We start from the raw sequence: 135,841 nt of genomic DNA, 5'->3' as shown, positions 1-135,841 counted from the left end.
GTCTGCCATCCTGCGGCCAAAATTGAATTGTACAGATGCTTGTTAAAACCAGGATGGGGTCTGGATAATAGAAATTAGGACAGAAATAAAAGCTGCAAAAATACTTCAACAAAATAGTTACAGGAGTCAGTTATAGGAGTCAAGCAATATGGTCATATTTGTACAGTGTGCATTTGTCCACATGTCAGAATAATAGTTGCATACCCACATTTTTAGGTGGAAGTTGCAATTTACAACCTGGGAGAGGTTGAAATAGCGTCTGGTAGTGGAGCAGCGCTCGCACAGCCTTTCATCTAAGTGCGTCAGAGTATTTGATGGGAAAATTGTGGCTCAGAACTGATTTGTTCATTCCATTTGGCAGCAAGTCTGGGAAGAGGCTCAGGCTCGGTTTGCAGGGTTGGCCATGGCCCCTGGCTGGGTGACTCAGTTGCCAGGGGAGCTGTTCCCGGCAGCGCGGCTGGGGCTGGGGCTCTGAGCAGGGACACCAGACACCGCCTCTGCCAGCTCCGTCCGCACAGCAAGGGAAGAAACACAAAACTTTCCCAACAAGCTGATGTTTGGTGCCGGATCGCTTCCCTGGTCCTATTCTGTTACTTTCTAAAAATGTCTTTTGGTAGGAGCCCAAAATCCGCCGGACTGCGGGAGCCAAGAGCAGCACCAGCAGCGTGATGCCGTGGGAGCATCCCTTCCCTGCCCTCCACCTCCCTGCTCTTGCTCGGTCTCTCCTGTTCCTGTTTTACCTTCTAATGAAATGCTACCTCTGACTCTCGTGCTCTTGCAAATTTGAGTGTTAATATGTGGAGGTTGTGTTAATACATGATGGGGCTAATTATTTGGTTAATGTTTTCCTAGATGGTGGTTGAATGTGCCATTTCCATGTGGTGTATGGTGGTGAGTATGAAGTTACCTGGAGAGGTGTGACCCCTTTTCCAAGCCTTTCTGCTAATTATTTGGATAAGAGAAAAAAACCTGTTACCTCCCAGAAGTAAGATGTCATCATATTTCTTTGAAATTATTTACTGTTCCAAATATTGAAACCCTATATATTTTTTTAATATCTTCATTCCTTCCCAAAACACTCAGATATGTCAAGTAACCACTGACATATATGTTCAGTTGTACATTTTCAAATCCAGGTCGGAAAAATAATATGGAACTTCATAATAAAAAAAAAATTTAAAAAAAGGCACAGATCCATGTATTGAAGTTTCTTAACAAGATGCAGGTGAATAGAACAATTTTCATCAGCTCTAATTTGATGGATTTGTCTACTCAGTCAAGTCAGAAAAATTTAAATGGAAACTTTGTATACTTCAGTGCCAATTATGTGGTTTGTAGGCTTCAGAGAAAAAATACAATCAGGAAAATTTATGTATATTTTACACTTTAAACCTGTAAAATTCTTGGGCTATTATGTTTTATAAATATTTATTGTTAATTTATTTTCTTTACTTGCTCTGGAGGTAAAGATCTTGAGCTGCTGAGTAATAGAATGTGAAATCTTTGTGTTACCTTGTAAGTTCTCTATTGGCAAAGTCCAATTGTTTCAATGTAATTTTATTGTCAAAGGAAGTCATTATCAGAAAAGGCAATTCCTTTGTGAGTAAAGCCATTTTGAATTTTTTGAATTAGCTTTTGATTTTATGGGTGTGGCAGATCAGAGAATACAACTGCATTTTTCTTACTTGAGATTGTTGATGTTGACTTCTACGTGGGCTAAAAAGTTACAGTTTTGAACCACACAGAGCCTTTCCATGTGGTGAAATTTCCTTACTAGATGTGGTGAATGGGAAGAGCTTAGTTTAAAAAAAAAAAACAAAACAAAAACCTGGGAAATAAGGGAATTCCTAAACTGGCCTTAAAGACTAATCCAGAAAAAAAAAATCCTTATCTTATTTGGTGGTTACTTAATGCTTTGCTCCTTCTAAGTGCACTAAAGGAGCATACAAAGAGTTAATAACCTTTTTTCTTATAGGAATGGAAAATGTATCAAGTATCTTACTATGGGACTTCTGTGGTTGGTAGCAATGAGTCTGATGGGGCAAGGGGGACAGGACAACTTTCTTTAGAAAGAAAGCAGTGTTGGAAATAGGAAGGTGCATGGAGTGGCTCTCATGCCACGTGTCAGCATTGCTTCACAAACACCACGGTGCTGGTCTTCAGCATCCTGCTGGATACCCTGCTTTTCCTACAGCACTCTGCAACCACAGCTGGGCTGTCAGCTGGGTAAGTCATGCTGTGTTTATCCTGAGAGGTCATTCTTGGCCAGGGATCAATACAGATCTGGCAGTCCCAGATAGCTGAGAAAGAAAAGCAGTGCAGGAGAGCCGAGGCTTTCGTCACATTGGTGGAAAGTTTGGTTCAGTCTGTGCTTTGGGCTGGGGGAGTGCTGGGAGATCTGTTTGTTTTCATGGCTCTGCTTTCCCTCGACAGCCATCCTCGCTGCAGGAGCACAGGAGGAGGTGTGGATGCAAGGGCTGAGGCTGCTGTGCCACTGCCAGGGCATCTGCTTCCTCTATCACCCATTCAGCTTCTCTGGGCTCAGGTGACATGGCTGGAAAGCAGCAGCAGCAATGTCCTGTTGCCATTTTTAGTCCTGACTGACATTTATAGCATCAGGCACAGAAGAGGTTCCTCAGCTCTGAGTGAATGAAGCTTCTAAATCAAGAGCTGTATGGCTGCTAATAAAGCAGCTGCTTACTCATCAGATCTTGCATCCTCGGGAATTCTTCACGTCTCTGGTCAGTTTTCATTTCATAGATATATGGAAAGTATATATCCATCAAGGAAGGTGCTATTAAGGACAAATGAATGTGTGTAGTATATTTTATTTGAATTGCCATTTGGATGGAGGTGCTTTTAGAAATGGCTTTTTGACTGGAAGACCCTTTCAGAGCTGAAGTGATTCAGAGGACGAATAAAGCCTGTGAAACTCACTTCAAGCAGGGGTGGAAAGAGACAGTAATTTGTCTCTTGCTCCATTATATAATTCGACAGTAGGTTAGAAGTGCTTTCAGCTGCAGAACCAGGTCTTCTGAAAGCAGCTTGTACAGACAACAGATTTTTCCATGTCTTGACTCTAAGGGGTGTTGGCTCCTGTGTTTGCAGCCACGAGGAGGAAGCTCAGCTTGAAGGTTTGTGCCAAAGCCTATTGCTGAGGACAGAGACCATGAGCCCTGGCTGCTGCCAGGCTGGGGGCTCTCCCCACACCCCTGGGAGCCTCAGCCTCCTGCAGAAAGGCATTGGGAGCTGGGAATTGGAAACCAGGGCATGGGTGCTTTTGGCAACATCCTTCTCTCTCTCTTTTTAGGACAGCATACCTGGGTTTTGTTGTGCTTCACTTCCTCCCTCCCATAATAGAGTAAATATTTCTCCTGAATCTTTGTCTATCTCCTAGTATTTGGAAATCTGCCCTGAAGGTGTGTGGAACTGGACAGGGACTAAGAAGGAATGTTTCTGTTAAGCTGCTGCAGGAGAGAAAAGTAGCTTTTAAAATTTTTTTCCTCTCTCCTCAGAAACAAAATCCAGTAAAATTATCATTTCAGGAAATGCACAGATTTGCTTAAAAAATTTCCTTCTGCTTCAAAGTATTTTCTTTGCCGTTTCATCTCTGGAATTCATCTGCATTCATTGTGTCCATGGCCTAAGCACTACTGTGAAAGTTTCCAGGGGATTTTATTAATTTGACTCCATGTATTATGCTGATGCCTAATCAATGGATTGATTGTGGCAAAAAAAATTTCAGAAATTTGACTTTGCTTGCCAGCGCATGGTAATTTCTGATTTAAACATAGTGATTGTTAAGGGAAAATGGTGGCTCCTACAGGCTTTACTGGACAGATGTATATGAATGCTGATTATGCCATTTATTGTGTTATTAACTGACTGCATGTTAATCAACTTCTTTTTCCTTGGCTAGCCTGGAGTTGCTTCTCTTGCAGTTTCTACTTTGCTCATTGCCTCGCCACGTATGTACTTTCTCTCCTGAACTTTTATTCTGCACAGATGCTCTGTTGATAATCTCTGAACACAGGCAGGGAAAAGCCCCTTGTAATAAATATTTTCCTTTTTTTTTTTTTTCGCCCCTCTTTGGCAGTGAAGCATTTGGCCACGTCTTCGTGTTCTCTTCCTACCAGTATTGTTTCCAGATGTTGTCTTGGTCCATTTTTCTGGTTTGCATTTGGATTGTTGCTTGATCATTAGCACTCTGTTTTTAAGAGGGAAGCCTTTGACTTGGTAGCAAGCAGACATGAACCCAAGCCACAACTGTCTGACCTCAGCTTCCTCTGTTTGAGGTTGTTTGGATTTAAGATGTTGGTTTGGCCTATGGCAACAGTCAGAGCCAGCCACAAAGTGCATTTCTGGATTCAGAGGTGGGTTTTACCAATGATCCAAGACTACAGAGCTTATTGCTTCATGTTGACTACGTGTAGATTCAAACCCTGTTGCTAAAGATTTAATCTCTTTCCTTATGTTCAAAACACTGCGAGGGACAGCTTGTATCTTCAGAGGAATTAAATGTGATTTTGTTATCGAGGGCCATAAATATCATGAGGGAATGGAGTGCAGTCTCACTCCAGACTGGAAATGAGACCATCTCTCCCCAGTGGTCCTGGCACAGACCTGAGCTGTGCTGCTCTGATAGGGGGAACTGGAGCTCAGGTTCTTCTTGCAGCTGCCTCAAACACCTTTTCCTTCCAATTGCTCCTAGAGGAGCTTTGGGGGAGTCAACCTTGTAGGAGTGACCGATGTGACAGTGCTGGAGCTTTGCAGAGAGAATTATTAATTACCAATGTAAGTACCAAAACAAGTTATATTAACCTATGTTCCTCATAGCTCTCACTACTCATGAATCACGCACAAGAAAAGGAGAATGCTCTTTTCTCACATAGCCTAGGTAATCCCATCCTGTCTCCTGGCTGTTGTTTCTGACATGAAGAAATCAAATATTAGCTTTCCATTCTCTAAGTGGTGTCTGTGTTTTGTGAATCACTGATTTTGGAGTATTTCCTACCTCCTACTAGTGAGGAATTTTCTACTTTACCCCATCCTTAGGAAATGTAAGATGAGCTGGAGACCTTTTCTGTATGCATCATCAAATTAATGCAGCCACAGTTCAGAATGGATAGTTCAGATAGAGCCCAAATTCAGTCTGGTACAGAAATGGGGACCTGCAGTCCCCAGGTGACAAAACATGAGAAGAGTCACACAAGTGACAACGTCTAAACTCTGTTATAAAACTCTGTTTGTCTGTTTCAGACAAATTCACACCAGCCTAGGCAAGGGAAAGGCCTTCATCAAATTTCAAGCAAAAATGTTTTTTGTCTGGGGTTCCTCAAGACTAAAGCCCCCCAGGCAAAGGATGGAAAAAAAATTCACTCTGCCATTAAAAACTACTGAAGAAACTGAAGAGTTGCTTTTGTTCCGGCAAACTTCATGTATCTCTTCCCCTCTCTCAGCTGGAAGAAAGTCAGCATAAATACCATATTGTAAACTGTGGTTGATTTGGCAAGATGTAGATGTTTATTCCTATGGAATAATTTCCTATGCAGCAGACTTGTTCCAGAAGTAGTCCAGAAGTGATTAAATCTGGAGAACAATATTGCATTTACATGATCCACAGGAATTCAGCTCACCTGTGCTTCCTCCTTCTCAGCTGGAATGAAGCAAATAATGCCCAGATTTCTCTTGCTGTGGGGAAGGTGTGAAGGAGCTCAAGGGCTCTCCCTTTTTTCGGCCCACAGGAGGGCAACATCGAGCTGCAGCTGAAACAGGCGTTGCCAGAGCAGGTGTACAGTTTGCTCATATAAGAATCAATGAATTGAAACGAAAAGCTAATTTAGAAGTATTATAGACTGTGGCTCTTTAGTGGTACGTCAGTCTGCATCCTCTCTGGCTTTGGTTGTATTTGTGGTTAATCTGTAATTGCTCTAAATTCCTTTTGTCATTTGTAGTCAACAACATATGATGTGAAGAATAAGACAAAGTTATTTATAAGGGTGTAGTCCTGTTTTTTGTTTTTTTTTTTTTTCTTCTTGCTTCTCTTTCCAAACTGTGCTGCACAGTTAGATGTTATGTTGAGGAAAATGGACTCCTAGGGTTACGATTTTGAGTTGTGGCATTATCTAAGAGTACCTGTATATGAAAGGCTGTGCTACACAGTCTGCAGGCTGAGAACTGCACAATACTGTTGGCATGAAGTTCAGTAATTTCAGCAGCATATCAGCTCTGGTGTTTAATGCAGGTGGCTTTCAGCAGCAGTAGCAGTGTAGCAAAGGTAGCAGCACAAAGGGTTTGTTTTACAATAACCTGCAGTCTCCATAAATGCTGATCACACTCTGGAGTGAGATGCTTTGGGAGGCTGAGAAGCCTGACTCTAGAGGAGCTGAAATATGGAGCAGATCTGCCAGATCCTAAGAGGCTGGGAAACCAGATCAGACAGAGCTTGGCACTCAGGCTCTGTTTACATGATGTTTTCAGGTTCATAGAATCTATAGAATATGCTGTGTTGGAAGAGACCCATCAGGATCATAGATTGACAGGTGAGTGAAGGGAGAGGGGGCTTGTGACTGCAACTGAGACTTCACAAACCTTTCTCCTACTGTACCCCTTTGGCTGGAAAAGCTGGTTTTGCCAGGGGAATTACCTGAACTCTCAGGGTCTTTTCTCCAAGGGGAGCTAGAGACCCAGATGAAGGTGGTGATATACCAGGCACTAATAAAATTTTTATTTCTAACCAAAATTATCTGGGGGCATAAGCAAGGTAAAGTGATTTAGTAAAGGTGGTGTCTTCTATTAGACCAACTAATCCACAGTCAGGTAGAGGGAGGTTTCAGGCTTTACATGGATGTTAGTGGTATGGTTAAGAGATCTTCATTCAGGTGCTTTGGGGTTTCATAGAGGCAGTATATTGCCAATTAAAACAAAATTTATAGTTTGATAACTCCCTCTTCCCCAGCAATATAAGCTAAAAGCATTATTGAAACTGAAAACTAGGAGTCTGTAACAAGGCATGGATTTTTGTGCCAAGTTCCATGGTTCTGCAAGGGGGTAATACTTGAATTTGCTTTTTAATGTTCAAAGGAAAGAATGACCTAGGCTTCCCCCAGCCCCCTTTTTTATTTCTTTTTTCTACCCCAGGAACTCCTGAAGTGTATTGGCATATACTAAAACAACATTGATAGGACATTATAGATGATGGATTGGTGTGTAAAGGATACATTCTAGTATTTTATTACAAAAGCAATTGTTTTGGATGTGTATCACTTCTAGTTTAGCCAGAGGCAGTTATATAGTTTCACAGAGCCAGTAAGATTAACTCTCTGTGAATTGACATTTTGGGAAGCTATCAATCTTACAAGGACTCAGAAAGAGTCTCAAGTAGAAGAACAGGCTGTGTCTATTTTGCTCTTTATCAGCAAATGCCATTTTTGGGTCCTTGGGAGCTAGACTTGCTCCAAATCATTATTCTTTAATGAAGGAAAAAAGAAATCAGTCTGGAAATTATTTGGCCTTCAGACCTACTCTGTTGGCCTTCTGTTATTGGATTCTCAACAGCTTTGTCTGTCTGTGCAGTCCTGGCCTTGCCAGTAAGAAGTGTAGGTCTTTGGATGTATTAGCTCAACTCACTTTCAGCAAAGGGTGCAAGTACTAAGGGATAGTAAGGGATCAGTCAACATGATCTGTTAAAGGTGAGTAATAAAAAAACTTAATGTTTTTATGCAAAGTTCAATTATGCTAATGAAAATTTAAAATAAAGAAATCCAGATGTGTTTTAAGTCTCTTAAAAGTTACTTCTTAAAGGTAACTCCAGTTTCTGCAAGTGCATTTGACTTGCTTTTGATCTATTTTGATCTAGGAATCTAGGGGTTTGTCCCACTTACATTTTACCTCCTCTTACTGGTTTGTCAAAATATATTGGGGGCAAGATGTTCCATGCCTAGTTACAGGGAGGGCTGCCCTATAAAGAGCAGTCAGGAATATCAAATCTAGGGGAAAAAAGAGGCCAAAATTAGCACCTAAAGGTGGGCACGTGTAAATATGCAGGTGTGGCCACGTGTGGAGGGGCAGGAGGAGGGCTCAGGGCTGTGTCCAGCACGGGACCTTCTCTGGCCATGGGAGTCCCCACAGCAGAGGCAGTCCCAGTGCTTGGCCAGCCACATCTGCCATGGCAGGGAACTGCTCCCACAGTGGGCAAAGCAATCCCAGGCCCCCTTCCAGGCAGGGTAGCATAGCAAGGGTAGGTAAGACACGATTGCAGATGAGCTCAATCTGCCCTGACTTGCCTTAAACAAAGGCGCCACAATTTGCTCAATTTTTCTCTCTCTCTACAAATTCCCTTCTCATGCCACCTCTAATCCCTGCTCTCCAACTCCGTTTTTCTCCTCCTGGAGCACTCTACAAACCCCTTCTGATGAGTAATTTCACGAGCTGTCTCTGGTACCTGTGCCTCCCCCAAGCCTGAGCTGCTGCATTGCTGTGGCAGCCCCAGGCAAGCCTTTGCTGCTGAGGAACTCCACAAATTGTGCATGGGATTGGATAAGAAACATCCAAAGACATCCCTGCTGCTGTGAGAAAAGCCTATGGAGCTGGAATGTTAGATTCTGATTGACAGCTGATCTACAGCAAGTGGGATGGTGTGGTATGGAAATATGATCATAAAAACACAGCCCATCAAAATACTCCCCCCCTTTGTTCCCCTCCACCTCTAAAAAGCATAAAATATTTGGACTGGAACCACTTATAGCACAGGTTTCTACATTATACAGTGTCAAATGGCAAAACTTAGAGAAAACCTGAAACTGGGGAAGGAGACAGGATATAGGGTGGTTACAGGGGTTAATGTTGTTTCAACATAATGTTAAAGACTGCTATTCTGTACTCCATAGCCTTGCTAAATCAAGCTTCAGATAACAAGAAGCACTGAACAGTGATGACAACCTCTTGGACAGAGCTGCACCCACCCCACCACTTAGGATGGGGTGCAGTAGTTTCCTGCTACCAAGTACTGGCGAGTGCTTTCTGGCTTGGTTTGACTTTTTCAATTGAAAAATATGATTTTAAAGTGGAGCATGTATTTTTGTATGCATGTAGCTGTGTTTGTGTATAAACTCACTGCTTTCAATTAGTTCCTCGGTGTGAATGCTGGGACTGGGCTATGACTCGCTGCCAGAGCAGCTCCGGGTGTGGCAGAAATGCACAGGGTGTGCAGAGCCTGGCCTAGGGCACTGGACTAAATAAAAGGAGTAAAGATTAACTGATGTTTCCAAATTCTGTCACTGAAAAATTTGACACACCTACACTCGCATGCACACACACAAATTCTTCTAAAAAGGAAGTGCTCTGCATGCACTGTGTCCTTAGTAATGTAATGCCTTAGACACCCAGCTGCTGAACACTCATAAATGATTTGAAATTTATTCCCCAGCAGTGACTTCCTACTGTGGAGGAGAAGCCAAGGACTTTACGAAGTGTTCTGGGACTTGTACTGAGTGACTGTAGGCACAACCTGGGAAGGGTTGGGGGAATTGGGAACCTTTAAATCAAGGCTGTGGGAGGCTCAGGAGGGCAGGTGAGTCGGCAGAGAACCTTGTAGCAGCCAGTGAGGGTAAGAAGCAGAGTTTTTGCAGCTAAAAAGCACAGTCCCAACTACAGGCACAGGCAGTTTCCATAATTTCTGACAAGCTAAGACTGACGTTGTTCAACTGTGTCTTTTAAACCTTTCCATGCTGCAGCTGTGTCACAAAGCAGTGAGTCTCTCTGGAGGGAATGGGGACATGGACAGCAACACGCCCACCTTGGTGATGCTCTGAGCATTCTGCCAGCTCTGTCACTGTACCACTGACACCTGTGAGTTCGTAAATCCTGCAGAGAGAAGCAAGTACATTTGTGTGGGCTCTGTGCTGCACTCATGGAGTCAGGTGGCTTTTGGATCAGGTCAGGTGTTTTGTGTCCTCCAGATAATGGGCATGGTGAACACAAGTTGGTTCCAAGTGTTACAGGTGGGTGAAAGAAAATTTGTTTATTGAACTATAAAAAAGAATGGGAAATTCTCAGGATAGTACAAACACCTTAATTCTCCTGAAGTGCATGGTGATGTGTCTCCTCAAAATCTCTTACTGTAGAATTTGGGACTTAGCATGTTGTGATGAATGTAATTCTAAATTCCAGGAATTCTAAACTCCTTAACAGCACTAAGGAATTAAAATCTAAAGGTCTGGATCATCAGCATAAGAGAAAGACTGTACATCTTGACTTCACAGAATTCAGTCAGTTTCCACTTCTGCAGTAGTAAAAATTTCTTTAGGCAGAAATGTCCATTTTAGGTTGTTTAAATAACGTGTCAGAAGAGCATAAGAATATGCATGGATAAGGGCATGATTGATGAGTGGGTGGAGAATAACTATTACTTTGATGTTTAATAATACAGGCTAGCAGAAACCAGAGATGGATGTTTTCATTACATTTTCTGTCTTCAAAAGATGGTAAATTAAGGGTGGTCCTGGGTAGTAAGGTGCTTTTCAAAAAGTGCAAAGGAACAGCACTGAAATTGATGCATTAGTCATTCTTCTCTTTGTCCTCTGAAAAATGAAAATGCTGCCTGCTGGATTATGGAACGCTGTTGATGGTGTCATTTGTCATGAAAAACTGTGCTTGCTTTCTGCACCACCTTCTTAAATAATTGATACCTACTCTAAGATCTAAACTCACAGTATTTGTGTAGGGACAGAAAATAAAATCTCCAGTAGAGAGCCACAGATTGACCTCTTCTTATGCTTTTTCTACTGAGATTTTGAGCAGAATTGCATATCTGGAGAAAATACTTATGAAAACTTTTAAAAGTGAGCAGTTAAGGAGTTGATATATCTTGAAACAGTAACTGCAAGGAGCATGTGATGGTACCATTTGGGGAGTTTATAGGGTCCTGTGTATTCACTTTGTCTTATTATCTCAAAATATCGGGTTTGCTAAGAGGGAAACTGATTTTTCATAAAATAGATACAATAAAGGTAAGGAAAGAAGGCAGCTGCTACTTAAAGTATCAGATTACCTAAGTTTTTTGAATATATGTCAACATAATTGCCAAGAGAAATTCTCTGCCTAGCAAATATAGATACATCTGTGCTGTCTGTGGTCCCAGTTGTAAAATTGGAATTGGGAACCATTAAGTCTAGCAATACACCAATGCTGTTGGAGTTTGGGTCTCCCTGGGAATTCCTCTAACCAATGGGAGCAGTGACCACGAATCTGTTCTTGGCTGCAGGATCACTTATTTGGTGCCAACCTCTTTAATCAAACAAGGGATTCATTAGCCTCTAATCTGTACTGTCCTTTTCTGTTAGACACAATCAATAGCAGTGTCTCACAAAGCCAGTGTCCTTGAAAAGCTGGAAAGGTCAAAGACTTGATTTGAGCTGATGGGACCCTTTTCCCTTAGGAATTTTACAAGCAGAAGTAGCCAACTTTAGAAAGCCATCCTAGACTTTTTTGTTGTTTCAAAAGTTGTTTTTTCAGATAGTCCATTGAAATAAGGATTTCTCTTTCATTTCTTCCAAGAAAGAACTTCTGCCAAATGTCAGCTGAGGTGGAAACCATGAGTTCAGTGTATGCACAAACTGAGCAACACCAATGCTGGCACTGAGCTCTGGCAGAGGTGCTCAGCTCTGTTTTGAAAGGGCCACCTCCAGGAGCAAGAGGCAAGTTCAACAACATAATATTTTCCAGTTTTCTCTGAGTGTTGATGATTTTCATACTTTTAGGATTTATATCATAAAGCCAGAGAAGGAAATACCACCACCAAATGTCAGAACATTCTGTTTGCAGCCAGGTCTCCTTGGGTAAGGCTGGCTAGCATTTTCCACATCGCAGCAATCTCGGCTAAAGTGAGTTATTCTGACTATCCTAACAGAGGAATGGTTCTCAGAAAACACTTTTTAAAAACCTAGAAAATAACAAGCAGAGTGGATGGATTGCTAGCAGTTCTAACTGCATATTAGAGGAATTTAAATTAAAATTCAGTCAGCACATATTGGGATGAAGGCTAAAGTCCTAACTCATAGTACTAAACAGCAGAAAGTACTGCATATTAGTTTTAGTTGAGTGGCAGGAAAATGGCCACCTTCTTCCTCAAAGGAAAAGTAATTTCAGTGTACATGCAGGAAGGAACAGGTAATTCTCATTCTTTATTAAAGGGATAAACATCCATTTTCTAAATTTTAAGAATTAACAAATGTTTTTCCTGTTAATTTCTTTGGTAATCATACCTTCACTAAGTTTCCTCTCGGTTTGCTGCCCTCTACATAGATTTATATAGCACACATTCACCAGTGAATAGATTTTTGGATAGTCTCACTGGCAGTGCCCTCTTTCATAAGGAATTATCCACCTACTTCTTTAGCCTCTAAAAATTAACTGCACAAACTTTACTCATGAAAAATAATGGCATACCTCTATTTTTTCCCAAAGATACTGTTTTTTCATCTCTATATATTTTAAATATTAAAATGCTAAAGGTATTTTTGTGGGGAACATACATTATGTAAGAGTATTTCTGCATTTGGCACATTAAAATCAATCCCTTCTCACCCATTAAAATAAATGCTGGTTTGCCCTGCCTGCTCTTAAATATCTTTGTCTTTCTCTGCACAGACTTTGTGTCTTGAAAGAAAGGTTTGACTTGTGACCCTTGACCACCACTGAATTTCCATACAACTGGTGGAGCAATTTCCTTCTGAAAGGAAAAACTACCCCAGAGAACTTTACAAACCTTGGATGAGGATGTTTCTAATGGATGTGATTTCATATTTCTTCCCATTTCAGGTCTAGACAAGGTGTGCATATGTATGTAACAACAGTGAAAGCAAAGAAAGCAAAGCTCAGGAGTACAGAAGCACTCACTCTGGGGTATTTTTTGAGAATGGCCATTTTAACAGAGATAAGTCAAAATCTTGCTGTAGCCTTAATTAGCTACAAACCTTAATAAACTATTAGGTGACATTTGCAGTTCAATGACTTAGTATTGATTAGAAAATGAAGTAAATTAAGTATTTTTTTAAAAAGTCAGAAAACCAAAATTGCTTTATATTTTTCTTGCGCTTTTTTTTTTTTTTTTTTTTTTTTTTTTTTTTTTTTTTTTTTTGGTGTTATTATTCCCAGGATGTACTTAACCATTTTTCACATCCAGCACTCTTGCCATAAGACAGGAGGGTGGAATTTCCTACCTGCCAAGGTTTGTGTGTGTGTTACTATTGCCTGCTGTGCTCTTTGCTGAGGAGAACATAAATAGTTTCTGATGCTAAAGAGAATATTCAGAAAGCTTTCAGGGAGTGTGCTTGCCAAAAGGCATTCAGCATTCCTGAGTCTGCTTGAGAAAAAAAGCCTAGTAGAGACTTTCAGTAATTAGGTTAATATTTATGTATTTATGTAACTGTAATTTCAGTAAATAGGTTAATATTTATGCTTAAGACATGAAACTTAAAATGTTTAATTGCATCATGATTTTTTTTCCAAATGGTCTGGAGGTCTTTGGACATTTTTCAAATCTCAGTTTCTTAAATATCCAAGTATAAGACCACATTAGTATTCAGAAAGAATTTTTGAATCTTCATGCCTTATTTGCTGAGGCTAAGTGTGCATCCCACTTTGATTAAGACTTAGCTGGTCCTGGAGTAAAATCATTAAAGATTCATAAACGACCATTGCTTTTTCTCCTCCTTGAGAATGTACTGACACATTTTATGCAATTATTTGTCTCAAGTATGTTCCTGAACTTTTAACCCCCTTTACATTCTCTTATGCCTACTTATATTAAGTCAAAAAAATCTTCATTTCAGAGCATTTTAAAAAGCTAATATACAATTCATTTGAGTTCAGTGGAAGTGGAATTATGAAAAAGCACCCTGTCATGGAAAGGCTCATTGCTAATTAACTACATGGGTAGTTTCCTTTGAGGAATAATTTCTCTCAATTCTTTAATTTCCAGGTTAAAATGCCTTTACATCTGGGCTCATCTTTTGGAAAGATATCTCTAAAAGTGACAGCTGGATAATGTTGTCCTCCAAGGTGAAGTCTGCTATCACATCTCCTACTTACACATCTCAGCTCCATGGCATGGGAACACACAGGGAGTTTAATCCACCAGAAATTTAATTATTTTCCCCCTTCTTTTAGCTTGGCTTCTGAGCACACAAGACTTGTGCTTCCTTGAGCACTCATCTAACCCAGTCCCTCCACTCTTTCTCATTATTTGTGCCTGCTCTGAAGGGAGGGGGAGTGGGACTTTTCCAGGGTTCCAAGGTGTGTCCCAAGCCCCAGCAGGCAGGCACCATCTCCTGCCAGGGCATGGCCCAAAGCAGCAGAGCCCACACTGGCCCCTGGGTGCTCCTGGACCTGCCTGGGCTCACCTGGGTGCCTGTCCCCCTCCATGGGGGTTTTCTGGCACTCTCTGGAGGGGTGGCAGTGGGAAATGCTCACCACCCTGTCAGACCCATGGGCTGTGACTTTTCCTTCCTGCTGGGTTTGTGCTCTAACTCAGCTGCAGGTGTAAAAGCCCAGAAGAAACAGATGAGAGCCATTATATTCAGAGTCTGGAACATTTTAATGCTGAAATACTTAGAAAGCAGCTCGATTTGGTAGGTATACAAAGCTGGGAGAGTAACCAGCCTTTTTCCATCCGTTATCCTGAGAGGAAGGAAATTCATTTTAGAAGTCTGTATAAAATGCTCTTGAATATCCAGCCTTGTTATTAAAATAGCTTTCGTTAATGTGTTTATAAATTTCAAATGTGTACTACAATTAAAACTGATGATAAAACCCTCACTGGCTCCAAGAGTCAGGATTAATCAGAATACTCAATTATTCATTACTGGGAAAACACCTGCACAGGATTTTAGGTTATCAAGCTCGCCTGCTTTTGATGCTTTGGTTTAGACTCAATGTATGCTGGAGCCTAAGTAGGATTTTGGTATAAAATATTAAGGTGATGTCTACACTGGAGAAGAAAGACATTCAATTTATATTCTCAGTAAAAGCTAAATTGTCTTTGTTTAAGGTGGACTATAAATCTCCTGTATTAATGGTGTCTAAATCTTAAGCAAGATGGTTTTTAGGTCTTATAAATCCTTCCCAGCCACCTCCTTTTCTGCTGTTTGTTTTAATTAAAGAGCTAATGCATTACTGACATCAGAAATACCAGGAAACAAACTTTTAGTCAAAAAGAACAAATGAAAATTTTAACCAAGTTATTAAAAACATTTCAGGGTGACTTGTTTTAAAATGCCTTTTTCTATCAGAAACCAAGAACTGAATAATCTACCATGTGTCTGTGCATTCAGAGTGCAGGATTTGGAGTTGTAGCAGATATTTTTAATGCTGAAAATTGGTATTTCTCTATATTAGTCTTTAAAGAGAAAAAAAAATCCTTTTTTTTTTTTCCCCCCCCAGTTCTCCTTCATGGTCATTAAGGTGTAAAGCAATTTTTTTAAGTGGCTAGCTTGCTTTTGCCTATTAGGACTTCCAGTTAAGCTGAGGATGTGATTAATTTCCTAATTTATTTTTCAGAATGAAAAGTGAAATACATCCTTTGACCAGTTACCACTGAGACTGGTTTTCAAACATTTTGCAAAATCTTTTGTCATCCATTATGTTGCTACCTCTCACCTGTGATAAAGTTAATATTTTTCTAAGTTCTTACACAGTCATTTTCTCAAAGTTTCTAGAAGTTATTTATATTATTTAACATATATATATAAAATAGGCAACTTTCAGCAATTTTACCAATGAAATTTCTCTTTACTGCTGGAAACAAAGGAATTTAAATTATTAAGAGATTACCATTCTTGATAAGCTTTGAAAATATAGGTGTTCTCAAAAAATTTCCATTAGGTATTTTGGCTTCCTTCAAGGTTGTCTAAGTAAAAACACAGGAAACGCCCCCTGAAAAGTTAGGATAACCTTGGCTTTGGTAAAAGAAAATGTTGTACAAGGTTTCAACATCTCTTTTATATAAGAAAATAAAGCGTGAGTGCTGATTTTCAGATTCACTCCATTTGAGCCACAGGATTTTCTGACATTGTTATTTATAACTACATTATTGTCAGCTGGATATTTATGTATATAATTATCCATGCTTTTCTTACACTAATCATCTGCAAATATAACCTTTAAAAATACACTGAAATATCATTAACCTGCTAATATTTTAACCATCACATATACTTTGGGGTTTTTTTGGGTTTTTTTTACAAATATGTTTTCTGTAATTTATTCTTTGATGGAAACAAGTTCCCTGGAAGTAAAATTATTAACCTTCAGGGCCTATACAGCAAGAGTAGAATAGAGAACTTCAAGAGATGATGCCTGTAAAACCCTCTTAACTGTTAATATACACAAATCTATTATGACTATAAAATTGAATTTCACATGTTGACTACCAGTGAAGCTGATGAGACTACAAGCAAATATTTATTTTGGGTAGTTTCATCTTCAAAAATTGCTCCATGATCTTTGACAATGATATTATTGCTTTGCTGGGACTTGTACCTGACTTGCACGGATGGTTTGCTGCTTAGTGCCTTGTCAGAGGGATCTGTGCCAAAACAGAGATCTAGGTTTGGAAAGGCTCAAGTGCTAAGGTCTGCATGTCTTATGCTGATTCATTTATTTTTGAGGGTTGTTTTGTCCATTTAGAGCAAAGTTCTGCTTAGCTGGAGTGGCTGGGGTTGTGGTGCTGGTGAATTCAAAGCGTTTGTAAGGAGCCTTGCAGCAGGCAGCACTCCCTGCTATCACAGCACAACCTGGCTGTCATCCCATAATAGTCTCCTTTCCTCAATCTCCCACCTTCCTAAGTGTAGAATTCTCTTCCTAAATGTAGAGCAAAACTCTTGCTAGCCAAGAATCTCTCTATTGCCATTGAGCAGCAAACACTTTTCTGTGACACAGCCTGTTGTGTGCTGAGATTGTCATCTTCTCTCTCTGCTGGAGCTTTCCAGGAAGAGCTGGGCTGGGTGGAAACTTGTGGCAGTATCAAAGATCCATTTATTCCCAGCACTCCATGCCCAGTCCATCCTTTCTATTGCTCATGTCAACACACAGGCTCAGTGATGCTGTGGCTGTGCAAATAACTCCACCACTGTTTCCATGACAGTCAAAGGACCAGGAAAATGTCTGTGGATGTTTGCTGGTTTTCCTTTAGCAGCTTCTACAGCAATGAAACTCATAATGTTTAGGTGGCCTCTGTGGCAGAATTACTGAATATTTAATAATGATGACAAAATAGAGTTAAGACATAGATTCTTTACTGTGGTAAAAAAAAATTAGCGTTTAGGTAGCAAATACACACCACTGTGCCCTCAAACTGCCAGATTTAGGAAATTTAGTACCTGATTACTATGTTAAATATGTGGGACATATTTGATCAAAGCTGGAGTATAAAAAGTTCACGGAAGTGTTTTAAAAGAGTTGCAGTAAGAAGACTTAAACACGAGTCTTTTATTTTGGGATCAATATTCTAAATTAACACCTTGCAAGCAATGTTTCTGTCACTGTAGCAGTGTGTTAAACAGGCAAGCTATATTCTGTGCTAGGTAACATTGCAGACTCTGATTTTAGAAAGCTCAGGAAAATGTACTATAGTAACCCACATTTCCTTTTAGATGTTGCCACTTGGGCACTGTAAAGCATCCACAGTGGGGAGGAGGAATCTGGTGCTTACTTTGAAAATTCTCAGACAGAAGACGCTCTGGTTTGTGTACGTCTAGAAAACCACATAATTCCCTGAAGTGTTTTCTGTCTCAAATAGAAACATTATTTCTTCCTGAGGAGTGGCCTGGTTTTCAGCATGGAAAAGGAAAAAAAAAAAAAAACCAAAAACCAACAGGTTGGAAAGTACTCTGAGACAAAAATAATGACATGCAAATCTTGTTGATCAGCATTTCCCCGTTTTGGAGCATGGTCTTTCTGCCCTGAAAGGCAGGAGGGTTACATTCTGGTACAAGAGCCAAATTGTCCCCTCCTTCTGTGCCTCGAAGGAGTTAGGTGCAGATCTAAAATATTTAACTCTATTGCCAGTGTGTAATGCTAATTTGGAACATCAGTACAGCAGGAGAGAATGGCAGTTTGCATTCAGGTGTGACCATGGCAGTTTATTCCATCCCTGCCCTCCTGGATGGAGAGGGACTGGAAGCACAGGGCACAGAGGCCACTGCTGATGACTCCACCAGCTTCAGTCCTTTTATTTTGCCATAGTTTCTAGACATTCCATGCCATCTACATAATAAATGTAATTCTTTTTTTGCAAATGTGGTAGGAACCTGAAAGGAGGTTGTAGCCAGGTGTAGAAGGCTGATCCCTTCTCCAAGGTAACAAGTGACAGGACAAGAGGAAAAGCCCTCACATTGTGTCAAAGGAGGCTTAGGTTGGATACTAGGAAAAATTTCTTCACTGAAAGGGTGGTCAGACATTGCTGCCCAGGGGAATGGTGGAAGCACTGTCCTTAGACTTGTTCAAAAACAGTGGAGATGTGGTGCTATAGACATGGTTTAGTGCTGGACCTGGCAGTGTTAGGTTAAAGGTTGGACTCAATGGTCTTAGAGGTCTTTTCCAACATAAATGATTCTGTGATTCTAGGAAATGCCTGGCTGCAAACTGTCCTTTAACTGCTCAACTGAAAAAAGTATTTCACAAAATATATTTTTTTCTTTTTCTTTTTTTTTTTTTTTTAAACCTTTAGGAATATGCAAGAAAACCTGAGTTTTGGCCCTTAATATCTTACAGATGTTGTCATTATACTTACTAAACCACATCGTTATTGTTGGAGCTCATGCTAGTGTTTCAAGAGCTGCTAGACCACTTCAGTAAAGCAGGTGAAGAGAAGTTGGAATTAAATCCTCTGTTTCTGCCCACTAGCCTGCAGGCACAGCTACATACCTTCAGTGCACTTAGAGGACTAACAATAATAGCTTGCCAAATATACTTTTAATTCCTGGTGACTGAGCAGATAACCTAGGGGCTGATGCACTGATGTTTTCCTGCCATTCCACTTTATATTTGAAGTGATCTGTTTTCCTGTGCAAGATTTGTGTTGTTTGCATAAGTATTTTTTAAAGCCCTGGTTACAGACCAGTGATGAGAAGCAACTCGGTCCTCAAACTGTTCACAGCTAGAATTTTTTGTTATGATAAGACGAAGAGTAGGGAGAAAGCAGAAGACAGAGGGGAGCCTGAAGAGTTCCCTGCTTAGCACTGACTTGCAAAAATCAGGTCTGGAGTCAAAATTAAATTAAAATAGTCTCTTTTGCTTTCTTGCACATCAATACTCTATTAACGCCCAATACCTGTGCCTCAAAATTAGTTTAATTAGCCTAACCTTAATAGGATAACTCTAAGTATTCATCTACATTGTTCAGGGACCACCTAAATTAAGTTGATTGGAAACTGCTTATAAATTGCAAATATGCATTGATCCATTCTGCCCACCCTTGCTTTCCAGTGGAGTTCATGTTCAGGAAAACTTCTTTCCCATAAAGCCAATCCATATCTTGGAACTGCTGCAGTCAATACATTGACAGCACATGGCATGTGCAAACAGATGAGGATAACAAACAAGTCAGATTTGTTTTCTGGAAAAGCACAAAGTCCCCTGGTTGATAGGCCACTGTTATCGTGCTCCTCACTTCTCAGGGCCCAGTCCCCTGTTATCATTAGAACTGCTCAGAATTTTAACTCTGATAAGCATAATATGTAAATGCGTTCCTGCTTCCAAATCCATCAATGACAGTGTTTAGTCTTCTCTGGGCAGGAGTGCAAGGCACTAGAATAAGCCCTACCCCATAAAAATGGATCTTTAACTTTCCTGAACCACTTCAATTTCCACTCTGAATACCCCTGTTGGAAACACTCACCCCTGAGCTGAGGCTCTTTGTTGTGACAGAGCTTGCTAAGATGTGACAGCAAGGGAGGGGACATTATTAGGGAGATAACTCTTCAGGCCACCAGAGAAACAGAATGTCTTGAGTCCTGCTGCGTTCTGTGTAAGTCAGAGCTCAGCACATGGCAGGATAATATGCTGGGGTCCTGAGGCTCGAGGGATGAGCTCTGGGCTGGCTTCCAAAAGGAAAGGAAATTCCAGCTGGCTGGGGAATTACTGGCATGAGCACAGGGGTGTGGAAGGGAGGCTGTGAGTTTCTTCCCTAGCACATAGTTCCCCTTTACTATTAGACTGTGGTACAGCTCCAAGCACTTTGAGCACTATTAACTCCTTCATGCTGCCAGAAACAATACCAGGAGTAATTCATCACCAGTGGGAAAGGGGAAATCCTGCATAAAATAATAATGAAGCACCAAGACATATAAACAATATTTTCAATACTGAAATAATTCAAATATTTCAATTTCTTTCCTATTTATTTATTCTAGGCAACTATTCCTACTTTGCCATTTTTACTGTATATGGAAGATTAGATGTTATGTGTTTTTAAACTCTCACAGTTGATTTAACCATTTGGAGGCATAATGACAATGAAATTAGGTGAAAATCCCATAAACCATCGAAATTGCACATCTAGAAGTACATGGAGTTGAGTTAATATTTCTGCTGGAACAAAAATGTAGAGCACATTGCTGTTTTCATTTGGTCATACTGACTTTCCAAATTGCTGACATGCAGTGGTAGGAAAAGCATTCCTACTACTCTTTGTGTGAAATCAAAAGGTCTTTTTTCTCTCAATTTATTTCTCAGATATTTTTTCCCAAATTCATACTTTCAAGATGTAATGAAATCAATTTTGTACACTCCAAAGCTGGTTTTGATGCCTTGTTTTCAGGGATCAATCAGTATTTAGTCTCCAACTGTAGAGTGTCCAGATCTTGGCTTCTTAGAATTATTAAGCAGTTTGAACTTATTTGTATTTATGCTCCAGAGGACTTATAGATTGCAGATAGAACATAAAGAAGCAGATTTAAACATAAAGAAAAGAGAAATACACAACTTTCCTGTCTTTCTCTTTTATTATTTTTTTTCCATTTATCTCTTAACACTGCCTATGAAATGACTGCTTTACAGTAAAGCTGGTACCAAATGCACGGTGCCATCCACAGCCTTTCCTACCCCAGGACATCAAATCCTGTTTTCACTGAGGGCAGGGTGGGGTGTGGACACACTTGGTCCAGGCTCACTTGACCAGAGCTGCTTGGACCTTGCTGGGGCTTTAGTGCCACCTGAGACCTGCTGTCACTGGTGTGGGCAAAGCTCAGCTGATCCACTGTGGGTGATGCTCAGGGGGCTTTTTCCTCTCAGGAATGTTCTTGTTCCTTCTGCAGAGTTCATCTGCCTTTCCTTTGTAATCCCTCCTTTACTGGTGCATGTCCAACAGGAACAGAGTCATGAGGTCATTTTTACATTAATTAATATTCCTTGCTCCAAGTCCTCAGAAATCTGTGAGCTGTTTGTGCCCTGAAAGCAAGCAGGGAACACACAGCTGCCCTTCCAAGGAAGAAGTCAGGTAGACTTTAGAGAGTTGGATGCAACAGAAAATGTCAGTGAGATTCACTGAAACATTAGAAGTGTTTTGGCACAATATCCAGGATATTTGTATTGACCTGTGTGACAGTGCTGCAAAAAACTCCCTGCAGCTCCCACCATCCTCAGAAATGCCTGATAACTCTTCCCGCACCCCCCAAATGTTTTAAGATATGTTCATTTAGATATTTTGTATCGGGTATTTCTACCATCAGGGAGGCTGTAAATAGATTTCTGAAAAGTGTAGCACTTTTGAATGTACATTTTCTCAATTCTTGGCAAAAATAAATTGATCAAAAAGGCACTCAGTAAGGCAGTCCAGATTTCCATATTCAGAATTCAACAACTTGCTTAAAAACAATAAGAAAATACACCAGGTAATAGTAGGCTAGTAAAAATGAAAATGAAGGAGGGAGTTCAGTAATGGAGCACTGCTTTTTCTTTTCTTTTTTTTTTTTCCTTAGTAATTAATCAAAAGTTGCCATGTAAAAAAGTTTTTATATTAGACTTTTGTGGCAATAATGATTTTATCCTTGCTAGGATAAACCTGGCTGCTATTCACTGAAATAGTAATAGGCTGCAGGAATACCCATGCACCCTACTGTTTATGTATTTATTTCTCATGTGTATTCCTGTTTAGAGACTGAGAAAAGCCAGTAAGAATTAAAGTATAAACCCTGTCAGAAAAGAGGTTTTGTGAAAGATGCAGAAAACTTAATAAAACTGAAAAAAGTCTACTTATTAGTTTTAAAACCAGATGTGATAGGCCCCTATGAAATCATTTCCTACTGCTATCATGCTGATTAGCTGCACAGACTGTGTTACTGCTCTCTTGAACAGATGGTCTATACTTCTCTGCAAACTCCAGAGTTACTGCATGACAGAAGCGTTTAATTTTGAAGTCTTTTTTAAAAAAATAGTCCTGTTTTGGATTTACTTCTTGATGAAGATTCACATTTTTTTACTACAGGGTAATATTTCTCCAAAGTTTAAATCCCTACTACTTTATTTCTGGAAGGATTCTCAGGTTTAGCCTCCAGCTTTTGCTATGTTATGTTGGTCTGGCTCCCAGCTCCAAGAGCCTTATTTTCTGTCTGGTGCCTGCTATACTCCACCCATCTGCCTGTGTGATTGAAAAGGCAACATTAAGCAATCTTTGCTTATGACAGCATCTTCCAGAAGAATTCAGATACTTTCAAACCCTCTGTGTTTGTTTTCTCGGGTAAGAAAACAACTACTGTTTCAATGACTGTCTTGAGGACTTCAAGGTAAATATGAATAGTTGCATGAAGCAGCTTTATGACTATGGCCAGTCTTAGTCTGACACAATGCAGCAATCAAGCACAGAATACACAGCTCTTTCCCATCTGTCTTTATGCAGCACAGAGCTTTGTCTGGCAGGGTGGATCGTGCATATACATACATACATACATACATACATATACATATATATATATACACACATAAGTATGTTTAAATGCTTCCTGTCAGTATAAGACAGAACTGTGACTACTATAATGCTGCAAATTGCACTGAACATTTTATGAACTCAGAATTTATGTTACTGTTTAGTTTTGTTTTGCTTTTCTGCCATGTGTATTCTTAGAAATACCTCAAGCTGACAATATATCAACCGAGTTCTATGTTAACAACTTTACTGCCTTATTTTATATTTCTAAAAATTATGTTGGAGAATTTAGTAGCCGTGAAACTCTAATAGCTTTAGGGCTTAAGTCAATACAAGGATCTATAGCAGCACAGCTAGCACACACCATGACAGATGGATAAAGAAGCTGCAACTCCATTTGTTTGGAAGGAGTTGTGTAAACCAAACCTGAGTACAAAAACTGTGAGTTTCTGGTAAATATACAGACAGGCACAGTCCTATAAGGATTTCAGGGCTCATATGAGCACTCTTGCAGCTGCTCCACATGGGGAGGGATGCTTGGTCTCTTCCTCACAGGCAAAATTCAGAGAAGCAGCTTTCTAGACACAGGACCTCAGCTGTCACCGGAAGGTGTAACTGCTATCCCTCTCCAAGTGACAGCATAACAACTACAGCCTAACCCCAGAGTTCCCTCACCCACCACCTTCACCTCAGCTGGCAGCATCTCTGCTTCTTCTCTCCATGTTTTTGTACAACAAAAATAAGTGGCAGATTGGACAGACATATTATTTGCATGTCTGAGATCATCCAGCCTTCATAGATCTGACACAATGAAACATTAATTCATACCCTATCAATTATTTTTGCAGTTAACATTAGATTGATCCCAAGTGTCTGTTCACATCTGCTTGAAGGATTTGTATTTTACACTTCTTGCTGAGCATATAATGAAATGTAAATTCCCTGACTCACCATGTACAAAAATGGCTTACAAAAAGGATTTTCTCTTTCTCTGTCACATAATTCAACAAAGCCAGCTCTCTGCTTGCTCTTTCAGCTGATTTAGCACCCTCTCACTCAGGAGAGGAAACCAGGGAATATACCTTTTTTACATAATTTTTATTACATTCTGAACCGGCCTCTTAGCATCCTCCCTGGGTTTAATTTTTGACTGGGATAAGCCATTTGAGACAGATCTGAAGACAAATTCCTATTGACCCAGAGCCCAGGGAGCCCTTAAGGAACATCTTGATCTTCATGATCTTCACTCTGCTGTCCTGCAAGTACTTCCCTCGGAAAGGGTGCTTAGGCAGTGATTGCAGGAGTTGTAAGTTGCTTCACATATTCTTTCGCAGAAAGAAATGCCATGGCTCTTTTGCATTTCTTTTCCACTTTGTTACCAATTAACAACGTTTTCCTATAAATCTGTGAAATCTTTATGAAGTAAATGGGCATGCCTGTTCTGCAGCAGAGGATCTGCCTGACTTGTAATCTGAGAGAAATTATATTAACTATTTGGAGACTAAATTTTTTTTTTTTTAATGTAGAGAAGCTCAGGGAATGGCTGTGCCTGTTTGTTTTATCTACAATGGCTCTCATGTGCTCTTTGACATCAGTGCTGCTCTCTGTTCCTCTCCACAGGGAAAGAGTTTCAGTTGTAGAGAGCTGACCTTATGAATTGCCATTAATTAACACTTCCACATGTAAATTAGCACCTCTATCATAGGCATGCAGAGGAGCTGCTACTCCATGAGAAATGCAGGCACACAAGTTACCAACAGCTCTGTCCAAGTGTGAGCAGCTCCTTCCAACATCTTCTGCCAGACCAAACACTCACACATGCATACATCCACCTCTGAGACAAAGGAAAATATTCCTGAGGATGTCAATGGGGAAGTAAGTTATATTACCAGAATGTGTCATCTTCAACAAAAGAATCACATTTTCTAGTCCTTTTAGAGTACCAAGAACTTTCCAACTGTGTGAAGCCTATGGTCTGAAAACTCCTAGAATGTCTAAATATAGAGAAATTCAATTTTTTTTTTTGCAACTCTAGAGCACAGAAGTTTTTATTGTCTTTCAAAAATGTCATCATTTTTTCAGTCAATCTATGTGGTTATCTCTTAATATTACAAAATTTAGAAAATATACGGGGTTGCTCTACAATACTGTTTGAGTTTATGTTGCTCTGGCAGATAAATTAGATGCCAGAGGGACCAGCCATTTTTGAAATTATCTCAAGGCTGTAAGAAAATTACTAGTTATTTTTGAGTGTAGCTGCTCCTTCAGCTTGATCACATGATGTAGGTTTATAACCTCCTTGATTCTAAACATTTAAAAGTAAGCATTTGCAATACTGTCTTGAGGAGGGACACTGATCTGCCTGCTCTGGTATTGATCAAATTATCTTTCTGATAAATAGCAGCCAGGTGGACTGCCAATAGTCAAAAATAGTACTCAGGGAACTAAATAATCTGGCTGTAGAAGAAAAATCCTTTATTTCCTGATAATAAATGAGAAAACATTTGTGTGGAATATCAACACTTCTGGCAGGAAAGCCTTATACATAAAGAAAAAAAAAAGTTCCCTGGCTTTTAAATTGCACTATGTAAGAAAAATTAATAAACACCTCTTGACTGCTTGAAATACATTTTTTTTCTTTTCTTAGAGTCACTGTTGCATGGCAAGAGGACTAGGGGAGCTGCTGAAGATGGATTAAACAGCTGATACCTGGAATTAGGTTCCTTCTGCCTCTGTTAGGGAAGCCTTCACGTGTTTTCTTCTGGGCAGTTAATGTCTTCTACCTTTTCTTGCTATGGGGTCTTTGCTTTTAGGGCCTTGGCTTTGGTGCTTTGCAGGGTTTGACACCAAGGTCAAATCAGGAGACTCAAGAGCCTGAACCTAAGGGCCAAGAAGGGAGCAGTGCTTTACTCCAGTGAGTCTGTTGGACCTGGGTGGTCTCTGTGTGCCCGGGGTGGCTGTGGGGACAGCCTTAGGGAGATGCAGGAGCCCTGTGCTGCAGAGCATCCTTCCCCCCGTGGGGCAGAGGCACTCGTGGAAGAGCAGGTTACATCTGCTCCTTGTGGTGCCTCCCGGGACTCTGCGTGTTCCAGGCGCAGGGGCTGAATGTTTGCTCAATCAATTCTTGTGGAATTTTAAACTCTGGCTGCAAGAAGTCTTTTTACTTAATGTATATTTAGACCAGGGAATAGTGCCTCTTTTCTCATGGAAACAATCTTGCTCTTGTATGAGTGGAAATGCCACCTATAAATTTAACCTTCCTAACCTGTAAATCTTATCACAAATGGGTAAAAAGTTTCCATCATGCTCCTTTTCAAGTCCTTCAAAGGAGAAACAAGTTTGTAGTTAACATATATACAATCGTGAGCCCTGTGAGTTTGGCATTTCCTGGTGTTGTGCCAGTGGCAGAACCACAAATGTACGTGTAGCAAATCCTCTTAAGGAAATGTCATCTCCTTCTGAGAGCCAGAACTGTTTCCATTTAGGAAAAACAGACCATCAAGTGGTGTGGTGGCACTTACCACCACAAATGGAGATCTTTGATGAAATCACATGGCTGGGTCTGTTCTGACTGCAGGATATAATTTGCCTGCTCCACAAATGGAAACAAAAGAAAACAGTGTCTGATGGTCCTTGTGGCCTAGTGTGTATCACATTGTTTATTTAAATGTATCACATTGTTTATTTAAACAGATCAATGAATCTGGGGGTCTATTGCACAGCTTAATTCATACTGGAATTTGAAATGGAAGATAAATAATTCAGCAGCTGAATAATAAAAATGAAAATTTTTGTACTTTTTTTGCCTGCTTCAGGGATGTGGTTATGCATAAACATTTCCATTGGGACCTAGTGACTGTAGCTGGATGCAGTTTGCACTGGCAGCTCTGGTCCCCATCTAGAACTAATCTGTTTAATAGCTCAGTCTGAAGCCCCTATCGGTACCAGTCATCTAAAAAGAGATTTCTCATGCACACTGATTTGAAAGTAATTATTTTAATTACTATTACTGTTCTGTTTTCCATAGAGCCTGTCAGAAGTCCAGCTTGACCTCTATTTACAGACAGCTTTCCGGGAATTCAGGATCTCATGGCAAGAGAAAAATCTGCTAAATCTTGTAGAATTCCCTGCATTCAGTGCTGTGAGTACTTCTATGTGGTTTAATCCTACAGGGGCTTTTTTAGAAATTCATCATTACAACAACTGCATCTTCCAGGGTGTAGCTGGCCCTCAGAGGTACAGCATTCCAAATGGGTAAGAATCTTAAAATAATGTTGCCTATTCTGGAATACATGTAAAAGTTATTAGTTAGAGACTAAATTTTAGGCAGGTTCTAATGAAAATTAATTAAACCAGAAATATAATTTAGCAACACAGATTGGTTTTGGTGAACAAACATATTAAAAAAAAAAACAAAAATAAAAAAATCACAGCACTTTTTACATAATTAAAATGTTAGCCTGCTTGTGAACAATTCATAAATACTCTTGATGATGTACAGTGCTTAAGTTCTGTAATTAAGAATGGGAAACACACCACTGGATCTTAATTTTAGTGGACATTTACACAGCTGAGAAGAATATGATCATCATCACTTTTTAAAGTGCCCTTTCTACTTATTTCTTCAAGCTGTATGTTTTTTCTGTATCAGTAACTAGGCAGAATGGACCAAACAAAAAAAATAGCTGAATACTTCATTAAATTTTTGATGGGTAATTTCAGAAAGACTTAGGGTGCAATGACTCCTTACAGAACATTGGGGACTGCCTTATGCTAGGAGTGCAGTTGATGGAACTTTTCTGCTTTTGATTTTATTTTGTGAAAGTAACAGACACGAAGTGTGGGGCACTCAGACAAAAGTGTGTCATTCAAATTAAGGAAAACTACCGGGCAGTTTTCTAATGCTACCTTGAAGTGCTTCCTAAACCTCCATGCAGCTTTGTTAGCAAGTAGTCTCATCAAATAAACATCAAACATCAAATAAATATCAAATAAACATCAAAACCAGTAAAAGCAAGGCAGTCACAGCTTATGCCCAGTAATGAACTGAACGAGTAGGGAAAATTATTTGGGGCTAAGCCCATGGTCTTGAGCTGCTGTTCCACTCCACAGGGAGAACCAGGGAAATGCTGCTGCAGCCCCTAAGGGCTCCTGCTCATCTGCAGCCTGGTTTCTGGACTGTATTAGAGGAACTCTGTGCTCAGCTTTCTCCTTTATTAATGTGAGTTTGCTTCACGGAGATGCTGAATGGCAAATCTCAAAATAGGAATAAACTGCTTACCTTCCAAATGGCAATCTGCCATGAGAGGTGTCTGCTGGAAGTGTGTGAGAGCAGTTACCAGGACATGCATCGTGGAACTGCAATACATCAGCAGCACAGGAGACTGAGAGGGAAAAGGAACACATCTGTGTACACTAAATCAGTTACTTTATTATGATAAACCAGAGCTGTAGCAGAGCTGTGAGCTTTGTCAAATAAGGCACTTCAGAAAGTTTGAGTTTTGCCCGTGCTTTTCAGTACACTGCTTTAGTTACATGAGTAAAAGCTTAGATGGAAGTGACAGCACAGCCAGAGCATGACAAGAGCAAGGCAGCATTGAGCCCCCTGAGCCAGCAGGAGATCAAACTCCCTGAGGGGTCAGAATGGCTGAGGGTGCTGTCAGGAATGAACACCCCACTGTGGCTCTGAGCTTCAGCTTCTCTGATGGATGTCTCAGCAAGCTGCCTGCTACCAGCCTCGTCAAACACATTTCTGCACCAAGACAGAAGAGCAAAAATAGCTCTCTCACTTCTTGTTAGGTGACCATGGCCACAATACCCCTGTCCAGATTAATAAATCATTACTAATTTAGAAGAGCATAGCTCATATACCTCTTTACATACACCCTGCTCTACAGGGGTAGCCAAGCAGCAGGACATTTCAACACCACCTGTGCAGCCTGGCTCACAACCTGGTAGAGAAACTTGGGTGGTCTCCAGACAGCAACTGCAGCCGTGCTGACACTGCACGCCCAGCTGCACTTAGAGGGACTTGGAAATGGATAATGCTATGTTAGTAAGTAAAGCCCCTATTTAGGCTAACTCAAAGCAGCTTTTAATCTTTGCTAATGAAAATCTGCAGTTATGATCCCTAGTCTTTTTCCAAATACTTCTGCAGCTTTGGGTACAATCCAACACTCGCTGACTTAAATGAAAAAAAATCTGGCTGGAGAAGGCCATTTCTGCTGACAATCCTGTACCAGCTGCCCAACAGGGGAAAAGTCCAAAATTCAGCAGGGGCTCTTCCTGACCAACCTATTCCCCCCCTGTGCTTGCACAGGCCTCCTGCACACACCCTGAGCAGTGCAGAGCTGGCACTGTGCATCAAGCTGTGCCGGGTATGAGGATTCCACAATCTTTCTTGAAGCACTGCTGTCACAGCTCAAGTGCTCCTCAGGTAGTTATTTCTCAAGGAACTTGAGGTTTTGTACAGCCACAGCCTCAGATTCCGGTTTCTATAGTAGTATAAGTTGTCTACCTATGAGCTGAGGAAAGATTGATCAAATTTGTAGTGTTTTTTCTCTTTAGCCAGAGCAGATGAGGATCCAAGCAAAATAATCTGCAGCCTGAAGGGACTACTTGGCACTTGAGCTTCACTTCATAAGCATCTCTTTTGCCAGCACGTCTGAGTTAGAAAGAGCAAACATGGACATGACAGCTGAGGAGAATGAGAGCAGGTTAGGAAACACTAATGACTGCTGCTCACTTCCAGACTCCCTCACACCAGAGAGAAGCAAGTAATGAGTTTTGACTAGAGCAACATTAATGCATTTGTGGCTTTCCCTGTTCTGCAGCCCCAAGGCTGCCTCGCCTGGAGCAGAGTGTGGCACAGGCTGGCTCTGCTGCTGCTCAGGTAATTTCCCTTACCTTGGGAAGACGTCAGTGCAGTTTGTTAAGCTCAAAACTGGCAGCTCTGCAGAGCAGGCTGAGAAGGGCAGCAGTGTTTGGAGACCGTCAGTGCAGGGACACACTGACATGGGAGTGACTCCTGAGCTCCTAGGCTGGGACTGAGCCTCTTTGGTGTGATCATTGACAAGTTCCTGAGGTAAACCACTGCAGTGCCATTGAAACTTTATGTCACAACAGGAGAGAGAGTGACAGGGAGCAAACTCGACTCTAAAACTCTTCAGGAAGACCCCAGGTCTGCAGGGAGACAGAGCCCTGTTCATGCAGCCTCTGTGCCCACTCCTGAGGTGAGGTTCCATCAGGCCAAAATAAGCCCATTTAATGAGGTCCAGGGGACGTTGTGCCAGCTCCTCATTAGTGAGCAGACTGCACTACAAAAGGCAAAGCCCATCAGCCTGAGCAGGCAGAGAGTGCTGCTGGGTCTGCTGCTGATTTACAAAGCTCAGCTGTTCTGGGTTAAGCAATCGCATATGGGAACTTGTTGGGAGCTTCCTTCAAGTAAGCCCTAAAGTAAGTTACATCTTTATGGGAAAATGTTTAAAAATAAAACCATATGAAGAAGCAGGCAGGAGTACAGGCTGGAAGGGGAAAGACAGGTCTGTTTTTATTTTGCTGTAGCTCACTGTCTGCATCTGGTAAACAAGAAGAGGATGAAGCAGCTACTAAAAGTGAAGTTACTATTTCAGGGGTGAAGAAAATTAAGATTATTCCAAACTTACCCTCAAAGATTTTTATTGATCTTAGGGGTTTTTTTCTACTCCTAATGGGCAACAGAACTATAGATTTTTGCCTTTATTTCTGTTTCTCCAGTTGTGAGCAATTATTATAATAGGGACAGGCAGTGGAAATAGCATAAGTGGGAGTTATCATCACTGTCCTGTGACCATTTGGTTTTCATCTCTGGTAGATCAGAGCAGATCGTTTATGTGGGATGGTGATTCCAACAAAGTCATGGCTTTGAAGAAAGGTTTTCATGCAAATGGTATAATTTTTTTGACTACTACAAACATATTGCATAGAAATGTGACTTGAGCACAGCTAGACTGTCAGTAGGAGAATATCTGTGATACAGGGCCCCTTGTAGAGTCCATCATATGTGAGCTGTATGTGAAGGATATAAATTGATACAGTTTGCTCTTACCCTGGTTCTGAGGGAGCAGTGAGTGATTTTTGATGGGTCTTTAGTTAGGGAATGCAGTTACAGTTTGCAGGGGAGTTGACAGAGGCTTCTCAGGAATGATGGGCTTGTGGTCATGGAAAATTGTTTAATGGTGGCAGACAAGTTGGAAAAGAAATGGCTTCCCTTAGTATAGTCTGATTTCCCAGCTTTCACATCTATAGGAAAAGGTCCATGAATATCAGCTCACAGTATGAAAAATTAATATTACTTACTTACATTCTCTAGTCTTTTCCAGTGTGTTTTGCCACAAGATTTGGAGTATTTTCACAATCAGCAAGGGTAAAGGAAAACATTTTGAGAAATTGGCAGAAACATGCTAACAGTTTAGCAGGAAGCTGAACACTCTATTTCCATGGAAGTGTATAAATTGAGATCTTTTTATATGTAGGAGGAAATTAAGCTTGTGTTTCGTGGGTTCTAAAAATAAGTTACTGTATCTACCACATATTGCATTAAAATAAAAAGTCAAGGAAGTTAAAGTTATTCACATATGCCCAAACTGGCAAAATCAATTTCATCTATAAATACCTGGAACTGATACATTCATTGATAGGTAAATGGCATCATTGCCCTCTTAGGTTTGTATGGCTTAGTGGTCCCATTTTTAAATTCTGTCTTCTAACTTTAATGAATGTTCAGCCTTCAGAGATCTGCAAATCTCCAAGAGGGGGAGCAGGGGCTGGGAGGACGTGAGAGCAGAGGAGCACAAGTGCTTCAGCTGCTTGGCTGGGCTGCTCCTGGGTTCCACAGCATTCTCAGCAGCCCAAATGAATCCTCAAGAATGCAGATTTTCCATATCTTTGAAAATTAAAACAGAGCAACAAAAAAAATCTTTGCACTTTCATTCAATAATCAATTCAACGACTTTGATGCAACTGTTCACTATTAATCACATGCTATATTTTAGTCTCTTTTTTTAATTAAATCAATATTTTTCTTTTTTATAGAATTCATATACTTTCTGGTTTAACTTATTCTGGTGTTGATGGTCATGACATATCAGTTTTTTGGGACTACAGTTTTTCCTTCTTTGGAAACAGAAGTTCTACTTTTGTTTGTCCTCAGTCATGAGTCCTGTCAGGTCTGATCCCATGCCTTTTAGCATTCTGGATGGATATTCCTTGTGTGAACACATAAATTTCAGCCTTGAGTATGGTAATTTTAATTTCTGTACTCGCAGTTCATTAGCTAACCATAGTTTCATCTCAATATTCTGCTTTATCTTCTTTACAAAAAATGTAGGCATATGTTCCACTTAATTTTTAGGCTTAAATTTCTTTAAATTTTTTACCATCCTACTGCTTAACAGTTCTGTTTACTTTCTTTTTCTTGCTTGTTTTTTTAAATTTACTTAACTAATTCTTTTGGAATGCGTTTTAAATTGAATTTGAAAATTCAAACTGAATTTGTATTTTGACAAACTTCACTCTATTAATTAGGTCTTTGTCCATTGAAACCTGATTATTTTACAGCCTTTCTCTGAAATTTCATTTAAACAAGACTCATAAGTGCAGCAGAACTATCATTCTCCATATATTTGTCAAAAATCTGCACTTATTATACAGAAGCAGCAGAATATAATCTTTATTTTGAAAATGAAAATCAATACAATTTTATCAGAAGCAGACGGCTCTAGAAAGGACACCCAGGAACTAAAAGCTTTTTTATATGTAATTGGTTGATATCATTTAATGGAAATTATAAATGGAAGAACTATGAGCAACATTAGTATTTTAATATTGTTAATGATCAAGGACATTTAAATCTTTTACACATTAGAATAAAGACAACTTTTAAACAGCAGAATTTTCTAAATACAGATTTGAAGCTCTTGAAAACAATCCTCTCAGTCCTCTAATGAGTTCAATTTCTAATTATTCTTGCAAGTGTTTTCTAAAGGATTTTGTGAAAAGTGAAAAGAATTGCTGACATCACACTCAGAAACGGAGAGGTACAAAATAGGTTTATATAAGCTGATGCTGCATCAATTTTGTTTGGATAGTCAATGAAAAAAAATTCTAAAAACTTTCACCCATTTTCCTACAAAAAAATAGCTCATCTAGATTTATGCATATACACACCAAAAGGTGATAATTTCCCCCATGTGATAAACACTCGGTATAAGAAATACTTATTATTTTAAAACATAAATCATAAAAAATATTTTTTTGCTTGAGAAATGGACTCAGCATTTGGGTGCCAAATGACTCACATCAAAATCCTTTCAGCTGCAAAGGTTTTATTCACTTTTATACCTGCAAGGGCATGAAGAGAGAGGCAAGGTTTGAGGTTTGTGAATTCACTGATGAGTGAGACAGTTGTAAACAGAGACACCAAAATAGTCTCTTTTTAGTAAAAATGCAGCTCCCTCTGTGCAGTGTTTGTTTACATCTCCCAGGTGCTGTCTGAGGTCACCAGTTCTATCCCTGCATGGCCTCTCAAGGGTTCTGCTGGGCCTTACCAGTGTCCTCCAGCTGGGACACAAAGACGTGCATTCAGGCACTGGACCTTCCCTTTGGCACTGGGAGTTACCACAATAACCATGGAAAAGCAGCTCTTCAGCACCTTTCAGATTTGGGAAGCCTTGCACGCCTCTCACTGTGCCTGGGAGGAATGCTGCTCCTCACAGCAGGCAAAGGAAGGAAGGATTTCACACAGAATTATGTGTGTGCACAAATACACCCAATATTCTCCTTAACAAGTTTGTGATTTATAGCTCTGGTGAACTGCTGGGGTAGATGTTAAAATACAAGAGGAAAGTCTTTGGAAAGAAAGTCTCCTAAAAAGGCCCAGTAGAAAAGTCAATAACTCAGATCTAGCTCCAGGCATCTGCCCAAAGTATGGGACAAAAAAAGGTACAGAAGGAAAAATTATTGTTGAGACAGAGATCTGTGAATTGCTTCTGTCCTTGGAAAGACTCTTCCTTTGTCATGCCATGGCCCATGTCCTAACACCATGACGTTTCTCACACTACACCTGAGGTAATGGGACACTCGCCTCATCTGAGGTCTCTCAGTATTATTCCAGTCTTAATTGCTTAATTGGGCTTCAGTCCCAATGCTGACATTCCCTTTCTGTGGCTCTGAGTAAGCAATTTCAGTGGAGCTGAATCAAAGTTCAGCAAACTATAAACTGATGGATATTATCTTTACTGGCACCACAGAGGGATTTTTGCCTTTTTATTTTCATGAAATATATAACATCGAAATATTGTCAAATTTATAGTAGAGTCATAAGAACTCTCCTGCTTTTACCTAATATCACATTGGTAAAGAGCATCCAAGACCATCCATTTAACTGACAGGTTTTTCACTTTTACCTGAGTCTGCTACCATTTTACTTCAGGATTCATATTCAATGCTTGTTATCCAAAGTCTGGTCTGCCGAGTTATTTTCTTTCTTGCTTAGATGTTTGTCTCCACTCTGCTGACCTGTACATGTGTTTTTTCTACACCATGAAGTGTGCTGGACTCAGGAGCCTGTGCATCATCTTTTACATAAACATCTTTGTTCCCTCCTAGCCCTTTTCTGTTTTGGCATTATCACGTAGTGTTGCTGCTCTGACACTTATGAAAGGTTAATCATTATGACAACACAGGTATCAAGCAGAAATCTTAACCAGCCTATTGCCTGCTCATACATTCTCTAATTATACATAACATGGAGACTTTTTACATAACAGTTATGCTTCACTTATCCCTGTCCAGCATTTCAGGGAGAGAGAAAATCCTGTACAGAGCAGTGGATTTCTTAAGGTTTAGGCTGGCATGCACTCAGTCATGGTCCATCCTTTAGAAACCCAGGGACAGAGGTGATGATAAATTTTGAAAGTTTATACATGACTTTTGTACTTCAAAGCAGCCTGGAAAACCTTTGCAGCATGCTGGGGTTATGCAGCACTGCTGGGCTGTGCTGGCAGCAAGCTCGAGTTGGTTATTCCTGTCCAGTGGAGATCCAGGCATCTGCATTGGGGGAAAATGGCACAAGAACTTTGTTCAGGTACAGTCAAGGCAATGTGTTTAAACCTGATGAGATCTAGGGACTTAAAGACAGATTGGCTTGATCATGAGTTTAATGACTCAAAGTACCAAGGTGATGGGTAATCCATCTTTCAAAAAGAGTGGTCTGGGAGCAGATTGCAAATCAACTAGGATAAAAATTTTGTTGTGAAGCAAGAAAGTAACTATCTTCAGGTGACACTGTGACATTGATGCCTGGGGCAGAGATGGAGTGCAGCAACAACAGAAACTGCAGCCTGGTGATTTCTGTGGAGGTACATAGGTCCAATACGTGCAGCAGTTTCCAATCTGAGGAAAGAAATCCTTAAGAAGAAAGTGTGGATCAGGGAGATTAATGAGTCAGCAGATCTGTAGAAGAAGCTGCAGGCTTAAAGAAAGATGACATTATAAAAGCAGCAGTGGTATGTAGCATACAAAAACACATGCAATGATTAAAATAAGGGCAGCAAATCTGTCTAAAGGACATTCCTGTCAATGAGCAGCAAACACAGCCATCTTTTTGGAATGTTTCCTCAGCATAAATATTACATCTAACTGGAGCAGGAGTGATCAAAAACAGCAAGATACAACAAAAATGTGTGAAAGAGGCATGGCCCTGCCCTGTGAAGGAGTGTGGCTCAGGTAGTCCATGAGTGGTTAAAGACAGAGAGAGAGATGCTCCCAGGCCAAGGAAACCCAGAAACGCCTGGCACTGGTACCTGCCTGGAGGCTTGTTTATCCACATGACAGAGAGTGTGTGTGTGTGCTGTGTGTGTGACACTGGGGATGCCACCAGGGAGCTGCAGTGCTGATATTCCTCCTGGGAACCTCTCCTGGCCCGGGTGCAGGTGCCTGAGAGAGCAGTGAACATGTGCAGGCTTGGTGTGCTTTGGCCAAATACAACAGGGTGATGCTCTGAAAGCAAATTCAAGAGAGACAATTTTATGGTTAAAATAAGGAATTAGGTTCAATATCTGGAAAATGAGAAAGAAGAAGTCAGAGTGAAAAAGAAAATAAAAGGTAAGAAACAGGGATTTTATAGTCATCTTTGTTCAGCTTGTCTGCAATAATCCCAGCAGAAAATCCCAGGAGCAATTTTTCCAGCAGATTAATACAAATCCTTATTTCAAGCTGCTTCAGTTTTCAGAGCCTTATGTTTTGTTAAACTATTTTTTTTTTTTTTTTTTCCCCCGGCTCTATTGCAAATATTGCTTCCTCTAAAAGGCTACAGCGTTAGCTGGATTCCAAATAGTATAATCCAAATTGCAATCCATGGTGCATGAGGAATGTGTCCAATGCCAGAAGGGACTCGGTGCAGGTCTGGGGTGCACCAGGGGTGGCAAAGAGCAGGAGAAGAGTGTGGGTTTGGTCACCATGATTAGATCAGTACCTAATGACCATGGCAACATTTGTATTGGAATAGAAGATTGCGGGAGCAGTTTTCAAGTTTGATGTTCAGTAAAAACCTACTGGCTGGTTCAGGTTTCAGATAGAAATTTATTGAAACCACATTTCACAAATCAGTCTGTGATCCATCCCTTTAAAAAAGACCTAAGAGCTTGAGTATGAAAAAATAGCGATTTGTCTATGTCTGATTTTTTTATAATTTATTCCAAAGATCACAGCATTATTTTAAAAGACTGTTGTTGTTTGCTCTAGGATTTCAGAACTTCCCACACTGTAAAAAAGACATTGAAAGGGCTAAACTAATGAAGAATTGAACTATGAAGCTAGAACTATGTCAGATTTCTTCCAAACCAAAAAATGTTTCTTGCCAAAGGTTTAAGGTTTACAATAAATTCAGGCGTACATATTAGATGCTTGCAAACAGCTACAAGTTTCTTCTGTCTGAAGCCTGTTTTAATAGAATCAGAAATCTGGGCTGCTCTTACCCAGCTCCTCTCTACTGGCTGATATTTAAACCTATGTTTAGTTAATCAACATATCTAAACTGAATACCAGTGGCTCCACTAAATGATATAATCAGTTCTGAAAACATATTTTCTAGGTTAAAACCCAGAATTTACTCCTTGCTCCTATAGTTACTTTCTTGCACTATCTGTGTCCATTTTGAGGACTGGATATCTCACCAAAATTGGGTTCACTAGGACTATAATGTTATCATCAAGACCCAGAATCCTAATATAAGGCCCCCAAATAGTAATATTAGCATTATAATGTATTAATATTACATTAAAATAGCATATTTATGGTTCTACAGTCCTCATTTTGATATAAGCTAAAATGCTATTGGGCATGGTGGCTTTGATCTATATCCATGCAGCTTAGCAATTGGATACAGACTTTTGACCAGTCAAAACACAACAATCTTTATTTTAAGGGTAGAGAACAAACTTCAAATGAGCTCCTTCCAGGAGCAGTTAATGCTAAAGTCATAAAACTGTGTGAGCTTTGCAGCAGAACACACATAAAGATATATCAGAGGGTGTTTTACACAAGAAACAAATCATATCACACACAATATATTTTTGAAAGTAGGCTAAATGTGCTTTATACATTCACAAAGAAAGACTAAATGTTAAAATTGCATAAATGTAATGTATGTGGTGATGATTTTTTAACACATAAATGAGATCAGACAAGAATTTTGGCGAAAATCTGTGAAAGCTTCTAAGTTGAACCAGAAGGACGATTCTGTGCCAGTTTGAAATTGACATACATTTTACACAGCTATTTCTTTGATGCATATAGAAAGCCATATTTGACACCTTATTTAAAAGATTCCACTCTGTATGAAACAATTCTGTACTAAGTGGAAAATGGTTTAAAGTGCCATTTGACTTTTCTACTGGAACAACGATTTCAGCAGATGGTTGAAATTTTGTCACATGTTCCTGTGATTTCCATAAACCAAAGGCAGCTGAAGAACCATTCCACAATTCAACACTATTTGAAGACAATCCACAGATTTGGGATAACAATCAAAATTTTATTTAAATGTAAACTATGTCCATATTTCATTGATTTTAGATCCATCCATGATTTCTTTTTCCAATACAAATCAGAGAACTCAAACTATAGAGCAGATTTCCTTGCTTATATCTCACTTCCCCCAGTCAGGTATTGCCATATTTTTTGCCTTGCTGTCAATAGTTTCTGAGATGCTTTCAGACACAGTTATAAAGTCCATTGACCTCCTCAGGAAAATGCTGAATTCAGGAGAGCTGTCTTACAAGTGATGCAAGCAGAACAATAACAAAGCTGGATGTACTCAGTCTTGGAGTAAACACTGGGGAGTTTAAGGTCATTAATTTTATGTGTGGAAACCCATGGAATTGAAGACACCCCTGTGTCCTGTGAAATTTTAAACTGTAAAATACTGTTTAGCAGAACAGCTCTAATAAATGGTTTCCTGTAAAACCTTAGGTCACAATTCTATTCACATAAATCCTGCGAGTTGCTGCAATGTTGCTTGCCAGTCTCTCTGTTAGAGATTGGAATGGAAATCCTCTTTTTCCCACCATGCAGATGAGGAAAAGTCTTTCTCTAAGGCTATTGTGCAGGATATGGAATAGGCCAGCACAGGGCAGCATATGCTCGTTCAACTTTTCTAGGGATTTTCTGCTATAAAAAATCTCCTCTATTTATAAGAACACCATTTAATTCTTATTTTTTTCAAATTTGAAATCAGTAAGAAGGAGTGAGTAAAAGAAATGTTTCAACCATCACTTCCCAGGAGCAAAAACATGAGAAATACTAAGGGAAAAAAAGTTTGAAAGTGTTGTAGAAGTTTTTTAATTTACACATAATTTAAATTTTTTTTAAGTTTCTTATTTCTTATATTTGTACATGTTCCTGGTTTTTGCTTTCTCTCAACAAAAGAAAAACCGTGAAAAGTTAAAAGAATGACACAAACTCCACCCTTATTATAGGAAGGGTTTCCACTTCTATTTTTATGCTTTTGAAAGTGAGGGAAACAAATGAGCACAATACCTGGTGATAAAATATTGGCATTACTAAGAATGCTGTCCATTGATGGCAACACACTGCTCCAGCAAACGTCTCAGGTACTTCCCAGAGAGGTCCCCTGATTTCCAGTGACACTTGAACCTTGGCTGCTGCTCACTTCTGCTTTCTTTAGCCTTGGTCACAATGGGACTTCCATACAAAATCCTGTGAGGGTACTTTGGAGAACTTTCTTTCTCATAGTTGAAGAAACAACAAAGGAATGACTAGATTTAGTCTGCTGTAGTGGTGAAACCTGCCTGAAAATGTCATGGCACGTATAGGAATAATTTATTTTGTTCCAGTTAACATGTGGAGCTATTTGCATTGTACTGCATATTCATTTAGCTGTCATCACTGTGGGTGGGTTTCCATTTCCCACTCTGTGTCTGAGCAGTGATTTGGGAGAAGACAGTTCCTACAGGAACATAGGAAAAACTGATCTATAGTAGCCATAAAAACAGGCAAGGTGGAAAACAGTTTTACCTGCAGGTATTGATATTTCTTTGCACACTTCAATCCCTGTTGAGCAATTGCTCATAAAATGAAAATGCTTTGGTTAAGCTGGCAAAGATTAGAAATGCCACATATTACACACCCCAGACAGAATTTCTGCCTGGAATTTGAGTGCCCATAAATGATAAAGATGACACAGTAAATAGATGTCAGAAAAATCAGAGATCTGAAGATTCAATGTTCTGAAATGGAAATAAAACTGGAAATTTGTAGTAAGAGATGGCAATATGACAACAGAAGCACTGAAATAATACTTTTTTCTGAAGGTTCAGAGAGTTTTCTACTTACTTTATTTTAGAGATCTTACATTTTAGAGGTCCAGAAAATTGCAGGGAAAAAGATTCTAGTTTTGGTGTGGGTTTTGGTGTGGTTTTGTCTTTTGGAATAGGTGTTCCAAACAACGTGAAGCATTATTTGCTAAAGATGTATGTGGCCAATAGAGCTCTACAGGATATTTTCATTCCTCCCATAATGACATCACTTCTCTGCAAGCCTTCTATATAAACAGCTTGCTGCTTGGAAAAACATTTATTTTTGTATTCTGTACTCTTTGCTTTACGTTACTTGTGTGGCTGAAAATCTTCTCCGAACAAAGAAAATTACAAAGTGTCACTGGAATGGCCAAATTCCATGGAGAAGGCCCCCAAATCACAGACTTAGAACAACCACAAAACGTTGACTAAAAAATTGCAGAAAAGTACTACCTTTTCTATTCTATTCTAGAATAAGCACTACTGTGCTAAGGAAAGGTGGGAAGTAGAAGAATGTAGAGGATTCATCCTGCCATCAAACAGTTCCAGCCTCAGTGTAAAACCCTGTTCCACAAGCATATTACTTTGTTAAAAAGGATTTTTCTTCTCTGCTTGAGATTCAGAGTAAGATAAAGTTGAAAAGGAACCTTGTTGAGGTAAACCTAGTAATTGGGAATAAACAGCTGGGGATTGGCAAACTCAATTACCTGTGTTTGCTCACTTACAGTCCTCATAAAGAAAGGCAAGAGGAGCATTTGCAAACACTTACTGCCCTTTCTGCAGCCTAAAGTCTTTCTCTCTGGGTGAGTTTGAGCTCTCTTTGAAAATCTTATGGTCTAATATTAGTGAATAGAGAGAGTGGTGTACGAGAATAAAAATACCTCCCAAAATTCTCTTATAGAAAAAATATTAGGAAACCTTGCATGTATTACACTCCATTTAAGAAATATGTTAGAACAGTAATCGTGAAAGCCAATGGTATGTTTGCTTTTTCAGGGAAATACAAGTTTCAAATTCAGCTGTGTAGGTGGTACTGGCCCCTCTTTAGCTCTGTAGGTTTGAAAAATGCAAGCTATGCACTGAAAAAGATTTGCCATGTTGAACATTTATTTCGATATCATTTTGCCTTGCAATCTTAAGCCAGAATTGTGTTTCATGTTAGACACCTGGAAAGAGTTTTCAGATATATCATAATGAATTTTTAGTAATTATGGGATTATTTGTGCAAAACCACCCCACTGCCCCGAGGCAGAAGGCACTGAGATCTGTGCTCTGGAAGTGGAAACTCCAGCATTCTGCAGACGTAGCAGCTCCAGGCATTCACCCCACCCTACAAAAGGGGGGTACTAAAAGACTTTGAGGGGGGCTCTGCTTTCCTTGGCAATGCTGAGACTAATTTAACTTACATGATGGATAATTTTGATTATGAGAGAAGAGAAAGAAAAAGAGATCCAAAGAGTAGTTTTGAGTTTGATTCTGAGGGGTCCAAACAAGTAATAAAACAATTTCTTTCTATGCCTAATTTGAAAGACTATGCCATCAGATCTAGATTAGCCTGAAATAGTGATGGAGCTTCATGCTGACAATGTCTGTACCCATTTCAGATGAAACTGTGCATTCATAGACTCCTGAGGCACGGGAGCTTTGACCAGGTAAAACTGATTCATTCACGAGCAGAGGGAAAGAGGCAAGTTAGAGAAAAGCTGTTCCTCACTGAGAGCAGCATAAGCCAAAAGAAAATAATACATATCAAAAGGCAGGGGAAGATAGAGAATAACTTGGCAAGATCCAAGACAGACCCTGATTTATTATACAGATAATGTTCTTTGGCAACTTACAGCATAATGATGAAAAAATTTTCCAGGCTGGGACATAATTTTTTACCAATTTTTCAATTTGTTTAATTTTGAGCTTGGCATAGGAAAATCAAAAGGACACTACTTGAAGGAGTTTCATTTTGTGTATGCCTTGCATCTAAAAAAATTTATTATTTCTTATGAGCTATATGCTGGCATGCTTCATCCATCAAACTTTATTTTAATTATTTGTCTCTCATTAAGTTTTCTTAGCATATTTGCAAAAGATGTGTGCAATGCATTATGCTATGCCAATGTCTTCCAAAGTAGCTGATAAGAAAAACTAACTTAACCTAAAAATAATGGGATTTTTTATTACTATTATTTCAATGGTCCAGTCTTCATTCCAATCTTATTGTGAAATATTTAATCACGAATGTGTATTTTGACAGCTCTTCTGAAGCTGAGTAGAGAATAATTAAAGCAAATAGCAATTAACCTGTGTCAGGGAAGGCATCATAATGTAGGTGCTGCTTCAGGGAAATTTCTGTTGTAAAATCAAAAGGATAGACAAGGAGAAAAATAGTATTTGAGGCAAGCTGCCAGTCAAATTATGTTCAGTATGGTTGATTTAATGTTCCTTCATCTTCCTAGTCAGAGTCACGGTCCTGAGGAACATATTAGGAGCTTGCAAGGAGCTATAAATATAGAGGATATAAAATGGAATAAAGACAACATTGCAAATTTAGGATTAGAAAAATGAAACATATATATATATATATATATATACACTTACTGAAAATTAAAACAAGACTTATGTAATTAGGCTTAGTTCTGTTATTTATAAAATATGAGGTTTATGCTTTTAGTGAATAAATTGCTGAATACACGGAGGCATGTCATTAAAAAGGTGGTTTTGAGCTCATGAAACAGAGCCAGGTCAATTATTGCATCACAGATAAACTTTAGAATGGCTGGAGATGGTCCTGGCAGATCTGCCTCTTGCCTAGACTGATTTTCCTGATGTTTATATCGATATGCTCCTAACTATCCTTAGATATTCTTATCTACTTTATACTCCACAGAACGAGAAGCCACTTCTATGAAGTTAGACCCTCTCATACTCTTCAGGGGAACTCTACCCTCTGCTAATTTGACTGTACATTTTGCTGCTAATGTCAATGGCTTTAAGTTGCAAAATTTCAGAATTTAGTTTTCCAACTCAAAAGCTGAAGAATAGAAGCAGGACAATCACTTTTACAGAGAGAAGAATAGCAAAGTGCCATTTCCATTTGTCTTTCTGCTTGGTATGAAAGAGAATTGTCTGCACCCACAAACACAATACTGCAGAAAGTCTAGTATTGAAAATCCATACAACTTCTCCATAAAAGAGCATGGATTCTTAAGAATTTCTGGAATACTTGGCAAGAAGAAGAGTTCCCATCTTTCATTATTCTGCTTTACTTAAGCAGTAACAGAAGGTAGCTAAGAAAGATCTGCTCCAGCAGAATCTGTCACTGTACTTCCTTTAATCAAAAAACCCTTCTGTGCTTCTTAAACACAAAAGTTTTCCAAGAACTCAGAAAATATTCAGAATGCTGCACTGACTGCGTGAAGTATTAAAAAGGGCTCTAGTTGATATAAAAAATATTATTGTTCAGCAGCAGGGACCATGAGCTACTTAGCTGTAATGTCACACTGTTATATTTAAGGCAAAAGGAACAACTAAAATGTTTGTTTAGTATCAAAAGATTAAAAACTCCTCAGGAGAATGAAATAGTAACTCGAGTTTCTGCTGCAGGGTGAGTCAGACATTGCAGCAGCAGCCAAGCCCCTGCCATGAGTGAGACACGGGCTGGTGGCATGCACTGCTTGGAAAGCTGGTGAAAGCTGGAGTCTGGAGCCAAAGCACACTGGAGAATTACTGTAGATTAATTTCTGTTGGTGTTGAAGGGTGCATCTGTCCTAAATCCTTTGCTTGTTATGACTCTCCTCCGCTCAAGTGAGCTGGAAAGAGATAAAGCCGAAAGGACATTTTACTAGGGAGATAAATACTGCTGGGATCTCTAACATCACAAAATAATATATCTGCCCAAATGCAGGCTGGAGAACAGGTATTGTTAAAATGGTCCAGTCAGTGCAGCTTGTTACAGGTGACAGACTTCATCATTTCTAAAGCAAAATGTATTTTCATTCTGCCATGAATTCTGGTGAAGGGATTAATTTGAAACTGATAGAAGCTCACATTAATTTTGCTAAAATATCAACAAATAGTTTTGTTTTTGGAAGGCCAAGATTTTAGATAGCAAGAGGAACAGTCAATAAAAGCAAGTGGGATGGAGAGGTTATTTTTAAAATAAAGTCAAAAATTGTCTGAAAACTGTATCTGAGAGATATGTGAAAATGAGTAGTTGAGAGATTGTTGGAAAAGTAACCCCCTCTTGTAGAGCAGAAAAGAGCAAGCAGAAAAAAGTAAGCTAAATCTTGAAGATTTAGGCAAAGCAACAGCTGAGGGAGAAGACTTGAGGAAGTGAAAGTTGCCAGACTTTGCAGAGGAAATTAAGAACACACTGCAAACCTTGGAGTACTGAGGATGGGAGATTTAAGGCAAGGCAGGAGGACTCCACAGGGAATGGGCACCTTGTGCTCTCAGTAGGAACATGAATGTAGTTTATGGCTGTGAAGACAGGAGAGCTAATGCAAGAGGGTATTAGTGAGAAAGTGTGACAGGAGAGCTGGCAGCCACGTACAAGGACCTCCAGACACTCCCACTGAGGGATTTGCTATTCCACCCCCGTGGTGATGAACAGCCTGGCACAGCACACTGCCAGGCTCTGAACAGGATTCTGATCATTCCCTCAGATGTGGGTGTAAGGGACAGATAATGCCTTTTAGCTGAAAAACGTGATCATGACTGAAGGACATGGGGAAATGAGTGCAAGAGGAAATCAGGTGATGACTGTCCCAGGGAGTGACCCGGGGCTGCTTTGGGTGTGCTGGCACCATTCCCTCCCTGCTCTGCCTGCAGCACAGGGAGCTGCACACACTGAGCACTCAGCCTTTGCCTCTGCATGGGCTTTTCCATTGTGTCTCAGGTCAGGAAATTATTCTAGTATGGAGTGTGAACTCTCCTTTTCCAGGTATTAAAGAACTGCACCTATTGTCACCCTACAGCACAGCTCTAGATGTGCACTCACATGGCCCAGACGGTCCCAGGCACTCAGGTGGGACAGGCAGCAGCCAGGATGATATCTAAAGGACAAGGAGGGAAGCCCAGTGCTGAATCCCATACAAACATTCACCCACTAAGATGGTGTGCTAATGTTTATGGTCACTAATGGTGAGAGGTTTTTTGGGCTACAGAGACATTTATTACACTTGTTTATTTAATACAGACATTGCATGGCAAGTAAATATGTAAGAGTTAAAGTAGCAAGTTTAGCAATTATTTTTACAATAATCTGTGGATTTCAATCTATTTGTCATTTCCCATTCTCTAGTCAGCAGAATCCAATAATTTTTATCAGCACTTTGAGTGCTACAATACACCATCAAAACTAGAGAAAAATGGGGATATAAAAGCAATCTCTGCAACAGGTAGGGGTGTTTACATATAGATAGCTTGTTTAGTTTGATAAATGCTTCTTCATGTAGTCAGATAGTTTTCTAAATATCTGATATCAAGAAAACACACAGAAGGTGCAAAGTTCCATTTCTGTTCTCTAGATAGAGCAAAATGAACTGAATTTATAAATGCCACTGGTGTGCTACTCATTTACTGACATTAAATTCTGAAAATTGTGAAGAAGGACAGCAAAAGAGAGGCTATTTCATTTTAATAGAGAAGTGACAGTTCTGTGAACTTTCTTTGTCATTTCTCATATGAGCTTGCCAAACAGCATGAGTGAAAATGACACTTGGAAAAAGAGGCCAACATCGTAAATTTAGTGACAATTTGTTGTTTTCTGTTTTCCAAGACACCTTTCTTGAAAAAAAGGGAACTCTGAAAGTCAAGAAATTTTCAATACAAAATAGTATTGAGAAAAACCTTATTACAAATAAACTGTATTGGTTCACCCTGCCAAAAAAAAAAAAAAAGGGTGGGGCATTAGATTTCTTTGCTTTCTTTGCATTTGTGCGATAACCTCAATTAAAATGGAAAATATATAGGCTATTCTTCTAAAAGAAAACCTATAAATATGTAGATAAAAGTTAACATGAGACCAAACTCCAGACACCTGAATTTACCATTGCAGTTTTGCATTTTTTTTTCTGGTACAGTTTAATATTGTTCCAGGTAAAGAAAAAGAAAAAAAAAGAAAAAGACAACACCAAATATCATGTAGAACATATAAAATAGTATTCAAAGATTGTTTTCAAAGTGTAGTGTTGAGAAATGGTATTCAAGCCATGTGGGCAGTCACAAACCCACTAAAACCCAGTATAAAAACTTGCACTTTTTTTTTTTTTCAATTTTTAAATGAAGCCCTATAGGTTATTTTCTCAATTTCCAAGAAAAGATTAATTGAAGTATCTATTTTAACTGAACATGGCCTGCTGGTACAGGCTACAGCTGAAAAATTGTATTAACAACCTTCTCAAGCTAAGTCTTATTTTTCATGGCTCATTAACTTTGGTGTAGTCTGCTCCAGGCTGAAATTTTACAAGATTCCAGTTCTAAAGTGTTTTCTTTAAGAACTGATAACGAAAAATGACAGGCAAGTTCAATGGTATATAAAAATAAATAAGTTATTAGCGTTAGACACTTCTAATTTACAGGGCTTGAAAATGTCAGATAAGGAAGAGGTGGCAGACAGTTATCAGTGCTAATTACCTTCCAGCTCTGATCTGGATACATTTGCAGTAGCTGCGAATGAAGTGGTGCTCTTCAGAGTGCAAGAAATAGACTAGAATTATTTTGTAAAAACTTCAATAAGAATGCCATTGTCAAAGGTAAAAGGTACTCAGATTTCAAGGCGAGAATTATCTTATCAGCCAGGAAAATGTTCTTTCCTGGAAAAGAAGGGGCAGGGATCTCTGGCAAGCTTTGCTCGTTCCTTTGCCAGCTCCTTGGAGGCTGCAGGGTGTTCCAGGCTCCCCAGGGAGTGGCAGTGCCCTGCCCTGTCCCCCTGGCCTTATATTTACACCCAATAATATGAATAGTTAGATTTTTTTGGTACTGCCTTTCAAAAAAAAAAAAAGATTTGGAATTTGTCTTCTCAGAGGGAGTGGGAAACTAACTGCCTCACATAAATAAAAAGGACCTTTATTTTTACACAATATGGGTCATGTTTCTATTATCAGTCAGTTTGGGAAAAAGCTTTGAAAGAAATGTTGCCAGAGAATCCAAATCCAAGTTAATACATTGTCTTATCAACATCAACTCTACTTTGTAAAGGAGGAACCCATTTCCCAGGAATTGAATTTGTTGATTAAATAATGGGAGAAAGGATGTTCCAAAAAATAGACATATTTCAAAAATTTTAGATTTTTTTGTTCTAGGTTTGTATTTTTGAACTTGGCTTTATATTACACCATATATCATATGACTGAAACTGCTTCAAAGAAAGAAAAATGGTTTCAATATGTATGAAGAATTTCTTTCCATATGTCATGAAGAAAAAAAAAAAAGAGTTTTGACAACTGTTTTCTCAAGAGACAAGATTTGTATGTTCTGAGGTGCAGTAACATGTCACCAGCTAAGCTGGTGAACAGCAGCAGTTTGAAATAGCCAGAGAGGATGGATGGTCCAAAAGACATTTTTCTAAAAAACCGAGCTGCAATGCCATTTTTCATTTCGCTGGTGACTGGCAGTCAACATTTCTTTTGGATTTGAATGAATATTCTCTATATAATAATTTCTTAGCATTTTAGTGTCCATTCTTCCTCTCTTCTCCAGCAGTTCTGTGCTTTGTTATGTCCCTGACTGTGGTTCTCGGGACGTGGTTTTCTTCCTTTTCATTTTTAAAGATGACCTTGCTGGTAAATCTGCTTTCAAAGGTCCCTTGGCTCCATTTAAAATCCAGACCTTTAAACATGGTCCTTAATAGTTTTAAAATGTTCTCATAAATTCCAAGATATGTATTTTCTATATTGTTTCTTTATGGTTCATTTAGTGTGACATTATATAAAAATTTTAAAGAGGCATTTCCTTCTCAATCACTTTTGAGTGAAGTGTCTGGAAAAATCACTTTTAAGACTTTCTGTTTGAGCCATTAATTAGCACACTTCTTGTTAACTGCTACTGTAGCTTTTGATTCACTGGCACCAGCACACTTCTGGTGTGATGGATGTGCTGTAAAGGCTTAGATAGATAGGCTGTTTGCATGTCAAGTAAAATGAGATATGGCATTCACTTTCAAAATGAACTTTATGGGATAATACTTTACAGAAGTGATGATGTCGTCCTGGATACTGAAGCTTTGTAAGTAAATACAAATAATGCTCCATGTGTTTTATTAGCCTTTGTCAGTGTAACCTTTAACAGAAAATTAAGACAAATTCAGAGCAGTATTTTAAGCTGAAAGGAGTATTAACATAATGGCATAAATCACAGCTCAAGAGTTTATGTAGGCGGCTATGAATAAAGAAACAAAGGTTTCCTGAACATAAGAGTCTGCTGTGAGGGAAAATCCAAAAATCTCATGGAAATAGAAGGAGCTACTGGAAATCAGCACTCCTTGAGATAGGGAGAAATTTAGTGGCTCTGCTTTTATTTTGATTCTTCTATAAAATAATAAAAAAAAAGTTTTAATATTGCCGAATAGTTTTCTATTATGTATAACAAACTGCAGTGTAGAAACCTTTTCACCTAATGGGAATTAGTGAACAAGGAAAATACCAAACAGAAAAATAAGGGGGACATATATGGAGTTAGCACAGCACTGGTCACCATGCTCTTTCTTGCCCTTGAAACTGCTGAGGGATTAAAGGCAGGGAGGTGCTCAGATGTCACTGTAAGGAAAGGGCCAGAACAATTCTTCAGAGAGGAAAAGCAGCTGAGAAAAACAAAGGAGCCACAGCTGGTGACTACCCTTGGTTTCCTGGCCACCAGGAGCTCTAACAGCAGTAAAGGGTAAGGCTCAGGCAACATCTGTTATTTGTCCAGCACGAATGGAGCTGACAGCAGTGCCAGCGCTGAAAGGAAATCCATCCTGGGGTGGGTGCTATGGCAGGCAAGGGGCTGTGCCTGGCTCACCTGGCACTGCCAGCAGGTGCCCCCGGCCCTGGCTGCTCCTGGCAGAGCTGCACTGCCCTCCCTGAGAGCAGCAAGGAGCAAACAGCACGGCAGGCCTGGAAGTAGATGTCTCAGAGAATTATCAGGGACATTGATAAATCACACTGGCATTTAGACTGTGCTCAATGGGAGCTAAAAAGTGAAAAAGTAATTTCATTCTGTAGTAGATTTTCAAAATAACTGGAGGCAGATATTTCCCTGGGTCATGCCCCAGTCTTGTAACAAACTCCTTCTCTTTTTTGGTTCTTACATCTGGTGCTCTTGTATGTGGCATAATAATAATAATAATAATAATAACACATTTAGGGCAAAGAGAGCTGAAAATGACATAATAGCACCAAGACTCAGTTATGTATAAATTGTGCAGTATTTTCTTTTAGTAATTGCAAATAGAATTAATGAAAGGCAAAAATGAAAAATGCTTTTTAAAGGTGGATGAATCTAATAAATAATAGCCAGGGGGGAAAAGAAAGCAAACAGAAAATGTTGTCAATTTACATTCTAAAAATCTTGGGTGGGTTTTGGCAGTCAGCATTAAATGTAATTTTGCTGTGTTACTGTACATCTTCTCAGGACAAAAAGTAATGCACAATCCTTGCATTTAATGTATTCTATTATGTCAGTCAGTAAGTGATAGTATGTCCTATCTAATTAAATCCAGATTTCTGTGCATCTCTTCATTTACTTACTGTGCAAATAATAGAAGCTAGCATTAAAGTATTAAAATCAGATAAAATTAACTTCATATTAATACAGTGTGTGGAAATATATAATTTAAAATATATCTTATGAAATGTAATCTCCTTTACATAGTGCATAGAGCTCTGATATTGATCGAGATATTTCCGGCAGTGTATGATGAGAGGAGAAAATGAGTGTGTTATAATCCCTCTAGGGATAAGTTTGCTTCTTGCTGATCTCTCACACTGCTTCTTTGAATAAGACTAGTTCTTGTTTGATCCTTTTCTTCTTGTTTAAGGAAGGTGAGTTTCAAAAAGGAGTGTTGGAATGCAGTCAGCCTCTGTGCAGTGGGTGAGCAATCCAGGGCCTCTTCAGCTCTGGTCCTTCTCTGGTCACACTGGCACCAGTTCCTAAGACAAACCTGGCTTTGCTTTCCCAGCTTCAGACTGGGGAGCCAGGGGGAGCCAGCAGGGTGTGGCTGACAAAGGCCCTGGGACTGAGAGCTGCCCTTGGCAAGAGCAGGACACTGTGAAGGGCTGCAGGACACAAAACCTGCAGTGACAGCAGGGAGTGGCAGGACACCTGGGACCAACAGGTCAGCCTGTTTAACTTTGCTTCCAGTCTCAAAATGCAGCCTGTTTAGAGACAGAACAGGCTTTAAGTTCCTCTTCTGAGCACTGCATCCTTCAGCTTGGTTCATGTGTCACTCACACTAATGTAAATCCTCTGAGGCCCATGGGAATTGTGCTGGACACAAGTGAGAATGAGGCCCTCAATATTCATGTGCAGGATCTTCTCTTTTCCATACCAGTGCTACCTATTTGTGACTAAGGATTGCTTTTGAAATCACAGTTTTGGTTTGTATTAGAAACATTCAAATATAGTCATCCTGGATTACACACATACACATTTGTAACTGAAACTCTTTAAAATCATCTTTTCTTGCTCCTTTGAAAATATGTCTAATAAATCCTGTAAAATATCCATCTGTGCCATCTTGAGAAGGGCACTATTAAGATTAAGAAAGACTTTCAAATTTAGGAGACACTTTAGGATTAGAGTCTTATATTTTTATATCCAACATCAATGCTTCAAAGAAATTTATTCAAACTTGTACACCAGCAATATGAAAGTGACAGGTGTCTTCCTGCATTGTTATCTTCTGTCTGGGGACCAAAAGCAAGAATTAGTGATACAGAAATCTGAAAACTGAAATTAAAAATTAACTCATAAAAACATGACATGAATATTGCCTATATCTCTGGAACAATAATTGTTATGGAGTTCATTTTTTTTAGCTTTGTCATTAACCAAAAATGGCTCTTAAAAATTTTCAAACTAATAAAATTATCTGAGAAAAAATAATTGTAACTATTTTCACTCAGTGTTGTTTACCCTTGGAGAAGAAAAATTGTCTGTCAAATGTGGAATGATTCCTTTCTTTAAATTCTGACTGCCAGGAAAAAAAATCTGCTCTCTGCAAAAATTATCTAATTTTGTAGCTGTCTCAAGGATATGTCTCCTGTTATCAGATGATGCCCTTTCTTCCTTGAGTGGAAAACTCACTGTGCTCCATAAACAGTCACTTTGCATTATGTAGATTATATCCCAAGAAAAGTAAAGGAGTGGGCTTTTGACAATGATGGAAACAACGAAGCATGAAGAATTCAGAGAAGATCAAAGGTGCTCATTAGTTTAGATGGTAGGAAATAGAGCTGTTAACAATAACACAGTATCTTTCTTGTTACTCTTTCATACAGTATGAGATCCCATAATTGTTGCATCAGAAAATGCCTCATTTACTTTTCACGAATCAAATATTTAAAAGAAATTCTTATGCTTCATATCACATGTAGTAGATGGACGCCCTCATTTATTGTATTACTTTGATGTATTTTTTTATTACTTGAAAGGCTAATTCAGATTGCAGAGGTTTTATGAATATTTTATAGACTCGGTGTTATGAATGATCAGAAATATCTCTCTGATATGCTCTGGGCTTACAATTCAGTGCTCAAATTAAACCCAGCAGAGGAATAGACTGTGGAAGCAAAAACCCAGTTGAATCATCTTCCATACTCCTGCATTTCTACTCAGAGCATTCTTATGGCAGCTACAGGTGCCTCCCATATGTATAGAGCTGAGCACATCAGTGGTGCAAAGAAATTTTTTATTCATGTCTCTTCTCTGCTAAGGCACAACTAAGAGAATCTAATTTAGGTAATTTCATGTCTTAACCACTGCCTTAGTTCAACCTAAAACTATTTTTGATCTTATTTATTTTCTTGTTTTAAATTATGAAGGTCTGCAAATCTCCTAGTACATGGTTTAGCAGTTTTAATATTACTCTGTCCCTGCTCCATTTTAGGTTGAAGTATAACAATAATACAACTGGTTTAATTAAATTTTTACTGCTTCTTTATGTCTCTTATGATTACCAGACTGGTGCTGTATTTAGCTATTGAATTATTTTTATTTAGTAGCACATAAATAGTTTTTAAAATTCTACCCACTATGGGCTTTCTCCTTGTATATCCTGCAAAGTGAAAAGGGATCTGTGGTGGAATATTCTGGGCAAAGCAGTGAATACATTAGCAAAGGACAGATAAAAAAAAAAAAAACAAAACAAAACATAAAAATATATCTTCAGCATCCATAGCAGCAAGAAATCATACTGAAAAACTAAAACCCACCAGACATACAGAAATTGCTTGTTTGCAATATAATGGATACAGCCTCTTTCTTCAGTAGTGATAGACACCTCATCAAGCCATTTCTGCTGGCTCTGTGTGTCACAAGGTTTGCTGGGAGCCCCTTCAGGTCTCCACTCTCCTGTAACAGCCTTGAAAAGCCAGTCAGTCATCCTGTGCCTCAGCCAAGTGCTCCCCTGCTCACAGCAATTTTGTGTGTGACATCTAACCACTGTGTCAGGATAAATGGTTTCATCTCTTTTTGTGCTGATTTGGACTACAAACTCACCACTGTGACTGTTTTTCCACAGCAGTGAATTCCCACAATTGAACATAAGCAGAGAAATTGGTGTCCCTGCTTTCAGAAGTCATCAGGTTTTCTTCATGATGAACAGACTGGAGGTTAGCACTGCTCTGAAGCCATGGGAAACATCCATCATGAATGGATGTGGGAGGGTTTGTGCAATTCCTCTCCCTCCTATTCTGCTGTTTCAGAGCCTACAAACAGCTGCCAATGTGGTTAATCATTATAAGCAGTAAAATAACACTGGTAAATGATGCAAAATATGGGTGCACTGGGAGAGGACTGGAGGGTGGGAGAGAAAAAGAGAGATTTTAATGACTTCTCTCTAGTCCCAGAGTAAAGACATACCCAATGTTATTCAGTAGCATGAAGATATGTTTTAACAATAACCTTTAAAATAATGGTAAGAAATATAAATTAAATACTGCTTGCCTGCAATCCAGAGTTGGGTAAAAAATCAACTTCTGCTTCATTTGGTAGGAAGCCTTCGCTTACTCCAGAGAACAGGGTGCAAAGCCACAGTTTTGCATTGTTAAACAGATTTGGTATTCGAGTTAGGTACTGAATTTCCTTTAATAAATATTAGTACTTGGAAAAATTCTGAACCGTGTAAAACCCACCATTTCAAATTCCTTTCCAGCACTTTAGCTTATGCAAGACTGACACAGAAAATAACTTCTGAAGCCCATAAAGGCAAGGAGGTTTAACTTCTGTTTTCATTTTTCCTAGAAAAATATTAAAGCCATGCTTGAGTAATCATTTTTAATGAAAAAATGTAACTCTGCGAGGTAAGCTCTGATCATAAGCCTGATCTTGTGAAAGAAGTGTATCTCAAGACTATGGTGAGTAATTGCAGCAGATTTTCAAGACATCATTATTAGGATGAGCAGCTTTTAGTGCTGGTTAACTGTGACAGTGCTGATTTGCAAGTGTATGCAACTCTTACTTTTTTTTGTGTTATCTTTCAATAGCTCCTTCTCATTTTGCCTCAGAACATGGGACAGGTTTCTATTCTCAATGGGGTTTATTGTCTCCCTTCCTTGTAACTCCATTAGCTAATGGGGAAAAAATGGTGATGGACTTGTGTATCATGCCCTGAGATATACATACCACAGGTTTTTCTATTAAGAGTTTTCAATCATATAACACATATAAAGATCGTGCTGAAAGGTGAGATTCCAACACACAAGCCAGCTATGAAATAGCAGACATAGTGGTAGTTTTTCTTCTCAAACTATTGGCTCAGATACTGAGGGGACAGGGGAGGGAAGGGAAATTTGCTACACAATAAAGAATCTTCTGACTCAGCCTAAGGGAAGAGATATTTTTCTGGTTCTGTGATCCAGATCACTCATGGGCACGACCAGACCAAGGCAGATAGATCAGACAGATGCAGAACAAGCCCAGACATAAAAACCTCAAATAAATCTTCAAGTCTATGTCCCAGGCTCTTTAGTATCATGCTCAGGGCATCACTACCCTGTAAGTTTTAAAAAGGAAAGCACAAGAAACAAAACCTTTTTACTGAATCCTGCATTATATTTTCTTTTATCAAAAGCAGGCTAAATCTAATAAGTGCAGCCATCTTACAATCTGCAGGCCATTTTCTACATGCAAGCTGTGATCAGTTTATAAAGTACAGAGTGAAAAAAGGCAGCCCAGAGCAGGATGTAAGATGCCAACCCTCTCTGAGGTGCCCTATTTGTGAGCAGCAGCACCTCCACACTCATGGCAGGGGGTGAGAAAATAGTTGAAATGAACTCATCTCTTTAGAGAACAGTAATGTCATCCCTAAAACTTTTCTTCAGTCACTTAAGTTCCACTACACTGATTTCAGGGCACTCAAAATTCACTTACAGGACATCAGAATTTAAATAAAGGACTCAAACTGTGTCAACTTTTATATAATTTCTTGTTCCTCAAGATACTGGCAACCTGATACCAGAAATTCCTCATCCCTTTATCTGTCTTAAGAAGAGCTTACAGACTTACAAGAAATTTTCCTACTCTATCAAAATTCTGCAAAGGACATGAGAAAGGTCAGAAGAAAAGCTCTGGTTTCCTTGACTTTGACCACAGAGCTCTCCAAAAAGCATATTGAATATCATTACACCCAAACAGAGAAACATCATACCATCAGCTTTTTAATCTATGGTGGATGGCATTATATGGCAATAACAGAGAAATACAATGGCAACCTTGTCTTTTTCTGGGTTTCATGTAAATCAAATCCCCCAAATGAAGCCAAATTTAAAAATAAAACCAAAAAGAGCTGAACTTTAAATATGAGTGTGCCAGTTAGAGTCCTGCAAGGAATTCTTTTTTGTTTGAAAGCACATGCAAGCTCAAAATACAAATTCAGATAACCATATACTTTTCCCACGGTGGTCTCTTTGCTTTGGTGATTCTCAGGCTCCTAATTATCCAGATCAGGTGTCAGATCAGAGAGGGAACACTGGAACCTCCTTGGGCCTGTCCTCATTTCCCCTGGAAACCAGTGTGTAGGGATCAGAAGGAAAGATCTTAATAGTTAGCACCAGATTTTTTTAAAAGAACAGTGTAAGAACTGAGCCTTGTTTTTTTACATCTATGCTGGGAAAGCCTCGAACATCTCTACATGGAAAGCACAACGGGGAGGTATGATGAGCTTTAGGAGTGCCATGGAGATGTGTTCTGTCCTAAACAATGACAATTTTTCTCAGAATAAATGAGGAGTTAAATTAATTGGTATGTTCTAGGTGTATTTGTTGTTTTGTGATCTTCAAACAGGCACAACTACACATTTTTTGATGGCTTAGCAGGAAGATGTTACCTGTAGGCAAGGAGTGTGCCTGGGAGAGGAGGAACTCTCCTGTGAATCTGCAAGGTAAGATGCAGATGAGCTGTGGGTTAGAGGAAGTCACAGCAAGGGATGGTATTTAAATTAAATAAATGTTTAACTCATAAACCACGAGAAAAACAATGAACTGCATTACTGAGCAGCTTAGAAGAGAAAGAAAAATGAATCCAACTGGGATCAAGGCAGATATACATGGTTTATAGTTTTAATACTCAAGACTGGGAATGACAATAAAAATTTAAAAAAACCCTAGACAATGTGGCCTTTATCATTCTCCACGTTTACAATCATGGAAGATATTTGTGCCTATTGTGCATTTATCAACACTCAATTTTCTGTAAGGTGTAAATACTGATAATTAAATGTTAAACCACAAAAAAACAGTTAAGTGAAAAATATTCCTCAAGTTCACACCTCAGAAAACAAGATTTCCATACAGGTGGCTGCAGCCCAGTCATGGTACTACTGGTGTGGAATTTCTCAGTGTGGTGAGAAGGGGGACATGTGGATTTGCAGTTTCCCTGAAGGCATGTTGAACTTCACAGACACCTCTCCAGGAAATCCAGTGACTGAGGTCTTTGTTCCCTTCACCAAGGAAATCAAATGCAATGCACTCAAAAACTGAACTCTTCACATGGCAGGTTCAGTACTGAACAGAAAAACAACTGTGTGCTTGTCTTTAAGTAATAACCAAAACCTCTCAAATCTCTACATAAGTACTCAAAGCTTGAAATGCTGGTAAGGTGCAAAACACCCAGAGCCTTGGGTGCAGAGTAATTGCTTAGCCCCATGTAGTACTCATTAATTTCTTTGGTTGTGAACAGTAATGCCTGTCAGATGTGCATTATCACCGTGCTGGAGGCCAAAAGCTCTGTTGTTGCTTTATTCTGAAGTAACAAATGAAGTGATGCCATTCACATTTTATAGATAAGGATGTTAGCTACTGAGAGCTGAAGTGTCTTGCCTTAGGTCATGGAGGAATTACTTAGTCTGAACTGGTTTTCACTTATTTTAGTCACATAAAAGAATTTGGATCTCAGTTATCAACTATTTATCACTAAATATGTCATTGAGCAAAGAATATAGAGTCAGCATCACTGTCATCATTCAACAGAAAAACATCTTGCAAGGCTGAGTCATCACAAAGTGGAATTCTGCAATAACAGGATGTTTTAACAAGAGCAAGGCTAGAGGCTAAATATTAGAGTTACAGAAAGTAGATAATAAATACAAGATTACTGAAAACTCATCTAGTTTCAAAAAGAAGTAGGTATGGTGTGAATCACATCACAGGTTTCAGATTCTCACACCTTAGGAAAACAGTTCTGATTTTGGTTTCGTGTTTTCACCTTGTGAAACTCCCACTTTTGCATTTTGATGGGAAAACCAGTCTTCTTTCAATTTTTTCGAGGCTTTTAAATTCCCAGACTCAAATAAAATCGCAGGACAGTTAAATAACAGCACCTAAGACCAAAGAAAAATTGTACAGGACAATCCATGTTCCCAAAGACAGCTGAATTTAGCAAATCTCTATGGAATATATAAACTTGAGATTTTAGTCATAATTTAGTCATAATTTGTTCTATTATATCAAACATGTTTGCTCACCCATGTTGGGCTGCAAGACGGACCCAGCACAATTACTTATTGCTACTTTATTAGGGACTTTTTGTCATTTGCAATTTTTACTTAGAAAATTATTTTATATCACTTTTCAGATACTTGCTGCTTGTGACTCAAGAATTTTAATGACTCTGAATCAAGAGTGAAAGACTTGTTATAAAATATGCTAGTGGAGATCTCTAATTGAAGATAACAATTTTCATTCTAATAATAGATCATAGCCCACTTACATTGAGATTCCATTAAGTTTTATAGACCTGTTTGAAATACATTGTTTTCTGTGTCAATAATTTCAAATATTTTTAAATTTTAGATGGTTTGGTCGCTCAAATGAATGTTTGCTTTGAACTTCATTATTCTAACTACTGGGTAAGTTTGCAACTTGATGATCAGATGCACAGAAATAACTGACATTTTTATTATCCCATAAAATTTTAGTATGAATGGTAATAAACAGCCTAACTAGAAAGCTTATTGTTAATTTTAAATTGATTTGTGTCCTTTTAAGGACTATGGTTTTAGTGTCCTCTTTAACTTTTACAGTTTATGGGGGATTTTGGCAGTAGAGGTTAATTCCTCTGATAAAGAAAAAATAGCATGTGCAATAGAATGTATTTACAAAGATTAATTTTATCTAAGAAATGATTAATCTCCTAAACTTTACAATGATAAATATCCAAATAAAATGCAATGAAATGCAGATTATTTCCTAGACTTTTAGATATTCTTAGAATGATGAGAAATGGGAATGCATTGGCAATGAGTACTTGGTGATGCATGGGAATACCAACACTTTTCCAAGCACCTCTGAAGCCCCACCAGTGCTTCTTGGACTGAAATTCCTATATAACTAAGAAAGGAACAAGGCAATTACAGAAAGTAAGAGGAAAAAATACTTTAAATGCTATTTAATTAAATGTTATTTTCAGGATAGTGTTTTGATGCCTATGGCAATATTTTTATCAGGATTTGGGAGGAGATTATCGACAACACCAGCATTGCAGAGCTGGAATCTTTTCAGGTTGTATTAATAAAAGTAAGGAAAGCACTTCAAAGGATTTAATATCAAATTATTCATTTTAGTGCAGGTAATTACATAGTAGTTTACATCTATCAAACACTTTGCTATTCATTTTGATTCAGTGTCAGAATTCTGATTTGAGTCAAGAAGTTCTGGTGTTACACCCCGAATTTTTATCTTCCATCCCTTTCAGTGTGCAGATGCATTCAATGCTTCTGCAAATTGGCCTCATAACTCTAAAGAGCACTGAAGGATTTTTGTGGGTTTTATTTGTTTATTTGGTTTTGGTTTTGTTTTGTTTTCCTGTCCATTCTCTCTGGGAAAAAAATTAGTTTTGTTAAACCAGTTGATTTAGAAATGGGCTGGGAAGCTACTGAATTGACAGTAATAGTGTATTGTTACATTTTTTATTTGAATAACAAACCATTTTTAATTCCTGGTGATGAATAAATGGTCATAGAATATTCTAAGCCAATGTCACAGCTCAGAGAAAACTACAGAGCTTGCTGAATACCAACTGACTGAAAAGCCCAGTCTGTTATCTTTGTGAATTCAGGCTAGCAGTAATTTTTCACTGAATTTTTGATAGGTCAAGTACAGTTCAGATGTGGAATTACTTTTATTCACCACATTATCCTACAGTGTGTTATTTTTTAGCAGGTTTTAAGCTAAAAATAATTTTTAAAAAAGTTTCTCAATGTATCAGAAGATAATATCTCAAAGCATTCGGAAAATACTTTCAAATTATTCATTGTAGCATTTTTTAGATCCAGTCAGAGAGCTTGGCCATGGTGAGCTGTATTTAGCCTAAGGCTGAACAATATTAAGAAGACACGGAGGCTTTATACCAATTGTGTCTTTTATGAATTCAAGGCTGTAGAAAAGGGCAATTTGGCTTCCTTACAGCAGGTGTTGTGTAAAAGCAGGTTCAGAGCTGATTAAATCACATCTGTGGGATTTGAGAAACTGTACAAGCCAGACACCAGTAGTGACACTTGGCTGCTTCCTACATATCACAGGGGGATTTCTGAGAGACTCTTGGAGCTCATTGAGTTCCAAATGCTGAACAAAGATGCTGGTAAAGAGACAGGTGAAGGCAGGTTTTCTACCCATCAGTTTCAATAAAGTCTAATTATATTACACAAAAATATATCTGCTCTAAGTAACACCTTGGTATAGCACCATTTATGACCCAGACAAATATGAATTGGAAAGTATCACATCCATGATTTCTCTCTGCTGTTTTTTATTAGTATAAAAGTAAATAAATGAACCTCAAAGAGTCATAGAAGGGAAGTTCTTGCCTTGGTTCATAAGAAAAATCTCTACAATAATAAAAGCAAGGTACTGTGAAAAATGTCTACCAGCTTCTTGTTTCATTGCCATCTCACTTTTCCAAAACAACATCCAAAAAAATGTCACTATTAACCAGGGTGTAATGCAAGGTATCATTCACTAGAATGCCACAGAGACGATCATGTTCTTTTATGAGGCAGGCAGCTCACCAAGCACACTGGGATGGACACTGAATCAAGCAAGATCTTTTTTTTTTTGGGGGGTGTTTCTGTTGGTTTTATCGAGCAAATGAGCAGAAAGCCTTGTAAATTCTTTTTTATAGTGCTCTAGCTGTGCAGATTCTATACAAGAAAAATCTTACATTCTTTAATATTTTAAAACTCCTTATAATGCCTTTGCTATAGCAGACACAAAGATCTCTGTACAGTGAAGGAATTTAGTGCATTCTCTTTTTGACAGTGGTGCATTGCCAGTGGGAGGGCCAGGAGGAGATAATCTGTGTTCAGTCACTCCTTTAGCCTGAAAATAATTGAAAATGAAATTAGAAAATACTTCTTCAGCTTCTGCAACAATATGAAGGGATAGAAAAAGTAAGACATGGTTTTGCAAATCCTCAACTAATTTGGAGAGCAGAAGTCACAAGTAAACTAGCATATTATTTAAAAATGTGTTTCTGTAAAAGAGGGATAGCAAGAGAGCAAAATAAAATTGAGCATCACAGGGATGGAAGAAGCAGCTGACTGGAACCAATAAATAGTCTATGTAGGATAAATTTAGTATATTAATATTAAGCATTTTACAACACAATATCTGCATTTCATTTTATTTTTCCATTAATCCATTTCCTATTACGTTTTGGTTTTCGTTTTGGTGTTGGTTTTTTTTTTTTGGTGTTTTTTTTTTTGTTTGTTTGGTTTTTTTGTTTGTTTTGTTTTGTTTTTTTTTTTTTGTTCAGTGTCTCTGAAAGGGAATAAAACCCCTCAAATAAATAGTTAAATTATTTTTAACCAAATAACTTCTTATTAAAATTCAGGCTTCTAGCTAAATTATTTCCTCTTCCCCACTTACTCTAAGTTAGGAGAAAATTGTGTGCTTAAGCTCCATTTATAGGACTCTGCTTAAGAAAGATCTGCGTAGTTTTTATACTTGCTGAGACAACACAATATTGCCTTAGCCTCTGAAATGTCTCTGAGCTCAATTAACATTTCCCATAAAATGCTGTTGTCTCCAGTGAATAGGGATTCCCAGTGCTGATTTGAAAAGAGAAACTCCAGGCACTTGGACACTCAAATGGAGAAAGTTAGCAGTGCTCAGCAAGGCCCATGGAATCAGAACATTTGCAATAACTGCTGAGATTAATCTTAGGTCAGAAGAATTCCTTCTCCTGACAAAACAGCTTCCTGTAAGTGAACCTCAAATTTCAGTCTACAGCCACTCCAGGCACCTATCTGTTCCCCAGTGACCTTTTATATAATTTAACAGCATGCAATATGAAGAATGTTTTTCCCTAAGAATCAGCATAAATTTCCTTCTGCTTGTTTTCATCCTGTTACTTCAGCTTAGACTGCTTCAGATTATCCTAAACATTTCCATGTCACCTATTGATAACAACACCCCCAGTGAAACTTCAGCTGGTGTTCACTCTTTTTCAGCTACAGTGCAGCCCAGGAGGACAGTGTTTGTGGTTGAACCCCCACAGCAAGAAACCTATTGTTATCAATAAGGTAAAAAATGTTGCAAGAACCAGAAAGATTAAAAAAACCCAACAAACCAATCAACCATCCAACAAATAAACAAATAAATCCACCAAACCACCCCCACTCCCCCCCACCCAATCACTTGCAGAATATTTGAGCCTGGAAGAAATAAATTACTGGAGTAGACGTGCATTCTTCCAAGTTTTTATGGAGACAATAAACCAAGAACTGGGTAATATGTTCTGATCATCTGTTCTAAGCAGACTCAAAGTACTTGCCTAGTAAAATTATTGCTTTATATAACAGTTTGTTCTTTTTGCTTTGATTAATGACCGTGCTAGTTTCTAGGCAGCAACACTTCCTACAGCTACATTGGAGAAAGCTCGTATTTTGGAACTGCTGTTACCTGCCAGTGAGAAAATGGTTGTCCTGCCAGTGCATTTTACAGAAAGCAATTAAATCTTGCTCTAAAATAGGAAGTCTAGTGTTGTTTTTAAACATGTAAGAATTTTTTAGCATCCTGTTCTTGTTTTTCTAATTCAATTTCATTACCGACCATGTGAATCTTCAGACATGATAAATTGCCTTTGTTTGAAATAAATTTCCTATATAAACACATATTCTCTCCAAATATCTTTGGAAACACTCATACTTCCTCACAACTCCTTTTGATAGCTGAGACAGCTTTTACAGCTTGATTTTTTTTTTTTTTTTTGGCTCAGTGCAGTAGAAGCACATTGTGCACATGTCTTTTAGTGTTTAATCTTTTTCATTTACAGAGTTTGGTCACAGAACAAGGACTCGTGAAAACAGAGCTTTGTTTCACAGGCATATAAACCAAAATGGCAGCATTCAGATAAGGAAGCTGAAAAGACTTTGACTGCTGCAGAAGCTTGAATACTGTTGTGACTTTTCCTGTCTAAATGAAATGCAGAAAACTGGCACAGCCACTTTTGATGGAGGAGATGAGCTGCTTTGAAATGTGGTGGAAAAACACATCCCACAACCCACTGCTTCCACTTCAGCTCTCATGCAGCCTAGCAAACAAGACTCAGATCAACATCTGCAACCAAGCACAAGCTGCTGATCCAACCTATCTTTCAAAGAAATTGGATTAGGACAGAGGAACATTAGGCAAAATGCTGACGTTTCAATACCTTTTTAAAGAAATTTCTTCAAGTTTTTAGCTTATCTTTGAAAAACAGGAAGGATTAGGAAAACCAAACAGCTAATTTTTAGGTCACTCTGCTTTGAATGCTAAAATTAGGAACCAAGTCTTAAAAGAATTATTTAAGGTATACAGTAGCATAGAAGGTGCTTTGATTTCCAATTGCCAAACATTAGCACTACATGGGTAAAAATCTCATAAAAAAAATTGCATGAGATAAAAAATGCCAAAGTGGTAGTCAGATTTCAAGAGAGCTTCTGCCAGAGATTCATGTTCAATTATATGAACTGGACATATGGATTTAGTTACATTATGTGAGAAGAGTCTGGAGCATAGAAATATTACTTCTGTAAAAAGCCAAGAAATGTAATGCAGAGGGACTAGGCAAAAAAGAAAAAAAAAAAAGGTCTCTCAAACTAAGGCAGAAAGTGAAAGAAAAGATCACAGAGTTCTGGTATCTCTTGTCCCCTAATAAAAGGAAAAGCAAATTTCTCAGAGCATTCATGAATAAATCCAGAGCTTAGTGCCATATTTTGTAAATGAATGACAAACATTCTGCGTGCAGAAAAGGTTAACAGCCAGTCTGCTACTATAAACTTATTTGGTTTTGTTTCTAAATCCTGTTACTGTGGGCTTTAGTTGTTGGTTTTGTTGTTTCCTGGTTTTGCATTTTTGTTTTAAAGAAGAAACTTCCTACTGCAGAGACAACCGGGCCAGAGACAACTCTATTAGCACAAAGGACATTCCTGCAAGTCCAGAGGCTTTTTCAGTGGATGCAGGGTGGAGAGGACCCAGCCCTCCCACCAGAGAGCCAGCCAACACTTCAATACTTCCACTGCCAGTTCTGTATCAGCCATGGGGTAGGTGGAGTCTATTTTTCACTTTTAACATCTTGTCTGCTCTGTTTTCAGCTTGACTTTTATGCTTTGTGCCAGCTTTTCCCTCAGTTTCCCAGCTTCTGGCTGCTGCTGCACCTCGATGGGTGTCACCCTGTGCTCGCTCTTCCCCAAACTTTCTGGCTCTGGAGGAAGATGAGAGGTTCTCTCTGTTACTTTTCTCTTCTGCAGAACTTACTAAGAGAGTGATTAGTTGCTGGATTAGCTGATTCTTGTTCAGCTATGTGCAGGCCAGAAAACATTTTTCTTGGAGACTTAAACTTGCTTAGGACTCTCTATACCCATTATTATTCTAATTCCTTGCAAAAGATCCTGAGCTGCATGTTTTCAATCTATATGATCTACAGATGCTACCAGATGATGTAATCTACTTTCTCTCATATGCTTGGTTTGATCAGAATGAAAATATCTTTGCTGGTGCTTTTCTTATTTCAATAAACACTCATCCAAATTGCCCTTGCAGTTAGAGCTCTGCTGTATTTCAGTATCAATGGAGCTGAAAAACATAAAGGGCAATGTAAACAAATTGTTATAAACACATAAAATATTCCTAATGACAACTTTTCATACTAGCAACCAAATTAGCTCTGTGATCCTCCAGTCATACCACCTATGTCAGCAAATGCAATAATTTCATGCTTTCCTTTTTCTCTGAAATCATGGTCAAAGAACTCATTAAAAATGGTAAAAATATCAGGATCCTAAAAATGTCACTGTAAGACAAATCTGAGAAAAACTGGAGGTATTAAGCTCTCAGTTGGATTCCTTCAGCCTGAGGTTCAAAAACAACGTTGTGTTTGATAAGATATCCTAATGTTTCTCTCTGTATTCTTTTTTCATGCAGCTGTAGGCTCAGGACTTCTAGAAAAAGATGAAGACATAAAGACAATCAGGCAAACAGGACTGGCAGTGCCCAGCAAAAGGCTGAGGAGCTGAGATGCAGCACAGGAAAACTACAGAGCAAGTTTGAGGGATGACTTTAACCAACTCTATCTTTGACCTTTACTCAGTCTTTCTAATTATTGTGATTTTCTTTCGTTTTATTGTGGTTTTTCAAAATGTGTCTGCACTTTACAAATGCTCTGTTTGCTTCAGTAGGAAGAGTCAAAACAAACAAGCAAAAAAACCCAAGCCAAAAGTACAACCCCAAAGCTGGAAACTGCACATTAGGAGTAGGAATGGCCAAACTCTGCTTGCCCAGAGCTCTCTCATTCCTGGCCCTGTGTTCAGAAGGGAGAAGGCAAACCAAGGCTGTGCTTCTGTGGCACTGCCTGGGACCCTGCCAGCACAGCCAGAGCCTGTCAGTGTGCACACACACCCCCAGGCACCCTGCACCAGCCTGGGTGCCTGGGAGCCCATATTCCCTGGGAGCTGCTGTGCAAAGCAGCTCTGGACACCCAGGCTGCCCTCCCCCAGGAAAGGGCTCATCTTGAGCTTCTTTCAAACCAGCATTTCTGTATCGACTATTTAAAAAAAACCCAAAAAACAGAAAGCTTTTTCTGCTTTGTTCAGAAGTAAAACACAGATGGGGACCTCTATGGAAAACCACGGAAAAACATTTTTGGTTTCTTTGGTGGAACATTGGTTTATGATGTGAAAGCAGTACCTGACAAAGAGACTATCACTCACATGTACAAGTGAGCTGTAATGCAAGACTGAAAAATTAATTAAACCATTGTTTATTCAATTACACGCTCTGTCCCTGCTCTATCTAGATAAACAAGCTGAATAAACTTCTGAAAGCCTCAGCCTGAAGAGCCTGAATCCTATTAAACATTTAGAAGGCCACATTCTATGAAAAAATATTTCCAAGGACCTATGGTACTTCTAAAACAACACATTTGAAATATTTTGGCATTTTAAACAAAATTGCCTTGAATTTTTAAGATCTGAAATGGTCTACAAATTAACTACTTCCATTTAATTTTTCCCCATCAAGTTTTATGTGGTAAAAGATATTTTTTATATAAACCTAGGGGAGATCATCTAATAAAGAAGTGATAGTGTATTTAGCTGTGTAATATTTTCTTACCTGACATCACAGACCATATGAAAGAGTGCAAAATTCCTCTCTGCCTCTCCAGAGGTGTAATTTCAGAGAAGACTATAGAAATTTCACACATTATTCAATGGTGAAAGTAAGAGGGAGACTCAAGCCCAGGACCAAGAGCATTTACAATTAGAAGGAGTTGTGAGAGGCAAAGCAGATGTGCTTGAGCACAGAAACCACCTGGCAAGTGTCACTTTACAGTCCTGCATGTGCAGAAATGTTTTCCAGGAGTGATGAAGTTTACAGCACCACTGGAATCCAATACTTCACTGCACAAGAAACTGGCAGCAGTAACAGCTGCAGGACAGAAACTCCATGGGCCAACTGCACCTTTTTGGAGGGGCAGGAAGAAGCTCATGTATTCAGAGGTTTAAACCAGAATATGATATGCATGTGTCAATGGGATATCCACTGGTTTAGCAGCTTCAGCCATCAGCACTGAAGCCAGTACTTGAAATTTACATTTAGCTCTTGGACAAAGACTTTATTAAAAAGCCTAGCCAAGAAGAAATAGTGAGAAAAAATGTTTACCACACAAATTTCCATCTTTGTTTAAGAGGCACCAAGCATAAAAGCCTATGGAAGAGTTCGCACCTTAAAACAACAAAACAAGGAAAAAATCTTGTCCCTACTGAGTAACAAAGCAAACATAAAAGAACTTCAGAATTAGACAAGACTACCTACTCTTTCTGAGCAAGCAAAGAGAGTCAGTATGTGAGGTTTTATACTCATTCCACTGCACCCTTGTGTTATATCTTTATCTGTAAACAAACTCTTGTTTTATACAATGCTGAAAGAAGAACATCAATTTTCTCCATGAGTGGATAAAGGCCTCATAATCAGAAGTCTGACTCCTATGCCAGCCTGTTCCCAGCTTTTCTTTATTATTTATGTGATTTTTGCTGTGAGGAAAAACACGACATGTCTTTGTCCCAGAAACAGACTGGAGACTGACATGGGAAGGTTCAGGAAGGTTATTTATGCAAAATAACATTTTTCCAGTATAATGCACCCCTTGATTTAACACTGGATGCAATAACCTTTGCTCAGCAGTGAGAGTGCCAAAGCATCACACAGCTGCTAATGTAGTCTGAAAAATAAGAGCTGATTTTTGCAACAGCAATGACAATACAAAGGCATGTCAGGACCCTGAGCCTAGAGTGAGTCACAGCATTTTTCCTCTGTGTCTTGCAACAAGAGGACAGATCCTGTTCATTGCAGAGGTTGACTTGTTTAGCAGGGATTTAGCAGCAGCTCTGGGCTGAGGCAGTGCCAGGGGAGCTGAGTGTCTGGGAGAGCAGGGATGCCCCCAGAGCCATCATTGTTCCATTTTGCTCTGCACTGAGGCCCAGGGCCCAAACTGTATTCAGCACAGGACATTTAACATCAACACTTATTCTGAGTATTTGAGAGTGAGTGTGTCTCTAGCCAGGTCACAGCCAGCTGTGGCTGGTTGCAGAGACATGTATGATACAATTGTGCTTTGCAGTATGTCATTCAAAGGCTCCATGTGGGAGAGACAAAGGGCTTCACACTGGAGTGTCAGGAGGAAAAGGATCATGGGTTAAGCTGAGGGGCACAGAAATATTTATTCTGATGCTTGAAACTGAGCACTGTTTAAATTACAGCTCAAACTTCACAGCACCAAGAACAGAGCAGGCAGAAATCTGACTTGAGTGATTAACTCATGTTATTAAACTTTAGAAAAGAAAATAAGTACAACTCAAATGAAAAACCTCTGGCTGTGACTGAAACCTAGAATTCAATTGTGCCAGAACTCTGCAAATGGAGCAACCAGGGCTGTGCCCCCATGAGCCCTGGGCAGCAGTGATGATCTGCACTGGCACTTGCAGGCACTGTAAATCATCTGCCCAGGGCAACATTGCAGACCTCAATAGATCAGATTAGCCCTTACTGTCTTCAGAGTAGATTTACTAGGACACTAATGGGTTTTTAGCTCTTCCATCTCACTCAGTGACACTTTTCCAAGAGTGTTATGCATATTTCTGGATAAATGGCAAACCATTCTGAGCAGTAACTGTTGTGCAGACAGGAACTTGGTTTTCCTTGGTCTCTGCAGGTGCACTACAAAGCTTAACCAACAGCACATTGACAGCTGTCCTTACCTTGCTACTGACTGCCCACAAATTTCAGTCTTATCAGAAGTTGGGCTGCATTTCTCCTGAGAGGCCAAATCTCTTCAGACATGATGCCCTCTTACTTCCCAATAGAGTACAGAAAGAAACAAAATGCAAAACAGCCAAGGATTTCTACCTAAGCAGACTTGCAGCCCAAGTCTATGAAGACTGAAATTTCTATAGCTCAGGTTAAGGCAGGCCCAGACACATGTACTACAAAGAGCTACTAACTTTAAACAAGACCTGTTTTGGGAGGGGGAAAATACACTAAGAGAAATTTTGCAGCCCAGCTGCCCAAAACCAGAGAACCAGTGTTTCTCTGCTCTCTGCTCTACTATGACCAGCCTGGCAACCTCAGCCCTCTAAAAACACAAAAACTTCTTAAGAGCATGGATTTTTTTTCCCATTGTTTAATGTAATTTAGAATCTTAACTGTGAATTCCTTGCAGCTCTGCAGGCTGAGAGGGGCAAAAGCTTTAATCCAAATATAAAAGTGCCCAAGGAAGTTTGTCTGAGTGTGAAGTTTGGCACAGGGGTTCAGCAGGGCTGTGGGACTGAGGCTCCAGCAGGGAGGCATGGGCTCAGAGCTGCCTGCACAGGGCTCCCAGGCAGCTCTGCCACTGCCACCCTGGGGCCTGCAGGGCCACCTCTACCCTCAGGGCTTTGTAGCTTGCTGCTCACCTCCTTTCCTTGCTCCATTATTTTTTTTAAGAACTCCGTTTTACACACAATGCTGTGGACCAATATTGATCTGGTGGTGGTGGGTTTTTTTCCAAAGAGGTAACCTTTGGGACTCTTTCTGGGTCTTGAATAACCTTTATCACTACCAGAGCAGCATAAAAAAGGGTTTATGATACAGGCTACTGATCTATTTTTGATATTTGTTTCTACAGAATGACCTTTTCTGTTGCTTGAAGTTTTACTCCACTTATTACAACTGTTCTCAAAGCATTGCACTAGAGATGAAAATAAAAATGGATGATGACGATAATAAAAGAAGATATGGCATCCCTAATTTCCATAAAGCAAAGAGAATTCATTTTTTAGTCCTTTCCAAAAGAATAAAATCTCTCCTCTTTTATTCCAACTCTGACTGCTCTAAAAGACAGGGGAGAAGGAAGACAGCATGCAATGGATATAACCATCTACCTATTCTCTTCACCCTACTGCTCTGGGCATTCATTTAAATGTCAGGCTTGTTCTCTGCAATGGGTACAAAATTGCTTTTGTTGATTTTATCAGTAGATCTCACACTGTCTATTTATGAATGTGTTTTATTCCATAACCAATGTTTAAAGAAAGAGCAGAAGTGTCCATATGTGCACATTCAGTTTTCTGAAGGTGAAAAATATTACTTTTGTTCTAGAATAGTTTTACCTTACCCTATTTGAGGTCAGTCCAATCCTCCTCTTTATAACTCCCCTATAATCTTGGAGAACTTAAAAGAACTCTTCAACTCTTTTGACTATTCCCTTGTGATTGAACTTTCATATAACCTGTTATTTTCTTCAGTTTTCTTTTCTGTTTTCACAAAGGGTTCTGAAATAAACCCCTGCCCAAAGCCCCGACATGAAAATCATTGAAAAGACAACCAAAGTTGACCCCAATAACATTTACTTCTCTGGTTTATAAGGCCAAAAGAAGCCTTACTTGGGAATTAACTTTTTTCGATTTGATAACAATTGCAGCACATCCAGAGACTATACCTATCTAACAGCCTAATCTGCAAAAGTAATTCTAAAATATTAAAATACTCAGAAAAATAATGTATTTATTCAACTTGTCCATTGCTTACAGAACAACATGAGAGAAGTGACAAAATATTTCATTACTTTTTTATCTGTGGTCCTTTAATGATGCCAGTCAGGGCTTTCAGCATCAGTCCCTCCTGTATCACCCACTCAGCACTCTCTGTGCCACAGCTCTCACTGCCTCCCCTGCAGCACCAGTAACTCAGGGTGGCTCCAGTCATACCAGTATCTCTTTTGAGAGACCCTCTCCAGGGCTGCTGGCAGCCCACAGACAAAGCTACAAAATCATCCCTGACTCATTTTAAGCTGCCGACACTGACTCAGTTCCAAGGGGAGGGTGTCTTAGTTAACTGTCTGGCCATGAATTATGGCTACATTGCTCTGCCTTTCCTGCTCAATTCTAGTGCACCAGTTTGATGCAAAACAGGGCAGAAGGAGGCAGTGATCATCAGAGTATTTGAGCACTTCTTCAGTTTACAGTCCCTGCACTCCTCCAGTGGAGTTAATATTACATCTCTCCATATCAGAACTTACGGGTATGAGTTTGTCAGTTGTGCCTTACTTTGAGTTTAAGGAGTTTTGACACCTCCTTCAATGCTCATGGGAATTGACAGGGAATGTTAACATCCAGCCATAAAATCCAACCTGCTCTGCCTGGTACTTTTGAATACAAAGATACAGCAAAGAATATACAGGGGCCCTGATTTGGGCAGAATGGCTGTATCCTCTCCCAGGGAAATACATGAGATCAGAGCCCAGTGTTTTTTCACCTCCCCACATCCATCCTCATTTTACATTGTTTTTGTTTTGCAGTCCAATAAATCACAGTTGGCTCTGTTGGCTGATGTAATGTCACTGTAATGCTCTGAGACAAGTGCTGGTGTGTGAGTTATGGAGATGAGAGTGTGTAGGCAAGCACTCATTAGCCTTAACTAATGAATCCTCTAACAAAGTCACACCCAATTGAGAAGAGCACAAGCTACTGAAGCCTTGAGGCTTATTGCACTGGGTTTTCAGAGAAGGGTTTTTGTTTGTTTTGTTCTGATTGAGTGAAACTATTCCCTGCCTTTCTTGCTTTGTAAGAGGCCACAGTCCCTGAGTATGTTTCCAAATGAGCTGTGGTTTATGGGAGACTTGACTTTTATGTGGAACAAAAGTCAGATTTGCCTGGGAGTGATCTGAGGTGCGGTCTCACTGTGCTGTGGGGTAATAAAACAAGGTGATCCTGCAGAGATATACAGGTGTTCTCTTCTGAATATACAAGTGCCTTCACAGCACCGCTGACAGCCCCCAAAAGCTAAATGAAGTAGGTCTTTGTACTCTGAAAAACAATCAGTCCCCTGAAGAGCTCAGGGAAAGCGCAGAGGAGCTTTGGTTTCTGTGGAGGCTGGGAAACACAACAGGTTACAGGAGTGAGAGTACAGTGGAAAGCTGGCAGGAGCCACTTTCTCATCTTATGAAGACTGTTTCCCCTGCATTTCATACTTAGTTATAGAGATCTCTTGTCAGTGCTTGTTTAGGGAGCAGTTTTTTCCTTAGATACAGTGATTTTCTCTACTTTCCCACTCGAGGAATGATCTCTGCGAGGGGAGGGTTGTAGCTATTTAATATTTGCATTTTATAATTACATGCTTTTTAAAATTCCTTTTTTTAAAAAATTCCTTCCAGAAATCAGTGGGTCAGAAAGAAGAGAGGGGGCAGAATTTTTTTCTCAAAAGCTGCCATCCAGCTCAGGGTAAGAAGCTCCAGGAGATTTCAGGGGCAGGGGAGCCAGCTGGAAGCTATTTCCATTGTTTCCAGAGTTCATACAGTTTGTCTAAGCAGGTTTTCTTCAAAGCTCTGCTTGAATATATCCAGGGCTGTGAAGGCCTGGCCAGGCATGGAAGGCTACAAAGCATTTCCAGGGAACTCTGTCATGGCAATGAAAGCAGAGAAAAGCTAATGATGGCTCATAAAATCACTGTTTTCAAAAGCAGCAAAAGTGAGAGGCCTCATGGAGTAAGATTTGAGTACAAGAGAGCTGGACACAGTTTCCAACTTCACCAGGTGGGAATTCACTTAACCCATCTCCCAGTCCCTCCGCCCATACACTGGGGATGTAAATTCTACTTGGATTTCTTTTTTACTAAAGTGACTAACATTGCTAATTTACTGATTGCTATTCCTCAGAAGCACCGAGAAAAGGAGCTTAACTCTTTTAAACCTTTCCAGAAATCCAATCTCCCTTTCCCTCCAGCTTCAGTTCGAAGCCATGGCATGAGCAGGAGCCTTCTCCCAGGAGTGGTGAATTCTCCCTGCTTTACTCATCCTCAGCACAGCAGGAGGGAAGAGCGAGCTCCCTGCTGAGCACATGAGGACGTGTCAGGAGAGGATGCATCTTCCTCCTTCTGTCTTATTAAATTAGAATTACACACCAAAAATAATGAAAGTAATATATTTTTTCCTGCCAAAATAAGCTTGCTTTTCTCTAAGTATGGCAATAGCATTCGGACCATGGGGGAATAAGAACACTGGTGGGCTCTGAGCATGAGCACTTCAGAGCATAAGTTATGCACAAATGAGCCAGCTTCAGAAAGCTGGATGACTTAGCACTAACCAATGGATGTGTAGAATGATTAGGATAAAAACACTGCCAGCATACATGGAGTAACATACAAAGTAAATTACAGACCAGCATAAATAAATGAGACTTCAACATTAATAAAGTACATAAAGAAAAGTACCTCTAGCATTAGCAGGGAAATGCTATGTTCAATCTGGATTTCATTGAGAATTCATTTGAGAATTTGAGTTAGAAAACTGATCCTGACATCTCATCTTGATTGAATGACATTTTCTCCGTGCGTTCCTCTATGTGACTAGAAAGTTATGTTTTAGTTAAAAATCCTTCCTAATCAAGACAGTTTGTAGTAGAAAAGAAGGTGAATTTAAAATAAAGTTTTTTTCTTGGAACAGTGCTCTCACTAAAAGATCTTTCACTGCCCTACACTTTAAACCATTGATGAAACCACAAAGTAGATCATGGAACTGCTGGGCTGACATCCTGGTCTAAGGAATATTCCTATAAATTCATCAGTGGGCAATGAGCCCAGAGTGTGAAAAGTACAGGAAAACTGTCCCCTGCATTCCCCCATACTTGTGGTATGGCAAACTCCACCATTTTACTAAAATTACTGGGATATATTTCTTACAAAAATACAAACTAAATTGAAATGTTAAAATCTTGCCTTCCTTAAGGGTGAAGGGAATAAATACAGTGCCTGGCTGTCAAAACAAAAAGCTATAAAATCTCCATGGAAATAGAATAATTTATAAATTGCCTTTTTTTTGCCATCATCCCCTTGTTTTACAAACCAATAGAACTGGAACTGAATGTGAAAGTTTCAAATGGATGATGGCAACAAAACTGAATACCAGCTCTGCAGTAGTTTCAGTTTAGGATGGAGCAAGGCTCCTGGTGGGGACACACCTCCCTAGGCTAGCAAAGAGCTCCACTTGCTGGCAGATGCAGCCCCTGTTATTGCTTCCCACTTAATTAACCAAAGCAGAAATAAACAGCCATAAATCAATTGCCCAGCCGATCAAGCCAGAATAAAAGAATTATATTGCTTAAGAGAACCCAGTGACAGCTCACACACTTTCAAAAATACCTCCTGGTCTGCAATGAAACTCTGTGCAAGTATGTGGACAAAAAGTAAAGTGGTACTAGAGCAAGGTGGTGAAAAGCCTGAAGAATGATGCCAGACCCACTGGAGTCCTCCCCATGCCATCAAAGTTTTTGGCTGAGCTCCAGAACAAAAGTAAGGAACAGAGATTTTGACACTACCAGTTCTCTCTGTGAACCACAGATCATTCTAGTCTGGTACACTGACATTTTGTGGTGAGAAAATTAACCCAGATTATGCATAATCTCCCCATGCTTTGCTATATTTTAGTGCTTGATATACCAAAGTTACAGGGTTTGTTTAAAAAGGCAGCGTAATGCTGCATTAAAAGATGGTACTCTCTATAAATTCTTTTGTAAATGGCCTTTATGAGTATTCTCCCACATCTTTATCTTTCATTATGACATTATTCTTTTCACCTTTACAGCAAAGTTGAATATGGCCAGTAATTTTTGCCAACAGTTCTTCAAAAGCACCTCATCAGCATTCACTCATGTGGATAAAATTGCATTTCATGGTGCACAAAAGGATATTTTGCACAAAATGAATGATCAAAACCTATTTTTCTCTATGTCAGGAGTATAAATATATATACAGTCTTCATAATAATTTAATTTAAAAATTAAAATTTATTTTCAAATAGCTGGTAGGATCCCATGGAATAACACAGTGACAGGGGACTATAGCGTTAAGGATCAGAAATGAACCAAAAACATCATAAAGGTAATTTTAATTGCAAAGTATTTACATACCCTCAACTCAAATTACAAAAAGTACATACAAAAACCTTGGTAGCAAGGTTTCTTTGATGGATTTGACCAAGATCACTAGGAAGACATTCTGATTTTTTTCAGTTAGCCATCTAAATTGATTTGAGGTGGGCGGTTTTTTGGTTGTTTTTATTGGGTTTGTTTGTTTTTTTTTTTTAAGGTTTTTTTTTTTTTTTTTTATTGTTGTTTGGTTTGGTTTTTGTTGTTGTTGTTTGTTTGTTTTTCGGTTTTTTTTGTTCTTTTTTTTTTGTTGGTTTTTTGTTTTGTTTTTTTTGTGGCAAGGATTTTTTCAGTCAATCAATGAAGGACAGATTGTGACACAGTGCCAATACTTCACTCAGTTTTTTCACAGACTGCTGTGTCACAGGGACAGCTGATACACCAGTGGAATCTGTGTCCTCTCAGCCCATGCACACATCCCAATAAGATTATGAGACACTGGAATAGCAGTGCCCTCAGTCTCAGGAAGCATTTAATGTGGAGAAATCACTGCACAGCAGAAGCAGTGGGAGGGGTTCAGAGAGCTCTGCTCTCACCCTGCTGTGCTGACACTGCTCCTTTCCAAGGAAACCTCCCCTCTCTGGGTAATTGCTGCAGGTTCCCACCATCAGAATGGCCTCTGTTGTCTCTTACAGCATTTAAGATTTGACTTTTCACACCAAGGGGCGTTCTCACTATTCCTGAGATCAGAACCAATGCACACAGACAGGAAAGGAGTTGTATCCCTGTTCTTTGGCCTGTTTAATTAACTCCTCGGTGATACTACCACAAATGGAAGCCTAACTTTCTGGTGCTTCAACTGGCTTCTGACATAAAATACTTGCTTTCTAAAAATAATTTTCAAGGAAACGTGCCTTTAGGAGTTAATTTAAGACTGAATCAGTGCATGCAGAAACTCCTGCATTGCTCAGTTCTAAGAGCTAGTTTGAGAGAAAATACAATAATTATGCAGCTTTCACCACCAGACAGAAGCACGCTGGCAGGATAATAAGCAACAACATGAGATAGATAAGCTTCCTTTACTTGTAGACAGCGAATTGGGAGAAAAATTCAAATCTTTTTTCCGACGAAATATTGCACAAACGGCCTCTAGAGGGATCCAGGTTATTGCTTTTCTGTTGAAATCCCTTAAGCTTGGCTGTCATTTTTATTGTTGTTTTTTCCTTTCCCCTCTGTTACTTTTCAACTAGTGAATCATTCATCTAGAAATAATGATGCAAACAATTTGCATTTAAACCACAGAGTTCATGACCAGGATGAAGGTTTTTGAAAATCTAGAATTAAAAAACCTGGAGGGCAAGGTTCACATTCAGTAGAAGTCCAGGTTCAAACAAATCAGCTCTCAGCTTATATCACATTCAATAAAAAAATATAAATACAAAGAAATGCCCAGGCATTCAGCTGCCTATGTGAAATGCAGATGAACTGGTGAATATGCAGAGTTAGGTCAGGAATGTGGTAAGAACTGGGCTCAAGTTTCTGCAGAATGAGTCAGTATTTCCCACTTGAATTCCTAGAATTCTCATGAAAAATATATTGCTTCCAAGTTATTGTAGCTGGCTTGGGCTTTGTTTGCCTGAATTATTTCACCTAGTTAGAATTTTCACAGCTAAGTTTTTAGTAAAGCAGGAGTCCCAAGTTAAACAAAGAGCAAGAAATTAATTCTCTGGTGTCTATATTCTACACATTCTATATTCTGGATTCACCAAATAATGGGTATAATAGGCAGCATCAAGCCAGCTTCAGAATTCAGTCTTGCAAGCTTTTTACTGAATGTGCACTTCACATGTAATCAGATGCAAATAAAGGAGATGCAATGAATGTGGAAATGACTCTGTGTACAGGTATGAAGGGAAGTCAAGGATATGCTCCCACTGTTTGCAGCTTTGTTTTCAAGTTCATATTCTGCAAAAAGAGCATTTTCATGAACCCTTGGACACCCATAAAAATATTTGAAGGTACTCAGGCAGAATTCCTCTCTTCTGTTTGGTGGAATTGTTTGGCTTGTGCAAATCAAGATCGAGAGTAGAGGAGATAAGAGAAAGATTATGCCAAGGCCTCATTGTTTTGGAAAAAACAGGTCACAATCCTGCCACTAAAGATGCTTTGCTGAAACTGCACCCTGAAATCAGACTCCACTGTAGTTTGTATAATACAGCACCACACAAAGCCAGTCCAAAACCAATCTGGTTCACTGAATTTGAAGTTTCATTGTATTTCTTCTGTTAGTGCACTAATAGCACATCAGCACAACACTTTTGTGGCACAGGAATTTGGCTCAGGTACAGGAGTCAGTGTTTATATTGTTCATAAACACCGAACACAGCACCAGATCCACAAAAATATTTGCTGTTTCTGATGTGCCTTGTTCCAGCCTATAACGTGCAGATAAATCATCTTCTCCCAATTTTGTGAAGATTATTTATTAGCAACTGCAGGAGTTCAGCTAAGTGACTAAACCACAAACTCATCTAGCAAAACTCAACAAATCAAACCAGGCTTTAGATAAAGAGAAAGACATAACCTTTCTTCAGTGACACCAATGAAAGCTTTTATCTCCAGCTCAAAAGGAATGTTGTGCAGTTAAAATCTCTGGCTGCTGATTTTTGGTTTAAATTTGGGTTTGCAATGAAAAGAACAAAACATCTAATTAAAAATGCCAATGCAAACTAGGGCAAAGTTGCCTTATGCTTTACTGTGAACTTCGTATAAAATTAGAAATGCTAGAGAATTAAATGTTTAAGCTTCTTCCTGAGGGTAAAACAAGAAAACAAACAACTGCAAACTGGAGTCTAAACTAACATTTCTTGTTCCACCAAGGCAGCTGTTGCTGAATCATTTCATCACACCTTCTGTCATTGAGTAATCCAGATCACAGAATATCTCTTGAACCAAATAGCTTCAAAATGATTATTTATCATATTTCAACAAAAATAAAGTGTTTTTCATTCATGGATTAAAAAAGAATCCCTTTCTAAAATGGAATTGTTTCATTCTTTGTACAACTTATTATTCCCACATGAATTTTCCTCTCCCTCTAATTTTTTCTTATTATCTATGAAAAAAAACACAATTAATTTCCCTCTAGATGGAATTCACAGAAATAGTAAAATGGTTAGGTTTCTTTGGCATAGTTTTTGTTGGCTTTTTTACTCTCTGGAACTTGAAGCCACATTTCTAATAATTGCTTAATGCTTTTTTTTTACTACTTTACAACTGCTCTTGAGTGGTTTGAAAAAGAAATTCTATCTATTCCCATTCCACTGCATTTTCTCTCAAGACCTCAGTAGGAAAATAACGGGTTTTATGTGATTTTATTTTTTTACTAATAAAATTCTACTTAATGAGGTTCTCCTGTGAGAACTCATCTCACAGGTTGGGCTACCTGTCAAAAACAACATCAACAGAAACAAAACAAAACAAAACCGACCAAAAAACCACAAACACACAAAAACCCAACCAACCAACAAAACCAAACCCAAAACAAAAAAAATCCCAACAATTAATAAAACAAACAAAAAACCCATCAAAAATAAGTCAGAAAGGAAGGAATCCTCAGATATTAGAAGCAGCATTTCTGCATTGAAAAGAACAGTTTTTGCTGCTTTACAGCAGTTTACCTTGCAGTGGGGCTTGGAGACTTCAGTCATGCTGGGTGTCTGCTGTGCTCAGTTCAGAGCTCCTGGCTGGCACCCAAGGCAGTTCTCTTTTAGCAGCTTCAGTGGGCTGCATCCCGGGCTGACCTGGGGGTAAAGATGCTGGACTTCTGTCATTACAGCCTACCACAAATCCACCTGGCTGCAACAAAGAGAGGATATCAGATCACACCTGTTTAGGGAAGAAAACCAAACCTTAAAGGTATTGTTGTGTATTCTACAACCTGCAAACATAATCATGGAAAGAAAGCCAAAGGAAAAATTACTGTGCTGCTAATGATACAGTATTCAAATAGTGATTTCTTTAAACAGTGAATAAAAGAACCAGATAAGGATTTTATGGGAACAGCCAAACAGAGTACACCCACTACAATTTTTAGTGGTACATCTGCTAATCAAAGTCTAAATTCTTTGAATAGCAAGAACTAGTGGTGTTTGTCTTTAATTTTTTAAAAAATAGTTTGGCTCATTCCTTTTTGGTTCAGTATTTGATATATATTGTTACACAGGTTTAAAAAAAAAACAACTCCACAATGTTACATGAAAAGAGAAAAATATTTCTGATAGTGTTCCCTCACTTAGCAGCAGTACTCCTGGTGATTAAAGAGAATATGTGTTATTTTAAAAACATAAGAAGCCATTTCCACATCCTCTTTACACATGAATATTGTTAGTAGCTCTGGTTGTTGATGAAGCCTATGGGGAGCAGGTGCTCATTTTTTGCAATATTTCAGTATATCTTCTCCTTTGTGTAGATTCTTTTACCTTTTCACTGCCCAATTTGTCTCCTTACTTGTTCTTTGTCACAGATTTTCCATCTCTAGATGAAACATGAGCAAAGCAAAAATGAGTAAAAAAGCTGCAATTCTAAAAGGCAATCAAGCCTGAACATAGAACCTTTCAGCAAAACTCTGAGGTTGGTTTGTGATGGATGTCAATAATGCACAGAAGATGACCTTTCCCATTTTCAGGAGCGCTGTTCCTCAGATGTTTAACTAGATTCTGCCATGCAATACAAAAATATCCATCTGAGAACAAATTCTCATTCTATTTTTAAAGTTTTCTCCCATGATCTTGGACTGACCTGGTGTTATGACTAATAAATTTCCATTGTCACTTTTTATCCCCTAAACAGATAAAGTCAGAATGTGTCAGGTGGTGTAGATGACCAAAGTGCTTCTTTTTAATTTGGTGTCAAACCCTAACAAAACCACAGTACTTCTTTAATAGCCACACATATTTTGGGATTTGCCAAACAAAGAACTAGGCTAAAATTTGAAGAATAGGGTTAAACTTCTGATATTTAATTTGATCACAGCAGAAACACAGGAAATTTTTAATTAAGAAGTTGGCACACAAATAATTGCTTAGAGAAAGCTTCAAATGAAGAACCCCAGTAACTAATTTTTTACTCCAATTTCTAACATTTCTTTAAACAGCCTTGTAGCTAGTTGTAAGGATAACTGCTTCTCCTGCAAAGGGAGCACAGACCAGCAACATTTATGGTCAACTTTTAAATTTGTTGTCAACCAGCTCAACCTACATCAGTCTGTGTAATCTACACCAGAACCCTCTATGGTTTTCTGTTTTTAGCATTATTTAAAATGTTGATTTTTATTTTTTGCTTGTTTGTTTGTTTTAATGAAACAACAAATTCAGATACTGGGTCCTCCCTCTTCCCATAGCCAGCTTTGGCTTAGCTCAACACTTCCTCTAAAATGTACAAGAGTCTGAGAACAAAACACGCTGAAATTTTTTGTACTCTAGAATTTGGGTTAGACAAGTACAATTATAATGATATAAATTAATCTCTTAATTAATTAATTAATTAAGTAATTAAATTATTTTGGCCTCCAGCCTCCTGCTAAGGCTTATGTGCCTTCTTGACACCAAAATTCTCACTTTAGTAGAATAGTTGAATTAAAGAAAGAAGAAAAATGTGCAATAAAGTGATGTAAAAAACTTCCTTTTCTGTGCAATAAGCTGTTTTACTCAAGGAGAAACAAGCATTTCTCAGGTTGAAATAGTACCTACATACACATATGTGATTTACCATCATGTTGTTCCTCTCTTCTCATGAAACTGGGGGATTTCTTGTATAACTCTTTAAGTATTAATGCATTGAAATCTTCATTGAGCTACATTTTCCATTTCACCTGCTGACATTTTATTTGGCTTTTGTTTTATCAGGAAAACAAGAGAAAAAATCCAGTAGACAAATTTCCTCTTACAAGGTAGGAAAAGAAAGGTTTTTTTCCCTAAGGAAAGGGTTTTTTCCTAGGTTTTTTTCCTAATTTCCTATGGAATTTTTCTGGAATATAAGGAAGCCCCAGGAAAACATTCTTCTTGATTTAAATAAGTGTTGATCTGAGCAGCAGCTTTGGCAATTACCATTTAATTTCAGCCCAAAGCAGCTGTCATTCTGGAAAAACTGCATGGGAAGTAAATTCAGAGAATTTACCTGACCCTGTTGGTTGGGTCAGATGGACATGACAATGTGACTGGTTATTTTTCCATTGCATAGAAGAAAAAATGACTTTGTCTACCCTACAGCACAGCACATGTTTGAGAAGGTACACTACATCTCCCTCTTCTAACTGGCTACATATTTTCTTAAATTTGTAGTCATAACTTGCACAAACATCTGTTAGACTTCAGTTCAAAGGAGTCAATTGGTTCAAAAGCAGGGAATATAGATAAACACACACTGAGAGACAGAGCGAGGGACAGGAGAGATGGGAGTCCCCTGAACATCAGCACTGCTCAGCAAATGATTGTCTCACAACAAACCGGCCAAATTTTATCGCTTAAATTTCAAGAACTCGATTCAGATAAGATATTTTCTATTGCTGCTAAATGATTGCAAAAGTACTTTTTTCCTGGCTTGTCAGCAAGGCATTTCAATTTCTTGTAATCAAGATAGATTGTAAAAAACAATAGACTTGCATGAATTAACAGGGATTAAGAAGCAGGTTTTTCCTAATGACTAAGTCATAAAAAGTGCCTGGGAGATATTAAACCTTCAAGCTAGTCAATATACTTTCTTTCTCAATTGAAGAAAAAACAAACTAAAAATCCAACCAGCCAAAGCAACAGAAATAAGTTACTTAAAAATACTGTGAACAAAGTAGAATTTTGACCACTGAATTCAAAATAGAGATTTTATTCTTTCCTTCTCTGGGATAACAGACAAATTTCAATGGTGTTTTCTATGAAGCAGTGAATTCGTGTCACTGACAAGCATTATGATAACAAACCAAGAACAATAAAGGAATATGATTTTATTAGGCAAAGGTAAAGCAGTGTAGCTCCCCAAATGCCACATGGCTTTTTGACACATTCCCTGGCATGAACAAGTGCATTGTTTTCTCTTTCTATAATGTACAATCTACATAAGCACACTATATCTGGCAATTAAGCTAGAGGTGTTTTCCTAATTAAAAAAGCTCACTCGATTCTTACTCTGTTCATAGAAGGTGTAAGGATTCCTACAGTCTGCATTGCTGTATTTGCCTTGCCACAACAGCAGTTTGACCCTTAACATTACAATGCAAAAGGCTGCTGTAAAATTTTATATGCCCAGGGCTACATCTGCAGCCATACTACTTTATTGTTAGTATTATTGCTCACAAGATAGCATAAAAAGAATTATTCTCAGCAGAAATATTTGCATGTGTTTATTTTTAGCTCCTGAACAGATGAATACAGCAGCAGGGATTACTGCTGAGGTTGTTTCACTGGCATCAATCAATTCTTGTCAGATGACAAAGCATCATGACCAAATGAAGCACCAGTGGAACCAATGGGACTTGCTTTGATGGGTAGATGTATATTTAGTAACAAAATACATGATGCTGCAGCAAGTGTAAATGCTGCACAGAAAATACTTTCGTTCTCACTCTTGAATAGTGGATAAGAACATTACATGGCTTCTATATCTTTTATTAGACATTTAACTGAATCTCTATGGCTTCTATTTTTCCAAGTCAGCAATTTTAATTTAAAGAGGTCATCTGAATCCCTCCCCTAGGTGGTGTGACCTACCCTCAGGAGTTGTTTGCATTTTTATTATCTTCTAAAATTATACTGAAAAAATGTGTCCAACCTGAGTTTGAACCATTGTCTCGAAACTAAACTTAGACACTTGCACCGACTGTGACTGGGATTTTAAAATTATCTATTTCCTCCTGTCATAATAGTACTGTTCACTTGGGTGCACACAAAAATAAACAGAACATTCTTAATTAGCTCATCTGAAAGAAGTGCCTCCTAAGCATGTCTTTCCAAGCTCTGTTTATAATTGTGAAGCTGTCATCCTAAGGGGGAAAAACGTAATGTTTCCATGTTTCTGCTCTACAGTCATAAGCTAATGAGTTTGCACTTGGATTTATTAATTAACATGTTTTATATTCTTTGTATAAAAACCTTGCCCAAGACTCTGTTAGTCAGAATCTAATATGTGAAGATTTAATGCCTTTAATTTTATAAAAGGCCACGGTGATTATTTGGCTGAGCAACATATGTCCATATCTTGATGAATTCTGGATGTTGCAATTCCCACTGAAAAAGGTTTATTTTAAGCAATCACACTGATTACCTCTACTTACATATTGAACTTGAGAAGCCTATACTTCTAAATTCCTTTTAGTATTAAGGTAAACCACTATCCAAATTTTAATTGCATGACTCTCAAAATCATCTATTTCTCCATTAAAGAACACTTTGTTTTGCAAGACAAAAAAAAAAGTTTTAAAATTAAGACATTTAAGATGCAGGAAAAAAAGTCATGTAGATAAGACCTTCATACCTTTTCAATAAATCAAACATCTTTCAAAATATGTCTTAAAAAATCTGCCATTTTCAAAATGCAACGCAAATCACATTGGTCAAAGATCAAATAAATTTTCTGGATGTCAATACACCTTGGCTCAGTCTTACTGTCACAGTTGAAACAATAGCATTCGGAATGAAAGTGTACACAGTCTTGTGTGGTCATGGGCTTGATGAGCTGCAAATGGTACATGGAATTGGAAAACTCCAGAAAACCTAGTGCTGCACTGGAAATGGGCACTACTGCCAGCACTATAACACAGGGAGTTAGAATAAGACAGGTGCATGTGTCTCATTTATAAATACGAGTTTTGGCAGGGTCTAAACACTCTCTTCATTAAGGGAGTGAGAACTGTCTCCACTGAATTTAAAGAACTAACTGAATTTCAGAGATGGGTTGGAGTAAATAATTGAATTTAAGACTTCAGCTATGGCCTCTTTTTCAAATGTCTGTTTTAAGTTCCTTAGTAGCATTATAAGTGCATTTAAGAGGGTTGCAAATGAAAAAAAGCAACAATGCTCATGGAATGTCTGAAATAACCACATGTTTCTTAGCTGTTCTCCTGTTAAAAATAAAACTCAATGCAAATACATCAGAAGGGGGGGAAAAGGAACTAAGCATGATAAATATGCTTTTGCCAGTCTTCTTTCTTTCTCTGCAATGTGATGGTTTCTCATAGAAATAGTGTTTGAAAACCCATATCTGTGTAGCACTGCATTTGATCAGTTGGATTGTTGTCGCATTACACCTGAAGGCTGATCAATAGCAAATTACCTTGAACAAAGGCAATTCTACAGCACAGTTGGGCCATTGTATTATGTTGAAGGTGAAGACATAATCTGCAAGCACAAATGAATTGCCTTTCCCATTTGCCACCTTGTCACTGAACTTGTACTTTATTCTAAAATGTGGATTCAAATTTTTCTCTGTTATTCTAGAAAAAGGAAATACAAATCACAGACCTGCTTCAACATTATCCCATAACATTAATGCCACATGTCCAAAGAAGTCATTTTACAATAAATAATGTTCATACCTGTCTGAGGTGCTTGTAAGAGCAGTTCAGCAGGTCACACTCAGGCACTGAAGGCCTCTGGAACCTGCCTGTGGCAGCTGCACATCAGTCTGGCTGAAGGCAAATGGATGTACACTAAACTTTTGCAATACTAATTCAGCTATTTTAGCACTTCTTATCTGGATATTCTAAACTGAATTTTAACTGAAAATGCTCCAAAATTACAGGACACTCAGTGTGGGTTTCCCACACGACTCAGGGAGGTTGTTTTAGGCAGTCACTGCTGTCAGTCCCCACAATGACTGTGTTTAAGAATGTTTCAGATACAAACACAGTCTTAAAAGAAATTGTTCACTGCTTTGCTAAAGTAAAGTTTGGGTGTTCTGTATTTCACAGGACTTAGCCCATCATAGATATGTTTAATTATCCTGTCTCAGATTCAACTGTACTATTAAGACAGACCTAGCAAGCTCTTGCTGATAGAAAAATCAATACGGGTGATACTTCCAGTCACTTGCTTTTTGCATATCAACTTCACAGGAACCAACACTGTCATGCTTGAGTTCGACACAGTCATAGTGAAACAGACTTCCTGCTAGAATGCTAGCTGATACAAACATGCCTTGAATATAAAAATCATAATTCTAGTTATTCAAACAAGAGCTCTTCCAAAACCTGCGATTACATCTGAAGACTGATGTATAATTAATTATGATTTACTGATTCATAATCAGTCCTCATACTATTTAGAACACTACTAAAAATAGAAAATTACCTAATATTCAGGATAATTATGCACAAATATATTATTCGGTTTCTTATTCTCCCTCCCTCTCACTCCCCCCTTTCTGAGTATGAAAATGTTGCACCATTAAGAATGCAGGCTATCAAAGCCTTGGAGCCCAGCACAGCTTTGTTACGGACTTCAGCCTTCCAAAACATCCATCATTTTTCGAGGAAAAACGTCAGAAGTATTCCACTTGTTGGTTGAAGTTTACCCCATAAAAATGGATGTTCTGAAAGGTGAAGGGTAAGCTTTACTCTTGGTGATTTGAAGTCACTCCTCTTACAAGACACGTGGGAGCTCTGGAAGTGCCTGTGCCTCTGTTTTGTAGGAGTAGGAATGTCAGCAGAGAGAGCAGTACCTCCAGAAGGTGATTCTTCTCAATTGAAGATTCCAACTCTACAGCAAGGAGAGATGAGATCAAACTCCTCTCTCCTCCATAACAGCTACGCCCAAGCTGGGGTTTCAGATATCAGATTTTTTGTCAAAGATTTAGCTTGCCAGTAGTACCTGATAAAGATGAGAGTCTCAGAGATGCTCTGAAGAAACAGGTTGTGTTCTCTGGATCCACATCATGTGAAATATTGCACACTTCCAAAAGTTACATAGTGCCCATCAAAGACTGTGCAGTGTGCACAGTCCCTGGCAGCCACACAGAATATATGTATTATTTCATGATACAACACCACCTCTTCCCAGCATTCTAGCTTTAATAATGAGGATGGCCTCCCTCAAACCATCATCTAATTTCTGTGTATCTTGCCCTCTATTTTCATATCACTTTTCACTGTACTTTGTTAATATGAGGATTTAATAAAGACCCTAGGTGAGGCTGGCCAATGTTGATATTTCTTATGGCATATTTCATTCCACAGATTAAATAAATAAAACTAGGGCCTGGAGCTGGCAATGAGGTGACTGAAGCCTGCTGTTATGACTAAGGTGTCTTTCTTCCTCAAGCAACCTGGAGTTTGTTATACACAAGTCAAGCTATAAATCAGTAGATATTGGATGACTCAAAAACTATAGAGAACATAAAATTATGTGGCTTCAGCTTAAAGAATCACAAGCAGAGAGAAAGTAGGGATGGAAGGCTTATTAAACTGTCTAGTTCAATCTCTGCCAAGATGGGAATATTCCCTGGAATGTATTTTACAGCACGTTATCAAAAATTGTTTCCATATGTGATTCTGCTCTGGAAAGAGAAATAAAAGTGGTCTGGTACAGTATCATTCTGTCTGAATCCGTGATTTCTTTCAGTTCCAGAGAGTTCAAAGAAATATCTTTTTGCTCTCTGTTGAAGACATCCACTCTTTCAGTCGTACACACTGTCACTTACAATAGATGGTCTGTGAGGCACCCTTGCCTTTATTTCCATTGTGTAACTCCACATTATGCCTCAGCTCCCCTTGCCTTAGGCACACTGTGATGCACGGAGGAGGATGGAGGTAACAGCAGAGGTAAATGCTTTATCAGAGATAAAGTGATACAGATTCTTTGTATCACCTACATGTGCATTGAGACTTACAGTATTAATATTGGATCTTCCACAGCTGTTCCTCTCCTATTTCTGAGCTGAATCCTATTTCTGAATCCTGACCTAATGAGTCCATCATTTTCAAGTTCCTTCTGATATTACTACTGAAATCATTCAAATATTACTACCACTCTCCCCAAGTGACCTATCTTTTACAGCTTAAGGTGAAGGAATGAGTCAGTTCCCTGAATCCTGAGGCTGCTGAGGTTCTTCTTCTGCCTCATAGCAAACTCATTTGCTATTCATTTAGTGCCCCTTTGTCTTCTCTTTAACTCTAGGTGTGACCTTTTCATTTTTGTCTTTGATTTTATTCATAGTTATTCTCTTTTCCCATTTCACAGTTTTAAACTCCTTTCTAGGACTAGAATATACTTTTGATTTCCTTGACTAGAGTGACCAAACACTGTTTATCTTTGTCAGTTCTTTAGAATTCATGCCAGGCTTTATGTAAGTGGTCCTCCTTGCTTTGTGATCAGTGTCCATGCTTTAAGGTCAGATTCAGGCTGTGTGATGCTTATGCCTGCTGACAGCAGGGAGAGAACCATGCTCATCTAAGCACTGACTGGAAAGCTCAGCTGGGATCTTCTCAGAGTTTTCAGCCAATTAGCCGTTTACATTTAAGCTTTTCCCCCCATTATTCATCAGATTCAAGTTCTTTGAAAGTTTTGCATGTCCTAGTTTTTATGCTGATTTCAAAACAGTCCCAATTATAATGCCATCAAACTTCTTTTTAATTATTCACATTCTCACCATTGCCAGAGGATGTCAGCAGTTCTTTCACCATGACTTTAACAAAAATCATGCTTTTTTCCTCACTTTTCCACTTGCCTGTCAACATCACCCTTTCTGAGCCTCTTCAAAATCTCCTTATGCTGTTTCCACACTGCGGCAGGCAGGCAAGCACAAAGCATAACACAGACATCTTCTGGAAACCTGGCTTGCCCTCTCAGCTTGAAGCCTTCCTGCTGACAGCCTGCTCAGGCTCTCTGGTGCAGTGAGATGCTGGCCAATGTACGATGCTGAGACCTGAGGGCCCTCAGAGATGCACTTAAACTCGCCTATTTTTATACTTGCTGGGTCTCTGCAACCAGTCAGGCTTAAAAATGCAGTGTAGGTATAATGGTCATTATTTGTAGATTCCTGTCACCAAAGCAGAGTTCACACCTCTTCAGTTCACTGCAATCATATTTTCTCACAATCACAACAGCATCTGTGGGGTTGGAGCACTTACAATCCTGCTTCATAGAAATCCCGCTTTGCAGAAATCCCACTTCACACTTTCCCACTGTTTTCTAGGCTGAAACTCATCTTGCCTACTGCAGTTTCTTCTCCTCCTCTTTTATATTTTACTCTGCCTCATCTTTCACAATTTACAAGAGAAAAATTAACTTTGTCAGTCCTTATTCTTGATGCTGGCTGTACTACAGCCTGAGGCTTCCAGGCACATTTCAGAGAGAGAGGGCAGTGTTGACTGCAGCAGCCACAGCATTAAGCAAGACACCCTGGGAACCTCAGCTTTATTTTTACTTTGTCACAGTCTTGCTGAAGGACTGTGGCTATCACCTGGGGCCTCCTGCTTTGGTTTCAAGACCTTTCATACAAAAAAAGATGGAATCACAGGATTTTGTTTAGGTTGGAAAAGACCTTTAAGATCATCAAATCTGTTAACTACACACTGCCAAGTTCACCCCTAAATCATGTCCCTTGAGCACCACATCTACATGTCTTTTGAATACCCCCAACCCCTCAACCACTTCCCTGGGCAGCCTGTTTCAGTGCTTGACAACCCTTTTTGGTGAAGAAGACTTTCCTGATATGTAATCTAAACCCACGTGGTGCAACTTGAGACCATTTTCTCTTATCCTGTCACTCGCACCTGTGAGAAGAGGAGGCTGACCCCTCCCCAATCCGAAATGACTCCCACCATGATATCTTCCTTGTTGGCCTTCCTCCTGGTCCTTACCCATAAACACTCAGCCCTGTTGTCCATCATCAACTCTAGACAATCAAGACACTCCCTAAAACACAGAGCTACCTGGCATCCTCTCCTTTCCTACCTTTCTTGAGGAGTTGCAGTATTCCAGCTGTGTGAGCCATTCCACCACATTTCCATGATGGCAATTATGTCATGGTGTTACTGCTGCACAAGGGCTTCCAGCTCCTCCTGTTTGCTCCCTGTGCTGCTTGCACTGGTGTGCATCCACTTCACCTGGGCTACTGATCCCACTCCTTCCTGGGGGGATAAATCCGAATTCCTGCATGACCATTCTCAAGTACTGCCATGGTTTTAGTATCAATAACATTTGTGGTTTTGCTGCTCCATAAATCTCCATCTTGCAGGCTCACAGACCTTGCCACAAAAGCCACCCTTCAATATTGTTGTGCTATGCCCAGGTTTTATCTCTAGGGAGCCTGGCTTTATTCCTTTTTCCCTTCAAATCTAGTTTGATCTCTTTCTGTGAGCACTGCTAACACCTGTGCCAAAGAACCTCTGCCCCTTTGAGACAGGTGTACCCCATCTATTGCATTGTGTAAACTGACCCACGAGCAAAAAACCCCAAAATTCTTCCAGTGACACCAGGTTCGTAGCCAGATATTGATTTTATGGCATTTCATGTTTTTTTCCCTCATCATGTCCTGCAACCAGAAGGATAGAAGAGAACACTAATTGTTCTCCTCAATCCTGATGGTATTGGCTTCCTTTATAAAAAGCTTTCAGGCCTATTGAAGAAAAATAACCTGGAAGAGAAATGCTATTGTTGCTTGGCTGATGTAGTCTTTGCTATTTTCTCATCACAATCACAGGAACAGAAGTGTTGTATTGCCACAGTGCCTGAAAGCTCACCAACCTACAGAGGAGGCTCCTCCTGAGCACAGGAGTGAGGAGCTTGGAGCCCTCCTAAACTCCCTGGCATCTCACCAGCATGGCAGTGAGTCTGCCAATATAGAAACCCTTTTTAATTTTCAGGTTTCCAAAAGCTTTCTAGTCCAAGCATTTATTTACTTTTTATCCTGGAAGGGAAAAAAACGAGTGAAAATAAAGGTTGGATAATTTTCACGTTGCACATATGTGATTTCTGTTTCTGATCCAGTTACAATAGTAAACTCTTCCTGTTGTGCCACCCAAAAAGACTGGAAAATGCCCATTCTAATTGTTTTCCCTAGGCTATGCCGAGTGAATGTTCAGCTCCTCGAGGTTGAAGTGTACTGATATAAATTTACTGTGATAGAGCCACACTGCTGCTGATTGTTGCAGAACTACCACTGAGTAGTAAATGCTTCACTGCTCTGTTACCCGGGGGGGCTGAGCATTAACTACACTATTGAACAGCAAATGCTTATCATCCCCTATAATTCAAACTATATAAATCACTGAAGAGAGACAATGTGCCTACAGGGAACTCACATGGTCTATAAAAATGTAAAAATCAGAACTATATTTAGCTGACAGAGCAATACTTAAAAAAAGAAGAAAGTATTCAAAAGATAATCTCAGACATTAAACTCATCTTCATTTCAATCTACCCAAGATGTGGTGGAGTTTAATCTCCTCTGCAAACATCTTCATCATTAACAACATTTTAAAAAATAGGATTAAGAAATAAAAGCAATTACTCTTCTGTCTCCCCCATCCTCCAACCATCCATGCAGCATATAGAATCACCCCTTTTAAGCCCATCCTTAGAGAAAAGCAAAATGCCAGAATTGTTTGTCACTGAGAGAAGCATTTCTACTTTGCTTAAAAAATAATAGAAGGCCTAAGATAGCTTGCTTGTAAACCATGTAACCACTGAAAGTGGAAGGCACAGTTCCCTTTTGTCTAAAGACAGCTCTTCAAATGTAGGGCTTATGCAAGGTTCACTGCACGGAGAAGAAAGGCAAGTAAAAACATTCCTCCAAGGAACTGTACTGTGACTGAGGGCATAAACTTTAATTCCTGTATAAGCAAACACTTTATGTGAAGTGGACAAAAGGAGTTCCATTACGGTCAATGGATTACTCGCGGTTGTGAAGTTAAATACAAATGAGCATTTGAAGCACCAGAGAATTTTATAATAAGCTGGTGCTGCATATTCCTTAATGTGTACATAAAATCTGTTTTCTGTTTTGGCCTTAACCATGCAATAACCTCTGGAAAGGCCTCACCATGTATTCACAGTGCAGTTTATTGCAGACTCAAGGTCTTCAATATATTCTGTATTAAAAACCAAAACCATCCCCAAACATCTATCCGTAGAGAAATAAAACATGGTAACCTTTAATACACAAATGCAATTACAGAAAAAGACAAAGAGCAAAACCAGATGAAAAAGGCCTCAGGGGAGAAGTGGTATGGGACTTTCTGAGTGCTCCATGGAGCATTCAGAGAGCTGATAAAGAGAGGTTTGAGAGCAGAGTTGGAAAATGATCACAAGCAATCAATGTTTCAGAACAAAATCAAATCAGGCTACTAAGCTTTATCCTTAATCCACAAACATCTTAGTAGCATCCCATTAAGATCTATCCTTCTTGAAGATGTTCTAATGAAACAAAGAACATTTTATTTTTTAATCTTATGAAAGATGATGTCATCAAAAACTTGTGTTTGTTCTTTTTTCCCTTTACAGAGAAAATACCTGTACTTGATCACATGTGTGTCCTACCACACTTCGTGAGCCTGAACTAACAAAGAGTAATGAGGGATTTTAAACAGAAATATAATTAAACTATGCAAATATCTTTGAAACACTGAGAGAAATAACATGAGGTAAGGCTTAATTAGACAATTAGAAAAGAGCCTTCCCAGCACAGCAAGCCATGTATATACAAGATTATTTTGTAAGAATGAAGCAAATAATGCCAACATACTTCAGATGTTCTATCAGAGCACCTCATTATCAAGGAGGGAGATAAGATCTTTCTGTATATATTTGTCATGTGGCTTGAAGGTGTTGGTTTCAGTTGTCTTCAGATGAAGAGCAGATCATTAGCTCCAAACAAAATCAAGGAAGCTGAGAGAAAAACAATGAAATCTCTAAAGGCAATCTGGTCTTCTAAAGACTATGATTCAGTCCATGGCTTCTTCTCTTATGGGCCATTATATGTTCATCAGTGGATCAACACTGAAAAGAGAGCAGAGTATACTAAGAAATTTTAGTGAAAAAATGCTTAATTTGCAATTAAGGGCAGAAAAATTAATGTGATGCAGCAGTAAATATGCTAGCAAAACGAACACTTACAAGTAATCCTCCAAAATGTATACCAGCTGCAGAATGCCAGATGAATTTAAGATGTTCATCCCACAGGACCACTCAATGAAAATGAGCTCATGCTTCAAGATTTTCAGATCAGAGCCATATGCTGTACACTAACACATTTGCAATATTAGTACCTTGAAGTAAATTTCTTAGAGCATTATTGAATCTAATTTCCAACGTCCACAGTCAGCAAATTTCTCTCATTTCCCTGTGGAGATGGCTCTGTTGGATCAGTCTAACATGATATTACTCTGCTACTAGGTTGAGAGTATATTCCACGTTTGACTAAACATTAGATATCCATAACTTCAGGTGATGAAGAATTTAATTGATTTAAAAAATTTTCTCCTAACGTTGCTCATCAGTTGGTGGAAACTGCTGCAGTGGCAGGAGTGGAAATGGAGGGTGACATTTCACAGCTCTGAGGCTCAGCTGGGCAGCCTGCAGTGCCCAGCATCCCTGGGAATGATGGCACGAGTGTGGGTCAGGGGTACACAGACCCTTCCTCTTCTGCCATGTCAGGAAGCCTCATGCATCAGAAACAGGCTTTTTATTTTATTTAGCTCCCAAACATTTTTAGCCTTCAGTTGACAAAAAGTAAAACAAACAAACAAACAAAAAAACCCCAAAAACAACAACAACAAAAAAAAAAAAAAAAAAAAAAAAAAAACAACAAAAAAAAAACCCAAACAAAAAAAAAGTCTTAAAAGTTAATCTAATTTGCCTTATGTTCAAGACCCATTATTACACTCCTCCTGCTCATTATGTCCGACCTAAAAAGAATATTAAAAATCTCATTATTTTGTTAGTGGCTTTTCTACTTAATTATTACCACAACAGGCAGGTAATCATTATGATGATTAATCAAGACTGAGATGTAAATAGCTCACATAGGGGTTAATAATCAGATAATAACAGTAAGCAGTGTTTCTGTATAATTAAGTCAAATGACATGATTTATACTGGTGCATACCTACCTCAAGAATGTAACATTTAAGGATTTTACTGTCTTTTCAAACAGCTCTACACTTTGCAAACCTACAGTATCTGAAGGTTGCTTAAACTCTAAACTTTTGACATTGACAAAATTTGAAGTGGGATTTTTTTTTCAAAATTGTAGCAGTCTATTTGCCATCGATGTTGGCTACCATTAATTAAATTTTTGTTTTTGATAACCCACACTTCACAGAATCACGGAATGGCTGAGGGTGGAAGGGATCTATGAAGATCGTCTTGTCCAACCAGCCCAGCTGAGCAGGGCTCCTCTGATTGCATCCAGAAACTCCATTGCCTGTGCATCATAATATTCCTGCAGGAATATGCTGAATTCTAATATGGCCAGTGACAAAACTCTCACCGATTTTCTAGAAACAATATATGATTTATAATGTAGGGACTTTCTTGTACCCACTCATAATTGGAAGGGTTGGTCACAATCCTGAATAGTTGTGTAAACACCAGCAGTGCTACGTGTAAAGCAAAACAAGGCATTTCCAAATCACATGCAAATTTAAAACAGGAATGAATGTTCCATAAAAGCAATGGTTTTCTCAAGCTATAGCCACTCAAAGAACAGCTAAGTATTTTTATATTAGTATTAAAATAAGTTATATTGCTGTCTCTATTAACTCAAATCTCTTTTTTAACTATGTGGAAGTAAATGGTAGAATGCAAGAAACATTTCCTAGATATAAATGCTATTTGAATGATTGCTTGAGAGGAATTCTGGAAGCTACCAACAGATTTGCATTTTTGCTAAGGGCCAGATGTGAATCAACATTTCTAAGTTTGAGACAAAACTTACTTTTTCAATTTGTCTTTGAAATTTATTATCCTTTGCTTCTCTTTCTTTTCTTGTTCACCTTTCCCTAAATAATTTTGCCTTAGCACTTTGACAGGATTGCACAGGCCTGAAAACACAGGGACAGAGATGTATGGGTAAGAGAGGAGAGGCCACTTTCCCACAGGAAGGATTTCTTGCTTATTTAGCCCCTCTTCCAACCTTCAGAAATTCCTATAAAGCTCTACCTTAATCTATTTAGTAATCTACAGGGTTCCTAAGCGAGTCAGATGCAGAATTCAGGAAAGAAATTTCATGGAAATCCAAGGAGAGACAGGTTAAACAGAGCTTTAGGGCTTGCTATCCTCACAGCATCGACATGCACAGTTCATTCCACCTGTACAGCTTTTACTGATGTGGTTGCCAGTGACATTAGCCTGGGACCATCTCCAGCAGCACATTTCAGGTGATAACCTGGAAAGACTTGAGGAAAGAAAAGCAGAGATCTCCACACATATCTCCTCTCCACACATTTTTAGCTAGTTAAGATTTAGACATTTTAAGAAGATTAAGAATTAATATAAACAAAATTAAATGAATTGTCACTTTCAGGGAAGGCCTTTATTCAAGAGGAATACAATGAGGATGATATTTTTCCCTGGCACTTGTTGTACTGCTAGGGTACCAAGTATCTACGAGCTGGATGTTCAATATTCCTGGAGATATCTGGTTAAATGAAATTGTATCTAGATTTTAATGCATACTTAAACTATTAGTGTCAGCCTCCCACCTTGCACTGAGATAAAATATTCACTTGCATAGGAGAGCACCTCAGCAATAAATGCCAGAAATTTTTCATCAGGACCTATGTCTCATGAGCTAAGGTGTTTTAGCACTTTTACAAACTTGTTTCCTTTTTCTACTCTGCATTTTTCACTATTTCCCCATATTTTATTAATGCCAGTCTGCTTGAAAAGGGCACAGGGAAAAGCAAGCATTCTGCAGGGTAAATGGGAAAAGAAATGGACAGAAGCTTTTCTTAAAATGTCACTGCTCACAAAGAGCTTGTGGCAGCCCAGCGTTATATAAGGCTGGGTTTTAAAGAGGTGTTGTTAAATATGCCCTGATCTCTCTCATATTTCTAGCTTGCAATTTTAATCCTCTCCACACTGAATTTTAATTTAAAAGTATTTTAATCTGCAACTTGTTACAGTCCCTTGTCATGTTTTGTATGCACTTGGGGCACTGCTGTCCTGAATCCAGACAAAGTAGGAGCATCATGGTTGTCAAAAGATGTATCTGACAGAGCCAGTTCCTGCTTTAGCAAAAAACCTCAAAGCCCTCTGTGCACAGCCTGACCCATTACAAGAACATATTGTGATGGAATTTGAGGTGCATATGTTCTTAGAGAGAGCTAAAATACAAGAAATACATACATATACATATGCTGTATGTATACATATACATATATCTATGCATATATATATGCTGTTTAATGTATTTACTCTAATAAAAATTATAGAAGGGATCTACATCAAAGAAGTTTTTTTGAGTTTGTTACCTCTCCACACAGTTGTAGTTAGTTAAGATTGTTTAGACATTTTAAGACAATTAAGAATATTAAAAAAATCATAGAAAGTCTTATTAATATAATTTATACCTCACTATAAAGTTTCAAAAGAAAGTACTTTTCAAAGCTTTCCTCCCTATAACGTATCTAAAATGTAATTGAACCATGGAGAAAACAGCAGATCGTATTATTGGTAGAGAAGAGGAGGTGATTATTTTCCAGTAAATGTTCAGTATAATCAGCCATTTCACACCTTCCTTAGCATCAGTATGCTTTGATAGCCTTTTCCAGCAGTTCTGAGGTCTGTGCCTCTCTGGAGCCAACACCCAGGTCTGTTCTGGGTCGCTGTGATCTCCTAAGGGGAAATGTGTAGGCAGAGTTAAGGGTCGGGTTTCCTTAGCACAAAATCCAAAGGGCGAGAGGAAGAATGGATTCTGGAGTGGGGCCAGTAAGGGCTCTGTCCATGACTGCAGTGCTGCAGTATTGAAGGCTTCCTCCCTCCTCCCTCCCTTTAAAACCAGCTAATTCTTACATTTGGTTTAGGGCTTGAGTCTAAGTCAGGACCAGAAGATACTCAGTGAGGCTTGTGCTTTGAATTGTTCCCAGTTTTCAGACTGAGAAATTCAGAGATTGAGACAACTACAGCAGAAAGTGCTGAAAATGCTCCTGGCTTTTCATTGCTGAGCTTTGTTCATCATTTACCTTCACCAGCACCACTGGAAGCCCTGATCTAATTGTAAGTCTAAATCAGCTGTACATCTGTCCCAGGAGGTCTGATTATATTTATCCAAAATAATAGAGAAGCATAGATGACTCTAAAGAAAACTCGAAACTTCCCCACCTAGCAATTTAGATCTCAGATTAATGAGTTCTTAAGTAATTGGGTCAGCCATAAATAAGGCTGTTTACAGAGACAAGAATACATTAATCTGGAAAGGTCATATTGCTCCTATCAGTGGGAAATATTAGAGTATTTATAACCCAGTTTTGAGGATCAATTGCTTGCAGCTGGATTTCATCTGTTCCCTTTAAATATATTCAAACTGAAGAGTCCTCTGGAGGTTTCTTCCATGTAGTCCACAACACAGAGTAAATACTTCGGGTCAAGGCAGAACAGATTTTGTTTAAGTATCTCCTATGAAGAGTTGTAAAAACCAGTATTGATTTCTGGATGTTTACTTCAGGAAAGAAGAAAAGCTTTCCTGGTGTAAGAGGTCTAAGGGATTATAACAGACAAGAGAAAAAACCCCGAGGATCATCTTCTTCAGTAGCTGTCTGATAAGGGATAAAATGTTCTCTACAAACCTGGGTGCACCTTAGAGACATGTAGGGACCTCTGCATTGTGTCCCATGCTGTTACAGCAGCCTTTCTTTTCTCAGCTCTTCCAGGAACTCTGTGCCTTGCTGAGGAATAAATTATTTATTTGGGGACTCCTGCCTTGTCTGACTGAACCGACTGTCCCAATGGTCTTTGGGAGGTATATACTATAGTAAACTTAAAAAGGATATGATTTTACAACTTCCCTTGTCTGAGCTTGTTATGGGAATAGAGGAAACATCAGCACTATAAAACTATGAATTGAATTGTTTTACTCCCCAAAATACTCAGAGCATGGTCTGCATTCTATCTTGTCACTTCCTGACCTTCTTGACCAGGTTATTAGAGAATGAGAATGGAAGTGGTTTTCTAAGCCATTAAATTAAAAAGAAGCTGCATAATATACTGCTGTCTTCATCAGATTTCTGGAGGGTTTAAAACCACATTGTTGTAATCCTTATTTGATTTATGCAAACAAAGCCCCTTAGCATAATATGCAATTAAAATAGGATAATTTATTCCATTAATCTTAAATTAAATACAATCCTGCTCTGTTGTTAAAAAAAAAAAAAAAAAAAAAGTCCAGCTTAAAGCTCCACCTGAAAGTTTCATGTTTTGCACTGGGATCATAGGGGAAATGGAACCATGAAAACAGTTAAGAAATCCAATTAAGAACAGAGGTAATAAAACAGACCAGTCTTAAAAAGTGTCAGAGGAAAGAACAGGTAGCTAACTCTGAGAAAACACCTCATCAAAAATAGTTTTATTATTTCTATCTAATTTTTTACTGTTTATAAAATATGCATGATTTGACTGGGAAATTCCTAAATATAAACCTTATTTAAAAAATATATATATATGGATAAATTTCTGTGACGTGCATAGATATTACAAATCACAAGTGAATGTTCACCAGATAGCACTGGGTGAGGCATTTGGGCCAAGAGATAACTTTAATCTGGCATTAAATTTATTACTATATAATCTAAGCAGTTATATTAAATTTAATATGCAGGTATTTTAAAATTTCCATTTCAACATACGTGCACTTTTGATATGGTTTGGAGTATTTGAAATTTAGTTTGAACATCTCTACTACAATTACAGAACAGAAAGTTTGTAGCAGAAAGAGATGAGATAAAGGAGAACATTAAAATCACATTCAAAAGCAGAAAATTCAGCCAAATTCTGAATAATTAATCATAGAATCACAGCATAGTTTGGGTTGGAGGAGACAAAGATCATCACCTGTTCCACCCCCCTGCCATGTGCAGGGCCACCTTCCACTGTCCCAGGCTGCTCAGAGCCCCATCCAGCCTGGCCTTGAGCACTTCCAGGGATGGGACAGCCACAGCTTCTCTGTGCCAGGGCCTCAGCACCCTCACAAGGAAGAATTTTTTCCTTTTGTCTAATCTAAACCTTCTGTCTTTCAGTTTGAAGCCATTCCCCCTGTCCTGTCACTACCTGCCCTTGTAAAAAGTCCTTCTCCAGCTTTCTTGTAGCTCTCTTAGGTATTGGAAGGGGCTCTAAGGTCTCCTGGGAGACTTCTCTTATCCAGCCTGAACAATTCCAGTTCTCTCAGCCTGTCTTCTTATAGATGTCTTTAGTCAAATAGTTTCTATTCTGGAAAATGCAGTTTTGTGTTGATTGGATGTTCTAAGTGCTCAATAGGCTTCTGTGTGAGATATTTAAGTGATGAATCTTGATTTTACTTCTCAGCTGAGGACCTGGAGTCCTGGAGCCACCCCTGGATTTTGTCACTCTTCTGAATTAATGAATTCTCATTCCAATGTTGTCTAATTGGTGAATGAGATACACAAAACACCAAGGATGCCTTGCCAAGAAATCACTATTTTGAAGCTGTAGCTATAATTTCCCCCTCTATAAATGTGTACATAGTCGGGGGAGTGAGAAAAGCTCAAAATAATCATCACCATGTGATGCTGGCTGCTAGAAACAGAGAAAATGGTGCCTGTAACCTCCAGGGAGTTAGTTCATCATTAGATTAACCACCACTAAGGTAAGGCCATACATCATTAGAGATGACAGGCACAGTGTTGGCAATACCAGAATAATAACTAGAACAACTTGCACTGTCACTGTGCATGGGAATGGAGGAGAAGTCTTATAGATGCTGCTGAGGAAGGGGAGGGTGAATAGGTAGTCATTACCTCGGGAGAAAAATTATAAACTACATTCTTATTCAGCAGACATGTCTTTGCTTATCAAGTTTATCTGCATTTACAGTACACTATGAGAACCAAATTCATCAGTTACTCAATGTCTAACCATGCTTTTCCAACATGAAAAATATGTTGCCTATCCTGATAAGAGCTTAAATGCTTTTCATTTAACCTTAGCTTTCTCTACTTCAGTTTTAATGACAAATTGCTATCTACGTGAAATGTTTTGTAGCTAAGCTCCTTAGCACAACATGGCTAGGGAATACTACAGCATGAATCTCCCTGCTCCTCACAGGAGTGCTGGCCTCAGGCTCTTGGTGTTCAGTGTGACTAGAAAAGGCAACCAGCTGAAGTCCTTTTGCACTTGATGGAGTTTAGAGTGTTCAAGGATAAAATCCTTCAGAACAATGTATGAGCAGTTGGTCAAATGTTTTTTTTTTTTTGGTTTTTTTTTTTTAATTATTATTTTTTTAATAGTTAACAGCAGAGGAAGGTTTCATTTCAGAGTTCCCCACGGAGAGCAGAAATTTATTTACAAGGGACAGTGGAGACTCCTGACACATAGGCTGAAACTAAACTAAGGATGAGGATGCTGAACTCTATCTCTACCTTTTCTATTTGCTTCCAAGTTTCATGAATTTAAGTTAAATATATAGAAGGCCAACATAGGTCAATTCTTCCTTCTATAAATTAGCAAACTCTTTACTGTTAACATCTTGGCATCCCTGCCTCCCACACAAAGCTGACAGGTCTGTTTTGCACACCCAGTTCATGCTGGTCATGGAATGCATCAACAAATAAACAAAGAATTCTTTCTCTGTTTATGCCTTTTACCAGTCTCTGAATCTGAACTGTCCACAAGAATCTCTTGTACTCTCTGTCTGATAAACCTGTCTGTCTCATTTGTAATGTACCAGAAGTTGTAATGCTGTAGCACGTGAGGCTCTGGGAACATTTCAAACTATTGTTTCCTTGGCTCAAGTCAATGCTACCTATAAAAAAACCCTCTTGTTTTAGCAATCCAAATTAGCACTTAAGTGCTTTTTCAGCAGAAGATCAGAGCTAGAGATCAGAGTATGATTACTGACTTACGAATGTGAAAAAGTATGTAACTTGTATGCATGACAGCAATCCTGTACTTAAAGGTTCATTACCAACTTAATATACCTAATAAACTATTCCATTTCTCATGTCTATAATTCCATGAACTTTTGTAAACAGAGTACGTCTTCCTCTTTCTATAATCTCTCATCACTACACTACTTAATCAGTAAACTTCATAGAATGGAGATAAAAATAAGCCAGAGAGCCACTAAGTAGTTTTACAACCTTTCAAAATTTTGATTTTTGACAGAAAAATAACATCTAGATAGTTAACTCTGTTAGCACATTCATGTAATGCATCTAGAAAGTCGATTTTGGTGCATTGGCAAAAACCTTCATCACTTTTCCACTTGCTGTTACTGAATTCTCCAGGTCAAGGATACATAAGAAACGTGATCCTCATGGTGTCTGTGCTGAATTATGCAGCTGAGCCTAGAGAAGGGTGATGGTGTCACCTGCCACGGTGGCAGGCCCTAGGGCACTGATATAAATCCACAATAGCTCACACTTCAACTTGCCATAAGCTCTGCCCAGACAAATTCCCCACACACTTTAACAAGGCTCTGCAAGGAGTGATTTCTCTTCTTTCTATTTCCGTGCTCCTTCTTTCCTCCTGTGTAGTCTCCTGCACTTTAATAGACAACTGGGCCTAAAACTGGAGCTCTGACTAAATAAAATATACTGAATTAGTTCAATCACATATCAATCAAGAAATGATGACTTGCTGCTATGAATATTAACCAGCCAAAACAGGTGGAGCATCAATGAAGACAGTGCAGACATACGTAATGAAAAAATAATTTTGCAGCCTGAAAAATAAACAAGACCATTGGGTAACTGGTGAAGATTTGGTAAAAAAAAAAAAAAAAAAAAGTTTATGTTTTTCTCAGTGTGGAGTGGCCTATGTTTTCAATTAATCTTAAAAAACAGAATAGAAAAAAACCCACAAAACCCCCTTGGTATGTGTATTCTGAAGAAAAAAAAACCAAACAACCTCTTTAATTAAAACAGCATATTATTTATGTATCTAGATTTTAATTGCACTCACTTGATATACTCAAAATTATTTTCATTACAATCAAGCTTTTTACTCTTTTCTAACTCCATTAAACTCTACTATTTATGGAACAGAAAAAAAAAAGGGTTCTGAACAAAATTATGGCACCAGACATCTCTTAAATCTGTATTGAACCCTACTCCTTTCAATAGGAATATTAATAATTAAATGGATATTACACAGTTCTAAAAGCTTCCATTGCTATTCCATGGTTTTTTCTCGTCTGTGTGGCCCCGAAGGAGCCCTCATGAGGATGCTCTTTGCCAGCCTCCTTCTGCTTCCCAACAGGACCCCACAGCTGCTCCCAGCCTGGGCTGGTCCCTTTCTGCCTGCAGCAGGAATGGGGATGGCAGAGGGGCACCCGGCCAGCCCTGGCTCTGGCAGCAGCAGGACAGGGCACACGGGGGGATGTTCTCACCTCCTGGACCCCCCCTCTGCTCTCTCCTGCCCCTGTTTGCCAGCAGCACCCTGTGCCCCCACCCCACCTGAGCTTCCACTGAAAAAAATCACCCCAGAGCTCCCCATGAGTCATGTAGGAACACACCATGGAGCTGCTTCCACTGCCTGGGGAGTCAGAAACTTCCCGGGGGCTTCAGAGCCACACACATCACACAGAGTCTGTAACGAGACAGTCTTTGACAGTATTATAATTCTTATTCTATAACTTCAAACATCAAATTAGTTTAGGTTTATTTTTCAGAAATGGTCCCTTGGCCATCACTGAGACTGCTGAAACAAATCAAATGGAGCTTGATAGAGCTCAGCATCAGCCAGGCAAAGCAGCTAAAAATCCTCAAAACAAGCACGGAATTTCCCCACAACATTTCGGTTTTTACAAATAACCGAATGCCAAACTCTTTAGTGTAGCAAGTCCCTTGTAGGTGCACAGTATTTAATAACTGCCTCCTTTGAGTTAGTTTGTTAAGCTTCCTGCATTTTTGAAGCATCCAACAATCCTCTGAAAACGTGTAAAACATTTCTGAATCACTTCTCTTTTAGAAGTTATAACACAAACTCTTAATTAATTTCATTAACTTTTGTATTAGCTTAGTTTCACTTCATTGGAACAAGTCTTTATTCTCCATTTCAGAGTTTAAACCCAAGTTAAATAATAGAGTTGAAAATTTTAAATTATATATATATATATATAGTGGAGCTGTAAGATTTTTCTGAAAGTTAGGGAAAGTTCAGATCAAGATTGAGATTTTTGACCTCTGATTCTTCCCAAAATACCAGGAAAGTGTTCACCAGCAACTATGAGGTTTTCAGCATTGAAAATTCTTCAACTATTATACACACAGACACATCAAAAATTTCATATATTCTTAATAACCAAGGATAATTCCAATCGGTGCTCACCCTGATGGTCTTTCAGTTTTCACCAAACTGCAGGTGTGTTGATGCTGGGAGATCTTGGTAATCAGAAAATCTGAGCCTTGGGATTATTCCATCTCCAAGAACTTTGTTTCTGGTTGGATAGATAAGAGAGATGCATGGGGAAGCCTGCCCACATTTTGTTCCCTGTTTTCCTATCCGTTTATTTAGAACATAGCATAAGGGCAGTTACAAATTTTGTAAGACAATTCTCAGCAATGGCAGGTCAGATGACTAAATTCTTCTTAGCCAGAATGTATTTTGCCTAATTAAAATACATTAAAGAGCCTTTTTTTTTTTTTTTTCCCTTGTATATACTGGGCCATTCATCACTTTCTTAGAACACAGCCTCACTTAGTTGTATGTGCTCTGTGTCAAACACACAATTAGAGCTATTGGATTGTAGCTCACAAGGTCAAGGCTACTTGTGGTTATGAGAAGTTCTAAGAGGCCCAACACATGAATGGGAAGTTTCCTGACATGACAAACTGCCTTTCCTTTTGTCTTGATTCCTGTATTAGAGAGCATCAGTCCCAATGTCTGCTGCCTGTGAGACACAGCAATGATCACTGGAACATCACTGGCCTGGATGCACACTACTGTGAATGGACACAGCAGCTCTCTTTTGTCAGGAGGTCAAATGACTCTTTCATATTACTGATCCAGCAGGATTGAAGGGATTTATTGTCTATCCTTTTGGAAACACAAGTTAATGGGAAGAAAGGGATGATGGCATTTTCCTCAGCTTTCCTGTAGAAAACTCTTTACAGAAAACACACATAAACAGTTTTTAACACATTTTAATGATAGGATATTTTTTACAAAGAATTTCAGTGACTTACTTTTAATGGCAGTATCTTGCAATCCAGCAGACTTTCTCTTCAGTAAAATCTTGCTGAACACGCAGTGTTGACTTAAACAAACCACCAAACCCCTTAATTGAGAGGATGTCCTTCACACTCAGTGGAAAAGGCTTTAAAGATGATTCACAACAGCAGCACCTGACATGGTCACTCCCTAGAGAGTTTTGTCTCAGAAATCACCCATCACCTGTGCTAAGTGCAGGCTTAGGATCTTTGGCAATCTCTTGTATCTCTGGGTAGATGTAAATCAAAAGACCACATTAAGTATAAACATTACCAAAAGTCCAGGATACAGTGCAACATAGTAAGTCCAAGAATCCATTTCACTGAATTTATCTCAATGTTAAAATTTTCAAATGAAATGCAAAAACCGTTCCTGTGTATTTATAATAAATATCTGTGAAGCCAGTATCAACATTTTCCTACTACAGACAGCACTGTGCTTTGCTAGTTTAATTTCTGCATCTATGTCTTCCAAGGAAAGATTTGCTCAATAGTTCTCTCACTGAAAATATCCAAGAAACAATGACATTTTAAGATATTATTCATTGTGTATAAATTTTAATTCCTCTGAAATATACTGCCTTAATAAGGGGAAATTATTGCATTTTACAGACAGAAGAGAAAGTGAAATAATTGGGATTTTCTGTTTGAGTATCCCTGCTCCTTTGTATTAATTCAGTTTGACTGTTGGTGGAGTTAAAATTTCATTATAGAGTGAGTTATTAGTTCTAATAAGATATTACTGAAACATTATTTCTAGTTTGAAATCATGTTTAAATGATGTACCTTATGAGCCTAACTTTCAAGGGCTAAACCATCAGGGAAAAATGTTAAAAAAGTAAGTCATTGTTCTGGGAGGCTAAAACTGGTTCTTGGCACAGCCTGAGCAAGGGTTTGTCTGTAGGCTGGTCAGGATGGGAGGCAGATGGACCATGGATGTTTGAGTGGCAGCTGCCTTCCTGCTTCTTGGGAAGGGGAATGGCAGAAATGTGCCAGGTGGATGTTCTGGCATTGGCCAGCAAACCCTGCCCCTCCTGTGAGCCAGGGTACTGCAGGGGGACAAGTGAAGCTTTTTTCATTTATCACACACACACAAATTAAAAGATACTTAGCACTCAAATATTAATATAAGTGAGTACACTCTCATTTCCTTTCACTCCAAAGTGTGTGTCTGGTACTATCTGCAGTCTAGTCCATATAATTTAGAGGGTCTGACATCTATTGCCCTGATCTCATTTATCACCAGCCCATCTTCATTTTAGAAGCACAGATACTCAGTGAACAATTTTTACTGTAAAATTGAATTTGTTTCTTGTGACAGAGTAGGCTTGCTGAATTTATGATTCAGTATTGAACATCCTTCACCTTGGAAGAAGCTCTCCTGCTGTAAAAGCGAGGCATCTCTCTCATGAGGACAGTATAACATCATGATACAGATGCCCATCCTGTTAGACAAGGTCGTGCCAGGAGAAACTAAACTTAATTTTCTGAGACTTTACAACACTTAGCCCTATATTTCACTTTACAGGGATAAATACTGGGAAATACTTTATCCCAATGTAACTGTCCTTTTGATCAGAACAAAAAAGAAAACGTTTGATGTTCAATTCCAAATGGCTGAGAGAAGGAAAATACAGAAGGCGTGCTGAAGACTTGTTACTTTTCTATCTGATGGTTGCTGCCTTTGTCTTTACATTACACAAAATAGCCAAATTATACCACTTGTATTTTGGACCCAGACTCTTCGTTATGTGTGGGTATTTTATTCAAGGCTGGTTTTTTTTTACTTTCTCAGATCCTTTGTCACTGGGTTCACTGCCTTGCTCTCACCTTAGTCTAACCACTGCAATTACTGTCAAGTACTCAAATAAAACTACCACTAAATTGGTCTTTAATTAATTCATGTTACACAGAAGCAGGGACATCTTGCTATTTCCATCTTGTCTTCAGACTTTCACAACCTATTTCCAGTCTGCAAATCATATCATTCTTCTTTCGAAGCACTTCACAGCACTTCACACACTTCTGAGATAACAAACTTCTGCACTCACTCGACCCCTTTGTCATGCAGGGCACAGCAGCTACAGAAGCACTGACGGGTCCACCTGGCTCCATCTCCGAAATTCCACCCAAGAGGTTGCATCTCCTCATTTTCCAAGAAGAAAACAAACCTCTGTCTTTCACATCATGCCTTGCCTTCCTCCCCTGCTTCACCTCATCATTATCTGTAGAGTCCCCAGCCAGCCACAGCTCAGCTCCTCCATGCAGGAAAGCAGAAACCACCATCCTGATCTGCTGCACCTTTTGGAGCTCATTTTCCTTCTCTAGAGAAACTCTGCTGCTTCCAGCTGTTAAAGGTGCTCAGTAATTTTCCAGCCAAAGTAAACACCTACAGGCTGTAATTACAGCCTGTCAAAAACCCCTTCAGCCTTGAGGAACTGAGATGCTGCAGACTAAAGCTCCTCAGATCTGTCTGGATCCTTTTACAACCCCGAAAAGGAAACCAGTTCAAAGCTGGTGAAATATTCTCCCAATTATAATTTAAATTGGAGTCTGTATGTTCTGCATTTGAATGTACACTCCTGGGATAGCAGCTGGATTCTGCTGTACTTAAGAGATTTTATAGAAGAATTGATTCAATATTTTTAAAAATATATAGATATTAAAAACAAAACAAAACCAACAAAAGCACAAAAAGCCCAAACCAAAACAGAAAACCCCCAATTATCAAAAAACACACATTCTTTTGTTTTGTAAATTACAGCTCTTTATCTATTTTGCATTGCTCTATATCATCATTCATAGCCCTTTCCTCGACCACAACAACAATATTGAGCAAAAAATACATGGTACTTGATGCCCAGGTTTATTCTCACTTTTAAATTCATTAACTACTGAGGTTGCAAGGAGCATTAGAGGATCATGGACCAAATGTTCCACAGAATAAACTTCCAGCAAATCATCAAAAAACTTTCAAAGGCTTAGACCAAAGTGTAAAGCCTCTTTTTAACAAAGAAGTGGACAGGCTGATATGCTCTTGATGTGTTTATTCTTCAGCTATAAGAATGTGCATCCTTGAAAGGACTCTGTTTGATTATGCAATTGTATCACAAGGTATTACAAGCAAAGGATGTATGAACCTGCATTTATCTGGGAGAAATAAAAAAATATTGTACTAAGGGCTCAACTCTTCTCAGATGTTTTGGGCTTTTTCCACTTCTCCAAGCAGTTCAAATTCTACAGGACCTAACCTCTGATTTTGCTTCCTTTCCAACTACTGCATATTTCTCCCTTACTAAGAATGAACCACAGGAAAAAGCTATTTTGAAAGTGGCATGGACATGTTGTAGCCAACAAATCCAGTGTAATCAGCAGGCTCAGATTCCCAAAGTTGAAGGTTTATTTTAGAACAGCATGCCATGTTTAATCAGTTCTCCTAATGCTGCACAGTACTATCTGCTTTGACAAGAATATGTTTATCATATTACAGAATGATTACTGCTAATGGAGATCTTTTAGACAAGATTAGTTTTTGCTTCTGTCCAGATGCCTCAAAGAACATTATTAGTTTTTGGTGTCATATTTTTGTAATATTAATATGATCAGCTTATGGGCTTGCTCATATGCTGTAACTGCAGCAATATATCTGACAGTTAAGCTGCCAGGACCATGCAGCATTTAACCCAGTGAGCACTGCTGCAACCTGCATCAAATTAGGCACTGCCCACACAATCTTATCATAGCTGTGAGGTGACCAATGAATATTCTGATGAGCCCCCCACCTCCGAGGTTCATAATTTTGCATTGTGCAGCTCAATAGCTGTTTCCAAGAGAGCTGATTACTTCATGGAAATATCCTGAACAGCGAATCTGCATACTTTTAAAGGAATGTAGGTTGGTTTTTTTTTTCCCCCACATAAATCAGCAAAATGGAATTCAGGGCTGTGCTGCTTTCACAGTTAATTAATATGGCACTGTAGCCTATTAATAAAACAGCTGTGGTGATAGTAGGTTTTCTATATACATACAGAAAGGATAAATTACTTGAATATAAATCACTTTTCTGTCCTTCTTTCAAAGTTACCCAATATGTACAGGGCCTTGTATGACCTGTATTTACTGTTTAGACAAAAAATAATTATAGAAGCTGAGAAGTGTAAAGATTAGTTTTAATACATTTTGACTAGAGAGCCTTACAATATCAACTAAGCAATACTATTGCCCTTAAGTTCAATACATACTGATATGCACTCTGATGGCATGCTTCATCCCTTTTGATAATATGCCTTTAAAAACCATGTCCTTTAGGGTCCAATGGACCATGAAATAGTCTCTACAAAAGTACCAGTGGTGCCAATGCTGAGACAAACATTCATTTTGGCTGTCAGCTTTAAGGACTGCAGAAGAAATGAAGCACATTTATTATATACTGATGTATTCTGACTAGATAATCCTTTTCAGTTGTAGGCACTATAGAGACAAGTGCAGATTACTGTGGGGAAACATTTAAAAAAAATTGGGATGGGCTGAAACAGTTCAGCTTCCAATTTCACAGTTGGGTAATTTGCCTTATAAACTTGTATTTAAAGGAAAAGTTGTACTGACAGTGAAGTATGCTAAATAAACAATGTAAAATTTGAAAATTAGTAAGTTGGAGATACACAGAAATTGTAATCTACTAATGCTACATTTATTAATTAATGTTGGAATTTGCTTTTCTATGCTGCTGTCGTTGTCAGGAGTTTTTCTTAGATAACTATTGTCATTCAATTCTATAAAATTTTAGTCCTTTGTCACCACTTTATGGCATTTTGAGCACATCCTTATTTCTGTACAGACAAAGCAACTCATCTGGACACCAACAGGACCTCAGGATTCAGAAAAAGATACTTAAATCATAGTATTTTCAGGAATCAGTATTGGGACCAGCTCTATTTAAAAAAATTGTCAGTGACATTGTCAGTGGGATTGAGTGCACCTCAGCAAGTTTAATACACCGAGTGGTGTGCTGGGCTATGCTGGGCTGGGCTATGCTGGGCTATGCTGGGCTATGCTGGGCTGGGCTGGGCTGTGTGTGCTGGAGGGCAGGGACACAGTTGGGTTATTCAGCCTGGAGAAGTGAAGGCTCTGGGGAAACCCTAGAGCATCTTCCAGTGCCTAAAGGGGACAAAAAACAAAAACAAAACAAACAAAACCCAAAACAAAACAAAACAAAAACACCATAGAGGGACTTTTTGCAAGGGCACGTAGTGACAGAACAGGGGGTAATGGCTTTAAACTGAACGTGGGTAGGTTTATATTAGATATAAGGATGAAATTATTCAGTGTGAAGATGGTGAAGCCCTGGCATACATTACCCAGAGAAGCTGTGGCTGCCCCACCCCTGAAAATGTCCAAGGCCAGGCTGGAGGGTTTGAGCAACGTGGGCTAATGGAAAGTCTCCCTGCCCATGGCAGGGGAATTGGAACAAGATCTTGAAGGTCCCTTCCTACCCAAACTATTCTATATTACTGTTATTTTTGTGCATTTTTCAATGCATAAACTTAATTATTCTTACTGAAATAAGAAATAGGATGAAGAAAACCTAACGTTTGTTGTTTGTTTTTTTTTTGTTTTTTTTTCATTATGTGGTCAATGAAAGGAGAAGCTCTTACCTGTCTCCTGGCTGCCAGCAGTTGACTTCAGCCTGCTGAGGCTGTGCTATCAGGTCTTTTCAGGAACACTGGAAAGCAGTCAGTCAGATGCAACCTGACCAAAAGAAGGAGCAAAACTATTAACAACTAGAATATTTCTTTTAAATTTACCTTTCAAAAAAGCCTGTCAAATGTATTGAAAATTAGCAAAGCAACCTAGGAAACCGAGAAGTAGAGGAATGCACATGATAACAAAACACCACCTACTCTGCTGCACCCTGTCTTTCTAAGAACATAATTCTCCAAAATTCAGAGGAAAATGCCTAAGAACAAACCAAGGAAGAAATCACGTCTATGAAGATTTATGCACATATGATTATGGCATGCTGACACATAAGGAAATTGTTCAACAGATCCAGTTTTCAAAGCTATAGATGTTAATGGATGTTGTTAGACACTCACTATTCAGGCACTTAAACCAGCTCGAGTTCTGTTGTGTGAACTCCTGTACATTTTTTTGTTTAGAAGAAACAGTTATACAATTTCTTTAACTGAAAGTTAAAAAATACAGAGAGCCTGTCAATGTTTAGATTTATTCTCTGTCTTGCCTGCTTTTTTATGTCATGGCAGAAACACAGTTCCTTGAATAGCTAATTAACTACATAACATATATGACAATCTCAAACCCAAAGTTTTTTTAGAATTTCGTTTGACTATTGAAAATCTGTGTTAGAGGGAGAGTGGAGCTGACTACAGACAGACTGCAGACTTCTGTACCAGCAGAGTCTTGGTGCATGGTGAAAAGCACATGGTTCTCTGGCTTCTGTGCTAACACATGCCACAGCCAAGGTAACGCTGACTGCTGAAGAGCTGCCTGGATCAAATGTTTCATTTTGCTGGCAGGACACCTTCCAGAAAATGCAGTGTACTGCAGTACTTACCTATGTATTACTGTTGTCTTTATGCACTCTGAGATCACACATAATACTTATGAGAAGTGGGAAGAAGTGAATGTCACTCATCTACATACTGAATAATGCATTCAGAAGCTGAAATTTCTTCCCCTTTCTTCAATGCAGAATTCAGTTAGCAGCTGCCATCCTACTTCAAAATTAAATTGGTGCACTGATCTTCAATTGTTGATAATATTATTTACTAGATTTGGGTTGAGTTTAATCAAATTTCTAGACAAGAGACTCACAAAGAATTTAGGTGGGAATGGTTCCTTTGAAACCCACCAGTGGCCTAAGAAAATTCATTTTACCTTCAAAAAATATTAAAGGCAGTTTCTGTAAGCAAAGTCTGGATGCTGGACTATAGATACAGAAGTCACTATAGTTCTGAAAGGAAGAATACTTGTACCATGTCGGGCTTTGGTTCTGCAAACTTAATAGACAAGGAAATAAATTACTCTGCTATATTATTCTCCAATGCTTATGATATATTTTGACAATGTGCAAGACATAAATATCACTGAAGATATTGATCCACATTATTTTAATCTCTACTAAAGCAGATAGTATTAGAAAAAAGTCAATATTAAGACAGGCAGCTTAAAACTTTTAGACTTTTAACAGAAATATAAATTTCCTGACACTATGCTTTCACAGTTTCATAACACTCAGTTGGCAGCAGCAACAAATATATCTGAGATTGTTACTATGACTGCATTAAAACAAAAATTAACCCTTTTATAGTAAAGAAACTTTACTCTAAATTTACTTATCAAATTTATTAAAACTCACTTTGTAATTAGGGGGTAGTATCAAAGAAAACAATGGGAAATTTTAGGCTGAGGTCTGGCCATTCTGTGTAGCACTGGGTAGTGCCCAGTACAAGCAAAACAAGTAAAATGAACTTGTTTCTTACCTGTAGTGTGAAGAGAAACACAGTCAGAGAAAACAATCTGCTTGGAGTATTCCTGAACAAAACTGCTACTTATGTTTCCTACCCAAATGTACTAGTAAGAAAAAAGCCACACTGAAAGTTGACAAATTATCTTGTTCTGTTAAAATACCTTTTCCAAATTCTGACTCCTTAGGCAATGAATTTAGTTAAATATTATTTTGATATGTCACAGCAAAATGAAAACTTGAAACATATGGTTTAAGAATGTCAAAACAAAATCCATTTTTTTTCCTGTTGTCAAAGCAAAACCTATTTTATTTCCTGTTACTGAACATTATTCTTACTTTGGTTAGTATCTGCCTCAAAAGACATTAAAATTATTTTGAGTATGGAGCCTGAAATAGTTTTGTGAAAAACTTTAGCTTCACTAACTGTTTAAATAAATCTACTTAGCCAGTCTGTTTTTCTGTATTGCATGCTCTCTCAGCCAGGAAAATCTCCATGATGTTTATTTTCTGTCCCACTCTCTGCATGTCATGAAGCATATGTTGTAGGAGACTGATTGCGTCTCAGACTGACAGCTGCTCTGCTCTTCCAGTTCTCTGTCACAAAGGAAGATAGCTGCCATTTAAGCAAAGAAATTCTCCAGTAATACATTTGGACACTTGCCTTTGGAACTTAACCATTATAAACTCTGGGGTTCAGTTTGCTTGAAATGAGCATTCTGATTTCCTAATAGGCTTTTCTGTCAACTTTTATGGAGGTAAAAAATTCTAATCCATATTAATCTCAGTTCTTCTGGGAAACTGTATCCTGTGCCACTCAATTTATAAATTAATTCCTTCCACTCGTTTTATTTGCAATTCTTCTGGCAAAGGTGGAGCTGTAGAGAGCACACTCTGTTAGAACACACAGAATAGGATCAGATTCTTCACTTGACATCACACAGCCCATCCAGGGGAACTCTCTGTGAACCATTTATTTCTCATCAGAATTGTAGACTGGGCGAGGAACAGAGCAGAGCATCTTACAGGTGACCTACTGACTGCCCTCTACACAGGTTCATATTACTTAATATTTCATATGAACTCTGAATTGCAGGTGTTACAGTGCCGTGATTGCAGCAATTAAAACAATTAGGGTTGGAAGAGCTATCATTAAGGTGTTAAAATACACCGTGTTTGTTATTTGCAGAACACATGGCTTTTGCACAAGGTGGAAGAAGCAAGAGAGTAACACTGCAAAATATTAAAGTGACCAAACAGATCAGAAGTCAGAAAGAAGCCTCTTAGGAGAACTGTAAAAATATTACCATATAAACCAGCATAGAAACTCATGTATTTATGTAATGAATATATAGATAGGATTGATTTACATGATAATATGAAGACATAAGCAAATACTTGAATGGACAGAAGCAGAAAGAAACCAATTAGGGTATATTGGGTCTTAAAACTAATTCTGTTCTGGGTCGGGTTTTTGGCACAGTTACTGGCACTGATTATTTCTGACTCAAAAGGTGTGACTTCCACTGTGTCTTTTTCCTGCTGGTCATACTGCATAGCAATTGCTACAATAGTGGTATGGAAGCTTGTCATTCATACACAGCAAAGTTTTCCAAAGGAGTACCATTTTTATGTTTATATTACAGATTTCTTTGCTCACTAGTTTCCAGCTATGAGTACTTGCCTTTTTACAGTAATGCTCATCATTTGACAGCTTCAAAACCTGACTGTTCATGCAAACAAAGCAAAAGGATTTTGGCTTTAGATGTCAAATGATACAACTGCTCTTATGATTAGCACAGACTTTCAGCCCTGTTCCTGTCAAAAAGGCAAATACTTTCCCTTATACACACGAAAAGCTCCTCTGTACTTTACAATGCATCCCAAACCTAAGCAAATCAAAAATTATCCCAGTTCAGTGGAAGAATCAATGTGATCTGGAAAAGAAATTCCATGTTTGAATTTCAACCATTCTTTGACAGTGAAAACTTCTGTAACTCAGTAGTGGCTAAAAAAATAATTCCTCCTTCCACATACTTAGGAACACATGAAAATGCTGGAACAAAATGCCATACAGCCTTCTGAGAAGCATCTGATATTTTTATTGAATGTCTTGGGGTGGACTAATGCTGATGCATCTGTGGTACAGGAGGGACCCTAAATGCCTCTTCTGTGTATCAATCATCACAAACTTCTATAGGAAGAGTAAAATAACGGCCTGGTGTCTCATGAACCTTTCAGTCCAGTAAACAAAATTTTGTGGCAGTCCCAAAATTCTTCCCTCAGCCAAACACATGGCAAGGGAACATCTGACATGCCAGCTGATGGAATGAAACTGCTCTGAGATGACAGGGAAAATCAGTATTTTACAGCTACTGCCCGTGCTATCACATACTCAGCCAAGTGTATTTTGTGAAACTGGGATGTGCTAATAAAAAAAAATTGTTTGCAAACTATAGCAATTTCTGAGGACCTCAAGAACATTACTGTCAAGACAGCATATATTAAGAAATATGACCATGATAATGAAAGATCCAAAGCAGAAAATGACATCCTTTCAACTACTGGAAACTGTTTTCTCCTTTAGAAGATGAATCAATTTTCAATTTAGGCTGGGTTTGTGGTTTTTTTGTTTTTTTTTTTTTCCAGTACAGTATCTGAGTATGCAATATTGAATAATGCTAGAATAAAAAATTGTGTCTGAAAAGAATTAAATGGCCTACCTTTACCTTGAGGTATAATTTTCTACTGAATTGAGGTTCTCAAGTTAACTTCAATCTCTCAACTCTTTATTTGTCATTGACAAGGAGAAGCAAGGAAAGAACAATAAATCCCTCTTTGCAGATGTAGGATAAAATGAAACTACTCAGCATTTACCTTACACAGCCAAAGAGGAACTTAAGTTCCTTAGGACCCATTTGCAGGACCTCTCCCCCTTACTTATAATGCATTTGTCTAAAATTAATTTTAGGCTAGCTGAGAAAAATGCTTCCTACATGAAAGATATTAAACACCTTGTCTAGATTGTACAAAGAGCACTAAGAAATTTTTTTCCTCTATTATCTGATATAGTGTTAACAAAAAATGAATATGTTTTAGAGATACTTGGGTGGGTATTTACAAAGACAAATCTGCCCTCTAACTTGTAAATCCATGTTTGCCTCATGCAGAGGGCAGACAGAACCCATGAGCATCCCCTGTTTGTTAGGCTGTGAATAGGTTTGAGTGTCTGGATACTCATAGTTTCCATCATAAAAAAACCTCACAGTCTTTACAGTTCTTGCCCGTCAAGCAGAAGAGCACCCTCAGCTTGCAGGCAAGGAAATGGAGCCTGAGATTACATGTGATTTACTCAAGGTCAGAGAGGAAATCTGCATTAATGTTTGAACTCAAGTGTTTTGATCCCTAAAATCCAACTAATTCAACCATTATACTATCCTTTATCTATGCAGGCTATAAAGCTGAGCACATCCCCATGGTGCTTTCTGGTGGTTTCTGAGAATCCTCAGTCTCTTGCATGCACACATGCTGCAGGAAAAAACTGTAAGGAAAGCTGTTTGATGAGAATGAAATATTTAAGCGTGCACTCAGGCACATCAAACATTAATCTTTATGTACAAGCCAAAAACCCTCAAACAAAACAAACTTTAAAAAAAAAATAGACTCTCCATACTCAACAGACTCTTGGGTACAAGACTCCATCCAATTCTGCAGGTTTGGGACAGGGGCTGACTGGATTCTGTAAGGAGAATTACAATTCAGCTGACAATTAAAACAAACACAACAAGGCAATAAATTGCAATGTCCTGGTGACCTATCCAATTTTATCACGCCTGTGAATTTCTTAGTTTGAGGCGAAACAGGACCTTGAGGAAAACATAGTGAGTTTTTTACAGTGTATTTAGCTACAATTCTGTCTTCAATTCTTTCTTGGTTCCTTCAGTTTTCCTTGCAGTTTTAGCAAAAAGGGATAATTTTCCCTTTTCAGTACTTTACTAGCCAGCCAACCCCTGGACAGTTTCTCTATAAATCTGCCCAAATTCTACAGAGATGTTTTGCTTTCCTGGCCTTTGTGGCCAGATTCTTATTTTTACTGATATTTTCCATCACCAGGTATCATGGAAAAGACATAAGGCTGGAGAAGGCGCTCATTTTGCCTTTGTGGAAAACCTTAAATATGCCTATAATGCCTCTGGCTTGGAACCTCAGAACTCTGTTGTAGGACTGGTGATGTTTTTCCCTCCCTTGAAGGAGGTAGAGGCAGATTCTTTCCAGCCCAGCACTGCTGCCAGAGCGGGGAGCTGGATGTTACAGCAGACTGTCCTCCAGTGGGGAGGACCAGAACTGACACTCCTGCATCCTGCACGGCAAAACTTTTCTGACTAATGGGCAAAGCCCAAGCTCTCAGGGCAGAAAATTGTGCATTTTATTCTGTATCTCATTCTATTCCTCTGCAGACTGCCAAATTGAAAGGGCCTGCAGCAGATGGATCACTGACAGAGTTGCTGGGACCATTTAATTAAATGGTGCCCATTAGGGCAGGATTCAGGAATCTGAAACTTCACAGCTGGATTTTCATTACACAGAAACATGGAAGACATCAATGAATTGGCATCTCTATTACCTGTTAATGTAGAATGAATAAGGTTAATGAAAAAATATATACATCTTTGAAAGTATATGTTTAAGTCTTCTTTTGTTAGCTGTAAAAATAAATCTGTACTAATTTTCAGGCAAGTCCAAGCACCTTCTCAGTCCATTTGATCTTCTCAGAAACAGAGGTAATAATGGAGATTTTAACACTGAAATTGGTGTTGCCTTATAGAAGCACCTGAGACCTACCCTTTCAATTTAGGCATCATTTTTGCACATTGATAATAAGTTCCAATAATCTCATTCCATTAAAAAGAGGCTGCTTATTATTTAATTTTTACTTTTAAGACAAGACAGAAAAATAACGGTCTTTGCCAAATTAATTAATATTTCTTATCTTGAATCTCAACAAATTATCAGTGCATGTAAGGGCTTCAGTCTGGCTTCTAACAAACACAGAAGTCACAAAGCCATTGCTGCAGGGAAGAAAAGGAGACTGCCAGAGAGGTGCTCTATAAAGGATGTCAAATGTCTTTATAGAGCACAAAGCATTCTAATATGTTAAGATCAAGAACGCAGCCTTCAAATAATCAGCCAACTCCAAAACCAAAAAGGTCATCAGTTAGAAACATTGCATGTGTTTTATCATCTTTCTGTGATAAAGAAGTAGGAGTGAACTACTTCAGGAATTGTGTTAAAACCATTAATCAATCTATTACAAAACTATTGATGCAGTAATGTGTCATTAGTGGCAATTAGTGAGAGGTTAAATGCTGCATGGTACAGTGATATTGTGCATTAATTGGAAACCACTCATGAGAAAGAAAATTTTTATGAAATTGGTTAGTATTTCAGAATAACTAGTTTCTCCTTGAAAATAAGAGGTCCTTGATAGGACTCCTTGAAAAGAAGAGGTATATTTTTGGTATTTTTTTTTTACCAATCTAATTTATATTTTCTATGTTCAAGCTTGCAGAATAGACTGGAGGCAGACTTGCAAAAATGAGGCACTCCAGTGATCTAGGAGAGAGAAGGTGGGGCAATTCACTCTGAGACAAGTGGATGGGTGGCCAGAGTAAGACTCTGAAATATTCAGTTGGGATCTGACTCATGACAGTCTTCAAGCAGATGCCTTTTATTGTCCTCAAGCAGATGTCTTTTATTTCCATTCTGTACCTATAAAGGAGAGTAGGTAGTAAAAATAATCTGAAAAAATGCATTAAAACGCTGAGGACTGTGCACATACCTAAATAGATATTGCAAACAGAAAAAGCCTGTAAATGTTCTTCAGAGGATCATTCCTTGTGATCAGAGAACTGTGGATGTGAGGAGGGCAGCCCCTGAGACAGGGAGAGCTGCAGAGCTCAGCAGACTAACACAGTGATGTCCTGCAGCCTGTCTGCCAGGGCACTGCAGAGCAGAGCCTGACTGGCACAGTTTAGTCAATCCCTGCATGAGGGCACCAGAACAGTCCTTATGGGTGTGACAAAGGGACCTCAAGTCCAGCACTTTGGTCCAAATGTTGGCCAAGAAGTGGATGTTTGTGAAACAGATGGCAATATTTTTCACAGAACGCCTTTTCACAAGTGTGAAGTTTCCTAAACTGAATGATGAATCTGGATGAGGAGCAAACCACACCTGTTTCTGACCTAACAAGGCTGTTGTCACTGTTCCTTGCTAAAAAAGGAGGTGAGCCTAAAATGGGCCTAACCTTAGCCCAGGATGTTGCCCAGCATGGGAAGTTCACCCTAAGAGCACCAAGGTCTCACAGAAGTAACTCAGCTCTCATGTAACTGGACATGGCCATCACCTCCATGTATCACATCCTAGCTTGCAAAATAGGGACAATACTAATACTGAACCCAAATGATATGAGGTCCCTCAATGTCAGAAACTACAAAGAAATGAGGGAAATTGGAGGTTTTGTTTTGGTTTGGTTTTTTGGGGTTTTTTTTGGGCGGTATAAAAAAAGTAGAGAATCCTTTAAGATGTTTTTAACATTCAAGTGATGAATCATGTCATGGACTTGCTTCACCTACATTCCATCTGCTGATCTGTGACCTTGTGCAGCTTGGACCACGTTGTGCCAGAATACCTCAAAAAGAGAAACAGACAAATCTCCCCCTCCAACTGCCATCAGCTGAGAGAGGATTTTCTACTTTGGACTCCTTGTTTAAAATTTCCCCACCAGTGTGCCTGTGTTCCAAGAACAGCTATTTTACATTTTATGGTAATATTGAAGACTGCAAAGTTAGAAAGGTGCCTCACCCCCAAAAATATATTATGTGTCACATGAGGAAGACAAATTTTATTGGATGGCTAATAATGTACTAAAGGTTCTGTCATTCATGAGTAATTTGGTTATCAAAACTGAAAGGTCACAAGATATTTGCTGGTTTCTCATATAACCGGTGCCAACTCTATATAAATATAGATGTTATGTTCAAAGTGAGGAAATTTATGGGCTATGTCCTGTATGACAAGTCTGCTTTTCAGGGTAGTCTGAATACAACTTTCTGATACAGCTCATTTGAGCAATGTGAGTGGGATCCTAGGCTGGAATAAAGAAAACTAAGTTTGTATAAATCCCTTGGCTCCCCTGATTGTGTGCTGGACATTTAAGGCAGGATGCTGGAAATCTCCTGGGTTGCTAAACCAGCCAGCCATATCTGGGGAAATGGTTCCCAGGTGTTTGTTCTGTCAGCTGAGAGGCAGAGATCCTTTCCTGTTCCTCCCTTGCTAACCTGTACCCCTCTCTCCTGTGCAGACCAGGTTCTGCTGCCCTCTGGCCCCGTTCCACTGCAGCTCTTGCAATGGGCACAGGAGAGGATCACCCCAGCCCTGAGAGTGCCACACCAGGAGCACTGTGACACTGGGAGCCTTTGCACAATCAGTGGGGCCCTGTCAATGCTAATCAGTGAGCAAAAATGCACCAAAGGGCATTCAACCCATGGCAGGTGAATTGAGAGGTTTCTCAGCAACTGCTTTCCTTTTCTCTCAACTGGTTTGGGTATTTTTTATCAAAGGTGGGGATTTAGTTGAGGGTCTTTACAAAAAACTCAACCAAACCACTGCTCAGAGCTTAAAATGTATGTGCCAATTTCAGACCATTTTATACTGATTTATATATATAGGGGACTCACAAGTGTGTTATTTGCACAAGCATTGTGTCATGCCTGATCTAAGACATTAGGAAGAAGTTTTCCAGACTTCTGAAAATTTTCAAGAACTCTGTTGAGAATTCCTCGTTTCCTATTAGTTTACAGCTGCATTAAATGCTGCTACTATTTAGCTCCTTTGAAAAAACACATCCTTTAAATAAATTAGATATGAATTTATCTTTGTGACTTCTGTTGGGTATGTAGGTTTTCATAATTTTTTGTCCACAAACTCTGAATTTGAAGTTATTTACCTATTAATTACAATGTATTTCTTAATTTTCAAAATTTGGTGTATTTTCTGCAGACTTGACATATATCAAGCACTACCACCTTTACACCAGTTTCTGAACCTCTGTGCCATCCATATCCTGCCAAATACAAAAGAGGTAGATAAACATGGAAGATGAAAATGAAATGGGAACAGATGGGCCCATCTGCAATTATACCTCTGAAAAGACTGAGAGCCTCACAGAGATTTATAAACCTTTATAAACCTTCTGGAGTCCAGACATTTTGTAATCTCATAAAACGATCCTGAAAGTGTTTTAAATAAGTAATTGAAAATAACAATTTTATGTGAAATAAAGGAAACTTCTCGAATCAACACTGTACCAACAAAGAGAGAGTAATTGAGAGCTCAAAAGCTTTTGCAAGAGTACATAGCTTGAGTAAGAAAATAGAACATTTTCTGGAATGGTGTTCTTCCCTCCCTTTCAGCCAAGCAAAAAGGAAATTTTTAAATAAATGTGATAAGAGGACTTGACTAACAATGATTCTGATCCAGATGATCAGGTCTGTCCTTAGGATGTGTTACCACTTTTTCTCTTTAAGAAGGTCTATAACTTTTATTGGTCTGGTAAAATTTGCTCCATCAAATCTGTGAGATTATTCCATTTTTGGACTAAATAAAACTGAGCAAGTATTCTTTCACCCTCCTCTTCCTCCTCTGCTTCTCCCATTAAATCTTGGGTTTGTTTCTGGATGTGTTAAAGAAGCAGCAATGCATGAGGTGGTTTTGTCCCTACAAAGATATACCTGCTGATGTGTTACATGCTCAGCTCCTTGCTGAGGATCACATTAGCAATTAACAATTAACAGACAACGGCATTAACAATTCAGGGAATATCTCCACCTTATCTCCCCACTTTCACCAAAGTTTAGGGCAGCGATTTTCTACAGCCTGCTCAGTTGTAAGGGCTTTCTTTCTAAAATACCCCTTTTTCTCAATAGGTTGTCAAAGAGCCAAGACAGGGATGACTTCAGCTTGTGAAGTATTGGCCATGAAATAAGAAAGAAGTATTAAATAATATAATTTATATAAACTGAATTTAAAATAGCAAGCTCTAGCTCAATGAAATTTCATAGAGCAAGGATTGATATCCCCAAGGCAGTCATGGGTAATGGATTGATTCACAAAAATCCGAGTCAATTTTCTAGGAATCTAATAAGAAAATTAAAGCCCATGCCTTTGAACACTATGAGCTGAAGCAGCTGAACTGAAATAATTACAGGAAATTTCATCAGCTGGCTTCTAAACTGTGTGAGATGTAGGAGATGCTCAAAATGGAATTGCTCCAAGGACAGAGGTCCATCCTCTTCAAGCAATAAGAATGAAATATTTTCAAGCAATTGAAAAAAAATATTTTGAGAAGGAAATTTTCTAGGAAATATGGCTAAAAACCACTACCACACCAGCTGTCAATAAATGGTAACAGAGAGACCATTTGATTATGCAGTAATACCATTTGCAGCAACACATTTTTATGCTTTTCCCAGCATTAACCAAAGTTTTGACCTCAAAGTCATTAAAAATCCTTGAGAGACTTTGTAAGGAAAAGAAAAGGAAAAAACAGGACCCAAACCTCAGCACCACCAAGGGAAAATGAATGTAGGAACTACCCTGCTGTGAAATAATGACTTATATCCAATTTCTCCAAAACTGTTTTTTCATTCAGCCATGGAAAGAACTTTTCAGGTTAAAGAAACCAAATTAGCTTAGTCTGCAAGAAATAGCATTTAAAAGAGAGAGAAAAGGTTACAGGTTTTCACAAGCCAAAGTCTAAAATTTGTTCTGAGAGACAGAATTAATACAAGTAATTGTATTGTATTGTAAACAAAAAATTCTTTTGCTTTCTTCTTTCCCATTTAGCCATAGGTGGAGAGGACCTGGTTTTCTAAAAACAACTTGAAAGAAATTCCAATATTAGCAGTATGCAGTGTTTTTGAAAGTCTGTGCTCAACACCTTCTGGGATAAGAATTTCACAGAAATTTATAAAACAGTATAAAATGTAGAACGGTAAGTCAAGGAAGCACCATAAATAATCATTATTTGTTTCTCCTCATCTGTTTTAATTCTGTAAATATAATTTTAATATAATTGCCTCAGGCTTAGTGTTCAAGCTGCAAGCTGGGTTCCATTTCAAGGTGTTCTCAGATGAACAGCAATGCTTCCAAATCAGCAAAAGAAGCACAACATAAAATGCCACACAGTCCTTTTTTCCTGAGTACAAACCAGAGCAAGTTAAATCCATTATGACATGGTGAAAATAAACCCCACCATTTTGGTTTCAAACCAATAAAACCAACTGATTTCTGTATTTTTTCTGCCATTTAAAAATGGATGTAAGTAAAGACAGGAAAGTCTCTTTCCTGCCAAATGATTAGTAGTGATAATTTTCAAATTTCCTCTGCAATTGTATGTCTATTTTAGCTTTATTTTCTGTTCAGGTATTTTGGAAAAGGGACCAATGAAATCAATCTAATTAAATCTTAATACCCTTCTCATAAAATATATGATTATCTGGAGAGAAAGAGAGGAATAAGGAGGTGACAAAACATAGGGAACTTAAATTCAATTATTGTAATCTATTTTCATGATACTTTGGTTAATTTCTTAGAAAGAGACCCTTGGATCCAAAAAGGTATAAATGAACCAAAATTGAAAACTACATCTAGAAAATCGAAAATCCATCTAGAAAACGCAATATCTTTTTAATGAGAAAAAATATTTAGAATATTTTGTAAAAAGGAATAGACTTTTCAGAACTTCAATTTTTAAATTAATTTCTAGGTAGCTGTTGTAACACTGATACCATAAGTATTTAACCTGTAATATAAGAAAAGACAGACTCAGTGATTACAGCAGACTCTACAGCTTGATGAATTTGTTAGGAGAAATGATTTTGAGATTAGTTCAGGGAGGAAAGTTTTAGTGTAAAATAGTAAAAAATGTACCTACTTCATCTTGAATCAGCTGTAGGTGCGAAAAATTACTTGTTTCTCTAGACAATATTTTAAGCAAATATTTTGGTAAATGTGCAGAATTTGCAACCAGTATTTTTTGGTCTGTTGTATCAACAGTGGCGAGGTTCCAAGTCTTATTTTCTTTTCAGTACTTCTGCCATCTCTCACTTGGTACAGATCTCCTTTCTTGTCCCCTTCACTTGTGAACAAAACTGCCAACTAGCTCACTAAATCCTTGCAAACCAAATGTTGTGATCCAAATATTTTTATTTGTATAATGTTGAATCATGCAGAGATCCTTCTATGCAGCATTTATTTGCAGCAAGGAAAACACTATAAAGCTGCATAGCTATTTGAGCTCTGAGGTTATTCAAAGCACAGTGGAATAAAAATTACTCTCTGCCACAAAACTCTTCAGTAACTGAGGTATGGAAAAAGGGAGAGGGAATTGAAAAGATGGAAATGCAAGGGGTATTTAGGGCTGAGGTTATCACCTCAATTACACAGAAGAATAAAACAAAATGAACATAGATAGATAAGGTCAAAATGCAGTTTGATATTTCTGTGCAGCTTAAAGGACAAAGAAAAAGGATTTATTTGATTTTTTCCTTCCAATTCTCCATAAGTATTTTCTCCCAAATAAGCAGATGGTATAGGTTTGGCAGTGGAAGTGTGGGGTTATATCTGAATACACTTCAAGGTGCTACAACTTCCCTGCCACCAGCAGTGCCTCTACACTGCTGCAGGGAACATTAATTTTCTCTTAAAAACACACACACATATATCCCGCATATTAAATTTATAAACCTCATTTTAATTGCATTTTTACATGCACCTTTTTCCTACACAGAAGGAAAAACCACTTAGTAGTTTGAGGAAGACTGATTAAGGGCCAGAAAAGATTGGAAAAGTTCTGCTGCTCCTCCCCTCTGCATGTGCTCTGCCTGGATAAAAATAATCTTTGTACCATGCCACTTGAAGGATCCCAGTGTTTTCCCACGGCTACCACTGCCACCCTTCCATATAATGCCAGGAAACAGGGATCCAGAAAAACGGAGAAAAACAGATTTCCTCCTTTCCCACATCAGTCAGTGCACTTCCCACCAGGTTGCTCTTTCTTAAAGTAAATACAGCCCTGATTTTCTCTTTTCCCTTTGCAGAACATGTGTCCTTTAAGTCGGGAAAGGAAAGGGGAAGGTTATCTTGTGAGCCTGTCATACAACAGGCCAGCCTGCCGAACTTACAAGGTCAGAAGATTCAAAAGGGGAGGTTTTTCTTCTCTTTTCAAACGAAATGGAGTGATAAGTGCTTACTTGATTAAGCCAGTGGATAAGAACATCTATTGTAATTCTTTCCTCTCTTTTCATTTCTTCCTTTGGCTCCAAGAGATAAGAATGGAGAACTTTTAGCCTGGCATTGATCCAAGCTTCGAAAGGACTTGGTGATTATGGATAATGTTCTTATTCCAATGAACAGTCCCCTTGAAGCGAATACGAATGTTTCCTGACTGTAATGAATGAAAGGATTTAATCTGATATTTTAAATGAATTTTTATCGCATGAAAATATATGTATATATTCCAGTCTGTAATCTGACTGGATTTTATCATTGACTTCTGCTAAAGAATAATCTACTCCACGTAAAGTCATCAAGTTAGGTCACAGTTAAGGATCTTTCCCTTAAAATATGCTTCCATAAAGAAAATATAAACAGTCACAGTAAAGGACAAGAAAATTAGGAATTTCAAATGTCATATTTAATATATTTGTATTTCTAGGCTAATTAAAAATTTATACTCTAAATATAAATATATTCAAATTCTCCCTCTAAATTTTCTCCTTGACACCAAAAAGTCCCAGAAACTTAGAAAATTCATATGCACAAATAATTTCATCATCTTTATTTCCTTTCTTTAAAGTTTTTAAATTCCAAAATAAGTTTTCTGAGATGGGAGACATCAGAAAAATCTAAGGCATTTGCAGGGTTGATGAACAATGTATTTACACAGAGATATAGGATTTGCTTATTTTCTAGTCTTTCTCTAATAGTTCCTAAAAGGTGATTTCTTCTGGCCACTCACCAAGCACCGAGCTGACACTTTTCACCAGCACTATCTCTAACTATCCCAAGGTCTTGCTCTTGACAATTAACAATCCCAGAGAACATAATTTTATTTGTGGAGCTCAAGCTGTTTTCTTCCCCTGTGTCACTTCTCATTTATCTACACTGAATTTCACCATTTTAGTGCCCAGTCATTAGTCTTAGGATATTCTTCTGTAATTATTCTTGATCATGTTACCTTAAATCTCTATTAACAGTAAATAACATCACAACACTGCTGATTCCAAGGTCACTGACAAACATGTTGAAATATGGTAATACTTGTTTTTCTCCCAGTATAGAAACCAGAATCTAGAATTAGCAATGAGGCATAGTCTCTTCTAAATTTATCTACATCTAAAAGGTGAGATAAGAAATAATATAATAATCACATTGTCTCTAGCTATAGAACAATACTGAGTTAAATATAGATTGATTTGATACAAAACAGAATCAAGTATTTTAAAACATTTGAAATATTTTTAAAATTTAAAAAAAGAAAGCAATATAAAACATTTTACAAAAAAAACCCCTCTCCTTGCAAGAGTACTTCACAAATTTGCTGCTTAAAATGTCTTCCAAATAGTATTTAAGAATGATTCCATATTCTACTCTTCTTCATAATATATAATTCAATTAAAGGCAATGCAAATCCACTGCCTATGCTGCAGTAGCTGGATCTGTATTTTGCTTTTGGGTCAAAAATTTTTGACCAATGCAAAATGGTTTCTAGTTCTTTACACGAACACTGACTTTTAGCCCTGTAAATGTATCCTGCAGCTGCAATGTTACTGAACGTTCATTTGGTGCCTTCAATTTAAAATAAATAAATGATAACTTGCCAGAATAACACACAACATATGTGACTGCATATACAAGTACTTCCAATGCTCCTTAGGAATTAAGATATAAATAAGTTTTTACTTGGGTAAGACCATACATATCCTAGTTGACAGCTCTTTTTTGTGTCTTTAACAGAAATCCTTGTTTTCAGAAAAATTCAGTTCAAAAACTCTTTAAATGAGAAATGCAAGTTCATTTATAAAAATCTGAGTCTTTATACAGTTTTAAAAAAGAGGGAATGACGTTTCAAGGGGCAGCTGAGAATTTTTTTCCATGAATATGTTATTATTCATAAGCAAAAACCTTCAGCCTTTTGTAAAACTTGAATATATGAGAGGAGTAAAATGCTGGATTATTCAAAGTTTAAGAGTTCATTGCTTCATCTTTTGCAAAATGATGGTGCTTTTGATGAGTAAGAGTCAACTGCTGACAATTTATTGACAAAATCATTGTTTATTCCTAACCTAAGAAAATAATTCAATCACATACCACAGTGAAATTATTTATTCAATGCAGGAGCATATGAAAGTTATTCTCATTATACCTAGATATGAGTTGAAATCTTTTTTTAATGGATTTGATAGGAGTTTGAACCTTTTCCTCAGTTCAACAATTATAAAAAAATTTCCCATACAAGTGGGATCCCGTAATACGCAGAATTAATTCTTTTGGGTAGTTTTTAAAGTTGTCTTATCAGTTCTTAAAGTCAGCTGAGGATTCAGAGGTGTCAGCCTGAAAACCACTTGAGTCCTTGAGTCAACACCTGTGCTGTGGTCAGTCCTGGGCAGAGGCTGAGGGAAAGGCAGGACAGCAACAGCTCCAATGTCCATCCCAAAACTCACACATGGCTGGAGTTCAAAATTCTTAATATGAGAGCAAAGCAAAGCAACCCCACTGGATATAAAGATATAAAAAGTATTTTATGGGATGAGAGGTCATATACCCTAAAGCTGAGTAAGGTTATGAATATAAAATATACTTAGTGTGAACTTCAAATCCTTTGCTAGAAGGTAAAAATGAGACAAAAATGGAGCTGATGACATTTCAGTCAGACGAGATGGGAATGGGATAGCAGCTTTGAAAGCTGAGAGATAACTCCAGGAATGCAGAAGAGTCAGTGGCCTGGCATAACAGTATTTCAAACAGATTATTTTCAGAGCCAAATCAGGTTTAAAGATACAAAAGTAACTACAAACCTTGCTTATCTTTCATAGAGAACAATCCCTTCTTAGTCTTTGAGGCTATGCAGATATTTGCATTTCCTTTTATTGAAATTCATGAAATTCAAGGTATATTTATAATGATTTGGCAGGCTGGGTACACTAGTTCCTGAGCACCTCAACTCAGCATGCACTTTGCTAAGCAGCTGAGTAGTGCCTGTCCTGTGCACCCATCCAGATGTGCCAACATCCCTCTCTCTTGACAGGAAGCCTATCAGGGAACAAACCTTGGAAGTAGCCCTGACTTTCCCAACAAATCTTCTCTATCTGTTGTAAGCATCCCAACTAGTCATGAATTAGACACATTCAAATGTTTTTTCAGCATTACTGCCAGGACATAAAATTACCTGGTGGACATATCTATTTATACAAACATCAGTCAAATCAGCTCTGCAATAGTTACCATGTACCTCCTACTGTCCACTAAAATAATTTTGAAGGGGTGATCCTCAAATGAATATTTACCTCTTCCACACTAGGTGTCCAGAACTGGATGTATAACAAGCAATTCCTGTAAATAATGTCCATACGTCAGATTTTGCTGCTCTCAATTTTACTGCTCTTCTTTCTTCCAAGAGAAAGTGCAACAATTCACACAACTGCTGCAAGAAATTTATCTATTACTTAAAACATAATTGAGCACTAAGAATATTTTTGCCTGCTACTGACCTCATAGTAAACTATCCATAACTGATGACCTCTCTACTTGTAAACTCTAACACAATATGGACTTCATCTGCTTTCTTTTTCCTTTTGAGAAATTCTTCATAATAATTTGCCACAGGGGAAAAACAAAGAAACAAAAATTGATGTTTTTATGTCCATTCAAAATACACAGTTTTGTGGAGGCATCAAAAAAATGCACGTCTGACCTTCTGTCTTATATTGCACAGAAACTAAAGTGATTTCCATGAAGCACGAGCAGAAATCGAAGACCCCAACATCCAAAATAAATTTAACAGACCATTTCCCAGCGTGGTTCCTTTCAGATATGCTCCATGGTTAACTGCTTTGGTACTGGCTCTGACTGAGGCCTCTCCTACAGTGGGGGCATTTTCAGAAACATTCTCTTCCCTTCTGATATCTGGTGAGAATTGATGCCAACATCCATCCGTTCCCACAGGGAAGGCACTGACAGGGCCCCTCTCCTCTCACTGATCAGCTGCTCAAATGCTGCTGAGATTAACTCAGGACACTGAGGGAACTACCTTCTCTTAAAGCCATCTGTAATTAGGCAACAGTTTCAAGAACTGTAGACACACAGACATACATGAAAAATCCTCCAGAGAAATGAAAATATTGGTGAGCAAACTACTGCTGCTTTTTTATTTATAGATTGATGTAGTCTATATCAGTGGTTGCAAAAACTATTTCTTAAATCTTATAATTCCAAGCACTCTTGAAATACCTTTTTGGATACCTAAACAGTCATAGAGATCAAACAGAATTCCATTTCTCAGACAACCCAGAGCAGGTCCTTAAGCTAATACAATTTTCATTTAAATGCAGAATGATCTATTAAGAACTTTTACTTCCAAATCCTGTTGGAAGTCAGTCTCTAAACTTTCCATGACTTCTTTCCAGTAAGTTCCTAATCTCTGCATTTACTGGTAAGGGCAGCATTCAATCATGCTGATATTGCACAAGTACTGCACTGTGAGTCAGACAGATGTATTACCTGTGCATGCATATGAAAATATTAATGTGAAGAGTATTATTAAAGTTCACAGAAAAGAGTTTATATCTTTTTGTAATACTGCATACTAAATACTCCTATAATGCACCACACATATAAAATCAATTCTAGCATTTATAAAGGTGAAAGCAAAGTAGAATGAGGCAATTTGAGCTGTAGAAGCAGTAGAATATTTTTGCCTCTTACACTCTACAGAAGGATCAAACCTTTGAAAGAAATATCAGCATTTAAGCTACATGACATTGCAAGAATATCACAAACTGGGGTTTGTTTGTTTTTGTTTTTCTAATGTGGGAAATACAGCTGAAGTAGATGGAAAGGGTTTTTTCTCCTAATTTTCCTTGCTGTCTTGCCTTGATTCCAGCAACTACTCTGATGTACAATGATGCACTTGACATCCTCATGTTAATAATTGGTGACTCTGCTCATTTTCCCCAAGGCTTGCTGGGTAAATTCCCTGAGGTCAAATTATTTTTATATAATTTGAGGCTCTCAGCAGGAGGGAGGGCTCTCCACACCCTCTTTGAAATTCTTTGAAATGTGTGTGCTAGCACATCACAGCTGCCTTCCCAGAGACTGGGACAAGAATCAGCACTGCAGCAAAAGTCAGGGAAAGACGTTTTAATTCTCCCCAGAAGCCCAAGCAAAAGGTGTCCACTGCATGGATCTGAACCTCACCCATCTTTTCTGCAGCCAAGGGAGCTCAGAAAATGCCCTATCTAACCTGAATCTGGCAACTCTTCCAAAAAGTAAAGTACTGACCAAGACAGCAATGTCAGCTGGGCTTTCTTTAATTTGAAAATACACCAAGTAAAAAATTCCCTGAATACCTCACCAATGGGACAAAGGGAGAAAAGCTACAGAGCCAGGACTAGCTGAAATGTTTATTTAGCTAAGTCACAAAGACTCCTTCATATTGGTTATCTGTTCTATTTTTGTATTTTAGCTTTTGTTTTTTTCTTAACTGGCATACGACTGGGCTGAGAGGTCACATCTAAATTAGAGAAACACTAGATGCAGAAGTTACTGCATCAAGGTATCAGCAATGATTCTCTGTCATGCCCCATGGTCATGGGAGTTTAAATAGATTAGATGGTGACTGAGAAGCATCTAAGACATACCCAACTCCCTAAGGAAAAAAAAAGAGAGAAAAAATTGAACACATGCATGTGTTCCCATGTATGCAAAGAAATGAATAACCAGTCAATGAAATAAAAGCAAGAGTGATTATCCAAAATTTAGCATAATTTTCAGTTATAACTGAAACCATTGCAGTAACACTGGCCCTCTTCATTGGTTGGCTTTTTTTTTCTGTAAAGATTTACAGCTGTTTAATAAATTAAAGTTTTGAAAAATACTGATTTACAGAACTCCTAAGTATCAGTGGATGCTAATATTGGTTCTAAAACTCTTGGTATTTTAAAATTATTCCTAAGTTATTATTTTCAAAGGAAACTACAGCTTATTTAGAGAACTTATTATTTTCACCGAGAACTTAATCTCTGGGCACAGACATTTCCTTTTCCCTCTGTCCTACATGGATTTGTCCTTTCCTCCTTCAGAGGATCTTTATACTTTAGAGGATATCTGAAAACTCATTGGCTATTCTGTTTACAGAGCTCTAATTACTAATGTATTTAGCATTCTGAGCCTAGAATTTGAGCCTTCTGACAAATTATTTATCACGGATATGAGAAGCTCAAAAATAAGAAAATAAAAAAGCTTATTGTGGCCATGGGCTTGTTAATCTTTTTTATTCAGCAGTTATGTGTGTTGATAGGAATACTAACACAAACCATGTAATGGGAAAATTTCTGCATAAGAACCTTTTTTCCTGAGTGACACATAGATTAGCAGGACCCCTCCTGCTACTCTGAGCCAGGCTTCAACTTCCCTTCAGTCCATTTTGTTGAAACAACAAATCAATGTCAACTTCCTTTACCCACTGATCTGGCCTCCTCTAATCTGTTTATTAGAACTCTGTAGGAAAAAAATAAACTAAATATTTTAAATAATATTATTTAGCAGGAAAGTAATACATTTAATATACATTAAAAAACCCCCCAAACACACAACCCTAAGATCTCATAAACTTATGTAGGGAGACCCTGTTTTCCTATTCTCTCCCTTGATACTGAAGAAAGAGAAAATAAAATTTCTGTATCTTTTCAGTCACTGAGTCAGTGCTGAGCATTTCAGACCTTAGGAAAATTTTACTTACTGCAAAGAAAATAAGTGTAAAGAAAGCAGTTCCTAAACCACAATTATTGAATCTTACTTAATTCTCTGGCAAAAGAAAGAGAGAAGGGGAAAAAGGAAGAGTGAAAATATCTTAAAATGAAAGTACCTTTCCAGAAGCTTGAAAGATCTATAGGCAGTTGATGTTCAATTATAGTTTCCCAAATTGACTGTTCAGCTGCACCTTAAGAGCATTTTCTCCTGCCTGTATTTCCATCAATTGCTCATGAACATGTCAGTGAACAGGATTGTAAGCCTTATCCAAATTTCCAGTTCAGCACATTGACTGCTTCTCCTTAGAGCCTGAGCTTTCTGTCAAAGAGGGAAATCGAATCAGTTTGATACTATTAGTTCTTGCTAAATCCATTTTGGCTGTTTCTTATAGCCTTATTAGACTCATAAGTATCAGGTCACTGTTAACCTTTTTGCAAAGACAGGAGAAGGGCATAGAATTCCTCCTCCCTTGCATTTACACCCTGATTGAGACCCTGCCTAATTTCACGCTTCTATTTTTTACATAATGTATTTGTAGATTCGCTTCCTTTCTTTACCTCTAGTAAATATCAATGTATTCAGCATTTTATCTTGGCTGATTTTTTAACCTAGAAGGTTTTGATAGCCTTTGAGAGTCAACTGCTCTGTTTCCCATTTGTGTATGTCTCCTTTAGTTTTAAGGGTACCACAACACAGCCAAATTACCTTTCATTGCCTTTTACACACCTCTGCTTTTAGACAGTTGGCTCTTTTGCCACTATGACCTGAGGGTCATGATTGGATTCATTTATCCAGACACTTTTGTTCCATCGGTGATTCTTGTTTTTTTCTAATAAATTTTTTTTTCACTTTTCCTAATAAAGTCCTCCTGCAGCACTGTCTGCTAGCTCAGCAGCAGCAGTTTGAGCTGCAAGAGCTGCTGAGCCCACCAGACATTCTGAGCAAGCCTTTACACAGCTGTGGTTCAAATCCCTCCCATAATGGTAATTTCACCTGGGAAGCAATGCAATTGGTGACATTTTCATTTCTCAATAAAAGCACAGGCACATTATGATACTATCTGGAAATGAAAATTTAGATTTAAGAAGCGTGATTCCTACTAATAGCATATTACAGGCCCAGCTAATCACTTCAGTCAGGGCATTACTGGTGCTTTGCATGTAAATTCCAGACTAATTAACTGTCTCTGCCAGCTGCAGGTTTTGAACAAGGTACAAATACTATGTATTTTCTACTAATTTTAGTAATTTGAATTGCTATTGTTCAATAACTGCAAATCATCCCGGCCCTTGAAGCCAGACGAGTAGTTGGCTACAAACAGCAATTGCCCCTGATAATTCCTGTTTTTTCTTCTTTATTACTAATACAAAACCTACTGGGATGGATGACCATTATCACCAGACATATAGAGATGGACAATTTTGTGACAGTTGCTTTTATAGTCAGGATTTCAGATGACTAGGAGTCATTAAACAAATATGATTCAGGAACATATGTTAGCTGTTACTTTAATGCAAACATTGTGAATATGTGAAACATATATTTGGAGTTCATAGACTGACAACAGCAGACTCTCTGATGTAATAAAAATATAAAGCAGTTGAGTGTATTGAAGATACTCTACTGCATAGGGCTTCTCAGATGAGACTCACCAGAGATGGATTCTGGTATGCCAGTGATTTACTCTGTACCCTGTTGTATTATTTCTTTCCACTTACTGACTTTGATTAAGGAAAAAGGAATACTTCTGCCTGTGAACTTGTACAGCACATGATCTTTCATTCAAAATCAGGTCCTGATCCTAGAGAAAACAAAACAATAAAAAACCCACGAAAACCATGTCCCCAACCATATGAAAATATCCATTCTGCACAGCCATACCACATTATTGGCTGTCAGCTGATAAAGCTGTGGTAGGTGCTGTGTATCTACAATACACAATAAATAGGAGAAATCCAGTTATGTCCCTAGCAATGCTTCAGCACTGCTAAAAACACATGCCTCAGCTAAAGCATCAGCTTCTATCTGTGCTGTGTTGAAAAGTGACAATTACAGTCATTTAATTGACCTGATCCAAGTGCAATTCTGGAGCTAACATATACAAGGTATCATCACCCAATCTATTAGGGCAATATTGACATTTGCAGGAATTGCTTTCTGAAGATAAAGATGAAACAAAGTTGGGATTGATTTAAGTATTCAAAAGGGTTTTATTCACTGGTTTTACAGTGTAGCAACTGTAATTTCTGAAAGCCATATGGATTTAAATTGATTTGAAATAGAGTTCTTATTTAATTATCTGGCACAATTGCAGTTTATGAAACTTACTGATTACTGTGAGAGGCTCTCTGTGGCAAAAGCTTACAGCAAAGGGAGAAGGAAGTCAACAGATGAGAAGAGTGAGAGGAGGATTGTTAATAGGCTGATGAAGAATGAACACATACAAGGCTAAATCACCAAGGAATGTGTTTTGAAGTTCTTGTGCATTTCCAGATTGGCTAAGGATTAAGAGCTTTAAGTAAAAAAGATATTGAATAATTTCTAGGAAAATGAAATCATTTAGACTTCAAAGTGAAGCAGAAAACTTAAAACCATAAAGCTGTGGAAGAAAGGATGCTCTTTCAGAGCAAAAGTATCTCAGCACTTTCAGAACATGCAGAAGTCTAAACTTGTACACACTCCTCTGACCAGGGGATACAAAGATGCTTCTTCAGTCTGTACCTCTGCAGGGGCACTGATGTGGTGTGCTCTGGTCCTGGCACTCTTTCTCCTGATTTCTTTTCACACAGGGCCATCAGTAGCACTGGGATAGGTGAGAAAGTCACCCATGCCAGAACATCCATGGGTGGGGAGGGAGGAGGAGGGAAAGGCAGCACTGAATGTTTATAGAGTCCCTCCCCAGGTTAATGGTTGGTCTCATCAATATTCTCAGTGATGATACTGTACCTAATTCTGTAAATCTGCTCTGAAAGACATCCTAAGTTTTGAGCTTCTCAGTGTTTTAAAAGATAAAAAACCTGGCTGGGCTTTTTTCTGGATAAGACAAATCAGGCTCAGACACAAGATGTTCAGCTTTGTCACAACTGAGGTTGCTTGGGACATACAAAAAAAAGAAATTCTAAGAGTCTACATAAAGTCTTATGCCAAAAGAGAGTCATGTGAAACTCTGGGGTAATGCAGCAGTTGGTGGAATTTGCAGAATCACAGTTCTGTACTTGCTGGCTAAATTTAAGCTGTCTTCAGGTCATGCAGAATCACCTGCAATCAGCTGTAAAGGTAATGACTGAGCTCTAGAGCATATGTGGCACCATAGTTTCTAAAATCACACCCATACCCATAGGGTCTGGATGTCTTAGTGAAAAACATAAAGTTGCTCACAAGTGCATAATAGATATTAGACATTTATATCAAGTAAATAAAAAGTCTGATATGCTGCTGAGAAGCTTTCAGATAGTCAAATCCCACAGCATTTTTGAGGTCTGAAGGAATTTTACTGAGCCAGCGCCTGCAGTATTCGGTTCTGAAGAATTAAATAAATTTCTGGCTATGGAACAAAACTCTACTAAACTTTAAATATATACTTGGCCAACTGAAAATATAAACTCAGAGGTTTGAGAAGTATCACATTTGCTCAAAAACTGCTCCACAAACCATGTGTCTGTGGTTGTTTTTGCTTGAGGCTCTGTTGCCTCCTTCCAGTTTGAGGAGATAAGAAATAATTGTCATTTTTCAGCCATCACTGGAAGCAATCCCTGATATATCAGGCAGTGGTATAGCTCCTGGTATTCAGACTGATGCTTATTCCCGGAAAAAACAATGAATCCAACTGCATCTCCCTTCAGCTATTCCTCATTATAAATGAGGGAACAGGAAAGATGCTGTTGCTTGCAGTTTGAAGGGATAAGACATCGGGTTTAATAGCACTATAAAGGACAAACTTTAATATCCTTTTATTTCTCTGTTTATTTCTGAAAGAAGGTGGAGGAATTGGGCTGAAAATGGCTTTCTAGATCAGTGTGGTAAGCTTACCTGATTCTGTGAGCTTCATAGCAAAACTTTCTATGCACTTTATTTTCTAAAATCTGAGACACAAAGCTTGGGGAGCAAAGAACTGGAGGAATTTGTTGGTTAGGCAAACTGAGGAGCTTATCAAAAAAATCTGACTTCCTTCTGAGGAAAAACTAATAAGAAAATTAAAGATGTATTTTTACCACATTTCAAGTTACCATGAGCAAGATAAAACATGTTCTTTTGACATTTTTGTACAAATTCAGAAAAAAAAACAAAACATAAATCAAAACAAAATTCAGATTTAAAACAATTATAATTTTGGCAAGATTGGTTTCCCTTTAATCACACAGCATTGCTTCAAAGACAGTTCAGAAGAATGGCTAAATTTTGGTTGAATTTGTACTAAAATTCTGCCCTCTCTCCTTCCCATAATTTGCAGTGAGCTAAATTACAAAGGAGGCAACTGTAATGTAATTAAAGCTATACTCCACTTCCAAGAAACATTCATTGCAGAAATTGAGGTAAACTCAAGTTCTCAGATTTTTAACAAAGCCAAATAAGTTTGATACTTTCCAGACTTGTTCTGCAAGGGTCAAATAAAATTATTTTTAGACCGTCTTAAGTTCATCCATCACTGGTAAAATAAAATGGGCTTTTGCAAACCACTTTCCTACAACCACTCATAAATAAAGGGTAGAGCTCTGTAAATCTGCATCCCTTATATGCACTCTGCAGTTTTATGCCTAAATTAAAAAGTCAGAATCTATTTCCCATTGTCAAATGGATCTTTAGCAAGTGGGATTTGTTTTCATATTGTTGTACCTAGTAAGCATAGTGAATACATGAGCTTTTTCACTAAATTAAATGAAAAGATTATTGCTTTTGCCCTAAGCAGACATTACAGAACATGCCCAGGAAGATAAATGTAGAAAGCAAAATATAGCAGAAGATTGAGTACTTGTCAAAACCAAATTGAAGGCAGTAGGCAGCAAATTGGATTTTCTTTTACAATAACATGCAGTTCACATTCTACTACTGTAATGAATATTATAATGTGTGCTTTCTAATATAATGTCTAGTGATGCATTTCTAGAACTATTTCTCTAAGCCTAAGGATATTCTTGTTATATCATGGCTCAGTACATAGTAATGATAAGTTTGTTCAGTTCGCTGCATAGCCTTAAGGATATCTTCTTCTGAAGAAAAGAAAATATTAATCTCTAGATTTCTCTTTCAGTTACAGTGATTCAAAGCTATGCAACTCAGCAGATTTACAATGTCTTCACATTGTCCAGCTCCCAAATATCTACGGTTGCTTTGAGAACCAGCACAAGTACCATAAACAACCATCAAATCCTTCCAAAAGCTTAGAAACAGCACTGAATTCAGTGGCTGCAAACCCAGCTGGGAAATTATGAGCCCAAACCATCTTGATTCTTCTAATTTAATGAAAAATTTGTACGATGGGCAGTTAGCACCCAGTGCTTCCTGCTGCACAGATCAGGGGCTCTGTGCTGAGGATGCAGCCCCGGGTGGGCAGGTGGTTCTAAGGGACATTGCCAGGAAGGTCACTCTGACCCACAGCTGAACCCCATCCTACATAAAACAATAATTTTTATATCTGTGAGAGAATCTTCTTTGGTTGTGTTTGAGGATGATGGAAAGGGGCCGGTGTGTGCAACAGATGAAGAAATGGAAACAGAAATAAAGATTTTTTTATACTGGATATTAAACTTTACTGTATATTTCGAAAGAAAGAAGTATAGGCAAAAAAAGCAATAATGTGAAATGAAACAGGATCATGTGGGTGAGAAGGGATGCTTGGTTGTCATAACAAAGCAATACCTTCCTGCACAATTCAGATCTTCGGGGAACATTTCTTGCTGAATTTAGCTTAAAAATAAGGCAATCAGAAAATACTGACATACTGAGTCTCAAAGTGATAAAAAAATGTACATGGATGCCAGCCTTGGGGATTACTGTATGTGTTCCATATCAAATAATAGCTGAAAACAAGTTGTATATTTTGCTGTCTAAATGGTATTTAAAATAAAGGAGCTACTATTGCCATGCAGTCAGGAAGAGTGATGGGACTGCCTGTTGGTTCAAGGGCACCCACGAAATACTTCTTTAATAGAAGCAAGCTAATGCAGTGAAACAAAAGATAATCACTTTCAAGGCTTTAGTCAGAGAAAATTTAAAACTGGACTGGAAAAGTTATAAATATCCTGCATTTTTTAAACTCTTATCAGGGATGAACAGATTTGATATTTAGTTACATATGAATTTCGAGTAATTATGAAAGAAAAAGAAGAGTACCTTGACTCTGTTTAATCTGTTTTTAAATTTTTTTCCAAAGAAGATCCTACATTTCTTCAACAGAAGCAGAACTGAGGGAAGTGTGGTGGCCCAAATCCACGTCAAAACTCAGATTTCTGCAAAATTTGAAATACAAATAAAATGCTTGCAGTACTGTCAAAATAAACTTAATGTTTCTGTCTTGGAGAAATTTCTGAAGTTATTAATATTCTGTGTGATATACAATGTTTTGCCACTGTTCTACATCTTTCTTTGAGTGATAATCAATAACTTTTATTGATTCCTGTGGATTATTCAGGTCTCATGTTTAGATTTTCAGAAATCTGGTGTCAAGGACTTTACAGTTTCCATGAGTTCCAAGTTACAGACCAGTTTATTTTCTAATTACAAGTGATTAGTTACTGCAGACATTATTCCTAGTACTAATCCTTCTTTGGAGCTAATCTGATGCTGTGTCATTATTTATTTATTAGATATTGATCATAGGATTTATGAAGTACAAGAACTCAACCAGAAGAAAGTTTCTTTTAAAACAAAACTAGCTTAGCATGAAGATTACAGACAGATGAAATTCCTGGAAAACATATTTAATTTTATTACTTTTTTCCATGTAGATGTTCCCTTGATTGAATAGAGAAACCCATTATCAAATCCAAGAAAGGCAGCTATCATCAGCTGTATGTCTGAGAAAACATGAGAAATAGCAATGTACCTTTCAGAAACTGAAGAAAGAATAGAAAAAATCTGCACATCTTGAAAATGCCAAATCCATGCAAAGTTGGAATGTGTCATCATCTTCCCTTAAAATTTAGAGTTGATTGGCTAAAAAGAGAACACCCAGTCAGCAGTGAAATGGAACCCAGAGACAAAGACAGGCAGCTGCTGATTTTCAAGGCTACACTGAATTTCAAAGAAGGATCGCAAAAAGGGAAGCACAACTCTTAAAAAAAAAATGATTGGAAGGTGACAATTCTCTTTTTTCCATACTAGGATTTCTTTTTCAAGGCATGACTGGAAAAAAAAAAGAAAATTTTCACAGGTAACAGTAGTTTGTATGTAATAAAACCCAGTTTATTTAATCCATTATTTTTACCTGCAAACTGTATTTCGTATAGGTGTTCCCTTACTGTTGATATTATGTTACAAAGAATTCCAGACAACTTGAATGTCATTAACAGATTAAGGAATTATTTCAAATATGGAATGATTTAGCATAGGAAAAAAT

The 135,841-nt window shown here is 38.4% G+C and overlaps 3 long non-coding RNA genes across 8 annotated transcripts in view; 1 reads left to right on the top strand and 2 right to left on the bottom strand.

The window, feature by feature from the left end:
* Positions 1-32,453: 32,453 nt before the first annotated feature.
* On the bottom strand, positions 32,454-101,306 carry LOC148222646 (uncharacterized). The gene is made up of 3 exons (XR_015805711.1): positions 100,831-101,306; positions 77,020-77,197; positions 32,454-35,959 (listed from the first exon to the last, which is right to left on the bottom strand). It is a non-coding gene; the product is annotated as an uncharacterized LOC148222646 (long non-coding RNA).
* On the top strand, positions 55,215-64,712 carry LOC148222647 (uncharacterized). 6 transcript variants are annotated; one of them, XR_015805708.1, is made up of 6 exons: positions 55,215-55,351; positions 57,261-57,316; positions 60,496-60,666; positions 60,917-60,988; positions 62,832-62,989; positions 63,870-64,712. It is a non-coding gene; the product is annotated as an uncharacterized LOC148222647 (long non-coding RNA). The 6 variants fall into 6 exon arrangements; XR_015805706.1 differs by having other exon boundaries at positions 60,917-62,989; XR_015805709.1 differs by lacking the exons at positions 60,496-60,666; positions 60,917-60,988.
* Positions 101,307-107,229: 5,923 nt separating the features above from the next.
* Positions 107,230-135,841, bottom strand: part of LOC148222645 (uncharacterized) — a 233,473-nt gene continuing 204,861 nt past the window's right edge. The window contains exon 3 of the long non-coding RNA XR_015805611.1: positions 107,230-107,459. This is a non-coding gene — a long non-coding RNA (uncharacterized LOC148222645). The remainder of the gene's footprint in view (positions 107,460-135,841) is intronic.

Source organism: Sturnus vulgaris, chromosome 10 (assembly GCF_052056855.1).
Source record: "Sturnus vulgaris isolate bStuVul1 chromosome 10, bStuVul1.hap1, whole genome shotgun sequence".
Lineage (NCBI taxonomy): Eukaryota > Metazoa > Chordata > Aves > Passeriformes > Sturnidae > Sturnus > Sturnus vulgaris.
Note: the sequence above shows the minus strand (reverse complement) of the source record. Positions and strands in the feature narration are given on the sequence as shown.